The following is a 136,723-nucleotide window of genomic DNA, read 5'->3' on the forward strand; positions in this document are numbered from 1 at the left end:
CTAAGACACTAGTGTTTGGTGTTACATCAGTATCAGCTGAGGTCAGTCGGTGCTGAATTTTGTCTCTAATGTTTAAGATCTTGTCGTTAAAAAAGGTTATAAAGTCATTGCTGCTAAGGGTCACAGGGCACAGGCTCGATAGCACTATGGCTCTCTGTCAGCCTGGCTACAGTGCTGAACAGAAACCTGGGATTATGCTTGTTATCCTCAATTAATTTTGAGTAATAGGCTGCTCTGGCAGTCTGTAGGGCCTTCTTATATAATCTAAGACTGTCTTGCCAGATTGAGCGAGATTCAATAAGTTTGGAGAAATTCCATTTCCTCTCAAGTTTTTGCACATTTTGCTTTAATTTGCGAACCTCTGTATTATACCAGGGTGCAAGTTTCTTTTGCTTTATGAGTTTCTTTTTTAGCGGAGCAACAGAGTCTAAAGTCGTCCTTAGTAAATTTGCAGCACTGTCCACGAAATGGTCGATTTGAGAGGGATTATTGTATTGTTCACTCGTATGGGGACATGATACTGATGTTAATGACAATAGAACTGTTTCTTTAAATTTAGCCACAGCACTATCAGACAGGTACCTAGTGTAGGAGTTTTTTCTTGGTGGTATGAAGTCAAATAGTATAAACTCAAAAGTTATTAAACAATGGTCAGACAGAAGAGGATTTTGTTCAGAGACAGTTAAATGTTCTACATCTATACCATATGTCAGAACAAGGTCAAGAGTGTGATTGAAGCAATGAGTGGGTTCATGTACACACTGACAGAAGTCGATTGAATCTAAGAGAGAGATAAATGCTGCGCGAAGGCTATCATTACTATCGTCCACGTGGATGTTGAAATCACCCATAATAATAACTTTATTAGTTTTAAGGACCAGACTCGATAGGAACTCTGGAAATTCCAGTAAAAATTGAGAGTATGGGCCAGGAGCACGGTACACTACAACAATAAAAATTGGTTGTATTGTTTTCCAGGTAGGGTGTGAGAGACTAAGAATAAGGCTTTCGAATGAATGGTAGTTGAATTTGGGCTTTGGACTAAATGATAGGTTTGGGTCGAAAATGGCGGCAACTCCACCTCCTCGGCCGGTGTCTCGAGGAATGTGAGTATTAATATGACTTTGGGGAGTGGATTCATTTAAACTGGCATATTCTTCTGGCCGAAGCCAGGTTTCGGTTAAGCAAAATAAATCTATATTATTGTCCAATATTAACTCATTCACTAGTACAGCTTTAGATGAGAGAGATCTAATATTTAACAGTCCACATTTAATTCTCTTATTTGTTGTAGCTGTGGAGGTGTTGATGTTGATCTTTATTAGATTTTTATGTATAACTCCTCTTTTTGAATTTGGTTCAATTAATTTAAGTGGTCGGGGGACAGACACAGTCTCGTCTTGCTGGTCTCTGAAGGTGGCTGCATAGCTGCTTTTGTTTTGTTGTTTCTGTTTTGGCCTCATTTGAACTATTTTGATTTCTTTTGGGTGCTTTTGTTTTACTTTGGTCAGTTTTTGCCTGGTGTGTTTATTTGTTGGGATTCTGATTAGCTCATCTGGTTCAGTTCAGTTTGCTTAATTTAAGTATATTTGTTAATTCTTTGATTTGAGTTTGTATATTGATTTTGGGATAATGTTTATCAATTGGGTAGTTGGTCTTGTTGGTTCTGTTGGATTTTGTTAACCTTTTGTTCACTTGTTTTCCAGGCAGCTTTTTTGTTTCATTGGCTTTCTTTCAGAGTGGACTGGGTGCCATAAGGTAGGGTTAGGCACCATAGTGGGGAGTTCACATTTACATGCAATTACGCACTGGAGCACTTTTAGTGTATGTTGTGTTGTGTTTTGTTGTAGTTATAACTGCCATCAGTTACTTTAATTGTTAGGATTGTGGTCGGATATTTGGCTGTTCTTTTGTTTTGGTTTTTTGTTATTTTCCTTCAGGCACGCCTGGAACAGCTGTGTCGGCGGGACGGGGAATTGGAGCTGAGTGAGATCACCTGTGTCATTCAGCCCACCTGTTTCCTGTTCACCACTTCGTATTTAAGGACCTGGTCCGCTTCCACTCTGCACCAGTTCTTCAGCTTTTCCATGTGGTAGTACAACGGCAATCTTTGAAAACCCTTTTGAAAGTCTCTTTCTGTCTTCTGATCTTTTTCCTTTCAGATCGCCAGCTCCAGTTCCCCGTCCAGCTGTGACGGCGCCCTTGGTTGTGTTTTTTCCTATTCGCCTTTTGAAACCCTCTGTTAGAGGACACCTTTTGTTATTTGTTTTTTTGGCTTTGAATAAATCTCTAAACGAGAACCCACATTTGGATCTTTCCTCTATTCTGCTATAGCGGCTAACATTAATAGCATGGACAGTTTTTGAATACATAGTATTTTTGGTTTAGTTGTTCATTTTGGGCATATGTTTGTGTGCACTATGATATGTCTAGTTTCTATGAAGCACTGGGGCGCCACTTCCTGCGGGGTATAATTTTTTGTGAGCACACATGTAAGTAAATTGGTGCTAATGGTGTAAAGTAAGTAAAGGCATTATTGTAAGCTTCTGTATAGCATTTCTCTTTAAAATACTGTTCGGGAAATACGTTGTGCAGTAAAGTGGAAGCTGTAAAGGGAATTAGAAAGTGACATATTTTCATATATTTTGTCATTGGAGGGAACTCACTCCAACGAAATTCGTGCTCTGCATTTAACCCACCCAAGTGACGTGCACACACACACAGCAAACCCGGGGCAGTGGGCGACCGCGTGCAGCGCCCGGGGAGCAGTGGGGGTTAGGGTTGGGGTTAGGGTATCTGTAACCTCAGGCTCAAGCCTGTGTCCTGTAGATTCATTTTTTATTATACTTGTCTTCTAGGTTTTCATATCCAGGGGTACAATTCCTCAGATGGCATATCCACTCTTAAATTTATGTGAAAAATCAAAATCAAACACCACTCCTTGTCACATGTACTTGTTTTCTTAAACTCAAATAAGAAAACTCAGACTCTTGAAACAGCAGAAGATGAGGGAGGAAGCAAATGAAACAATTAGTGTTGTAGCTGAATATGAGGATAATGAAGGCTGACTGGGAAATGGGAACAAGTAAAGCCTTCCTTTCCTTAATGTTAAAGCATCTAAAAGCATAAAATAAAGATTGTTTAGAACATTTAGAGACCAATTAGTTCATCCTTGAGTCCAAGTGGATGTTTGTGCCAAATTTGCGCCTGTAAAAAGTGGGGTAACCAAGCTTTTTTTTTCACCAGTTGTTTGTTTTTGTTTCACCAGTCTTACAGCCCAGTTATTCAGTTCAATATTTAACTGCACATGTAAAGCACGAAAAGCTATCAAATTGTGAGACCATAAGGCAGCCATGTCTAAGTAATATATCCTTGCTTGGAGATCAGGTATCAGCTAGAAACCAAAACACTATTATTACTACTAGAGTGACTCTTCATGTACATGCCTCATGTTCTACCCTGCCACAGTGGTGTTAGTGTTGCATTTGATAATATGTTGTAGTTGCACTTGCCTCATCCATTTCAAATAATTTTCTGACTTTCCCAGGGCTCTTCTTCCTCTTTAAAAAAGCATTGGCTGTTGTCAGTTGACCTTTCCTCTGGGTCCATGGTCTGAGTGCTCCTTCTTGGTCTATGAAAGAAGTGTGCATATGAGGCTGAGCTTGAGGGTCTGGACCAGCTCCTTGATCCTCTGCCAGGGGATTCAAACAAACCAACTCCTCATGTCCAAGTTTGATTCCTTTGAATCTGACTCCAAGGCTGGATGGAGGTTGCACCAAGTCATGTGTTGCACAGGCAGAAGTGGTGGCAGCAAGTGTGGTTAGGTCCTGGGTTCTATTGTGAATTTGGCTGAGTGACTTCTTTGATGCTTGTCTGAACAGGATGCTCACACGTCTCCTCCTCTCTATGGCTTCAGAAGGCAGATCTTTCTCCTGCAGTGCTCTAAGAGGAGAGGAGGAACACCCCACCAAAGAGGAGAATGCTGCAGTTGCCTGCTGGAAGAGCTCAAGTTGTCTAAAATGATCTGAAGGAGACAAGAAGAAGAACAATGGCTTTATTGGCAGTATATATATTTTTACATGCGCACGCACTGAATCTCACACAGATCTGACTTCTGAAACCATGACTTTTCTCCAACATCAATTATCACTGAGAAAGTCTCAAACACCAAACTTTTGCAAAAAAACTATAAATAACTATCATTACCATTGTTGTTGACATTTATCTAATAGTTATTACACAGTCATTTAACAGCTTTAAAACAGCTTTTAAAACAATAATGTAATATGTATATGTGCAAAATAACAAATACAGTTCGGTTTAATTTAAAGCAATTTATTTATGTAGTACCAAATCACAACAAAAGACATATCATGATGTAACTATTACATTATGTTAAATATATCAAGTTATTCCCTATAGAATTGGTTTAGAACATACTCTTTAATATAGTCTTTGATATATAGAGACCCAACATTCCACCATGAGCATGCATTTGATGTCAGTGGTGAGGAAAACCTGCCATTCAGCAGGAAGAAATCTCAAAGCAGATCCAGAGAGAGACAGAGACGGAAAGAGGAAGGAGGAGAGATAGAAATACACAGCAATAACATTAATAACAGAGATAATAGAACTATGGCCAGCTATGACTCCAAAATTTACTGTAATGATAATGTGACAAATAACATCAGACGTAGTCAAGCAACCCTGATCTATGAGAATCTGCGAAAGGAGACACACAAACTCAAAAACACAAAAACTCAGGGGAAGAGGCTAAGCTAGGAACGTGGGTTAATGGGATATGAATGTGTGCAGAAGGAGAGGAAGAGAAGAACAGAGAAACTTAGAGCATCAGTCCCTGGGAAGTCCCCGGGCAGTCTGACCCTACAGCAGCAAATCTAATGGCTAGTCTAAGCCAACTCTAACTACAGGCGTTACCAAACAGCTAATGGTGAGAAGGTGTTAGGTTGGAGACCAAGTTAATGCTGTCCAGAGCTGATGTATTATTAAATCATGTGTTTCTAAAATGTTTAGGGCCCAGCAAATTACCTTTCTGTTTTATCTGAGCTTAGCAGCAGGAAACTGCAGGTCATCTTGCCAGGATCTGACAGTTCTCTTCCCTGTTCTCCTCTGTTTTCCCCTCCCTTGAGTTTGCATTTCTTCTTGTCTGCCCCCCTCTGCCCCCCGTCTGTCATTTTGGTTTGTCCAGAGGTGGGCATGGTGATCTGGTTGCCTCCTCCTGCCTCTCCACCTGTACTCCTGCAAACACTTACCTTCAATCAACTCCACCTTCTGGCTGCAGTTTAAAGACCACTCCATCTCAGCCACAGTTTTGTGACATGCTTCAGACCCTGTATCTTGGTTGATTTTTTGGTCTTGACTTTTGGATGTACCCTATAGTAATTTTTGCCTCTTCTTCCTCAGGTCCACTTGCCTTCCTCTGTCATTTCCTGCACTCATTGGGTGTATTACTGGGGGGGATGAGAGAGAGTACAGGACGGTAGTGGACAACTTTGTCACATGGAGCGGAAAAAAACACCTACAGCTCAATATGACAAAGACCAAGGAACTGGTGGTGGACCTGAGGAGGACTAAGGCTCCAGTGACCCCTATCAACATCAAAGGGGACACTGTGGAGGTGGTGGAGGAGTACAAATACCTGGGACTGGTGCAAGAACGTGGACATGGTCTACAGAAAGGGCCAGAGCCGCCTCTACTTTCTGAGGCGGCTGAGGTCCTTCAACATCTGCAGGACGATGCTGAGGATGTTCTATGAGTCGGTGGTGTCCAGTGCCATCACATATATTGTTGCCTGCTGGGGCAGCTGCCTGAGGGTGAGGGACACTAACAGACTCAATAGAATCATCAAGAAGGCCAGCCATGTTGTGGGAGAGGAACTGGACTCTCTGACAGTGGTGTCTGAGAGGAGGATGTTGTCCAAAATAAGAACTATACTGGACTTTCCCTCTCACCCTCTCCACAATGTGCTGATCGGCTACAGGAGCTCGTTCAGCAAAAGACTCCTACTGCCACGATGCACCACAGAGCGACACAGGAAATCATTCCTGCCTGTCGCCATCAAACTGTTAAACTCAGCACTGTGACGGACACACTCACTTATATATACAATGTATATATTGGTTTTCTACACATGTACACACCTGCATTTTAAATTTTCTTAAAAAATTTGAATACAGTTTTTTTGATGAGGCCCACCACTGTTGTGTCGTCAACAAATTTGATGATGTGATTTGTTGGAAATCTGGCACAGCAATCATGGGTCATCAGTGTGAACAGCAGAGGAGAAAGCACACATCCTTGTGGCACCCCGGTGCATATGATGGTGGTCGCTGAGGAGTTGTTTCCGACTCTGACTGTCTGCGGTCTGTTTGTGAGGAAGTCCAGCAGCCAGTTGCACAGTGGAGTGTTGATGCCTATTTCACTCCGCTTGTTCACCAGATGTTGGGGGGTGACAGTGTTGAACGCGGAGCTGAAGTCGATGAACAGCATCCGTGCGTGACTGTTTTTGTTTTCCAGGTGAGCCATGCAGAGGTGGAGTGCTGTTGCTATGGCGTCATCAGTGGAGCGCTTGGGGCGGTATGCAAATTGATATGGGTCCAGAGTAGTGGGGAGGGTGGATGTAATGTGGGCCTTTACTAGTCTTTCAAAGCACTTCATCATGATGGGAGTGAGTGCTATGGGTCTGTAGTCGTTTAATGATGATGCTGGTGACTTCTTTGGTAGTGGTACAATGGTGGTGGCTTTGAAGCTTGCTGGTATGGAGGCTTGGTTCAGAGAGGTGTTGTAGATGTCTGTGAGGACGTCAGTGAGTGAGTCTGCACAGTCTCTGAGCACACGCCCGGGAATGTTGTCTGGACCTGCAGCTTTTCTGGGGTTCACCTTGAGTAGGGTCCTCCTCACGTCCGCTGGGTCCAGTTGAAGTGTTATGTTGTCTGGGCTGACGGGGGCTTTTGTGGGTGTTGCTTTGTTGTTTTCTTCAAACCGGCTGAAGAAGGTGTTAAGTGAGTTGAGGAAGTCTGTGTTGTCCTCACACAGTAGGGGGGCTGGCCTGTAATCTGTGACTGACTGGATGCCTTGCCACAGGCGTCTTGGATCTTTTGTATCTGTGAAGTGGGAGTTGATTTTCTGTCCATAGGCACGCTTGGCTGCTCTCACACCCCGGTGCAGATTGGCCCTGGCCGATTTGAGGGCCTCCTTGTCCCCAGACTTGAAAGCAGTGTTTCATGCTCTCAGGAGCTCACGTACCTCCCTGGTAAACCAGGGTTTTTCATTTGCTCTTACTGTAATGTCCTTGGTGATGGTTACATCTTCCATGCATTTTGTTATGTATCCAGTAACAGAGTCTGTGTATTCGGTGAGGTTGACATGCTGGTTGGTGGTGGCTGCCTCCCTGAAAACAGACCAGTCTGTGCTTTCAAAACAGTCCTGTAATGCTGCTGTGGCTCCCTCTGGCCAGGCCCTGATCTGTTTCACAGCTGGCTTGCTCCTAGTCAACAGAGGTCTGTATGCTGGAATTAACATAACAGAGAGATGGTCTGATGATCCCAGGTGGGGGTGTGGGGTTGCTCTGAAGGCCTGTCTGATGTTCGTGTTCGATGTTCGTCTTTAAGTTGGCCTGATTAAAATCCCCAGCGGTTATGCAGACCGGGTGTGTGTTTTGTTGTGTACTCACAGACTGGTACAGGATGAGAGAGTTTCCTTCGTGTTTGCGCTGGGTGGAATGTAAACAGCTGTGATGCTGACGGTACTGAATTCCCTCGGCAGGAACGGGCGGCAGTTGAGGGTTAAAAACTCATTGTTCTCTGAGCAGTGGCTTGAGATAACTGCAGCGTTTGTGCACCAGTTGTTGTTGATGTAAATGCACACACCACCTCCCCAAGATTTGCCCGTGCTAGCGTGGTTTCTGTCCGCGCGGAATGTTGTTAGACCTTCCAGTTGAATGGTGCTGTCCGGAACGTTGTTGTGAAGCCACGTCTCAGTGAGGATGATCGCGTTGCAGTCTCTCACCTTTCTTTGTGTGGTAAAATCCAGTTTGAGGTAGCCCATTTTATTTTCCAATGAGCGGACGTTGGATAAAAGGATAGACGGGAGTGCTGTTCTGTGAGGGTTTCTCTTCAGTCTGTTGGTGATGCAAGCTCGACAGCCTCACTTTCTAGTCCTTGCTCTCCTGAAGGTCCCACCGTCTCGCCGAGCCACGATTCCCAGTTCGAGAAGAGTTTCTCAATCCGTGACGAGGTTAACTCCTGAAAGATCCTTTGTGGAGTTGTTGTATCTCAGTCCAAGTAATGTACTCCTGTTGTATGTGATTCTCGTAGGAGACAGCGACGGTACGGACGACATATTTAACGTAAAATGCACATCACTATCGGGAGCTAGCTTGGCCGCAGCCGCACAGGGCGTCGCCATCTTGCTTTTAGCTACCTTATCTCTGTTTAACTACGTCAGTTGCCATAACCATCTTGGAACAACAAGAAAGAATAAACAGAGTGCAATCTTAAGATGGCATGGCACACATAAACATTGGCATACATGTATTACTTGTTAGAAAAGCTTTTCTACATCTACCATGTATACCGCTGGTCATAGTGCATAAAGTTATACTCACTGTTGTATTCTGGATTCTCAAGATCCAGCCGGTTCTTCTGGGCCTCCAAAAACACCTGGAGATTTATTCCCTTCGCCTGAGACCGATGAATGATGAAACGAGCTGGGATGCGTCCGGAAAGGTCAGGTTCATCACTACCAAAGCCTAGGCCCAAGAGAACCTCCTCTGGGTCATCATTCCACAGGCTGAGTATATCCATCACGCTGCCAACAGGAGAAGGATCATTGGAGCGTTGAACAGAACACATTGCGTGTCATTACTGTAAGTAGTTCCATTATGTGTCTGGATGTGTGAGATAGCATGTAACGTGAGTGCCAGAAAGCCCTGAAGTCGCTGAGCTGAAGCTATTCCACTTGCTGAGAGCTGGGTTTGACCTGTCAGCGTGAAAAGGTACACAACAAAGGGATCACAGTTCCAGTCAGTTATGTTGCTCTTTTATTTTAATTTGTATTGATAAACCGGTTTAACTATTAATTCACATTCACATCATCTTCCCTTTTTCCCTTTTCAAAAGTATGTCATGATTAAAGGGCATGCTGTTTTATTTTTTGACTCAAAAAATGCCATGTGAATACCCAAATCAATTAATTAATGCTATTAAGAAGTATTAAGAAGCCTGTTGTAAAAAATAAATAAAAAAATTAAAAATACATCAGTGAGCCACACTGTTGCACTGGATGGCATCTTTCACTACCACAAACATTTTGACTCTGTCTAACATACACCCTCATGTTGCCCCAAATACCCACAAGATTATCAGTGTGAAATTAGTCCCAAAAAAACATGCAACATTTCCTCCTGTTTGAATACCATTTTCTAAAAATTACAATGCCCATCTGCTTTAGTAAATTACTGAGTCTTTGTGAAAATGAAACATATCCATCCTTCTAGGGGTGCTGCTAGACTTACATCTGTACTGTGGTACAGCAACCCACCCCACTTCCCTTTGCAGATAAATATTTTATAAATGCACAAAGATATTTATTTCAACAAATATGAACATTCTGAACATCTAATAAAACCTGATTCAGCCATTGAACTTTGCATTCATGTTTGTGCATTTGCATTCTACATTCCACAATAATAATTAATAATTAAAGAACATTTTCAGAACAAGGAACACTTCAAGTCTCCAGTCACTTTATGATTTCATCTTAATTAAAGTATAATCTCAAACTTAAAAAATATATTCCCCAGAGGTTTGGGAGTCTCAACTGAGTTTGTTCATCTTTTAGCGACTGTAAGACCTATTTTTGTGTTGTTTTCTCTGTTTTGTATTTTATGTGGTCAATTTATATGGTCTCTAGGTTTTGTGCACATATGAGATAAATTAAAGGGAGGAATACAAATGAGACTGCACAGCAGGTTGGGGGTCCTGACAAATCCTGAGTCACTCGGTGCTGAGTGAATTAACTGATCGGCTGCTGAGTCACAAATCCATCTCTTCATTCACCCAGATCTGTTGAGTCCTTGAGTACACTTGCTGCTAACCCATATAATTACAAAGTTATAAATTGCGCCATTCATAATCTCTTTATAATCTACCTCATTCGTTCCAAGTAGTTGTTAGCACAAAGTTAGCAAACTGTTGCAACAAATAGCATACGGTATACATGGACTAGTGGTGGCTGCTCAGGTTACTCAGGTATCCAACGGTGTTGAATTTCTGCACTGCCGGAAACATAGTGGGTCCAGCTCAGTTGGATCAGACTATAATAAACTGAGCCAAGTGAGTGTGGCTGGACTCACAGCACCAAACAGACATCCACAGGACCTGTGACTGAAACCAAAATTTTACTGACTCTCAGTTACACTGAAATAATTACTGATAAGGGACACCTACTTAGCAGTTCTCAGAACGCTGTCACTATTCAATGCACTGGCTGCAGACAATTACCGCAGACATTAGAAATAAATTCATGAATATCAACACTAGGTATAGACTGTGCCACATCTTCATCACAGGATGATAGCTATAACATACAAACTGCAGGCAGCCTACACTGTCTCTCTGAATTTATTTAGTAAACTCGCACATAGGGATGTCACATCCCATTTACTACTCAATTTTCTACTTCAAACAGTGGTAGATCATACACATTGGTGAGAATCTTGAAACTGAATTGAACACAGTAATAGTCAGGAAGCTAAATAGTGTTGTTGTTGACAACATGTGGTCAAATTCTACTGTTATAAGTTATTGACTGATTTCTGGTTCATAGCCGAGCCAAAGAGATCTGTGAGTTGAGAGAACTAAAAATATGTAATTGCCAAGCCATTTCTAAGGTTTGTCATATTTGCTGGAGCAGTAGCTCCTCAGTGGCAGAGCATCGGGTGTGGATGAGATTCATCCTGGGTACCTTAAGGCTCTGGATGTTGTGGGGCTGTCTTGGTTGACACGACTCTGCAGCATCGCATGGCAGTCGGGGACAGTGCCCTTGGGCTGGCAGATCGGGGTGGTGGTCCCTCTTTTTAAGAAGGGGGACCGGAGGGTGTGCTCCAATTACAGAGGGATCACACTCCTCAGCCTCCCCGGGAAAGTCTTTGCCAGGGTACTGGAGAGGAGAATCTGGCCAATAGTTGAACCTCGGATCCAAGAGGAACAATGCGGTTTTCGTCCTGGTTGTGGAACACTGGACCAGCTCTATACCCTCCGCAGGAGAGTTCCTGCCTCTAGTGGAGGAGTTTAAGTATCTCGGGGTCTTGTTCCAGCGACAGCAGTAATGCGGTCGTTGTATTGGTCCGCCGTGGTAAAGAGAGAGCTGAGCTGTAAGGTGAAGATTTCAATTTACCAGTCAATCTATGCTCCTACCCTCACCTATGGTCATGAAGAGAGGGAATTCTGGGCATCCCTGCTCAAGCTGCTGCCCCTGCAACCCGGTCCTGGATGAAGCAGAAGAAGATGAATGGATGGGATGGATACTGGAGCAGTGAAAAACCTTTCCATTACATCTAACCTTAAGGGGTGGTAATAATTGTTCTGGGTGTTAGTCACACCCTAAAATGTAAAAAAACAGAGTTATAGCTACCAAAAAATGTTACATTTTGAATGCAAAATTTACAAAAGTAAAATTTATATACATTTATATTCTTCTTTGTCAGGAATTAATGAGGTCCATTATATTGTTGAGGATTATTCCTTATTTATGTCACTGTAACTATGTTACATGGCAATCAAGTCAAGTCAAGTGGTTTTTATTGTCATTTCAGCTGTTTACAGTAGTGAACAGTGAAACAAGACAGTGTTCCTCCAGGGGACCAGGTGCTACACTAGAAATTAAATACAACACAAAACATAGTGCAAACTGATGCAAAACTATACATAATGCACAGGAACATAAACAAGGACTGTGCAGATTATACAAGGATTCAAGGATTCAAGGAGCTTTATTGTCATTTCACACATGTAGAAACATGAGGTGGTGTTGTGGTAAGCGTCCTACATCATTTCCTGTTGTTGTGTGTTACTGGTATTACGAGCAGCTCCGTCTGCGCTTTAATTAAAGATCGCTTAAGTTGTTCTAATATTCGCTGTAGGGAGTAATTTCACACCGTTACCTTGTTCTAGTCATAGACTTCATCACTCACTTTATTAATTTGACGCTAATCTTATAACCGGTTAGCATTTGCTAAATTCCGCGAAGCTAACTTAGCCTGTACATTAGCGATGGCTTCTCTGTCTCCCTCTTGCTCTCCTGCTCTCTCCTGCTTGGTGTGTCAAATGTTTAGTTATTCCTCTGCCTCCTTTAATGAAAGTGGTAAATGTAATAAATGTAGTTTACTTGTAGCGCTGGAGGCGAGGCTTAGTGAATTAGAAGCACGGCTCCGCACCATGGAAACAAAGTCCATCCATCCATCCATCTTCTTCCGCTTTATCCGGGACCGGGTCGCGGGGGCAGCAGCTTGAGCAGGGATACCCAGACTTCCCTCTCCCCAGACACTTCCTCCAGCTCTTCCGGGTGGACCCCAAGGCGTTCCCAGGCCAGCTGAGTGACATAGTCCCTCCAGCGTGTCCTGGGTCTTCCTCGCGGCCTCCTCCCGGTGGGGCATGCCCGGAACACCTCCCCGGGAAGGCGTCCAGGGGGCATTCGGAACAAATGCCCGAGCCACCTCAACTGGCTCCTTTCGATGTGGAGGAGCAGCGGCTCTACTCCGAGCTCCTCCCGGGTGACAGAGCTCCTCACCCTATCTCTAAGGGAGCGCCCCGCCACCCTGCGGAGAAAGCTCATTTCAGCCGCTTGTATCCGAGATCTCGTTCTTTCGGTCATGACCCAAAGCACGGTCGAATGCCTTCTCCAAGTCCACAAAAAACACATGTGGACCGGTTGGGCAAACTCCCATGAACCCTCAAGCACCCTGCGGAGGGTATAGAGCTGGTCCAGTGTTCCACGACCAGGACGAAAACCGCATTGTTCCTCTTGGATCCGAGGTTCGACTATCGGCCGGATTCTCCTCTCCAGTACCCTGGCATAGACTTTCCCGGGGAGGCTGAGGAGTGTGATCCCTCTGTAATTGGAGCACACCCTCCGGTCCCCCTTCTTAAAAAGAGGGACCACCACCCCAGTCTGCCAGTCCAAGGGCACTGTCCCTGACTGCCATGCGATGCTGCAGAGTCGTGTCAGCCAAGACAGCCCCACAACATCCAGAGCCTTAAGGTACCCAGGACGAATCTCATCCACACCCGGAGCTCTGCCACCGAGGAGCTTCCCAACTACCTCAGTGACTTCCCAGACCCGAGTTTTTGCTTCCGCAACCGCTCGGGCTGTTGCACGCTTGGCCCTCCGATACCCGTCAGCTGCCTCTGGAGTCCCACAAGCCAACCATGCTCGATAGGACTCCTTCTTCAGCCTGACGGCATCCCTTACTTCCGGTGTCCACCACCGGGTTCGGGGATTGCCGCCACGACAGGCACCAGAGACCTTACGGCCACAGCTCCGAGCAGCAGCTTCCACAATGGAGGTGGAAAACATGGTCCACTCGGACTCAATGTCCCCAGCCTCCCTCGGAATCTGGTCAAAGTTCTCGCGGAGGTGTGAGTTGAAAACCCCTCTGACGGAGGGTTCCGCCAGACGTTCCCAGCAGACCCTCACAACACGTTTGGGTCTGCCAAGTCTGTCCGGCTTCCTCCTCCACCAGCGGATCCAGCTCACCACCAGGTGGTGATCGGTGGACAGCTCAGCCCCTCTCTTCACCCGAGTGTCCAAGACATATGGCCGAAGGCCAGATGACACAACCACAAAGTCGATCATTGACCTCCGGCCCATGGTGTCCTGGTGCCATGTGCACCGATGGACATCCTTATGCTTGAACATAGTGTTCGTTATGGACAAACTGTGACTAGCACAGAAGTCCAACAACAGAACACCACTCGGATTCAGATCAGGGAGGCCGTTCCTCCCAATCACGCCCCTCCAGGTATCACTGTTGTCGCCCACGTGGGCATTGAAGTCCCCCAGTAGAACTATGGCGTCCCCGGTCGGAGCACATTCCAGTACCCTTCCCAGGGACTCCAAGAAAGCCGGGTACTCTGCACTGCTGTTTGGCCCATAGGCCGAAACAACAGTGAGAGACCTATCCCCAACCTGAAGGCGTAGGGAAACGACTCTCTCGTTCACCGGGGAGAACTCCAACACATGGTGGCTAAGCTGGGGGGCTATGAGCAAGCCCACACCAGCTCGCCGCCTCACACCATGGGCAACTCCAGAGTAGAAGAGAGTCCAGCCTCTTTCCAGGAGTTGGGTTCCAGAGCCCAGGCTGTGCGTGGAAGTGAGCCCGACTATCTCTAGCCGGTACCGCTCAATTTCCTGCACAAGCTCGGGCTCTTTCCCCTCCAGTGAGGTGACATTCCATGTCCCCATAGCTAGAGTTTTTGTCCGGGGTTTGGGTCGCCGGGATCCCCGTCCACAGCTGCCGCCCAAACCACATTGCACCGGCCCCTTCTGAACCCTCTCGCGGGTGGTGGGCCTACGAGAGAGCGGGCCCACGTCGCTTCTTCGGGCTGTACCCGACCGGGTCCCGTGGGCGGAGACCCGGCCACCAGACGCTCGCCTGCGAGCCCCAACCCCAGGCCTGGCTCCAGGGTGAGGCCCCGGTAACGCCAATCCGGGCGACGTACACATCCTTGCTGTTTTTTCTTTCATCTGGGGCTTCTGAACCGCTCTTTGTCTAACCTGTCACCTAGAACCTGTTTGCCTTGGGAGACCCTACCAGGGGCTTAAGCCCCCGACAACATAGCCCCTAGGATCACTCAGGTACTCAAACCCCTCCACCACGTTAAGGTGGCGGTTCAAGGAGGAGGAAACAAAGTCTTTAGCTACTGTTGTTAGTCAGCCCCCATTAGCCGGTGCGGACCGATCTAGTGTAGCTCGTAGCTCGCCCTCGGTAGGTCCCGAGCAGCAGGAAAATCAGGGAGGCTTGGTGACTGTGCGGAGGAAGCATAGTCCTAAGCACAAGCCCACGGTTCACCCCCAACCAGTTCATGTTTGCAACAAGTTCTCCCCACTCAGCGACACACCCGCTAAGAAACCAACTCTGGTAATTGGCAGCTCTGTAGTCAGAAACGTAAAGTTAGCGACACCAGCGACCATAGTCAAATGCATTCCTGGGGCCAGAGCGGGCGACATTGAATCCTATCTAAAACTGCTGACTAAGGATAAGCGTAAATACAGTAAAATAGTAATACGTCGGCGGTAATGACATTCGACTGTGCCAGTCGGAGGTCACTAAAATTAATGTGGAATCAGTTTGTACATTCACAAAAACTATGTCGGACTCCGTAGTTTTCTCTGGACCCCTACCCAATCCAATCCAGACCTTTTGGGGAAGACCTGGCATTCATCCCACTTTGGATGGAGCAGCTCTCATATCTAGAAATCTGACTGACCTTCTTATTCAACCAAAACCCTGACAACCCAGAGTTGAGAACAGGAGGCAGAGTTGCAGTCCTACACGCCTCTCTGCGCTTCCATTACAGTTACCCACCCAATATCCCATAGAGACTGTGTCTGTCCTCCGACCACTTAAATGAATTGAACCAAATTCAAAAAGAGGAGTTATACATAAAAATCTAATAAAGATCAACACCAACACCTCCACAGCTACAACAAATAGGAGAATTAAATGTGGACTGTTAAATACTTTAGAAGACTTTACAGCACACAACAAAAAGGTCTATTACAGCAGATGCCTCTCTGAAGATAGTGTAGACAGATTTAGGGATGCAATCCCATCACAGCTCCCCTCAGCTCCATGTACCAGTACAACAGACCGTACTGATTTAAACGTTACTCCTGCAGTAATTGATTCCTTTGTCAACAACACTGCAGCCACGTTGCACACAGTTTTAGATATGGTTGCCCCACTGAGAAAGAAGGTTAGAAATCATAGGAGGCTAGCTCCTTGGTATAATTCAAATTTAAGAACACTTAAACAAACATCAAGACGGATGGAGAGGAAGTGGTACTCCTCCAAATCAGCTGAATCCCAGAGGGCCTGGAAAGACAGTCTATTGACATACAAAAAGGCCCTTCGTGAAGCCAGAACTGCCTATTATTCAACATTAATAGAGAAAAACAAGAACAACCCACGTTTTCTCTTTAACACTGTAGCCAGGCTGACCAAGAGTCACAGCTCTGTTGAACCTTGTATTCCTGCAGCTCTTAGCAGTGAAGACTTCATGAGTTTCTTCACCAATAAAATCAATAACATTAGAGAAATAATCAATAAAGATCTTCCCAGAATAGCCAATATAGTGCCATCTCTAGTAATCTCTTTTAATCCTACTCCATCTCTGGACAGGTTCCTGCCCATAGACCTCCCCGAGCTGACCTCCAGCATTAACAAATCTAACCCAACTACATGTCTCTTAGACCCCATCCCAACTAAGCTCCTCAAGGACGTCTTTCCCTTGATTGGCGTTTCCCTCTTAGATCAGATAAACTTATCCTTAACAACAGGTTATGTACCACAGGCGTTTAAAACCGCTGTTATTAGACCTTTACTTAAAAAACCTTCACTTGACCCAGACATCTTAGCAAACTATAGGCCGATATCCAACCTCCCGTTCTTATCTAAAATACTCGAAAGAGTGGTTGCAAATCAGTTGATTGATCACCTACACAGGTACAGTCTCTTTGAGATGTTTCAGTCTGGTTTTAGAGCCCATCACAGCACAGAAACAGCACTGGTTAAAGTCACAAATGACCTCCTCATGGCATCAGACCGCGGGCTTCTCTCCATACTCGTTTTACTGGATTTCAGTGCTGCTTTCGACACAGTAGATCACAACATTTTATTACACAGATTAGAACATGAGACTAGGATTACAGGGACTGCGCTATGCTGGTTCAAATCATATTTAACAGATAGATTTCACTTTGCTCAAGTTAATAATGTTTCCTCTTCATATATAAGGGTTAGCCTCGGTGTTCCACAAGGTTCAGTGCTTGGTCCGATCCTGTTCACCTTATACATGCTCCCTCTAGGAAATATTATTCAGAAACATGGCATAAACTTTCATTGTTATGCTGATGACACTCAGCTGTACTTATCCTTAAAGCCTGAAGAAACAGAGCCGTTAGCCAGACTCCAGGCATGTCTTAAGGACATAAAGGACTGGATGACCTCCAATTTTTTATTATTAAACTCAGACAAAACTGAGATCATTGTTCTAGGCCCCAAACACCTTAGAAATAGTATAGCTGATAATATTCTCTCTCTGGACGGCATTACTTTGGCCTCCAGTACGACTGCAAGGAACCTCGGCGTTATCTTTGATCAAGATGTGTCATTTATTCATCACATTAAACAGACCTCTAAGACCGCCTTCTTTCACCTCCGTAATATCGCTAAGATTAGGAGTGTCCTCTCTCAGAGTGATGCTGAAAAACTTGTTCATGCTTTTGTTACTTCTAGGCTGGACTACTGCAACTCACTATTGTCAGGATGTCCAAATTATTCTATTAATAACCTGCAGCTGATCCAAAATGCAGCAGCTAGAGTTTTAACAGGAATCAGTAAAAGGGATCATATCTCCCCCATCTTAGCTTCTCTTCACTGGCTTCCGGTAAAATTCAGAATAGACTTTAAAATTCTCCTACTTACATATAAGGCCCTAAATGGACTCGCCCCATCATACCTGCAGGATCTAATAGTCCCATATATTCCCAATAGAACACTCAGATCACAGAGTGCAGGTTTACTTACAGTTCCCAGAATTTATAAAAGTAGAACGGGAGGACGAGCCTTTAGCTATCAGGCACCCCTGCTGTGGAACCAGTTGCCAATCTGGGTTCGACAGGCAGACACCACCTCCACTTTTAAGACTAAACTTAAAACCTTTCTGTTTAGTAAAGCATATAGTTAGCACCAAATAAAGTGTGTAGGGCTGGTAGGCATAGTTTCACCCACCTCATGATATATAGCCACAGGTAGAATAGGTCTGACTAACTGTTAATCTTTAAATCTCTATCATAGCTAAGCTGCTATAGGCCTATGCTGCCGGGGGACACAAACATGATCCACCAAGCAGTTTCCCCTCCTCCTTTTCCTCTTCTATCCTCTCCCCTCGTCAGATTAACATGCAGTTCATTATTTTATGTCACTAACTGTGTGTCCAGTGCTCCTCGTAGTCTTGTGTCTCTCCCTCCCTTTCTCTCTCTCTCTCTCTGTATCTTTCTGCAGGTATCTCTCCATCCAGATCTTCAAGTTGAACTGTAGCCGGCTCTATGACCAACCCAATGTGTATTGTTGACATCTGCCTGTCATTCCTCTATGTACCGACTATGGGCGGGGTGGTTCTCCCTACGGGCCGAAATCGAACTGATAGGATAGTGATTCTCAACATCACATAAAAAAAAAAGAATACATGAATGTTACAGCAGTTCATTATAATTTTCAATACTATAAATTTCCTATAACTTGTGAAATGTTAAAATCATATTGAGGTGGTAGCAAAAAGTGAAACTAAACAGTTGAGATTTTGTTTTGCTTATCTTTTTAGTAATGTCATTTCTCATGTTGCAAATTGCTTTCCTGCCTGTACAACATCCATTGCACGTCTGCCCGTCCTGGGTGAGGGATCCCTCCTCTGTTGCTCACCCTGAGGTTTCTTCCATTTTTTCCTGTTAAAGGTTTTTCTGGGAGTTTTTCCTTAGTCGATGTGAGGGTCGAAGGGCAGAGGATGTTGCTGATGTTATGTTAAGCCCTTTGAGACAAACTGCTTGTAAAAATGGGCTATACAAATAAAGTTGACTTGACTTGACTTGACTTAAATATTAGATCTCTTTCATCTAAAGCTGTACTGGTGAATGAGTTAATATTGGATAACAATATAGATTTATTTTGTTTAACCGAAACCTGGCTTCGACCAGAAGATATGTCAGCTTAGTTCTATTGTCATTAACATCAGTATCATGTCCGCATACTAGTTGACCTTACAGTAATCCCTCTCAAATCGACCATTTCGTGGACAGTGCTGCAATCTTACTAAGGACGACTTTAGACTCTGTTGCTCTGCTAAAAAAGAAACTCATAAAGCAAAAGAAACTTGCACCCTGGTATAATACAGAGGTTCGCAAATTAAAGCAAAACGTGCAAAAACTGGAGAGGAAATGGCATTCCTCCAAACTTATTGAATCTCGCTCAATCTGGCAAGACAGTCTTAGATTATATAAGAAGGCCCTACAGACTGCCAGAGCAGCCTATTACTCAAAATTAATTGAGGATAACAAGCATAATCCCAGGTTTCTGTTCAGCACTGTAGCCAGGCTGACAGAGAGCCATAGTGCTATCGAGCCTTGTATCCCTGTGACCCTTAGCAGCAATGACTTTATAACCTTTTTTAACGACAAGATCTTAAACATTAGAAACAAAATTCAGCACCTACTGACCTCAGCTGGTACTGTAGAAAAACAGTGAGAAAGATGGGAACGTCTGTAACAGGCTGCACACGTATCGACGCATGCGCACTGATCGGTGCAAAGTGAAAAGACGGTGAAGAAAGCTGATGCCAGCAGACTCAACAAGCTCATTAGGAAAGCTGATTCTGTCGTGGGAGTGGAACTGGAGTCTTTGCAGAAAGTGTAAGAGACGAGAATGCTGAGAAAACTTCTCAGTATTACGAACAATGCATCTCCTCTCCTGCACACCACACTGGAGTTCTATCGAAGCGCATTCAGCACCGAGCAGCTCCACCGAACATCACAGTAGGTCCATCAAACTCTATGATGCTTCAACATTTGAGAGAGAAGAGAGCTGTAACAGACTGAATCATGGACATATTTGGACTTCTACTGTATAATACGTAACATCTGTATCAAAAGCGAGGAAAACGGGCAGGTGCGCTTACCCAGCTGAAAGCTAGCAGGCCACCAATTCAAACTCTCTTCCTGGCCAATGTCCGCTCCCTGGACAACAAAGTGGACCTGTTACGTCTGAGGCTGAGTGTTTCCACAGAGATGAGGAACTGTGCTATCCTTTGCCTCACGGAAACCTGGCTAAATCACAACATGCCAGACTCAGCGTTCCAGATCGACGGCCTGCAGCTCTTCTGGGCGGATCACGACCAAAGGTCGGGGAAGTCATGAGGGGGAGGGCTCTGTGTGTACGTGAATGAAGGTTGGTGTACAGATTGTGGACTGATAAAAGCCTACTGCTCTGAGGTGATAGAACTTATGACAGTGAAATGTCAGCCGCACTATCTGCCTCAGGAGTTCACTGCGGTGTTCGTCACCATTGTTTACATCCCACCGCCACTTGCTAATGCTAATGAAGCGCTACAGGAGCCACATGAAACTATTAGCTCGGTGCAGACTAGGCACCGGGAGGCGTTTTACGTGGTTGCGGGGGACTTTACGTGAAACTGACGGACACTCTGCCCAGGTTTTATCAGCATTTCACCGTACTCACACAGGGAAACAACACTTTGGACTGTGTGTACACCAACATCCATGATGCTGGAGCTCTTCCTCGGCCCCACCTTGGTCTCTCCAACCACATCTCCATCCTGCTGACGCCAGCTTATCGCCCCCTGCTGAGACCGATCAGGCCAACAAAGAGGACTGTCACCGTGTGGCCTGGTGATGCAGCCTCTGTGCTCCAGGACTGCTTCCAGTGCACAGACTGGCAGGTCTTCAGAGAAGCAGCTACATATGAGGGAGAGGTGGACCTGGAGGAATACACCTCCTCCGTCCTTGGCTTTATCTCCAAGTGCGCTGATGATGCTGCCACCACCAGGACAGTAACCTGCTTTCCCAACCAGAAACCCTGGCTGAACACTGAGGTGAGAGCTCTCCTGAAAGCGAGGGATGCTGCGTTCAGGGCAGGTGAGGCATCAGCACTGAGAGTGGCGAGGAAAGAACTAACTGCAGGCATCAACAGGGCCAAGGCCAAATACGCTAGCACAATTCAGGGGCAAATCACCTCCAACGACCCCCGGAGCATGTGGAAGCCATCTTATTATTTTTACTGTTATTTTCTGTAATAACTACAATCAGTGTGTGGCCCAAGAAATGCACTGGTGTTGCAATTTAATTAACCTGTGAATAGTGTACTTTGCTCTTTTAAGCAACCTCTGGCACAAGAATTTCTTTTGGGATTAATAAATGTTTACCTTATCTTATCTTATTTTGCTGACTTATTACTAATTTTAACTGACATGACCTCAAATCCCGTGATTCTGCATTATTCTCCATGAACATGAACGAGAACACAAGGTATACTATTTTAATAGGTCAAATTTCAAACCCTTAGTGAATAACTGGAATAACTATAACTAACTTATAACTAACTTGTGTATTTATTCTTTTTGAATGCTCATCCTTCCCTTATTCTTGCATGCTTTGCACCCTCTATATCCTGTTTGCTGCTGTGACATTGTAGTTTCCCAGTAATGGGACCAATAAAGGATTACCTTATCTTGTCTTATCATCTTTGATCGTGGTTTGTCTAAGCAGCGGTCAGTTTTTTAAACTTGTTCTCTCAGCTCTTGACTGATTCATATTTTCTGTGCAGCTGTCAAGCACTGTAATAACTTTGCTCTGATCTTCTCACTGTCCATGCAAAACATGTTGTGTTGCTGTGTGGACGGGGATGTGAAGGTTATTTGACTGGTAAATGTGACTAGTAGGACACCGCGGTAACCACAGACCATTTATTGTATGTCAACAAAATATTACAGGAACAGCTTTTGAAATATGTTCAAATCACACATTTAGCATGAACTTATCAGGTCCTCTCCACATAATGGAGCCTCTGTAACCAGATTATGGTAAATGGTATTATGACATACCAACTATCGGCGGGGTGGTTCTCCCTACGGGCCGAAATCGAACTGATAGGATAGTGATTCTCAACATCACATAAAAAAAGAATACATGAATGTTACAGCAGTTCATTATAATTTTCATTACTATAATTTTCTTATAACTTGTGAAATGTTAAAATCATATTGAGGTGGTAGCAAAAAGTGAAACTAAACAGTTGAGATTTTGTTTTACTTATCTTTTTAGTAATGTCATTTCTCATGTTGTTAACTGCTTTCCTGCATGTACAACATCCATTGCACGCCTGCCCGTCCTCACCCTGAGGTTTCTTCCATTTTTTCCTGTTTAAGGTTTTTCTGGGAGTTTTTCCTTAGTCGATGTGAGAGTCGAAGGGCAGAGGATGTTGCTGATGTTATGTTAAGCCCTTTGAGACAAACTGCTTGTAAAAATGGGCTATACAAATAAAGTTGACTTGACTTGACTTGACTTGACAGTTCAGTCTGCTTAAGGTGAATATTATGTAATACATCTCTTTCTCCCCCTCTCTGTTGCTCTGACATCCTCTGTCACTCTCTCTTTCACTCACTCTCTCTCTCTCTCTCTCTCTCTCTCACACACACACACACCTGTTTCTGCTTGAGAACCATGGCCTCGGATTTGGAGGTGGTGAATCTCATCAGAGCCACTTCCCACTCTGCTACAAACCTCCCCAGCATACGCTGAAGGTCCTGGATCGAAGAAGACAACAGGACAACATCGTTCGCAAAAAGCAGAGATGAAATCCTGTGGTTCCCAAACCGGACACCCTCCGGCCTCTGGCTGTGCCTAGAAATCCTGTCCACGAAAATGATGGGACCAGTGACAAAGGAGCGCAACGTGCACTGGGAACAGGTCTGACTTGTACTGACTTACTGCTGGCAATGCAAACCAAACTCCTGCTCCGGTAGTACAGAGACCATACGGCCCTTAGCAAAGAGCCCCGGACCCCATACTCCCAAAGCACCTCGTGCAGAATGCTGCAGGGAACACGGTCGAATGCCTTCTCCAAGTCATGTCTTTTGTAATGTTTGCGCCTATCACCCACACTGCTCTGGCATTTACAAGCCCCTGAAATTTTGATGCGCTGTTCACCCAGATATACAGAGGTGTTGCAGATTAGTGTAGATTGAGTCCTTTGAAAACTTTTTGGATATGCTGACGTAAAAACCCAGGGTCCCTTCCTCATTGTACCTTGTCAGTCTGATGCCACCTTTCCTGATTCTTTGTACACATTAGTAATGTGCGGATCGATCTTTATGCTCTAAAATCGATTCTCAAATCAAAATACCCATACTTTTGTTACTTCAGTCATTTGAGGTAATGTACAGTATATCATTAACAGGAACACAGTGGAAAATAACAAAACTATTGAGATCTTGTCTAAATGATGTGTGGTTGGTAGGAACTACTTTTTCTACCGCCTGGGTAAGTGCATAATGCGTAAACACAGCAGCACGCTGCTTAGTCAGTCAGTCGCTCAGTCTCAGTCTGTAGACACAATTGCAGAGTGTAAACAGAGTCATGTGTGGAGGTATTTCAACTCCACAAATAGTCCAGACAGGGTTTGTGATGTTTGTGGAAAAACGGTAAGGAGTTGTGGGAACACAACAAATCTTGTGAAACTCCTCAGGTTAAACCACAACACAGAATATGAGGCATTTATGATGAGGTGGACAGAAGAGGAGAGCACAGTGTCGGGTGCTGCTGCGAGGGTAAAACAGACATCTCTGGCAGAGTCCATTGGTGCTGCAGGCAGGCACTGTCCAGGTACAAAGGGAGAAATGGAGCTAAGCACTGTCGCTGTTGGAGTTGTTCAAATTAATAAATATGGTTATGAAATAAGTAACAAAATAAATACATGCTTCAACAAGTAGCTGCATGGGTTCAGCTTGGAGTAATAATATGTGTATCACTCACATCTCACATAAAAAACAACAACAACAAAAAAAAAGCCTAGATTTATTCAGGTAAGGTTTCCTAAAGAATTGATCATTTAAAGTGGATTACATAGACTAGGTGTTATTAAATTATACAGACCAATTGCAATAAAACAACCATGGTGAACTTAAAAAAATATATACTAGAAAAGATCAAACTCAGGTCCAGCATGGACATTGGCTCTGGTCCAGCCATTTTCACAGGGGTCTGAGGTGACATCACTCAGGTAATAAAAGGCTACTGTGACCCTCAGATGCGACTTTTTCCCGTGCGTGCTGTGACAGTGAGAGCTCCAAAAGGCTCTCCTAGGTGTCCAGGTGGCCGAAAGGGAGCAACATTTCAAACGTTTGACTACTCTCATCTTTAAAATCCTGCCGAGAAATAGTCTGCTGTCTTTTCTTTCCTTTTTCAGGTTAGATTTATAAATGTTGGAGGTCAGCTCAGGGAGATCTATGGGCAGGAAGCTGTCCAGAGACAGAGTAGGACTAAAAAAGGTTTCTAAAGATGGCAGTATATTGGCTATTCTGGGGAGATCTTTATAGATTTTTTCTCTAATGTTAGTGATTTTATTGGTGAAGAAACTCATGAAGTCTTCACTACTAAGAGCTGCAGGAATACAAGGCTCAACAGAGCTGTGACTCCTTGTCAGCCTGGCTAAAGTGTTAAAGAGGAAACGTGAGTTGTTCTTGTTTTGCTCTATTAATGATGAATAATAAGCTGTTCTGGCTTTACAAAGGGCCTTTTTATATGTCAATAGACTATCTTTCCAGGCCCTCTGGGATTCAACTGATTTGGAGGAGTACCACTTCCTCTCCATCTGTCTTGATATCTGCTTCAGTGTTTGTATATTTGAATTATACCACGGAGCTAGCCTCCTATGATTTGTAACTTTCTTTCTCAGTGGGGCAACCATATCTAAAACTGTGTGTAACGTGGCTGCAGTGTTGTTGACAAAGCAATCAATTTCTGCAGGAGTAATATTTAAATCCGTACGCTCTGTTTTACTGGTACATGGTGCTGGAGGGAGCTGTGATGGAATCGCATCCCTAAATCTGTCTACAGTATTCTCAGAGAGGCATCTGGTATGGTAATTTTTTTTGTTCCTTGTTGTAAGGTCTATTAGAGGTAGCTCAAAAGTTATAAGTGAATGGTCTGAAAGGAGAGGGTTTTGAGGGACATCTAACAGGTTTTTAGTTTCAAGGCCATAGGTGAGAACCAGATCGAGGATGTGATTATGAGAGTGTGTTGGTTCATTTACTGTCTGAAGGAAACCTATTGAATCTAAGAGTGAGTTAAAGGCTGTCTTAAGACTGTCAAAGTCAGCATCCATATGAATGTTAAAGTCACCCACTATAATGACTGTATCTGTACTGAGCACTAAACTAGATAAGAAGTCTGAAAACTCAGACAGGAACTTTGAGTAAGCAGCAGCAAGTGGGTGATACACAATAAGAATTTCCCTTCAGGGACAAATAAAGGAATTCTGATTCTGAACTAATAAAACTGGCTTTTCTGACTTCCAGTTTTGGTGAGACAGGCTGAAAGTGAAAATGAACTATAGATAGATTTAGACTGCAGAAGATCATGAATCACGTGCCAATGACAAGAGAAGCACTGAAGGTTGAAGAGTGGCTTCTGGCAGTCAGTCCACAAATTCACATTTCAAGTGACAGGCAGCTCATTAGAATAGCAAATAAAACCCATGATCAAAACACAGCTGAAAGAGTTTGTTAGATGACAGGAAACCAACACGTCACTCATAGCCTAGCAAAAAACACTACTACAGCAAATACTAGAAAGCCTATGGTCACAGCATAAATCACAATCAGCACAACCAGTGCAGCCAGTGCGTAAAATTACCATACAAGAGACAGTACCCTCTTACACCACTGGCAATTTAAGCAATAAAGCCCACCATAAAAAGTTCATTGAAGGTCAGAGTTCTGGTACAAAACCAAAAGTCCATGTAAGTCTCCAATTTTTCCTATCAAAAAGCTTTGCTCAAATGACTCTCCTTGATAAGATTTCCTTTATTGTTCCACAATATCCACCAGCAGAGTGGATAGTGAAAAAACAGAGGTGGGCACTGATTAAAAACAATTTACAATTTACATAAGGGAAGAATAGTAATATAATATAAAACACTATGTACAAGAGAAGACAACAAAAACAGAAGAATAAATTAAATGACTCAATTAGCAAATGCTAAAATTGAGATAAAACGCTCAATTTGAGCGAGGGCTGCTGCAACTACAGCTGCTCAGGGGCCGCGCATTTGCAAAAATGAAATAAATAAATAAATACATTTTAAAAAATCTGGCACCCCTAAGTGCTGTGAAACCACTGCTACAGAACTATGGAACCAGGCCAGAGGCCATTGGAGGAGATCAGAGATCAAAGATCAACTACAGCAGGCTGATGATTAACAGGGGGATGGCCCACTGGAAGGTACCTTACGGGGGTAAGGACATCTTTGCAGACAGAGACTACACCAGCAACTCCTTGACCAAGCAAATCAAATGGGAGAGAGAGACTTTGCACTTTGCCTGCCTCTTATGTGTAGTGAGGGTCACTAGGGTCTGCTTGTCTCCCTGCTCCAGCCAGCAGACGAGAGAATTAGAATGTGGTAAAATGGTGATGGTGTGATAGAGCCACCAGGTCCATGGCACCCGTTTAGGAGAACGGTGCACGGCATGACAGGTCATGCATATAGTTTTGTTTTGCACAAAACCCATACAAGGGTAAAGAGAAGATCCATTCTGCTAACTGGCAATCATGACAATGACACACCACTTTTGACACTAGTGGCAAAAAACTAAATCACTGGGGTTCAAACTTAACTAACAACTAAGTGTGCATTGGCCATAGGAGTACAAGCTGCCTCACAATATAAACTATCCCCACGTCAGGTTGTGAAGATGATGTATAACGATCTAAGAACACATAGAACACATATTTGTAGAGTGTCAAAGATACCGAGACAGAAGCCATTCTGAAAACTGTCAGTGCACAATAGCTGTGCAAAGGGTATGCAGGGATTAAAGTAAAATCTTTAAAGGATGATTGTGTAGATGTACACAGAGAAAGGCTCATGACAGTCAATCGAACAAAATGATGAATCGATCTAAGGAATGTGGAAGAGTGGAAACCAAATTATGACTCCTCATTGATCCCCGGTCCCTTCTGGTGACATCATGCAAATAAGAAAAGTATTCTTGCTGTGCATCTCTTATGCTTTTTCCCAGTGCACCACTGTGACAGTGTGAGCCACTTGGTGTCCCGGTCACTGAAAGGGAGCACCCCATCAAAATTGGTTATTTCACTCTCTTTTATTTTAAGATTTAGGCCACCTCTTTCTTTTGTTGACCTGGATCCAAAGAGACAGATACATCATCTTCCCAATTGAATCGGCTCTGCTGTTTCCCCCTACCCATTGAGGAAATAAGCGTGCTGTTGCTGCCCACTTGTGCAAGTGTTTTCCTTGTTTCCATTTTCTTCTGTTTCAAAATCCTGTAGGTAAGTCTGTTTCCTTCTTGCTCTCAGTGGGTTCCGCCTCATAGTACTCTCAGTGTCATCTCCAGGCTGAGGCACTTCAGTCTGTCTTTGGGCAATTTCAGAAACACCACTTTCATTACCATGACTTGATGCATTTTTCATTTTCCATCAACTCTCTAACAGTAACAGTAACATGCATCATCAGTTGTATATAGGCACAGTTCTTCCTGTAGCTCTTCAAAATAAAATTAAATAAAATCCATTAACTATATTTTGCATTGTTTCTACTCGCCTTGTGTACACACTTCACATATCTGAGCTGGCCTGACCACACTCTCCTTTACAACCATGCCTTTTACAACACCTTACAATTTTTGTACATCTTCATAATTACGGTGACCCATAATCTCATGCCAGGTTTGCATGTCATGGTATGCTTTACACTTATCAACATTCTACTCAACAGTTGATAAATAATGCAAATGACCACTTTCATGAATATCAAACCTACTACCGTCCTTTGTGATCATGCGGCTGTTCTCTTTCTTGAAGGTGATTGCCGCTCCTCCATTTGTCACTCTCGCTACTGAGAAGATGTTTTGGGGGTACGATTGCATGTATGAAATTACACTAAAATGTGCCATCAAAGCTCTTGAACTACTTTATGTTGTTCATGAGCTGTATCTCAACCATGGGAAGAATGTAAATTTGGGACATATCATCAGTAGCGTACCTTTGAGACGGGGTGATTTGGCATTTCAACACTAGACATGCTCATCAAAGGTGGTCTGCTACAGGGTGATCAAGCCTGACCTTGTGTTCCATACCCAATCATAAGTTTTGCTTGGTTGTTTAAATGGCACAGCCCATGGGACTATGCAAGGCAGGGTCTTTTATAGCCAGTTCTTTATAGCACAGTTTCTTGTACTCATAGATCTCTTCATTTGAATTCTCCCATGGAACTATGAGCTCTATGATGTTGACAGACTTCAGTGAAGGGGGCCAGCATACCGGGTCTGTCCTATAGGTGGTGGCTCCAATCTTAGATGGAAAGATTAGTTGCTTAGCATCTTCCAGTCCTGGGCTATGGCTAGCTGTCCAGCTTCCGGGTTGGTAAAGGGATGGTTGGGCTTTCTCTCTCCCTCTCGGATGAATGTTGGTGCTGTGATGGGATTGGCTGCTCTCAGGGGCAAGGAGTTGGTGATATTCGTCTTGCTCTGAAGAGCTGCTGCCAGACTCTTGAGGACCTGGTTGTGCCTCCAGGTGAAGCGGCCTTGTGTGAGGCTGGTCTTACAACTGGTCAAGATGTGTTTGACAGTCGCTGGAGTTGGGCAGAGTGCACAGACTGGGTCCTCGCCATACCACTCGTGGAGGTTTTATGGAGATGGAAGGATATCATAGGTGGCTCTGATGATGAAGCTGAAGTTGCTTGCCTCCATTTCCCAGAGCTGCCTCCAGCTGAGTTTTCTCTTTCCAGGCCTTGCCACCTTATCCGTTGTCCCTGTTTGGCAAGAGAGACAGCCTTTGAGCTTCTTTCAGCCTCTTCCTGACGGTGCACCTCCTCCCCCACTATTTTCCTCCTGTCTGAAGTTGAGCCCTTATGCCAAGTTGGTTTACTTGCCACAAGGCCAGTCCTACTTCTAGGCGCTGCCATGATATTGTGAAGTCGACTGTTGTGAAGAACAGTTGCAGGTATTTGAAGTAGGTTTTCACTAAAATGGTGATGGATGATGGAAGGTGGAAGAAGTTGAAGGATTGCCAGAGGAGGTTGGGGGAACTGATCCAAAGGCATTGGCCAGGTCAAGGAAGGTGACATGGAGGTGTCTTTTGTCCTTCTTTGCCGCTTGGATCTGGTCCCAGATCATACTGGTATGCTCCAAGGAACCAGAGAACCCAGGAATGCCAGCCTTCTGTACAGATGTATCGATGTACTTATTCTTTTCCAGGTAGATGGACAGCCTCCATACGATCACGCTGCAAAAGATTTTCCCCTCAACGTTGAGAAGGCAGATTGGTCGTAACTGACTGATGTCTGCTGCATCCTTCTCCTTGGGAATTAGCACATCTCCATGCTAGGATCCTGTTTGTGGACTTCAGCTCTGCCTTCAACACAATCATCCCAGCTATCCTACACTACAAACTCTCCCAGCAGAGCGTACCTGACTCCATCTGCAGGTGGATCACTGACTTTCTGTCTGACAGGAAGAGCACGTAAGGATGGGGAAGCACGTCTCTGACTCCCGGACCATCAGTACTGGATCACCACAGGGCTGTGTTCTTTCTCCTCTGCTTTTCTCCCTGTATACAAACACCTGCACATCCAGCCATCAGAATGTCAAGCTGTCAAGATCTGTACACCTCCAGGATCCTGAGGAGAGCAGAAAAGATTGCAGCCGACCCTTCTCACCCAAACTGAGGTGCGCCCCTCTGGCAGGAGGCTGCGGTCCTCTCGGACCAAAACCTCTTGCCACACAAACAGCTTCTTTCCCTCTCCTGTCAGGCTCATGAACAAATGAGAAGTCAACCACTGACACCCCCCAACACACACACACACACTTTCTTTCTCTCACACTCACACACACACACACTTTCTTTCTTTCTCTCTCTCTTTCCTTCTCTCTCGCACTCACTCACACACACACACAGACACACACACTTTCCCTTTGCACATCCAGTTCCCTTGCACGTCATCACTTTGCACTTTATAAAAATGCACGGCCATCTGCAAATGTTTACCTTCACCGTTGTATATACAGATGTATGTATATGTATACTATACATACAGACTTTCTGCATCTCACTATTTATTGTTTTGTATTCTCTTTTCTTTTGTATGTCTGCTGCAACAGATGCCAAAACAACTTCCTCGTAGGTGGAACCTACCTGGCAATAAAAGTTTTCGGATTTGGTGACCTTTTTGTAATAACATTTTATTTATTAGAGGAGTGATTCCTAACCGCTGTGCCACGGCACATAGGCACACACTTCCTGTTTGTGCTCTTTGTTGGTGTCTTTACTTCCTGTGATTGTCTATTGTTTCCATCTACGTTGATTGTCATTGTGTTCACCTGTGTCTCATTAGCCCTCCCCTCATGTGCATATATAGACCTGCTTTTCCCAGTGTGTGTTGTCAGATTGTCTGCATCCTAGTGAGTAGCTTTCCAGTAATTTTTCCTTGTGTAGTTGTCTTTCTAGTCTAGTATCCTTTCCTCACGGTTTTCTGACTTTTGCCTGTTTTTGACTAACCCTTTGTCTAGCGTTTTTGTATCTTTGCCTGTGCTCACTGCCTTTTTGGGTACCGACCCTGGACTGTAATAAATCTCCACTCCACACCTATTTGCCTCTGGTCTGCTCTGTGGGTCCTAGTCTGTCTGTCTGAACCTGACATACTTAGCAGCCATAGTTAGCCTAACACATAATTGGATTGTAGGTTTTGTAAGTCACAGGTTGAAGCCCATCTGTACAACTTGCTCAGCGTAACAGTTTTGTGGGTTTTTGTTTTTGTCTGTTCAGTGGAAAGGCGAATTGAGCAGTAGGGATTCCCACACCCCAGGAGCTAGAGGCTCCCAAGAGGCAGATGACCCAGATCTGAAGGCCACGATCACTGGCCTTATGGAATTGGCAGCTGATGACATGAGCGACCTGAATAGCTACAATGCTAGCACCTGTGACAGGAAAATACAGGAAGTGGCCAGCCGTGGCCTAGAGGTTGGAGAAGCGGCTTGTGATAGGAGGGTCACCGGTTCGATTCCCCCACCGGACGGGCAGGAAAAATTTGGGTGTGGTAGAGTGATTAATGTGAAAAATGCCCCCCCTTGAGCAAGGCACTTAACCCCCCAATATGCTCCCCTGGCACTTCATGCTGCCCACTGCTCCTGTGTGTGTTTCACTGCATGTAATTTGCCGGGCGTTGTATGTGTGTGTTCAACTAAGGATGGGTCAAATGCAGAAGACGAATTCAGTGTGTGTACGTAAAAATATATATACTGTCAATAAAGCTGATTCTTCTTCTTCTTCTTGTCACTTGTCCTTTGTCTCTCAGATGCTCAGTCAGGTAACATTGCTTTACCACCATAAAGCCCAGTTACAAGCTGCAGAGCATATGGAGCAGCTCACAGCGTTGCAGACCAGCTATCATGCTGAGCAACACAAAAACTTGATCCTACAACAAGAGGTTAAGTACATTAAGGATCAGTTCACTCAAGTGAAGGACGAGAATGAGACCATCCAGCAGGATTGTCATTATTTCATCATGCAGAGCACGGGAAGCCACCTTATGTCAGGAGCTGCTTGGCAGACAGTTCGAACTATACCCAGCAATCTGAGGACAATTAGTAAAGAGGCGGCAGCCCCTACTGAGATGTTTGATTTGATTGCTTTGACCATTGCAGTCCTCCACTGGTCCAACATAGGCACGGGGATGCCTCATATATAAGATGTGCAACTTCATCAGTTCCCCAGCGCTCCATATCTGACTTTGCCAAAAGAAGAACCTCCACATGGTAAAGTGGACATTGGCCATACTCCTTGATCGAGGACAGGGACTTTGAGCCCCCACTGGCCGACAAGCCATACCTAAGGCGCCACTCGTGCCCTCATTTTGATCTAACCCCTTCCCCGCAACAAAGGAGGGTTAATGGTCTTCCCTACCAGGACTTGGGGAATTCACAATCCTCAGAGGATTCTGACAACGGCAACACCTACCACCAACAGGGTCTGCACACCCATCAGCTTGAGTCTCTTGCAAGGGACATAGAGCACTTTGACCCCAGGAACCAAGAGTCAACCATCGATGACTACTTGAGGGAGGTAGATTGCTGCCTCCTGGATCTACCCCATGCATCTGCCCAGGAGAAACTCCACTTGTTCTGGAAGACCACCTCCAGGAGCATCCATGTCTTCATGGAGACTCTCCCATCAAGAACCAGAGGCCGCTGCTCAGCTCTCTGCCAGGCCCTGCGGGAGGAGTACTCCCACTATACTGATCAAGAATCCACCACTCTTTGCATATTTTCTATTACGCAAAAGAAACTTGAGTAGCCCTGGGACTCAATATTTTCAAGGGAGTAATGCACCTGGGTCTACTAGCAAGCAAACAAGGTATGAGGTGTGGTGGCAAAGCCTCATCTCCTTTTAAAGGGGAAGACTTCCAAGAAGAAAGTTTAAGAGAATTTATACGGAAGTGTGTGGCTGAGACGTTCAAGAGGTCGACCACTCAAGCCGCGTACTAACCCAAACAGAGTCCCCAAAGAAGTAAGCCAAGCAACTCAACGATATAACTAGGCAAGACTTCCTCTTCAACTGATGCCAAGGTTTACCTTGTGGGTTGGGGAGAAAGACCAATGGGAGCCGGGGTACTCCCTGAGCTTCCCACACATATTCCTAATTCCTTTGACTGTTCCTTTTTTTGACTTTCTTGTAGCATCACCAGGTATATGTAGGGTAGATTGTTCCGACCAACCAAAGGAAGAGTGACCACATCGCCAGAGGAGTGAGGCAACGGACTGTCAGCACCCGTTGAGGACTGCGCTATGGACATTTAAGCAGATTATTACCTTTTAAACGCCGAAGGATCGGAGCGACTCAAAGTAAGAGGCTTATGTCTTGGCAGAGACATCATTAGAATAGGGTTGTTTACTCATGATTGTTTTACTTGTAAGTGCTGCAATCATTTATCTCTGTCACCGATCGTCCACCCTCATCAGTTCAGTGAGCTCGCGCATCACCATTTAAAGGACCAATACCTGATCAGATAAACTTAGGTTTACTCACTCCGCTATTGCGTGGTGATAGTGTGGGACTCAAAAGAACTGAGGTGGTGATCTTTATTGGGCTCTGTATTTCTTCTTCTTTCCCTATCTCTTTCCCTCACATTTTCACACCAGGCATTGAGGCAGAGGACCGAGCACATTATCACGAACCTCCTCAAGGCACATGTGACGCTCGAGGGTCTTTGCCTTTTGTCCCCCTTTGTTTGCCACATACACCATATCACATGGGCAATCACCATCTTAGCTCTGAACACTGCGTGTCACTTTGCTGCCATCTTGTTTCTTGCTGACTTACCACTCACATGTTCACCCGCCATCTTGGCTTCCGGGGGCGCGCCCATGCGTCACTCCGCTGCCGTCTTGGCTCTCACTGACACGTCACTCACGTGACTCCACCGCAATTTTCTCTCTTTTTTTCACACACATACACACACACACATACTCCCTCTCTGACTAGTACCTCTACATATACATATATACACACACATATGTACAGACATTTATAAATATATCCTCACTGCTGTACCCGTGTACACACTGTAGTTGGTAGTGAATGTGTATAGATAAACTTAGACTGTGATAGCGTTTATTACAAAGTGATACTTATCTATGGATGGTTGTTGCTGGTTAATAAATCCTGTTATAATTTAACTTTTCGTTGTCTGTGGTTATTGTGAGCATACCAGGGATAACAGCTGGTTTCATAACAATCAGTGCTCTGATTGACCCTTCATCATTTCTTAAGTTAAATGCAGAGCACAAATTTTGTTGGAGTGAGTTCCCTCCAATGACAAAATATGTCACTTTCACTTTCTTTCATCAAGAGACTGTCATTTCCACTGGTTAATTTGGCTATTGGTTCCTGGTGACAGGGTGGTGCCCCGATTTTATGTGAATGAAGGATACACTGATTTTGTTTCAGTGATTATTCCCCATAATCATTGACCCTCTTGCCAATAACCAAATTGCCCCTATTAGTGCATAACACCACATTTGCTGATTATAATTTAAGAAATTTATGCTTGCACTCTGTACAATCACTGTGACCTGGCTTTCTTTAAATAATAAAACATACAAATGTCTCAGTCCCCTCTTTGGCTTTTAGACAAATCCAGCACAGTGGACAAAAGTAGTCTTCGCCTGACTGACAAACAGTCAAGCAAAGGCTTGAGGAGCAATTTGCTGTTCCCATGGTTTTCTCAATCATCATTTGCATGCTGTTTGAATGGGCTGACCTCAGGGCAGGTAGGGAAGATGTGATTAATGCACACCATTTAACGTGTGGTCGTAAGAATGTGATCTTTGATTTCACACTGCCAGATTAATTTGCTTTCTGAATTCACAAAAAGATTTTAAATTGTTATGGAAAGGAAACGTGAAAGTGTAAAACACACAACTCAACCAATAATAATTGTAGCAACTGATATGAAGAAATAATATAATAAAATTAAGAATATAGAATATATTTCAGGATGTTCTACAAAAGAAGATTCAAAACAGAAGAAATTCCAACGGTCGAGATGCAGGAACCATTTTGTTAAACAAAATTTTTTGTAATAATGTATTTCACTGCATAGCAGCTACAATTCTTACTGTATGTCAGCTACTCTAAGTATCTTATTTACTAATGACCGTTGTGACATAATACTAACAGCCTAAGCATTAATTTTCTCCTAGGTTTTAGCAGACTGAGCTTTCTGTGAAGGCTAACTTGACAAACACTCAATAAACAGCTCACCATACACTACTACAGAAGTGCTCCTAACCAAGCTGAGTACTCACCATCATGTATCACTGAATCATGTGAAGAAGAAGACAATATAAAACTGAAGCAAAATAAAGGTGACACACACTTCACTAGAGTTAAAACAGACAGAGGATTTCTATTGGTTGTTCCTGTAGGTTCATGCAGTGGCTTGTACTTTGCATCTCCCTGTAAACACAGGTCATATTTCATTAGAAGGAGGGACAAGTATAAGAACAGAAACACACACACACAGATATACATTGTTGCACACTAGTAGGGTCAATTTGGTTATTGGCAAGAAAGGTCAATGATTATGGGGAATAATCATTGAAACAAAATCAGTGTATCCTTTATACACACAAAAATCAGGGCACCACCCTGTCACCAGGGACCAATAGCCAAATTAATAAGTCTCTTAAAACTGATGAAGGATAAATCCGAGCACTGACTGTCGTGAATCCAGCTGTTATCACAAGGGCATTCACAATAACCACAGACAAAGACAAGTTAAATTACAACAGGATTTATTAATTAGCAACAACCATCCAGAGATAAGTATCACTTTGCAATAAACACTACAATAACACACATCCAAGTTTTATAACACACATTAACTACTAACTAGGGATAACACAGGTACAGCAGCAAGGGTATATCTATATGGGTGTGTATATATATATATATACAGGTGTGTATGTATGTATGTATGTATGTATGTGTGTGTGTGTGAGAGAGAGAGAGAGAGATGGCGATGGAGTCACGTGAGTGATGTATCAGGAAGAACCAAGATGGCGGAGGGGTGATGTGTGGGGCATGTCCCTTGAAGCCAATATGGTGGGTAGTCACGTGAGTGACGTCAGCAAGAATCAAGATGGCAGCAGAGTGGCACGCAGGACGTGCAGCTCAGAGCCAAGATGGCGATTGCCCACGTGATGTGGCTTACATGGCAAACAAAGACTACAAAGGCGAAGACCCTCCAGCGATTTTTCGAGTGAGAGATTTGTTATTGCGTGCTCGGGCCTCTACCTAGATGCTAATGTAGAAATGTGAGGGAAAGAGATAGGGATAGAAAAAGAACTAAAGAGCCCAATAAAGATCACCACCTCAGTTCTTTTGAGTCTCACACACAATAACGGAGTCAGTAAACCGAAGTTTAACTGATCAGGTATTGATCCTTTAACTGGTGATGCGCGAACTGATGAGTTTGGATGATCAGTAACAAAAATGAAATGAGTGCAGCACTTACAAGTGAAAAGTCACACATTGGCAATGCCATCTTAAGGGTCTGCCTCTGCCCAGACATAAGCCTCTTACTTTGAGGTGCTCCGATCCTTCGGAGTTGAAAAGCTAATAGTCCGCTTAAATGTTCGCAGCGCTGTCCTCAACAGGGTGCTGACGGTCTGTTATCTCGCTCCTCAGGTGATGCAGGGTATTAACGTGGGGAAAATCACCAGTGAAAAAAAAAAACAAACTTTGTTTCATCCTTAACAAATTTGGTGCGTGGTCCTCGTTAATTCACATTGACGCTGATTGCGCAGCAATCCACGTCAGAAAAAGGAAAAAAATGAAAAATTACAGAAAAACACAGCAATCTGTTTCTTGGCCCATGAGTTGAGGACTATGACCCAGGATTTTAAAGTTGATAATAATCAAACGTTTGAATGTTGCTGCCTTTCGGCGACCTGGGGTCCGTTTCAGAAGCAGGTTCAACAGACTCTGAGTATGTATGTTAACTCTGAGTTGACAAACCCTGAGATGAAAAACTCAGAGTTTCCTGTTTCAACAAAGCGGATTCGCATTAGTTTTGTCGACTCTGAGTATGTTAAGCTCGTGCACCGCGACTCTAAAAAAGCCCTCATCAATGGAGCCCCAATTCACTGATTCACCACGGAGGCCGGAGGGGAAAGAAAGCGCTCAGCATATTTTTCACCGCTGGAGCTGGAAATTTTGATGGAGGCGTACGGTGAATATCGGTATATAATCCGGAAAAAAGTAACACCTGCGGCAAAAGGAAAGCGAAAACGCGTGGGGAAAAAAAATCACTGCTCGAGTCAATGTGTAAGTTTTGTGTTTAATCACTCATAAAATATTGCATGTAAAATATGGTATTGACCCTCTGTTCATGTAGGTGCAACCCAGGGGATGAAAAACGGGTGAAATAAAAAAATATAATTCCGTCAGGTGAGGCTGAAACATAACATGCCTGGTTGTATCTCACTTTGCTAACATTTGACATGTCAAACTATTTAAATGTATTTAAATGATTTAATACTGGACAACTCTTTCATCCCCGCATGATGTTTTCACACATTCTGTTCTCTGTAATGTTCCATTAATTAATGTGGTGAAGTTAACATTTGACTCCTGCCTAGCCAACAGAAAGAGGGTAGACTCCAGACTCCAACCTGTTGTATGTAACTCAACACACCAAAACTCATAACCAATAGTGGTGTAAAGTTCACAGAATAAAATGCTTGTCTTCAAAGGATAATGAAGATGAAGACACTGTGTCTGCTGTCACAGAGAGGCCTACAGAGGTATCATATTAGATCAGCTTTACATGTACATGTGACATTCTTGTATGGATTTATATTGACATGGAAGCTGACATTGTTATCCTTTGTTAACAGAGCGTAACTGTACAGCATGAAGAGCGTCCATCAAACTCTGCAGCACCAATGAACACAGTGAGAGTTTCAGTAAACAACACAGTTTAATTCTGTACAATTGCACATGTAGAATAATATATAACAGATAAGGAAATGGTGCACTTGGACCGCCAGATCCAAAAGGCAGATCTGGAAATCAAGATACTTAAATACAACTTAGAGGTGGGTGTGCAGTCACAGGTAAATTTAATTTATTATTGGAACAATATGAAAAACTAACAGAAAAATGTTCTCTTTGTCTCTCTCTGTCTGTAGGATATAAGGAACACTAAATAAAATCAATGTGTGACAGTGTGGTCGTGCTTTTATTGATTTAACCTGGAAAATGATTATTGCATATGAGATCTCTGATTGCTCTTCCATCCTGGTTTTCTGGGAGGTGGATGGGGTCCTCCTCATGGTCTTCTGTTTGTAGGGCAGAATGTTGCTCTCCTCTAATAGTCACAATATTATGGAGAATAACACATGCCACACTTATGTCACAGGCTCTCTCAGGGGTTACTCTGAGATGACGTAAGCCCTGGAAACAGGCTTTCAGCAGGCCTACAGTCATCTCTAGCCTGGCTCTTGTCCTGCAGTGAGCCACACTGAAGTGCTGCTGGGGGCCTGGTTGAGGGTCTGGGTAAGGGGTTATGAGTGTGGGTTGGCAGGGGTAACTCCTGTCACCCAGAAGGAAGCCTTCAATCTCTCCTGCAAGTAAAGTCACATTTATTTAGTACAGATATTTTTCAAAGATCTTTTCATTGGACAAAGATCTTTACAGTGACAAACAGCCACCAGTGCAGTGTTTCAGGCCACTTGCCACAATATATTCTGTTGCTCAGAGTAGACTCTTGATATATACAGGAGTCGTGCACAGACCCAGGCCACTTGGCTTCCACATTTGTGATGATGTGAGCTGCATCACAAATGATTTTAACAGTACAGAAAATGAGACAGGTTAGTTGAAATCTGTGGGAGGACTTCCTGTTCACATAATATTAATTTTGTGAAGGAGCAGTGATAGGAATGTGAGTGCCATCAATGCAGTCAATCACATTGGGAAATCCTGAAAGAAATTCAAATCTTTGCTCCCAGAGGTCTCAGCAACATGTTAACAGAAAAATTATTATTCATTTGAAATTATTTACCCGCAATCCCATTTGATGACTCTCACAGGCTTGTGGCCATGAAAAAACAAGACAAACTGAGAGAAACCGTTTCAGAGCGAGGCTCACCTTTCTGACAGCTCTGCAAACAGGTGCTTTACTTATGTGCTCTGCATCTCCAGTGTTGTATAAAACACTCCCGTTTGCAGAAACGTAGAGCAATGCAAAGTATCTGCTCAGTGGTGAGTTCACAGCCACGGTGGGTGATGTGAGTGATGAGAGGATGGATGAGGTTGTGAATGTATTGCAGTGACTGTAACGAAAAACGATAACGCTCACATAAAAAGTCGGGACAGTATGAAAGATTATCCAGACGTGCTCGAAAAATCCTCGCCCGACGCAATCACATTTCTCTGTGAATCAGTAGTGCTTCTTCGTCTACAGGCTCCTCCAGAAACACACACTCGATTTTCGTAAACTTTGCAGGTTCGACAGAGACTCGGTGAATAAGGAAACGGTTCAGGCTTATGTTCCGTAAAGGGGAGGAGTCAGAGACAAACTCGGGGTTTCTGGGATAAAACCTGCTCCCGACCAGGTTATGTTCACAGACTAAGTTACCGCGGTAACAGACTCCGAGTATGAGTTACCTCGCTTTATGAAACGGGCTTAACTTACTCCTGAACTTACCCCGATCTCAGGGTTAACTTACCTCGCTTCTTGAAACGCTTAACTCAGGGTCTCGCTGATTTCAGGCTTAACATACTCAGAGTTTCCACATAACCTGCTTCATGAAACGGGCCCCTGGACACCTAGGAGAGCATGGAGTAGCTCTCACTGTCACTGGGCCACTCAAGGACGTTCACAGAGTTGTCCTGAAGCCACTCCTTTGTGATGTTGGCTGTATGCTTAGGGTCGTTGTCCTGTTGGACAAACTCCAGACGGGCTTTCATATGCATTTTACTGAGGAATGGCTTCCATTTTGCCACGCTACCATCCAGGCATGATTGGTGGAGTGCTGTAGAAATGGTTGTCCTTCTTGAAGGTTCTCCCCTCTCCACAGAGCAATGCTGTAACTCTGTCAGAGTGACCATTGGGTTCTTGGTCACTCAGTTTAGTTGGGTGGCCAGCTCTAGGAGGATTCCTGGTAGTTCCAAACTTCTTCCACTTGCAGATTATGGAGGCCACTGTGCTCTTTGGGACATTTAATGCAGCAGAAATCTTTTCGTACCCTTCTCCAGATCTGTGCCTCGATACAATCCTGTCTTGGAGGTCTACAGACAATTCCTTTGACTTCATGGCTTGGTTTGTGCTCTGACATGCACTGTCAACTGCTTATATAGGTGTGTGCCTTTCCAAATCATGCCAAATCGGCATGTGAGGACCCCCGCCCCGCCCCCAGCAAAAAAAAAAAAAAAAAAAAAAGGATTAATAATTAACATATAAATTATTAATTAATAATTGGCGCCCCCTGGCGTTGCAATTACGCCTCTCCGGGAGCGCTGCTGCAAGAGGGGGGTGGGGTGTTGGTTCACTCACCGAGGTCACACCACTGGAATAAGGAGGAGGGGGAATGGGGATCCTACAGTAATGGAACCAAAAAGCATTCAAAGTAAATTTGATTCATAACACTAGTTGCCTACTGCAGGCCTATTTCAAATTCCATACACTCTTGTTTTCATCTGTCTGTGTACACCACCAATGTATTGGTGGTGACTGCTGTCCGTCACGTCAGAGGGCATTGGCATTAGCGTAACCTGTTGATTCCTGAGACAACTCCGATTCAGGTAATAAACACAATGAATATAAAAAGGCCAAAGCTGCTTATTTCAGAAAGAAAAGCAAAGAAGAACAGGAGAAATGGTCCAAAGACAAAGGTATGTCGCTAATATTCCCTCTGTAGTGTACAACTGTAATTACGTTATCAAAAGTCGCTAACGTTAATTATTTAGCGGTCATTAGTTTGTTTGCTATTTTGTGTGCCAGTTATAGTTAACCTGAACATTATCTGAATTAACATTCATACATACCAACAAATGTGTCTACAATTAAGCTATCAGCACCTTTGCTGTCATTGCTTTGTGACCATTTGGTTATCGCTGCGTACTGCATTTGGCCGTCAGAATTTTTTGTGCAGTAAGCTAGCCTTAAAAAGATGGACGTTGTCCACATTTCGTCCATTATTTTCTGTCTCAGTATAACGTTAATAGAATTTGGGCAATGTAGCATTTCTCCCCGTTGGTTAATCTGTAGGTTAATAGCATGTAATAGGCGTAATGACATTAAGTGATAGCTAATTTAAGTGTGCCGTTCATGCATGTTTACATTGATGCACTTTTCCAGGGGCACTGCTAAAATATTTAGGAGCGCCTCCTGCCCAGGATAAGTCTCCAGCAACAGAGGCCTCATCTATAGCAGAGGATGAGGAGATCCTATCTACCTCTACGACTGCTATGGCTTCTATGGCATCTCCTGCTATGTCTCAGGAAGGCCACAAGGAGTTTGCTGCTGCTTCTCCCCAGCAAGAGCCTATAGGTGGGTGGTATTTTTGCTCTAATTTGTGTGTGTGTGTGTGAAGATAGAAATAGCAGTGTGTTTTTATCTGTGAATTTTAACTGCCTGTACACATTTTTTCCTGTTAGTTGTAATTAATCCAGTTTTGCTAATTCTTAAAACCATGTTTTGTTTGACTGCTGTGTGCTTTGAATAATGTGCCAGATCAAATGTGCTGTTCTACAGAAATGCCTGAACCCCCACAAAGTTCAACTGCCCCTGGGGAAGAGCCTATTTCAACAGACCCCGCAGACTGGCCATCACCTCTGACAGACAGCATAAGGACCGAGTTGGTACGCAGAGGGCCAAGTTAGGTGGCATCAGATTTCGCCCAGGGTGCCACCACTGGGTACCTCATCTGTATTTATCAACAACTTCCCTGTGAAAAAAAAAAACAATAAAAAATATAAAAGAAATTTTAAAGAATTAAATAATGAAATATTATGTAAAACTGATAAATGTTATATCTAGAGTTTCCCAATATACATACAGAAATAGACTAGGGGTCGGCAACCCGTGGCTCCGGAATCGCATGCAGCTCTTTCAACCCTCTTCTGTGGCTCCCATGACTAAAAGAGGGCGAGCACATTTTGTGTCGAGGTGCTCTTGTAACATTAACGTAAAACTTGTTTTAATATTTTGTTGATCGAAATAGCTGTCACGTCCATGTAAGTCACTTATTTTGGCCACCAGTAAGCTAGCAATGGACAAATTGAAGAGAAAGGTTTCAGACGAAAATAGATTGTTTAGTGCTTCATGGACAAATTTGTTTGCTTTTACTGCTGATAAAACTGGTCTACCGGTATGCTGGTATGCGTTATTATCACATATGTGTTAACGCGATAATTAATTAATGCCGACAATTATTTTATTGCGCTGTTGTTTTTATTATAACAATTATTTTTAAAGTCTGTTGCTCACTAGTTATCTAACTGTTGCTCAATAGTAATCTAACCATTGCTCACTTTATCACAAAAAAAAACTGCGAATGCATGATAAAATTACCCAGCTAACCCAGTCCTGATGCGTTAATGTGTTAACATGAAAAAGATGAAAAGATGAAAGAAAGTGACATATTTTGTCATTGGAGGGAACTCACTCCAACAAAATTCATGCTCTGCATTTAACCCACCCAAGTGACGTGCACACACACAGCAAACCCGGGGCAGTGGGCAACCGCGTGCAGCGCCCGGGGAGCAGTGGGGGTTAGGTACCTTGCTCAAGGGTACCTCAGCCATGGACACCGGGACAGGGAATCGAACCAGCGATCCACCGGTTACGGGTCCGACACCCTAACCGCTGATCCACGACTGCCCTAACATTGCCACAGCCCTAATATATTTATATATATGGTGACAGTGTGGGACTCAGAAACTGAAGTGGTGATCTTTATTGGGCTCTTTGTTCTTCTTCTGTTTCTATCTCTTTCCCTTCACACCTTTACACCTGGCAATGAAGCTGCCACAGGGCCCGAGTGCGTGATCACAAATCAATCTCCTTACAGAACATGTGAACACGTGTCTTCCCCCTTTGTCTCTTCGTTTGACACTTAAGCCCGTCCGGTGGGGGAAATCAAACCAGCGACCCCCAGATCACAAGTCGCTTCTCCAACCTCTAGGCCACGGCTGCCACTCGTCGTTGTCTGTGGTTATTGTGAACATACTTGTGATAACAGCTGGTTTCACTATAGTCAGTGCTCAAATTGGATTGGGAACTACCTCACTGGCTGGCCACAGTACGTGAGGCTGCAGAAAACCACCTCGGACACCATACTGAGCAGCACAGGGGCACCTCAGGAGACAGTCCTAGTCATCCTATCTGTTCACACTATACTCCTCTGATTTCAGGTACAGTTCACAATCCTGCCATCTGCAGAAGTTTTTGGACGACTCTGCCATTGGGCTGTGGGCTGCTCGATAAGCTCATCAGGAGAGCTGGCTCTGTCCTGGGAGTGGAACTGCAGTCTCTGGCAGAGGTGTCTGAGCAGAGGATGCAGAGGAAACTGCTCAACATCCTCAACAACAAGTCACACCCCCTGCATGCCACACTGGAATCCTATTGCAGCACCTTCAATCGTAGACTGAGACCACCGAGGTGCTCCACTGAACGCCACAGGAAGTCCTTCCTCCCTGTGGCTATCAAACTCTTCAACTCATCCCTTTTCCCCACATAGGACAATAATAATTCCACATAGGACAATAATAATTTATCCTGCACTACTATCTACACTTTAAGATTGAATCTGCACCTTATCCATTGCATTCTGCACCTTATCTGCCATCTTATCTATGTTATGTATATACTCTGTTATTTTTTTTTATAGTACTCAGTTATTTTTATATTACTCTGTTATTTTATTTTTTGTGTGATTGACCCAGAAACATTCTTGCTGTTCCTGACAAACATAACAGGACGGTGAAAAAGACTGGTCTACTACTTGGATAACATATTTTGAGTTTTAGAGGAAAGATGCTGGGACCAAAGTTAAGAGCTCAAAAAGTTGTATGTCCCTCTCAACCCCCTCGGAGTGGTGGTATATGTGGTGGTATATGTGTCTTCCTCAAGCTAAGGTCCTCTAGCAGAGACCTGCGCAGTGTCTTAGCTGTTTCTAGGAATGTGCTCTTCTGGACATAGACCACAGCTGTTGTACGTGGAATTTGCTGGGCCCACTCTTCCAGTCTGGATCGCAGCACCTGATGCTTCGATTACCACTCTTCTTTCAGCCCTTGGAATTTTTCAAGCTTCTCGTGTTCCTTTTTCTTGATGTTGCTGTCGCTTGGGATTGCTACATCTATCACCACTGCCCTCTTCTGTTGTTTATCGACCACCACAATGTCCAATTGGTGCAGCATCACCATTTTAACTTGGACGTTTTCAGTCACCTTAGGTGGTGTCTTCCATTCTAACCTTGGGACTTCCAGCCCATACTCAGCACAGATGTTGTATACTATGCCAGCCACCTGGACCACCTGTGCTGAAAATTTTTGCTGCATCCTCACACAGCCTGCACCTGAGGTCCTGTCTGGTGCAGTAGACCCCAGCCTCTACTGATCTTGTACTGAGTGCCGTTCTTGGGATGCCATGATTAGTGCTTCTGTGCTGTTCTTCAATCGAGCCTTTTCCAGCCACTGGTAGAATTTCTTGATCTCAGCCAACTGTCCGTGCACTGTGCGGAGCTTCCTTGCTTTGCCTCTATCTCCCGATTTCGCCATGTTATTATGCCAGCTGGGTATCTGATGACTGTATGTGTGGATAGCTAAGATTTTGTTCTTCCCTTTCAGCTGACTTTTTAGGACCTGCCTCACACTGTGCAGGTATTTGACTGTGACTGACTTCCCTGTGGCCTCCTATGGTTTCCATTTGTCTGTGGGATCCCAAGGTATTTTTTAACTGTGCTGAAGAACTGTAATGCTGCCTTCTGGTAGTTCAGCGTCTCATTTCTGATCATCTTTCCTCTCTTTGATAACATCTGACCACACTTATCTAGTCTAAATGACATTCTGAAGTTGTTGCTGGAGATCCTGGTCATGTGGATCAGCAAGTTCAACTAAGGATGGGTCAAATGCAGAAGGCGAATTCAGTGTGTGTATGTAAAAATATATATACTGTCAATAAAGCTGATTCTTCTTCTTCTTCTTCTAGGTGTGATGGGGCTAGTCCATTTAGGGCCTTATATGTAAGTAGGAGAATTTTAAAATCTATTCTGAATTTTACTGGAAGTCAGTGAAGAGAAGCTAAGATGGGGGAGATATGATCCCTTTTACTGATTCCTGTCAAAACTCTAGCTGCTGCATTCTGGATCAGCTGCAGGCTATTAATAGAGTAATTTGGACATCCTGATAATAGTGAGTTGCAGTAGTCCAGCCTAGAAGTAACAAAAGCATGGACAAGTTTTTCAGCATCACTCTGAGAGAGGACACTCCTAATCTTAGCAATATTACAGAGATGGAAGAAGTCTTAGAGATCTGTTTGATGGGTAAATGACACGTCCTGATCAAAGATAACGCCGAGGTTCCTCGCAGTCGTACTGGGGGCCAAAGTCCTTAAGACATGCCTGGAGCCTGGTTAACGACTCTGTTTCGACAGGCTTTAAGGATAAATACAGCTGAGTGTCATCAGCATAACAATGAAAGTTTATGCCATGTTTCTAAATAATATTTCCTAGAGTGAGCATGTATAAGGTGTACAGTATCGGCCCAAGCACTGAACCCTGTGGAACACCGAGGTTAACCCTTAAATGTGAAGAGGAAACATCATTAAGATTGAACATAAACATGAACATTAACCTGTGAACAAAGTGAAATCTATCTGATAAATATGATTTAAACCAGCTTAGTGCTGTCCCTGTGATCCTAGTCTCAAAATGCTGTGATCTACAGTGTCAGAAGCACTGAGATCCAGTAGAACGAGTGTGGAGACAAGCCCGCGGTCTGATGCCATGAGGGGGTCATTTGTAACTTTAACCAGTGCTGTTTCTGTGCTGTGATGGGCTCTGAAACCAGACTGAAACACTTCAAACAGACTGTTAATGTGTAGGTGATCAGTTAACTGATTAGCAACCACTCTTTCAAGTATTTTGGACAAAAATGGGAGGTTGGATATCGGCCTGTAGTTTGCTAAGATGTCTGGTTGAAGTGAAGGTTTTTTAAGCAAAGCCCTGATAACAGCAGTCTTAAATGCCTGTGGTACATAAGCTGTTGTCAAAGACAAGCTGATCTGATCTAAGAAGGAAATGCCAATCAAGGGAAAGACGTCCTTGAGGAGCTTAGTTGGAATGGGGTCTAAGAAACATGTAGTTGGGTTAGATTTATTAATGCTGGAGGTCAGCTCAAGGAGGTCTATGGGCAGGAAGCTGTCCAGAGATGGAGTAGGACTAAAAGAAGTTTCTGGCAGTATGTTGGCTATTCTGGGGAGATCTTTATTGTTTTTTTTCTCTAATGTTAGTGATTTTATTGGTGAAGAAACTCATGAAGTCTTCACTACTATGAGCTGCAGGAATACAAGGCTCAACAGAGCTCTTTGTCAGCCTGGCTACAATGTTAAAGACAAAACATGGGTTGTTCTTGTTTTGCTCTATTAATGATGAATAATAAGCTGTTCTGGCTTTACCAAGGGCCTTATATGTCAATAGACTATCTTTCCAGGCCCTCTGGGATTCAACTGATTTGGAGGAGTACCACTTCCTCTCCATTTTAATCTTCTCTCTTAGTGTGGCAACAATATCTAAAATTGTGTGTAATGTGGCTGCAGTGTTGTTGACAAGGAAATCAGTTTCTGCAAGAGTAATATTTAAATCAGTATGCTTTGTTGTACAGGTACATGGTGCTGAAGGGAGCTGTGATGGGACTGTATCCCTAAATCTGTCTACAGTATTCTCAGAGAGGCATCTGGTATAGTAGACCTTTTTGTTGTGTGCTGTAAAGTCTGTCAGAGTTAGCTCAAAAATTAAAAGTGAATGGTGCAAAAGGTGAGGGTTTTGAGGGACATCTAACAGGTTCTTAGTTTCTAGGTCATAGGTGAGAACCAGATCAAGGGTGTGGTTATGACAGTGTGTTGGTTCATTTACTGTCTGAAGGAAACCTGTTGCATCTAAGAGTGAGTTAAAGGCTGACTTTCAGAGTCAACATCCATATGAATATGAAAGTCACCCACTATAATGACTTTATCTGTACTGTAAGCAGCAGTAGATGGGCGATACACAACAACTAATAAAACTGTATTTTCTGACTTCCAGTTTTGGTGAGACAGGCTGAGAGTGAGACTTTCAAATGAACTATAGATAGATTTAGGTTTGGGGTTAATCTGAAGACTGGAGTGGTAGATTGCTGCCACTCCTCCTCCTCGGCCTGTGCGTCGAGGAACATGACAGTTAATATAACCAGACGGATTCGTTTAAACTAACATACTCTTCATCCCGTAACCAAGTCTCAGTGAGACAGAATATATCACACTGATGATCGATTATTAGATCATTGACTAGGAGGGATTTAGAGTGGAGGGATCGTATATTTAATAATCTGCATCTGAAGGAGAGGGGAATGGAGAGTTTGTGAGTGTCGGGCACGCAAACATACAGGAGATTCATTCACGGGCGACCAGAGAGTTTGATGTTATAATAGCGTTATATTGTTGGAACAATGTGCTAATAAAGTTATTATTTCATAATGTTATAATCGCATTGTATTGTTGGAGCAACGTGCTAATACAGTTCCATATGAGTACATAGTGGATTCACATTTATTATTATTATTTCATACCCCCCCCGGTCCGTGGTAAAATTGTCAAGCGTTTACCGGTCTTGCCTTCTGCAAGGTGTGTGAAATGTTTAGGGAGAGGCAGAGGGAGGAGAAATGTTACAGGAGAGGGAGAGGCAGAGGGAGAGCGAGTGGAAGAAACCATGCTAGCACTAAGCTAATCTGAACTGAGCGACAGACATAACGGGGATCGGGGAAGGAAAGAATCCAGAAGATCATGCAGTTAATAAACTTTTCCTAAAGTGCTTGTGTACTTATTTATCAGAACTAACCACAGTGAAAGCTAACACAAACTATGTCGATTGAAGTAAATCCACAACACCGAGCACCAAATGCAGGCAAATGTATGAGTAGGACAGAGCAGAGCAGAAACAGGAAGTGCCGTAATACACAATACCTTACCCAATCGTAGACACAGGAAGAACTATGATGAACTACACTCACAGCCTGATATTTGCGTATTATAATACAGCAGAAGGTAAATGTCTCTAGGCAGAATAACAAAATTCCCCGAGGCACATCTTCTCTTACCGGAGACGCACGGCTATGAAATTTATTAATCAATGTGCATGCAGTGCGCAATGTGTCGATACGTGTGCAGCCAGTTACAGATGCGCCCGACTTTCTTCATCGTTTTCTACTGTTTTTTATTAAAATAAATAAAGAAAGAAAGAATTTCCCCTTGTCGATAAATAAAGGAATTCTGATTCTGATTCTGAATCTCTGAAGAGCAGATACCAAAAGGGCTAAGAAAGAGGTAAGAAGAAGAAGTAAAACAATCAGTGCAAATTCTGACATTTAAAATGACCGGAATGAATGAATATATATGGCACATATTGCAGCATATTAAAGTCCAAAAGTGCAGTGCAGTGTGAGTGGCTGTCTACAGGGGTTTAATGCTCAGTCTATGTGTGTGTGTGTGTGTGTGTGTGTGGGGGGGGGGGGGAGTGATAAATTTCACAGCTCTGGGAAAGAAGCTGTGTCTCAGTCTGTTTGTGTGGGGTTTGATATTCCTGTACCAAGAGGAACAGGTCTGCAGCTCTACGACCTATAGACCTTTGAACACGGCTGTCGCATATTGAGTCCAGGAAAATAGGAGTTGCCTCCAATAGGATGCTAAAAAGGCTAAAGATAGGGGGAAACTACAAGGAACAAAAAAAATCACTCTGATCAAGAGGATAAACTATCAGCTAATACAATTAATAAGGTAACAAAAAATCATTCCATCAGAGGAAGAGACAAAAGACTAATCCTATGGCAAAAACCTTAACTAAGAAACTTAAAACGAAAAATCACTCTGTTACAGAGGCAAAAACAGAAAGGATAATCGAGGCAAAAGTCAAGACTGTGGCTGCGAAAAGGCAAGACTGGGGTGAACGCACACAGACGAGACACACTGGCACAAGACAAGGGAAAAGCAGACTATTTGAACACTCTCTCTTCCTTCCTTCCAGCTTCAAGCTACCATCCTTCTTGTAAACCTCTGGAGCTGAGTATGGGGACTTTGATTTTACTATCCAATTCTTTGCCAATTAGTCCTGGATATACTCCTTAAATTCTTTGTAGGCTTGGGGACTCATTTGAAGACTTGGATTACACCCAAGGTCATTATCATTGCGAGCAAATACATTTGACTCTGAAAAAATAAGACCTGAAATTGAAAAAAAAGATCTGAAAGGAAAAAAAAAAATCTAAAACCAAATCTGAAACCAAATACAATTTGAAACTGTAAAAAAGTAAGATGTGAACCCAAAAACAGAAAATCACAACTGAAAAAAATAAAACCTCAAATATTAAAATATATATAAAGGGGAAATTGAAAATGAGTCATCTATTCAAGAGAATTCCAAAACCGAATATTTTATTTTTAGTATGAGGACAATGTTTGAAAGTTTGAAAGAAAAATTTCAACTTTCAATCCCAAGGGCATGCAGATAACCAGGATGGAAGAACAGTCAGAGATATTATATGTAACAACCACCTCTTGGATTAAACCACCACCACCAAGAGCAATCCAATAAACGTGAAATATTCACATTCTTCTTATTCTTCTTTATTTTCTAAATAAATAAATAATAAAATAAAAACTAAAGAAATATTCAATTTATTAAGTCAGTATGACTCCTTTACCAGTAACTGGAAATACATAAGGATGACTTAAATCATATAATTCTACATAAATTGTACAGAACTGTAGAGGTAAATGAACATTTAATGAACATCTCGCTGGGTTCATTTGAGCTGCAGAATTTGACGCATCATCCTCCTATTTTGCAGTCATGTTCTGCTAAAAAAAATAAGAATATCTGCTTATACTTCAATAGAAGCTCATAGTCATTACTTCAAACAAGCTATTGCCTCCTTGTTGCTTTTTCTTTGAAAGATGTGCTCATTTGTGGCTTTTCCTTGCATGAAGACTTCTAGTTCTATGGGGGAAAAATAGGGGGACCTCTTTTTCTCATTGGCAGTTGCCATGGTGAATAACTCAGAGTAAGTCTACTCAGCGTTGATTGGTTTTCCATCTCAGAGTAAATGAACTGTAAACTCACAGTATAACTCAGTTTGTTGAACCCCTTCTAGAAACTTCCTGGTCCGCTAGGGGGCAATGTCATCTGATATAACGTAAAAGAAGGAGAAGAAGAAATAGAGCGAGACTCCCAGAATGCCACTCTCCAACTGAAGCAAACCAGAAACATGGCGTCTTTCAGTAAATATCTGTCAGCGAAAAACTCCTCCATTGTGGGCGGCATTTTGTTGGTAGTATACCTACTGAAACATAGAAGAAGGAACCCCAAACAGGACGGGTGAGTGGGCGGCAATATAAAATGTTGAGATTTGTCTTGAAGTGCAGAAAACGCCGTTTTCCGATGACTTTGTGACGGTAGTCGGCATTCTAATTAGCCACTGCTAGTCCCCATTGGGACAGGTGACAGCGACCTGCTGATGGCACACAGATTTTTTTGATCAGTCTCCGATGACCGCTGTCTATCTCTGTGCAGTTTGGCCGCTTTTCCAATTGATTCTATAACTTAAATGACCATACCCTGATGAAGTACAAACAACAAATGTCTTTGTGCTTACCCGTGAATAGCCGATTGGTATAATTTTTATTAACTTAGAACTCAGTTGTCATGTGCCAAGTTCTGTCTGTGATACCGATAGTTGTAAATAGTTATTTAAATCTTTGACACCTTTGATTGTCTCGCTTGGAGCGCTACAATTTAAAATTGCAAGTTCGTGTTCATCTTTCCTTTGTATTGGTTCCTTTAAAAATAACAGCTTCTCCTATGTTTTCTTAGTATGAGCAGTGAAAGGATTCAAGGAGTTTTATTGTCATTTCACACATGTAGAAACATGAGGTGGAACGAAATTAGTTTCCCTGGTCCCGGTATAAGAGCATATAGCCTAAATACTAATGCTATAAATATAAAAACAACCAGAATAAAGGATATAACCAGTGAACAGGGACCAGATGGCAACAATATTTACAGCAGTATTGCAGAATTGTGCAAATGAGGAATAGTGCAAATGAGACAAGTGTGCATAGTTGTGTGTGCAAAATGGCTGCATTGTGCAACGTTCATGGGTGGTTGTCAGGGGAGGGAGAGGGAGGGTGACGTGTGGATGTGTGTGTGTGGGTGGGGGGGGTTAGCAGCAGCAGGGGCTACAGAGGTCCTCCAGAGTTCAACAGTCTCACAGCTTCTGGGAAGAAGCTGTTCCTCAGTCTGGTGGTCCTGCTCTTAATGCTCCGCAGCCTCCTGTCTGAGGGGAGAGGGGCAAACAGTTTGTGTGAGGGGTGGGTGGGGTCCTTCATGATGCAGGAGGCCCTTTTCCTGCACCTAATGTGGATAGGCTGTTGTGGATAGGCTGCGTCCCACAGTCTTCTGTGCAGCTTTCACCACCCTCTGCAGGGCCTTATTCTCTGCCGTAGAGCAGCTGCCGTGCCACACGGTGATGCAGGAGCACAGGACGCTCTCTACCACACATCTGTAGAATGATGTCAGGACTGAGCTCCCCAGTCCGGCACGCCTCAGCCTTCTGAGGAAGTAGAGGCGCTGGTGTGCCTTCCTGATGATGCAGGAAGTGTTGTTGCTCCAGGTGAGGTCGTCTGTTATGTGGATGCCCAGGTACCTGAAGCTGGAGACCACTTCCACCGCTGTCCCTCCGATGTACAGGGGAGAACGGGGGAGACGATGTCTTCCCCTTCTGAAGTCCACAATCAACTCCTTGGTTTGTTTCTCTGCACCAACCCTCCAGGCGTTCCACCTCCTGCCTGTAGTCGGACCCGTCGCTGTTGGCGATGCGTCCAACCACAGCTGTATCATCCGCAAACTTCACAATCAGGTAGCTTGGATGTTGTGCTGAGCAGTCGTGTTAGCAGGGTGAACAGAAGGGGGCTCAGCACACAGGCCTGAACAGAAGAGGGCTCAGCACACAGCCCTAAAGTACCAAAGCCATAACAAGGAAAATTATGGAATTCATGGTCCTGGATGATCATCCCTTCTCCATAGTTGAAAGTAGTGCTTCAGACATCTGATAAATTACCTCAGTTCTGGTGAATTTATAAGTATACTGTAAAATTATGTAAGTAACTGACATTTGTTTTATTCTGTAAAAAGATATCAGATTAAGTTGGGTCTGTGGCTCATTTTCAGTTAATTGTGACTTTTAGTCCTTTCCAGTTGCAGAATATTTTATTTTGAGAGGAAAATGTAAAGTTTGATAATTTATTTTATTATGAAAGTAAAATTTTGCATTGCAGAAAAGTTGACTCTTGTTTGTATATGCTGTGAATGATAGTTCTTAGAGAGAAAATCGGAATTGGCAAAAATCGGTATCAGCAGTGCTGCTGGGTTCTGCTCTGAGGTTTCTGGCTTCTAAAAGGACATTTTTCCTCGCCAAGTGCTTGCTCATGGGGGGTTTGTTGGGTCTCTCTTAAAATTAAATGGTGTTGCTTGCAAAGTCACGGAAACAAAAACCTGGATGTGGGAGGAGTTCAGTGAGACCATGGAGAGAGACTTTCGGTCGGCCTCAAAGAAATTCAGGGGCATATGGGGTGGTTGGTGATGTTACCTGCCTCTAACTTAGTCACTCACAGAGTTCAGTTATAACAGCCAAGTTTCAACCTGTAAAGGGTAGTCTCTAACAAAACAGAGAATTCAGATACTTTCAACTAAAATGTCAAGCTTACCTTTTTCCAGTCATGTCACTGTCATTTTTAGATCTTGGTCATTTTAACTAGTGCTGTATCTTTTAAATGGATGAAGGATATCAGATGTTTGGATCTTAAGTTATCAGAGAAACATTGCTGAAGCAGAGCTTTTCCAGCTGAGCTGTGTGTGCCAGTCTGTCTTACCACTAAGTGTTGAACAGTGCTGATGAGAAAAATATGACATGCTGGACACTGTAAAGTAATAGGATCTAACTCAAGTTAGATCAATTTGTCTGTGTGAGTAAGACTGGCCTGCACTTGGTCTGATGACATAAAAAGCAAATGGACAGACAAAGAAAAAAAGTGCTGTCATGTTGTAATTACAGTTTTTCAAGTGGAAGGAGACTTGCCAAATAACTTAAGTATTTTGATCCACTTGATCATTTGGTGTACCACAACCTGGCCTTTGAGGCTTTTCAGGCTTATTCAGCTTGTAAATGGTTCCTGCTATCTGGTGCTTAGTGAGGCTGCTGGACCTTGATGGGATTTGCTTCATGTAAGACATCAAGTTGAATGCACCCCATAGAACAAAGCCAAAAGTGACATTTTGGACCCTAAAATTGTGGCTTGTCTAATGTTCGTATGCTTACCCATGGTCTGTGGCAAGGTTACGAGCCTCATCCTGTTAGTTAATTAGAGCAGGTTTGGACCATACTCCTTCATTAAATTTTGTAATACACTGAGAGAAGGAGCACACAAACAGAGATGCGTAGCAACCGCAATAATACCACAAGGATTGGAACTATGGATTATGATAATGATGAAGTATACAGAAGGTACTATGATGATTATGCTGACAATAGTAATAACAATAATCATAGTAGCTGTACAGAGTAGTAAGAGAATTGAAATAAATTATGACTAAACAGTAGTAATCGCAGTAGGTATCAAGCAGCATCAACCATGATCCATGGGAACCTGTGAGATGAGAAAGCACAAGGACTCTGGGGAAGAAGTTGAGTTAGTAACATGCTTTAATGGGACATAAATGTGTGCAGAAGGAGAGGAAGAGAGAGCTCATTGTGTCGTGGGAAATCCCCCGGCAGTCTAAGCTTATGGCAGCATAACTAAGGGCTAGCCTAGGCCAGCCCTAACTATAAGCTTTATCAAAGAGGAAAGTTTTAAGTCTACTCTTAAATGTAGAGAGGGTGTCCACCTCCCGGGCTGAAACTGGAAAATGGTTCCAGAATAGAGGAGCTTGATAAATAAAGACTCTGGTTCCTGATATACTTTTGAAGACTCTAGAAACCACAAGTGGGCAGTCGTGGGCAGTCGTGGATCAGCGGTTAGGGTGTCGGACCCGTAACCGGTGGATCGCTGGTTCGATTCCCCGTCCAGGTGTCCATGGCTGAGGTACCCTTGAGCAAGGTACCTAACCCCCACTGCTCCCCGGGCGCTGCACGCGGTCGCCCACTGCCCCGGGTTTGCTGTGTGTGTGTGCACGTCACTTGGGTGGGTTAAATGCAGAGCACGAATTTCATGGGAGTGAGTTCCCTCCAATGACAAAATGTGTCACTTTCTTTCACTTTCCCTTTCAAGTAACCCTGTCTTGGGAACGTAAAGCTCTGGTGGGATAATATAAGATACCGTCAGCTCTTGAAGATATGTTGGTTCCTGGCTGTTCGGGACTTTATGTGAGGAGAAGCATTTTAAACTATCTACAATTCAGTTTCAATTCAATTCAGTTTATTTATATAGCGCCAATTCACAACAAAAGTTATCTCATGACACTTTACAATTTGAGCAGGTCTAGACCAAACTCTTTAATTAAATTGTAAATAGAGAGAGCCCAACATTCCCCCTTGAGCAAGCACTTGGCGACAGTGGTGAGGAAAAACTGCCTTTTAGACGACAGAAACCTCGGAGCAGACCCCGGCTCAAGATGGGCGGCCATCTGCCTTGACCGGTTGGGTTGAGAGAGAGAGCAGGAGAGCAAGAGAGAGAGAGAGAGAGAGCAAGGGAGAGAGGCAGAGGGGGTGGGGTGTGAGAGAAGGAGCACACAAGCAGAGATGCATAGCAGCAGTAATTATACCAGAAGTATCGGAAATGCAGATAATGATAATGACAATGAAGTATACAGAAGGTATTATGGTGATTTTGATAACAATAGTAGTAACAATAATGGTAGTAGCTGTACTGAGTCGTAACAGATTTAAATCAGATTATGACTAAACAGTAGTAATTGCAGTAGGTTTTGAGCAGGACGACAGCAGGACCGCAGCAGGAGGTCCAGTCATGATCGATAGGAATCTGCGGAACAAGAAAGCACAAGGACTCCAGGGAAGAAGTTGTGTTAGTAATATGCATTAATGGGACATGAATGTGTGCAGAAGGAGAGGGAGAGGAAGAAAGAGCTCAGTGCGTCATGGGAGGGCCCCCGGTAGTCTAAGTCTATAGCAGCATAACTAGGGGCCGGCCTAGGCCAGCCCTAACTATAAGCTTTATCAAAGAGAAAAGTTTTTAGTCTACTCTTAAATATAGAGAGGGTGTCCGCCTCCCGGACCGAAACCGGAAGATGGTTCCATAGTAGAGGAGCTTGATAATTTAAGGCTCTGGTTCCCAATCTACTTTTGAGGAATCTAGGAACCACAAGTAGCCCTGCATTTTGGGAACGCAAAGTTCTGGTGGGATAATAGGGTACTATTAACTCTTTAAGATAGGATGGTGCCTGACCGTTCAGGGCTTTATAAGTGAGGAGGAGAATTTTAAAATCTATCCTGAATTTTACAGGTAGCCAATGTAGAGAAGCCAGAACAGGAGAAATATGATCTCTCATGCTGGTTCTTGTCAGTAGTCGTGCTGCAGCGTTCTGGATTAGCTGGAGAGTCTTTATAGATTTATTGGGGCAGCCTGATAGAATGGAGTTACAGTAATCCAGTCTAGAGGTAATGAATGCATGGACTAATTTTTCTGCATCTTTCTGACTCAGGATGTGCCTAATCTTTGCGATATTGCGGAGGTGAAAGAATGCAGTCTTTGAAATATTTGCTATGTGCGAGTTAAAGGAGATGTCCTGGTCAAAGATAACTCCTAAATTTCTTACAGTGGAGCTTGAGGCCACGGGTAAGCCATCTGGCAATGCAATATCACTGCATAATTTGTTTCTAAGGTGTTCGGGGCCCAGAACAATAACTTCAGTTTTGTCAGAATTTAGAGGTAGAAATTTGCAGGTCATGCAGGATTTTATGTCTTTAAGACATGTCTGAAGTTTGGCTAGCTGATTTGTTTCATGTGAGATAGCTCCAGAATTAGAAAAGAGCATTGTTAGTTGCATGGAAGAGACCTTGAGTCTGTGAACATAACTAACGCCAAGCAGTGTGGCCAGCACACCTCCCCATAATCTAACTACACATGGATCAATACAGATCAATACAACATTTATTAAATCTGAGACATTGATTAAAGTAGTCCTGTGTTTGGCTGTGCTAGTCTTTGAGCCTGTGCTAGGCTCCTTTCAACATTACCTTGGAAGCTTTCTGCCTGGCAATTCCATCAATAAGGGATGAGCCAAGTTGTTAAAGTTATAATTCTAGTGTTGAATGTAATGCTTGCTGCATTCCTGACAATACAGTTTGGGAAAAAAACAGTTTCTCTAATCTTTTTAGAGTTTGCTGTCCCATTACTTACGAATTTAGCTATCAGGGTTGTAGCGTCTGGCCAAAGAAAGTTGGACTACATCCAGACAAATAAACAATTTTAAAAGTCACTGTCTAGACAATGATTTTGGCACATTTTCAGATCTGATTTCCATATCCATACTAGCGTACCTGGAAATGCATATAACATGACCACACACATAAACTAAGCGTACATCCAGCTGTTTGCAGAAAATATAAGCAATTTTTATTTTTGCTTTTCTTTATTCACTTTTTTACTTTCTAACATGTTACAGGTACCAGAACTTGTACTGAGGCAATAAACTACTTTTCCTGAAAACAGGACAAAAAAGATGGGGCATGGAAATGTGACTGCTCTTCACAAAATCCTCCCGGATAATAATTTAACAATAACGTTTTGGTTTTGATTTTTTTTTCCATCATATTTCCAGTGTCCTTTTGTGTCTTTCTAAATAGACAAGACAGTTATTCACTCAGTGTCAAACTCAAATACTCCTCAGTATTATCACACATACATTGAGTTCATGTTTAAATATGAGGCTTATAGTCAACATGCACTCTTTTAGATGTTGTTCTTTAAAATGCATTTGAATTGTATTTGCTTCACAGCAGAATTACCCTTTTTGTTTTCTGCTGCTGTACAATATCTTTGTTCTGTAGCTGCACCCCTAAATGTAAACAGGAAGACTGTAATTTATCTTATGAGGCTAATGCTAAACAATGTGCATTCTAACTGAACACACTAACAGCAGGTTAACTGAACTCTGTATATGATCACTCTTTTAAACATAAAACGGATTCCGTTAGTTCATAGTACAAATACATTAGTGTTTTTTTTTGTTTGTTTCTCCCCTTGTCATTCAGGTAAAACAACATGCACGCTACCTCCATGAGCATCCTTGCTTTTTATTGTTGTCCATTCCACAAGAGGTCTTCATCAAGGCCGATCTGGACATTCAAAATTTTTCTTGCCATTCCTCAGCAATCATAACTTAATTGATAAAATTAACCCATTTGACACTGGTTCTTCTTGGCCAACCCAAAACCCTTGCTCCATTTAGGGTTGATAACTGCAAGACATGGAAATCATTTGAATTATTGTCCTCACATACAAAGCTCTAAATGGTCAAGCCATCTTATCTCAAAGAGCTCATAGTACCTTATTATCCAACTAGAATTCTACGCTCCCAGGATGCAGGGTTACTTGTGGTTCCTAGAGTCGGCAAAAGTAGAACAGGAGCCAGAGCTTTTAGTTATCAGGCTCCCTTCCTATAGAATCATCTTCTGGTTTTGGTCTGGGAGGCAGACATCCTCTTTACATTCAAGAGTAGACTTAAAATGTTTCTTTTTGATAAAGCTTATAGTTAGGGCTGGCCTAGGCTGGACCCTAGTTATGCTTCTGCTATAGGCTCGGACTGCCTTCCACACATATTCATGTCAATGCCATCAATGCGTGTGACTAACTTGACTTCTTCCCCGGAGTCTTTATGCTTTCTTGTTTCTCAGGTTCCCATGGATCGTGTCTGGGCCTCCTGTTGTTTTCCTGCTTGACACTGACAACTGTTACCACCTGTTATACTTCTGCATTGTTCTTATGTACCCCCCACTCTCTCACACACACACAATATGACCAGTCAAGGCAGGAAGCTGCCCACACTGAGCTGGGGTCTGCTACAGAAAAGGAGGTTTTTCCTCGGCACTGTCGCCAAGTGCTAGCTCGTGGGGGTTTTGTCGGGTCTCTCCAAAAATCAAATTAAAGAGTTTGGTCTAGATCTGCTCTAATGGGAATGTGAGACAACTTTTGTCGTGAGTTGGTGCTATAAATTGAATTGAATAAGTGCTTGACTCACTCGTGTGCTGGTGTGACAGCATTAGGGAAAGGACACGTAGTAGTAATAAGACCCAATTTAAGAAGCCAATGTTAGTGTCTGCTGATAGCTGGATGCTGGGCCAATGAGCAGTATGTTCATACTTGGGTGTGTATACTTGGAGAATTGTGGAAAGCTAGGTTTATTGGCTCCCTTTGTTCATGTCCACTGGTAAACCTTTGATGCCTTGGTTGATTAAATCATAGAAAATATCCATTCTTGAGATCAGTAAGAATAGATATTTTCTTCACTTTGGCATTAAAGAAAGGATGATCTGATGTATGTCCTCACAGCCTGATGTCTTTCATTCAACAATAATTTGTCTGATTCAATTATTGTTCTTGTTTTGCAGTAGAAAAGGCAGCTCAGATCTAGTGCTGAACACTGAGGTATGTCAGTCTTTCATCTTTGAGTGTCTGGAGCCAATATAGTTTTCATAGTTAGCTTTAGTTGTATAAAAGCCCTCTTTTGTTATATCTCTTCATACAGAAAGATGGCAGGAAGGACCGAGCAGCAGTGGATAAGGTTTTCTTCCTCCGAGTGCTCCGAATTATGCAGATTATGGTACCTCGATTTTTCTGCATGGAGGTATGACATCAAATTGCTATTATGTTGGTATTGTCTCTACCAAGTTGGTTATATTTTCAGCATTGTCAAAAACATCTGAAGGAGTTCCTCAAGTTAGACAGCAAGTTAGACAGCCAGGACATTTCTCAGGTAAAACTTTTTGTTATTTCAGCATACTCCATCTATAGCGTACTTGCATATCCCGTTTGCTGAGTGAAATATATAGTCGAAGTTTCTGTAGTGTAAGGGTGGTTTCACCTCTAACTTGTATGGTTATGTTAAAATGAATTTGGGCTGGTGTGATAGCTGTCTACAGACCCTTTGATAGATGGGTCTTGATGTCCTGTCAAGCAGATTTTATTTACTGTTTGTGTGAAGGCAGCTTGACTTCCAAGAGAATTTTATGATAGCAGATATGTGATTTTAGCATGATTTCAAAAGCCAAACTAATATTTGGTGCACCTCTTCCAAGATGGTGCTGGTGAGGTCCGCTGTCATACCTGCTCCCGAGATTTGTTTGTATATAGTCGTTTTTACGCTAATTTTTAACTTGTTAAGTCATCCCGTTGTAGGTCATAACACATATGACAGACAGACCCTAATTAACCTTGGAGCAGAGTACTCAAATTGTGCTCCTATCAACTTAATCCCGGACCCGACCTGGCCCGTCAACATCCTACGGGCAGGCTACAACAACAACAACAACAACAACAATGGACGCACAGGCCGCAGGTCACAGAGGGCCCCGAGGGAAACGAGCCGGGGTTAGGAACAGACTGAGACGCAGAGCACACCATTCAACTCTGCCCAGCATCGCACTCGCCAATGTCCAGTCACTGGAAAACAAGCTTGATGACCTCAGGGCCAGAATAAAGATATACGAGACCTGTAATGTCATCTGCCTCACTGAGACATGGCTGACCCCCCTGACTCCGGACCACGCTGTTCAACCAGCGGAGTTCTTCTCTGTTCACCGAAAGGACAGGACTGGCGAGTCTGGTAAATCAAGCGGAGGTGTGTGTCTGATGGTGAACAACAACTGGTGTGACAACAGGAACGTTGTGTCTCTCAAACACTCATACACCCCTGACCTGGAGCTCCTAACCATCCAGTGCCGTCCTTTCTACCTGCCCCGCGAGTTTACTTCGGTCATCATCAGCGCTGTTTACATCCCACCTCAGGCGAACACGGACACTGCTCTCACCAAGCTACATGAGGCTATATCCACCTATCAAGCTAACCAGCCCGATGCAGCCCTCATCGTGGCCGGGGACTTTAACCGTGCTAACCTGAGGAAGGTGATACCGGAGTTTAAACAACACATCGACTGCCCCACCAGAGGAGAGCGGACTCTGGACCACTGTTACTCTCCTTTCAGGGATGATTACAAAGCCAAGTCTCTGCCTCCGTTTGGCCTTTGGGACCACAGTGCAGTCCTTCTCGTGCCGAAATATAAACAACGGCTGAAGCAGGAATCTCCTGCAGTCAGAGAAGTATCACGGTGGACTGACCAATCAGAGGCCGCTCTGCGGGCCACACTGGATTCAGCGGACTGGGACATGTTTCGGTGCGGACATCGACAAGTTCACTGAAGCGGTTGTGGGATTTATTGGGAAAATGGTGGAAGACATAACACCGACAGCCACCATCAGAACTTTTCCCAACCAGAAGCCGTGGGTGGACGAAACTGTCCGCGACGCGCTGAAGGCCCGCACTGCTGCCTACAACTCGGGACTCCCCACCGGTGACACGACGCTGTACAGGACAGCCACCTACGCTGTCCGTAGGATGGTGAAGGAGGCTAAACGCCGCTACGCTGCAAGACTGGAGCTGCAGATGGAGGAGAGCAACTCCAGGGCGCTGTGGCAGGGACTACGCACCATCACAGACTACAAAGCCACACATCCACCCGCGATGAGAGTCGATGCTTCTCTAGCTGATGAGCTCAACAACTTCTTTGCACGCTTTGAGTTGGACAGCAGGCAAGAAGCTGTGCTCCCAGCCGGCGGAGAGGTGACACTCAAAGCCTGCGCTGAACAGCTCGCACCGGTGTTTACAACGATATTCAACCTCTCCCTCTCACAGTGTGTGATTTCCACCTGCTTTAAAAAGTCTGTTGTCCCTGTCCCAAAGACAGCCAAGCCCAATAACCCCAGTGACTATCGCCCCATAGCACTCACATCTGTGGTGATGAAATGTTTTGAGAAGCTGGTCAAAACGTTCATCACCTCCTCTCTGCCCCCCACCCTGGATCCCCTTCGGTTTGCATACCGCCCAGACAGATCCACAGATGACGCCTTAACCTTCCTGCTGCACAAGACACTTTCCCACGTAGACACTAGGATGGGGAACTATGTGAGAGTGCTGTTTCTGGACTACAGCTCAGCATTCAATACCATAGTCCCCTCCAGGCTGGTCAGCTGTGTGATCTTGGACTGAACTCCTCCCTGAGCAGGTGGATCCACAGCTTCCTTACCGGCAGACAACAGGTGGTACGCGTGGGCCCCTATAGCTCATCCCCCCTCACCCTCAACACTGGATCCCCACAAGGCTGCGTTCTGAGTCCCCTGCTGTACTCCCTGTACACACATGACTGTGTGTCCACAACAGACAGCAACATCATTATAAAGTTTGCTGACGACACAGCCATTGTGGGTTAATCTCCCACAACCAGGAGGAGGCATACAGGAAGGAGGTCACCCACCTAGAGCGCTGGTGCCAGGAGAATAACCTCCTGCTGGACGACAGCAAAACTAAGGAGCTGATTGTGGACTACAGGAAGAAGGAGCAGAAGAACATCTGTCCACTCTGCATCGGCGGGTCTGAGGTGGAGAGGGTGGACAGTGTTAAATACCGTATTTTCCGCACTATAAGGCGCACCTTCAATGAATGGCCTATTTTAAAACTGTTTTCATATATAGGGCGCACCACATTATAAGGCGCATAGAATAGAAGTTACAGCAGTGGCTGGGGTTGCGTTATGCATCCACTAGCTGGAGCTGCGCTAAAGGGAATGCCAACAAAACAGTCAGATAAGTCAGTCAAACTTTATTAATAGAATACAAACCAGTGTTCTGACAACTGCATTCACTACCAAAATGAATAAACAGTTTTATCTTGCTTTGTTCCCTCGGAAAATCTGTTTAGTCTTCTTTACCTGGCGCAGGTCATCTTGCTGCTTCCTCCACTTCCGCACCATTGATTCGTTAATGTTGAAGTGACTGATAGCCTTCAGCTAAGCCTAAGTGTGTCTCTTGAAAGGAGCCATTTTGGGGTCCTTAAACACACACAAATGGTGCTCAGGAACTTTTACACCTGCACCACTGAAAGCGTCTTGAGTGGGAACATCACCACATGGATGGGCAACTGCACAAAGCAGGACCTCTCAGTCCTTAGTAGGGTTGTCCGCTCAGCTGAGCGGACAATCAGAACAACTTTAACCGACCTGCAGGACATTTACATCAAACAATGCAAGTCGAGAGCTGAGAAGATCCTCAGGCAGCCCCATCCCTGTTGCCATCAGGCCGTCAGTTCCGCGATGGAACCAACAAGGAGAGGATGAGGAAAAGCTTCTTCCCCCAGGCCATCCGTCTGCTCAACAGTGAGCGTTAATCTGGACAATCCTACTCCCACCTGCCCTCGATGTAAATACTGTACATGTAAATACTGCACATTTTCACATTTTTAATTTTATTATTTTTATAAGCTTTCTATTTTACAATATTTATTTTACAATGTTTATTTACTTACCTATTTTTTGGTAGCAGGGACATAAAGAATTTCACTGCACATTGTACCATGTATGATTGTGTGTGTGACAAATAAACCTGTCTTGTGTCCTGATGACTGCAAGCTCAGTCCATGAAGTGATCTTAAATGAATGGAAATCACCACTTTTGACCAGACGGTTTATGGAATTTTCCTTTAAATTTTCCCCTTCCTTTAAATTTCCGACATCAAACGGAAAGATACAAGGTCAAGACGAATGGCCATTGTGCAATCCAAAGTGGGGTGAATGCCATCTCTCCTAATCAGCTTAGGTTTTCCACAGAAGTCTGTCAGTTACATACAAATTCCAGGCCGACTAGGAGCTACAATAAACTACACTAACCTACACTAGGTCGGACTGCATTGGCTGCTGGAGGTTGCAAACTACAGAAGCTTATTATTTGGTTTCCATGGTGCAGAGCCACATTTCCAATTCACTAAGCATCGCCTCCAGCGCAGTAAATAAACTACATTTATTACATATCTCTCAAGGAGACAGAGGAATGGCCAAACATTTGGCACACCGAGTAAGAAAGAGCAGGATAGAAGTCTTTGCTAGACAATAAGCTATACTAGGTAGTAGAAATTAACTAATGCTAAATGACAGTAAGATTAGCAAGACAGATAGATCGATATACTTTCCCAGGCTGGGAAATTGCAGTGCAGCAGCAGCAATACACACAACAAGCTAAACAAAATGTTGAAAATAGCTCAATAAAAAGTGGCATATATAAAATATATATGCAAGGCAATATTTTAAAAAAAGTATATATACAACAGTAAAACAGTGTAATGTAGTGCAAAATAAAGTAGAGGTAGGGTGTAAGGTGCCAGTAGAATGTAAGGTGAGTGAGTAAAACATATAAAGTGCGTAGTGACTGTCTATTATGACCAGAATTTTAGCTGTTATTATACAGTGTGATGGCATGTGGCAGGAAGGATTTCCTGTATCTGTCCCTTTGACGGCGGAGCTGTAGCAGCCTGTGAGAGAAGGTGCTCCGCTGTCTGTCTACTTTGTGGTGGAGAGGGTGCTGTTCATTGTCCATGATGGATAACAGTTTGTTCAGCGTCCTCCTCTCCACCACGGTCTCAAAAGACTCCAGCCTGTGACCGAGTACAGAGCCAGCCTTCTTGATGATCTTATCAAGTCTGTTGGTGTTGCTGGTTCTGATGCTGCTGCCCCAACACACCACAGCAAAGAAAATAGCGCTGGCAACAACAGACTGGTAGAAGGTCTCCAGACTTAGAGAATTAGATTTTCTTTATTTGTCATTTGGATTTTCATCGCAAACGAAATTTCGGTACAGTGGCTCAAGCATAGCAGGAATTACCGACATATTCTTTTTAAAAGAAAAAAGTAAAAAATATAATACATACACACAATAAATATGCAGTAAAAAGTACTTGAATGAGGTATTTTGTATAAAAAGTTAGTCAGCATATATACATATGTAATTATTATTGCACAGTGAGTATTTGTAATAAATAGTACTTTTGTAGATGTACAGAATATAAATATATTGCACCGTAAATAAATGGGCTGTAGTCCTGAGTGGTGTATGTGTGGGTGAGGAGGGGAAGTGATCATGTAGAGTTAAGTAGTCTTATGGCATATGGAAAGAAGCTGTTTGCGAGTCTGGTTGTTCTGCACCGCATGCTGCGGAATCTTCTGCCAGACTTCAGCAGTGAGAACAGACCGTGGTGAGGGTGGGAGGGGTCACTGGTGATGTTGTGGGCCCAATGTCCTGGAGAGGAGGGAGTGGAGTCCCAATGATTTTCTCCGCTCTCCTCACCACCCTCTGTAGTGATTTCCAGTCAGAGGCACTACAGGCCACTGACCAGACTGAGATGCAGCTGGTCAGGATGCTCTCTATAGTTTCTCTGTAGAAGGTGGTGGGGATGGGAGCAGGTAGTTGTACTCTCCTCATCCGGCGAAAAAAGTGCATGCGCTGCTGGGCCCTCTTTACCAGAGTGCCAGTGTGATTGGACCAGGTTAAAGAGTCAGTTATCTGCACCCCCAGGAACCTGGTGCTGCTGACAATCTCCACTGCTACATTGTTGATGGTGAGAGGGGTGTGGCTGGACCGGTTCCTCCTGAAGTCCACAGTGATCTCTTTTGTTTTAAAGACATTCAGGATCAGGTTGTTGGTGTCACACCAGACTGCCAGGTGTTTCACCTCCTCTCTGTAGGCCTGCTCATCATTTTTCGTGATGAGGCCCACTACTGTTGGGTCGTCTGCGAACTTCACAATGTGGTTGGTAGTTGACCTGGCGTAGCAGTCGGGTGTCATAAGTGTGAATAGCAGCGGACTCAGGACACATCCCTGAGGGGAGCCGGTGCTCAGAGAGATGACACTGGAGACATTGTTTCCCACCCGCACACGCTGAGGTCTGTTGGTGAGGAAATCAAGCAGCCAGTTGCAGAGGTGGGTGTTATATCCAAGGGGGGCCAGTTTACTTATCAGGTGTTGTGGAATGATGGTATTGAATGATTGTTGTAAGTGCAACTGGGCTAGTCATTGAGGGAGGAGGTTGTGTTGTTTTTGGGTACTGGTACGATGATGGCAGTTTTGAAGCAGGATGGTACCACAGCCTGGTGAAGTGATGTATTGAAAATGTCTGTGAGAACCCCAGCCAGCTGGTCAGCACATTCCTTGAGCACTCTTCCTGGTATGTTGTCAGGGCCAGCTGCTTTCCGGGCTTTCACCCTCCTCAGGGTTCTCTGGACATCAGCTGAATCCAGGCGGAGTATCTGCTCACCTGGGCAAGGAATGGATTTTATTGATGAGGTGGTGTTCAGTGCCTCGAACCTCCCAAAGTGTTTGTTCAGTTGGTTGAGGAAGCTAGTGTTGTTCTCACAGGAAGGGGTAGGAGCCTTGTAGTCAGTAATAGATTGGATGCTCTGCCACATCCGTCTGGTGTTAGTGAGGTCATTGAAGAAGTCCTGTATTTTTTGTCCATGAGCGCGCTTGGCCAGTCTTATAGCCCGGTTCAGGTTGGCTCTAGCTGTTTTCAGAGCCACCATGTCACCGGACTTGAAAGCCTCGTTTCTTTCTTTCAGCCTTGCACGTACCTCACTGGTCATCCAGGGTTTCTCATTTGCCTGGGTGGTGATAGTTTTTACCACGCTAACATCCTCCAAACATTTCTGGATGTATCCTGACACAGATTCAGCCTACTCCTCAATGTCCATGGCAGCTGATTTAAACATGTCCCAGTCAGTAGACTCGAAACAGTCTTGTAGGGCATCCATGGCTCCTGCAGGCCAAATCCTCACCTGTTTCACAGTGGGTTTATTCCTGATCAATAGGGGCTTATATGCAGGAAGAGAGGTGGTCTGAGGAGCCGAGGTGGGGGCGGGGTGTTGCCTTGAAAGCCCCTTTGATGTTGCTGTAAATCAGATCCAGCGTATTCTCACCTCTCGTGGCAAAATCCACATACTGGTGGAAGTGAGGAAATACAGTTTTCATATTGGCCTGATTAAAGTCCCCTGCCACCATAAACACCCCCTCTGAATGTGCAGCTTGCAGGTCACTGATGGAGCGGTAGAGGACATTCATGGCATCTCTGGTATTTGCAGTGGGTGGAATGTACACTGCTGTGATGATGATGGCAGTGAATTCCTGAGGTAGATAAAAAGGTCTGCATTTCACCGTCAGTAGTTCCACATCAGGAGAACAGTGACATGTGATCTTCTCTGCATTGCTACACCAGTTGTTGTTTATGTATATGCAGACCCCACCGCCCCGCGATTTGCCAGTGAGAGAGCTCTCTCTGTCCAACCTGAATGTTGGAATGTTGTTAGCCCCTCCATGATAACGGCGTCATCCGGTACAGATGGAGTCAGCCAGGTCTCTGTGAGAATGATGGCGCAGCAGTCTCTCGTTTCCCGCCTGGTCGTCATCTCTAGATTTAGGTGATCCAGTTTGTTCTCTAGGGAACGGACATTGGAGAGCAGGACGGAGGGTAGCGGCGACCTGAACGGGTTAGCCTTTTACTTGGCTTGTAGCGCCGCTCAACACCCCCGCTTCCTCTTCCTGTCGCACCGCCTCCACCTCCCCCATTGTCGGACACTGCTGGTACGAGGCTCCGCTGCACCACAGGCCGCTGGATGTAGCTGGCGCAGCAGTCTGAGGCTGTTTAGGAGCTGTCTAGGAGCTGATGTGGACGCGTCTACGTGCCCATAACCACTGTTTTCTGCCAGATCTAATACTTTCTCTCTGTTTAGATAAGTTCGCTGCCAGTTCCTATTTAAACTGCGTGAATTTGATGAGTTGTTCACCAATATATCTGTCGGTAAATCTATTTGCGCTGTCGGAGCCACTGCAGCCGCAGCCAGCACGGGCGCCGCCATCTTGGGCCTTCCAACATCTTGCTGCACATGTTGAAGGATCTCAGCTTCCTCAGGAAATAGAGTCTGCTCATCCCCTTCTTGTACACAGCTTCGGTGTTAGAAGTCCAGTCCAGTCTATTACTGATCACCACTCCTAGGTATCTGTAGTCCTCCACCACCTCCCCCCTGATCCGTAGTGGCTGTGAAGGCATCCTCTTCCTCCTGAAATTGATCACCATCTCTTTGGTCTTGTTGACATTCAGTCCCAGTCCCAATGCAAATGGGCTTGTTGCAGCAGGTAGATGACAGCATCGTCGACTCCTAAATGGGGCTGGTAGGCAAATTGCAAGGGTTCAAGAAACGTCCTCACCTGTGGCCTCAGCTGGGCTAAGACCAGTCTCTCCAGGACCTTCGTCACATGAGATATGAGGGCGACTGGTCTGTAATCTGCCGGGTCAGATGGCCTCAACCTCTTGGGGACTGGAACCAGACAGGATGTCTTCCACAGTGTCAGTGTGTGTGACTTTCTCTTGACTCAGGTTCGTGGCTCAGGTTGTACAGATGTCCCAGTACAGGAGACAGCTGGCACAGGTCTTCAGCATCCTAGGTGTGATGCCATCAGGACCTGCAGGCTTCCGCTGATGTAGTTTTTCCAGCTGCCTCCTAACCTGGCCTGTAGTCACTGTTGTGCTGATGATGTCTTCCGTGGAGGAGGAGGAGGGGCAGATGGTGGGGTGCTGTACAGGAGAATGCTGGGGGTAGGGTTGAGCCATTTGGGACAGTGTGGGTGTTTGGTTAGGGAAACAATAGTCTCATTTTTTTCAGATTGTGACTTGTAATGCACTGGCACAGGGATTCAGGTAAGACCGTTCGTCTGGGGGTGTCAATGGGGTGGCAAGAGGTGAGCTAAACCTGTTAAAAACTGGTTAAACTGGTTTGCTCTGTCCAGGCTCCCTGATGTCTGCCTGTCTTTCCCCTTCATCCCCGTGATGTGCTTCATTCCCGTCCACACATCCCTCACTCTGTTCTGTTGGAGTTTGGCCTCCAATTTCCTCCTGTAGTTGTCCTTACATGTCCTCAGCATGTCTCTGAGTTCATGCTGCACTCTCCTCTGCTCCTCTCTGTCTCCAGACCTGAAAGCCTACTTCTTCTTGTTCGGAAGGGCTTGTTGTTGGAGTAGCAGTGCATGGTCCGGGCTGGCATGGTGGTGTCCTCACAGAATTTTATGTACTGAGCGATGCAGTTAGTCATCATATCAATGTCCTCCCCATACGGCTCACAGAGTACATCCCAGTCTGTTGACTCGAAGCAGTCCTGCAGTGCCTCAGCAGCCTCATGTGTCCACCTCCTCACCGTCCTGGTGTGCACAGGCTGCCTCTTCACAAGAGGGACATACTTGGGAGTCATCATGGCCAAGTTGTGGTCTGACCTGCCGAGGGGGGGGGGGGCTGTGGCATCATATGCATCCATGGCATTAGCATAAAGGAGATCCAGTGTCTTATTGTCTCTGGTGGGGCAGTCGACATACTGGTGAAAGTTATTTAAAATTTTGTCCAATGAAGCATGATTAAAATCTCCTGTAATAACCATGAATGCATCCGGGTGTTCAGTCTGTAGTTTGGCCGCGGTGGAGCAGACCACTTCACAGGCCACCGCTGTATCGGCTGACGGGGGGATGTAAACAGCGATAACAATGGTGGACGTGAACTCTCTCGGTAAATAATACGGGCGCATTCCCACCGCCAGCAGTTCAATGTCCGGGGTGCAGATCCGCTCCTTCACACACACATGTCCGGGATTGCACCACCTCTCACTCACATAAAGTGCAAGCCCGCCACCCTTCTTCTTCCGACTCTTGGAACAGTCTCTGTCACCTCGTATCAAGCTGTAACCTGGGAGCCCAACGCTGTTGTCCGGGATGTGTGAGTGCAGCCATGTTTCGCTGAAGCAAAATATGCTACACTCACGGTATTCCCTCTGGGTCTTCACTAGTGCTGCCAGTTCGTCTGTCTTATTCCCCAAAGACCTCACGTTTCCCATTATGATCACTGGGACCGCTGGTTTATGTCTTCTCCTCCTCTCCCTCCGTTTGACTCCGGACCTGCAACCCCGGCGTCTCCTTCGTAACTCCTGTGGGACCACAGGTCTGTCTCCGTGCAGCAGCACGGGCTTACACAGTGCAATCAGCTGTTCGTGGATGTAAACAATGCCCCCACCGCTATTGACAACGTTCTCTGTAAGAGAAAAGAGTAGTAAAAGTAACAACTTTGTTGACCAAACCTGACGTGGTTCTGGTCAACTTGCTGCGCATAGCAATGCAAAGTATACAAAATGCCACTTCCTGTTGCCATTCTGTGGCATCATGACTCTCAGCAAATATCGTCATATACATGTACTCAGGGCAGATTGGCCTCTGCATAACTAACAATAACTCTGCGAGTTATGCAACATTTCCTGTTTTTTGGTGAAAAAAACGGCTGACATCATGCTTTGAGACCCCATAATAGACACTGAATGTTTTGATAATTTCAGATGATATAAAGCTTTTGATAACGTAAGGTTTTATGAACACTCCTGGCCAAGTTTGACAAAGATCTAATCAGCCCCCTAGGAGGAGTTCAAAAAAAGTGTAGGACATCTGATGTAAGCCATTTGGCAGAAAATCCAAAATGGCAGACTTCTTGTACATCATAGAGAGGTGTCCCAGAGACTTCATTATAGGTGGGGATGAGTTCTGCCTACCAAAGTTCATACATGTCAGTCAAGTGATTTGGTCATCCAAAGTCTATTCATCTGAAAAATTCCAATGGGGCTACTGAGCCAGTTTTGGAGGCCTATGTGGAAACCATGTTAGCTTACATTTTTCACCAATCCTAACAGGTTTTGTCAATTTTCGTGAGTTTTTGTCCATGAGAAAGGTCTCATTTTTGGCTCCAAGTACTTCAAGAAATAATTACAGTTAAAGCTGCAAGCAGTATTGACGGGGCCCTTGCACACCTGTGCACATTGGGGCTTAAGTCATTGCAACTTGTTGCCAGCAGGTCACGCTATGAGTTTAAGTTAATATTGGCATGCAGCTGGTTTTCACTCTAATCCAACATCTGAGGTTTGGTACAGATTGCACAATGTATACCTGAGTTACAACAACTTCCTGTTTCATGGTGAAGCTTGGAAATTTGCCATGCATCCATGGCAATTCTGTTTCAAGAACTCATCATTAAGCTCTTAAAGTGTTTCTGGTCAACATGAGGGAAACAATACACAATTACTGTACTGTCAGGAGTGCGGTCAGAATATGGCCGGTAATAGTGGGTCTTCAAATAAAGACAAGCATTTCTCTACACTTTATTCTTGTTTAAAAGTCATTGACAGTATATGAAAGCTATGGGGATCAATAAAAAGGTGACCTTATGGCGGTAAAGGCGACACAAAAATTTGGGTGCACCTAAAATTTGTATTGGTGCACCTAAAAAAGAAAAAAAAAAAAAAAGTTATGCGCACCAGTGCAACCGTTGGTCTGGAGCCCTGCGGTTATAACAATTTCCTGTTTTTGGTGTTGAAAATCAACAACATCAAAACTTGCTGCATCACCACAGGACGCATGTTTGACGAAACATGACGACCCTCACTCTAATGCATCATCAACATCTTAAGACTTTAATGACCAAATTTCAGTGAGCCTGTTAGATGCAGTAATGCAAAGTATACAGCATGTTACTTTCTGTTGCCATTAGGTGACACTATGACTTGGCAAATATTTGATGTGATCGCTTGTCTAAAATTTGGGCCAGATTGAACTATGCATGATGAGTTATGCAAAACATCCTGTTTTTTGGCAAAAAAATGGCAAACTTTGATGGCCTGTAATGACCATGCCCTGTGACAAAATGCAATGCTTTAGATAACTTTTGATCCAAGTCTTAAGACTCTTACTCCCACGATGCACCACAGAGCGACACAGGAAATCATTCCTGCCTGTCGCCATCAAACTGTTAAACTCAGCACTGTGACCGACACACTCATTCACTTTATATATACAATGTATATATTGGTTTTTTACACATGTACATACCTGTATTTTTAAATTTTCTTAAAAAATTTGAACACATTTGTAAATACCTGTACTTTGAGATTTTAGTTTTTGTTTATCCTGTTTTTATGTTTATCCTATTTTTATACTCCTCACTTTTCACCTTTCTTGGTCGGGAATACTGCATGTGCAATATCTGTAAAACAAGAATTTCCCTTCAGGGATAAATAAAGGAATATTGATTCTGATTCTGATTCTTGTGATCACACTGACCAGGTTTGACATTGATCAGATCAAAGGTTGAAAAAGTGGAAGATGTATGATTTTAGGCAATTTTTCGCATAAAATCCAAAATCGCTGACTTCCTGTGTATTGTAGAGTCGACCCAAGAGACGTTATTGTACGTGGTGATGAAATACATATGCCTATTTCATGCATGTCAGTTGAGTGCTTTAGCCCTGCAAACTCTTTTCATCTGGAAAATTTCAAAGGGGCGCTATTTTAATTAATTTCAAGTCCTCACACTTTAGCACTAAATAATAATAACAAAGAAAAATTTTGTGAATAATAATAGGATGCTTACACTTTTAGTGCTTGGGCCCTAATGATAAAGAAAAACCTGTCAATAACAATAGGGTCCTTGCGCTTTTAGTGCTCGGGCCCTAAATATATCCTATAAAATTTGAACTTAATTCTAGTACTGCAACTGTTTTGATTCAGATATATCTGTGATAAGTGAATATTGTTCAGTAATATCAACTGAGTCAATGTTTGGTTTGGTAAAGATACACTGATGGTTTGATTTTGATATGACAGAATAGCAACACATAGCAGAGCCCTTTAACACAGATACCACTCCATAAGGCAAAGTCACAGCCATATGGGTCCTCTGTTTCCATTCAGCCTTATCCTATCAGTTCATCAGATATGAGCTGAGCAAAGGGCAGGTCAGTAAAGGATTTTATCTGTAATGTTTTACAGGCCCCACTAACTATTATTTGTGGTTTCTCTTTTCACCATAGACTGGGTACCTTATCTTTATCGCCACCATGTTGGTGGCCAGGACCTACTGTGATGTATGGATGATCCAGAACGGCACATTGATTGAAAGGTCAGAGTCTAGGTTCACACTTGCATTATCATTCAAAGTTTAAAGTACAGATTTTCCAATTCATAACTTGAAAGGTCTGGTGTGTAGGATTTAGGGGCAGAAATGGAATACAATATTTATAATTATGTTTGTATTAGTGATTTCACCAAAAACTAAGAATTGCTGTTTTCACTACATTTAGAATATGCTTTTTGTAACTAAAAATGGGAACCGTCCTCTTCCACAGAGTATGCCATGTTGCATTTCCATTTTCAACAGTAGCCCAGAACGGACAAACTGAACACAAGCTCTAGACAGGTTGAGAGGTGTATAGTTGGTTGCAGTCTGTAACCACACTGCCTGATGCCACTAAAGACTACACACTGGACCTTTTACAACATATTGTGGTCTTCATGTTTTCATCATGCCGCAGCCCTGACAAACCCTATCAGTCTGAAATTGAATGACAAGAGAATTCAATTATATCCAGTGCAGTCTATGAGTATTAGAACTGTGAATTAATGTTTTGCCTTGGTACTCCCAACACATCAGATTTTGTCAGTGTGAATTGTCCTGCTTCATTCATTGGAGTTTGTAACAGTTGCATTAGTGTAAAAAGGATGGTGACGTGACAGGGGTGTAAATAAATAAAACGATCTGCAATCAAAGTAATTAAAGCCTTATACCAGTTATTTACCAGTTTTACAAGTGTTGCAGAGCCCCTGTAGTAATATCTTTTATATCCTTGCCTTGTGAATGACACTGCCTTTTGAGGCTTACACACCCACGATACAATCACCAACAAACCTTTACCTGTGGAATGTTACAAATGTGGTGTTTTTGAGCATTCCACAAATTTCACATAACTTGTTGGTCCTGTCCTGGTTTTGTATAGAAAAGCTTAAAGTTTGCACAGAATACTTCCTCCCACAGTCCAAACACATGCAGGTTAATTGGTGACACTAAAAGTTGTGAACAAGAGCGTGAATAGTTTCTTCATATCAGTATGTCAGCCCTTTGAACTGATGACTTGTCCAGGGTGTAGAGCTGAGATAAATGCATGTAACATTCAATAGAATGTTACATGCATTTATGTCAGGACTCTTAACTGTTTCCACAGGAAAAGGAAATTACAATTTATGAACCTCAGCATTGGTACCTCTGACTGGCGGTGTTTGCTCATCTTTCTGTTTGTTTTGCAGTGCAATTATTGGCCGCTCGACAAAAGATTTCAAGACCTTCTTGTTCAGCTTTATCAAGTTCATGCCCCTTGTAAGTGTGCTTATCTATTGACCTTTATTTTTGGCCCACTAATATGTGATCTTTATTAGAGGTTGACTGATTTTATTTATTTTGCTTAATGACTGTTGCCAATTTTACAAACTATTGTTAACTTGGCTGAGGTGGCAGATGACTGAGTAGCCTTCGCCAGTCATAGTTTTGTAATCTCCATACAGCCTCTGTCCACAGACCACAAGTGAAGTAATCTTGTCATCTACCTGAGATAACTTATTTATAAATCAAATTTAACTAATTTAACTTGGATCAGGCTGTAACTGACTGAGCCAATGATTAGCCCTTCTGTGCTGTCCTTCAAAACAACCTTCATTATTCTTCATTATTAACCGGTAGTTGGATGGAATTGCTTCCTTCTGAGAATCCGTCATGGTCAGGGCTGTCTGTTCTTGGGTTATCCACTCTGGGTGAGCCCCATCCATCAGCAGCTGGTTAATTTTTACTGCTACGTGTTTGTGGAGTGCAGTTGCCTTATTTAGCCAGTAGGTGTGGTTCGTATCAGAGCCAGGTGCTGCCCAGCTTTCATGCCTGACACTCTTTGTTGGATGTCTGCCATTGTGATGGTTACTGCGTCTTGTTTTAGGAGGTTGCTGTGGCATGCTGTTAGATCCACTAGCCACTGGGTATTAATGTTTTGTGATCCCTCCCTCTCCCATATGTTCTTCGAGTACTTTTCAGTCTCAACCCTGGGTGTTTTCACGTTATTACCCTGCCACTAGGAGTACACTTGAGATGGTGCGGTGATGAACATCATGTTTATTCTCCCAGCTTCTGCTTCTTGCGTGTATCTCTTCAAGGCAGGCAGCCAGAGCTGTGAGTCTTTGTTTGGCAGTCTCCAGTGCCTCAGGTATAAACATAGATAGCCCTTTTTTCATCAGGGTTATCTATGTCTGTTTCATGTATGTTTTCTGTAGCTCTGAGAGCTGAGTGACTTCTCTCCTTGATCTCCTTTGCCTGGATCTTGGCCTCCAGTCTCATCTTCCATTGGGGATAATGCTCTTTGTGGTGTACCTCAGCTCATTGATCTCAGTTATTGACTGCATTCACATCTTCTAGCAGACTTTTCTAAGGTACAGTGCTGAGTTTAATAGTTTGATGGCGACAGGCAGAAATGATTTCCTGTGTCGCTCTGTGGTGCACTGCGGGAGTAAGAGTCTCTGACTGAATGAGCTGTAGCTGATCAGCACATTGTGGAGAGGGCAAGTCCAGTATAGTCCTTATTTTGGACAACATCCTCCTCTCAGATACCACAGTCAGAGAATCTGTTCCTCTCCCACAACATGGCTGGACTTTCTAATGATTCTGTTGAGTCTGAATCTGCCCCAGCAGGCAACAGCAAATGGCACTGAACACAACCGACTCATAGAACATCCTCAGCATCATCCTGCAGATGTTGAAGGACCTCAGTCGCCTTCGAAAATAGAGGCGGATCTGGCTCTTTCTGTACACAGTGTCCATGTTCTTGCACCAGTGCAGTTCGTGGTCCAAGTACACCCCTAAGTACTTCTACTCTTCCATCACCTTCACAGTGGCCCCGTTGATGTCGGTGTGGGGTCACTGGAGCCTTAGTCCTCCTCAGGTTTGCTGCCAGTTCCTTGGTCTTTGTCACATTGAGCTGTAGGTGGTTTCTCTCGCTCCAAGTGACAAAGTTATCCACTACAGCTCTGTACTCTCTCTCGTCACCTCCAGTAATACACCGAACCACTGCAGAGTCATCAGAAAATTTCTGAAGATGGCAGGTCTCTGTGCAGTGCGTGAAGTCTGTGGTGTAAATAGTGAAGAGGAAGGGAGAGAGGACGGTCCCCTGTGGAACCAGGGTGTTGCTGATGACTTTGTCTGACATGCAGCACTTTCGGCGTATGTACTGTGGTCTGCCAGTCAGATAGTCTGCAATCCAGGACCACAGTGGGGCATCTACCTGCATCGCTGTCAGCTTCTCAGCCAACAGAGCTAGCCTGGTGGTGTCAAACACAGAAGTTAAAGAGCATGATTCTCACAGTGCTTGCCAGCTTGTCCAGATGGATGTAGACTCTGTTCAGCAGGTAGATGATGGCATCGTCCACTCCAAGGTGCCCGCTTCAGTAGAGGATCTGAAGGGGATCCCAAAGTGGTAGCACCATGTGCAGGAGCTGTTCCAGGACGAGTCTTTCCAGGGTCTTCATGATGTGTGACATCAGAACCAGAGGCCTGTAGTCCTTGGGGTCGCTGAGATCTTCGGGAATCCTCATTCCGGAATGAGGAATGATGTCTTCCACACTCTCTGCAGACTCAGACGCTTAGCTGAGGGGCACAGGCTTTCAGGACCCTCGGGCTCACAGCATCTGGACCTACAGCCTTGCCTGCATGGAGCCTCTTCAGCTGTCTTCTCACCTGCTCAGATGTGGAGATGAAAGATGAAAGTGACATATTTCGTCATTGGAGGGAACTCACTCCAATGAAATTCGTGCTCTGCATTTAACCCACCCAAGTGACGTGCACACACACACAGCAAACCCGGGGCAGTGGGCGACCGCGTGCAGCGCCCGGGGAGCAGTGGGGGTTAGGTACCTTGCTCAAGGGTACCTCGCTCAAGGGTACCTCAGCCATGGACACCGGTACGGGGAATCGAACCAGCGACTGGTTGTCGTTGAAGTGACTAGTGGGGGAGGGGTGCACGTGGTGCACAGGTGAGAGCGGTCCACCGAGGCTGGAGACGAGGCGTGATCGAGGCCATTCAGATGGAATCGGAGGAGGGTGTGGATTGGCTAGTTGCTGCTGTACTGCTGAGGAGTCATTTGAAGCGTGAGCTGGGGTCACTCTGTCGAATCTGTAAAAGAATTGATTGGCAGCTCATTCACCTGTTCCACATTGCCATCAACTCCTTCTCCACTGTTTGGCCTGTAACCCATGATGGTCTTCATGCCACTCCACACCTCTCTCATGTTGTTTCACTGAAGTTTCCACTCCAGCTTCCTCTTCTCCTTGGCATCCCTGATTCTTAGTCTCAGGATTCTCTGTATAGCTCTCACCTCAGCTCACGCTCGCTCTGAAAGCTTGCTTCTTGTCGCTGAGGATTTCTTAAATGTCCCTGGTTACCCACAGCTTGTTGTTGGGGTAACAGTTTATGGTTGTAGTAGGGACAATGGTGTCCACGCAGAAATTTATGTAGACGGTGATGGACTCAGTGAGCCCATCAATGTCCTGGCTGTGGGGTTCACAGAGTGCCTGCCAGTCTGCCACCTCGAAACAGCCCCAGAATGTCTCATTGGGCTCGTCTGTCCACCTCCTCACGGTCCTTGAAGTTGTGGGCAGATGCTTTACGAGAGGCAACATAGCAGGGGGAGAGATAGATCAGGTCATGATCTGACCTATCCAGTGGGGGGAGGAGGGAAGAGCTGTAAGAATCCTTTAAATTAGCATACAGTAGGTCTATTGTTCTCCCCTCTTTGGTGGGACAGTTCACAAACTGAGTGAAAGTGGGGAGTGTTTTGTCCAGGTTAGTATGGTTAAAATCACCTGAGATAGCAATGAATGCACTTGAGTGCTGAGTCTGTATATCTTGCCTAAGGGTCCACACTGAATATCTAGCCCCACGTTGACTGGGGCTTGAACCCTGGCCTCCTGTACCGACATTAGTGGTGTTTTATTTTTGTATACATTATATATAATGTGTGTGTGTGTGTGTTGTATGCATATGTATCCTAATGTTCCATACTTATAATTTGTTACATAAATTTAAAATTCTTTGTTTTTTAAAAATCAGTCAACCTCTAATGCTAATTGGTTAGTTCAGTGTAAGATCACACTCTTACACGATAGTTCGATAGTTTTGTGAAGTATCTCTTTCGTATCATATCTGTGTAGTTACTAAGTCATTTTATTCACTTATGAAAGCTACCATGTAGCTTGATCATTTTTTGCACTTACAAGCTGCAGGCACTCACCTTAATGTAGCATTCCATTTCAAATGATGCAGCTGACAATTCAGTTTTTTCTCGATAATTTCTGTAAATTGCTGCTCTAGTATTTCTGGCATTTGAACTGTGTATGTGAGATTAAGTCAAAATAAAGTACAGTGTGCAATATATGTGTGTTTACGCTAATGAAGAACATGTCACCCGGTACATTAGTGTGGCTTACTGATGTGTTGTTGTTTTTATATACATATATATAGATATATATATATATATATCTATATATATGTGTGTGTGTGTGTGTAGTTTTGGGACACATAGCCTTATCATAGAGTAATAAGTTGTATCACGTTTTGGATACAGGTTTCATCTTAATTTTTTAAATTGTTAAGAGTGCATTAGTCATCTAAATTACATTTATTGTAACTTTTTTTTGCATGTTTTCTTCTTTCCTGTCCTATTCTTGTAATTGAAAACAAAACAAACAGAAAACAATAAACATGAAGGATTCTACACATGTGGTACAGTCGCACTGAAGTAAAGAGCATATAGGAAAAGAAGCATTCAAGTATGTTGTGTGTGACTGGGTCATTCCAGATAGCCTTGGTGAACAACTTCCTGAAGTTGGGTTTAAACGAGCTGAAGCTGAGATTCCGTGAGAGGCTCACAAAGAACTTGTACGACCAGTACCTGCGGTAAGTACAAAGGCAGTACTAAAACTGATCTCTCAACATACTTGATCTTCTGAATATCATTTAATCTTTTGCGTCATTTATCAAACAAATCTAGTGCTATATGGCTGCAGCTTCTCACATGTAATGGTTTATTGCTTTTTTAAGTTTTATGTTTGGAACTTGAATATCTTTGGTTGGACCACATGAACATTTTGAAAACATGACCTTGGGCTCTGGGAATTGTGATAGGCATTTCTAATTTATTTATTTATTTACTTATTAGTTGTAAATAAGATAAATTGATACAAAATAATCATGAGTTGCAGCTAGACATAAAGAACAGGTTTGCGTCCAAGAGTAGCTGACAGTGCATAATATAAACCATTATGATGCAATTCTACGCAAACAGGACATAAAATAAGTCAAAGCTTAGAAACATTTAAAATAAATCAGCTCATATTCAACACTGTGTGCAACTTACTGAAATCTTACTTGTGAATATGAAACAGAAGCCTCTCTCTAACCATTGCCATAATGCTCAATTAGTTAGTTAATTAGTTAGAAATTTCTTTGATTGCTGGGGGCTTTTTTTTTTCTATGCTGAGAACTGCTATTCATTAAAGAACCATGGATAGTGTCTGTTGTCAGGTATGCTGTCTGCTTTATAGATTATTTAAAGTTGGCCATAAGCAAAATAATAGGACCTCTTTTATATAAAAACATGTGAACCATATTAAGCGGCAGTTGCTGGCTGTGCCATGGGGAACCATCCTGCTTCACACGATCAGGGCTCTGGGCAGGTGGTGGGCGGAGCGACCAACTGATTCAAACATTTTTGCCCGATGGCACAAAAAAGGCTGGGAAACACTACCATAGTACAATGCAATTAAGTAGTAAATTGCAATATAGTGACCCATTCATTGGGTGGGAACAACAAGGAACTCCAAGTCTTTCTCAGAAAACTTGACTTTATGTTTCTGATCTATTCAGAATCTTTAATACACACCTGGAGATTATATGGTTCTCTCTCTTCTGTGATAAGTAAAATCATGTGTTCTCTGTGTTTTTTTTACTTCTTTTGACGTCTTCACACTGTGTTCTGGCTCTTCAGAGGTTTCACCTATTACAAAATGGGAAACCTGGACAACCGGATAGCCAATGCTGACCAACTGCTCACACAGGATGTGGAGAAATTCTGCAACAGTGTGGTGGACCTTTACTCCAATCTCAGCAAGGTACCAAACTTTATTGGATCTTAGCTAAGTAATGTTCTGAAATCTTCTAGCATGGACAGTGAATAAGAAATCTAGGGTAAGAGTTCTGTGCAGGTCTCATCACTACTTTGTGTCGGTGTAGGTTCTCAGCCATCCAGGTCATGGTAGTTAAAGTGCTATAAACAAAGGCAACCAGATATATTTAGGTTGTTGAAGACGTTTCACTTCTTGTCCGAGAGGCTTCTTCGGTTCTGAGATTGAAGGAGAAAATTTTTTAACCTCTAGTTGGGTGATCACCATGGAGGTGGTCTTGAGGGTCATTGACACTTCATGCCATCATGTGAGTCGTTATGGTTACATAAGCCAAGGTGTGACTCGAGTCCAGATGAGCTGACTCTCCTGTGCTGTGCCATGCATCTGTGGAGTGGTTGTTTGGTTTCTCCTATGTGAAGGTCTGAGCACTCCTCACTGCACTTTACCGCATATACCACATTGTTTAGTTTGTCTGTAGGTGTTTTGTCTTTTGGGTAGACCAGTCTTTATCTGAGGGTATTGCTGGCTTTCAAGTTTGGTGTTGTTTTCCATGTTTCCTAGTTGATTTGACAAAGTCCCAATTTGGATAGTAAAGTCAAATCAAGTGTGTTTTATTGTCATCTCAGCCATATACATGTACACAGTGAGATGAAATTACGTTTCCCCAGGAACAATTTGGTGTTACATCTAACAAATAAGAAAGACACTGAGACAGGACAAGACAGAATCTATGCAATCTAAATATACACATTTAGGACACGAAGACAGGACAAGACTAATAACAAAACTGGGTTTTTTTCTTTTTTTTAGACATAATACAGAGTAATTGTAGTGTATAAAGTAGTACCGTATATACTAGTATATATAAATGTATAAATAGCAGCAGGGAGAAATACATGCAGAGTATATACCATATGCAGAGCAGCAGCAGTATATGCTGTATATAAAAGTAGTAATAGTAGTATGTAGAGTATTATATGAGTGTAAATATATAGTTAAATAAAAATAGGTAACAGCAGAGAGAAAGTGCAGTTGTGCTTTTAAGGTACAGTGTGCAACTCAAGTCAGGAAGTTATTTATCAGTCTGATTGCCTGGGGAAAGAAGATTTTTCTCATTATGGATGTGCGGGCAGTGATGCTGCAGTACCTTCTGCCTGATGGCAGTAAGGGGAAGAGTGCACAGAAGGGATGTTTAGTGTCATTGATAATACTTGTGGCTTTGCGCAGACACTGGGTGTGGAAAAGGTCCATGAGGGAGGGAAGAGAGGCCCCAATTATCTTTTCTGCCATTCTTACAATTCTCTGCAGGGCTTTTTGGTCTGCAGCAGTGCAATTTCCAAACCACACTGTGATAGCGCGGCAGAGGATACAAAAAGGGAGTCAAAAAGTGGGTAGTAGGTCCAGCAAGGTGCACCCCGAATCAGATCTGCACTTTGCTGGGCCTCTGCCTTACTACCACCTATTTCAAGTACAATGGAGGTTTCTATAGACAAAAGCACGGATGTGCCATAGGTTTACCGGTGTCCTCCCTTGTGGCCAGCCTTTACATGGAGGAGTTTGAAAGCAAAGCACTGAGCACCTTCAGTGGAACAAAACCTAGCCACTGGTTTCGGTATGTGGATGACACCTCAAACTCAAAACCTCAAAAAGCAGAGGCCTTCACTGACCACATCAGCTCCATGGACCATCACATTAAATTCACCAGGGAGGATCCTAAGGGAAATACATTTCCATTCCTGGACTGTATGGTCATTGACAATGAAAGAAACTTGAACATTGAAGTTTAAGGGAAACCCACACACACAGACCAAGGTGACCACCCCACTGGAGATTAAATACCTGGAACTCCCAATCAATCTCAGAACTAAAGAAGAGAGGTGAAATATTTTCAACAACCTAAAGATATCTTGTAGCACTACAATCACTACTTTGTGTACCAGGAAGACACCCTCATCCTGTTTCATGTATGAAAGACCCTTCCATCAGCAGTATAGACTGTAGAGGGCAAGCAGAGGTTTGAAAATTTAAAGATAACAGAAATTATTATATATCTTAGGTATTAAAATGTTTTTTTGTAGATATTGTAAAATTTGTCCATCAATTACAAGGTTCACTCACATGGCGTGGTCAAGGTGTGTCATCATTGGACAAAGGAAATGTACACATCCTCATTTAAGCCAGCAATTGCATGGGGCCATTGCCCACACTTTCCTGCTGCTGGGGCATAATAGCAGGCCTGCCTAGCAGCTGCAGTTCTGAAATAAAATTTCCTCAGGTGAATTTTGAGTCCCAGAATCAGTAGCAAATATATACATCAGATTGTTACATTGATCAGCCACAACACTAGCACTACTGACAGGTGAAGTGAATAATATTAATCATCTAAGAAGAAGAAGAATCACTTTATTGGCAGTATATATATATTTACATACGTACACTGAATTTGTCTTCTGCATTTAGTCCATCCTTATTTGAACACACATGCAACATCCAGCAAATTACATGCAGTGAAACACACAGGAGCAGTGGGCTGCCACTATGGGGGGGAATTGGGGGTTAAGTGCCTTGCTCAAGGGCACATCAGCCGGCTAATGGAGGGGGAGATTTTTCTCATTAATCACTTCACCACACCCAAATTTTTCCCGCCCATCTGGTGGGGAAATCGAACCGACAACCTTCCGATCACAAGTCGCTTCTCCTACCTCTAGGCCACGGCTGCCCCCATCTGTTTACTATGCAGTGTTCCTCGGAGAGGCCTTGGGCTCTGGCAGTCAGGTGAATATTGTTTGACATACACCTAAACACTGCAGACCAAATACCTCCAGAAGTACTGTGTCCCTTCCCCTGACAGATCAGAGCTATTTTGGTAGTATAAGGGAGACCTACAAAATATCAAGCACGTGGTTTTAATGTTGTGGCTGATCGGTGTGTGCCCTTGTCTCATGCTACCGTTTAAAAATAATGCAACTATAATGATATGGAATTATATTCATGCCACAATTCAGAGTGCGCACAGGGAAATTTTGAGTGCGTAAAATTAAAATCGAGAGCACAAAAATCGATTCTGTGCTCAAAAATTTTTTTCCTCCGCACTCAGGCAGATTTCTGCATGCTCACAATGCGACTTTCCCTCAGTCTGCCTCAGCCACGCTCGCTCAAGTTTGCACCTACACAATCTTTAGGACGGAAAAATAACGAGTCTTGTTAAGCTAACAGCAAAAAAGACACGGCTATGTATACAGCACTGTTTAGAATCCTCGTTACCTTGCAGTCTTAGTAAAACTCTATGGGGTGGTCACCATTTTTGCGGGTGAAAGTTTTTTGTTTACATCACTTTGTGTTAGATACGGTGCTGCGAGTGAGAGAGGATGGAAAAATGGACCATACTGAGACAAGCTGGACCCTGTTCCAAAGGCTTGGTTCCTCGAAAAAGTTAGTAAAATTGGTGGAATGGATCCATATGAGCACATTGACTGGACAATGGATATAAATGCCGTGATTGTCCGGAGCTGAGCTTGTCCTCTCGTCAATGGTGTTAGTTATTACACCGGCGAAGAATTTAGGAATTACCTCATTTGAAGTGTTATTTATGTGTTTGCACGCAGTCTTCTGCTGTTGGCACCTTTTCTGCACTGTCACAGGAACTTTAACAGCGTCACTGCACTGCACAAGAATGTTTGTAATAAACTGAAAAGACTTTAAAACAAGAAGTGTTCAGACATTATTGCTTGAGAGCTTCTCCAGACTCTCCAGGTGTCCAAACCGCCCAAAGGGAGCAACAATCAAACGTTTTGATTATCATCACCTTAGATCCCGGGTCACAGTTCTGCAACTCGCAGGCCGAGAAACAGACTGCTGTATTTTTTCTGTAACTTTTCCTTTTTCCTTTTACCGACGTGGATCGCTGGGCAATCAGCTGATCGCACGTTAAGAGCCTTTGTTAAGGACGAAACAAAGTTTGTTAACTTCTTCAACGGTGACATGTTGAGAATAAATAGAAATAAAGCAAAGGAAGATTAACAGCCATTCATTTTATTTTCAGAAAATACATGAATAAAATACAGTGCACAGTCTGATTTTTCTCAATGCACTCACTCTGTTTCTCAGTCACTATCTGGTATCACATGGCCTTGTTGTTTAATGACAATGCTGGGAGACATATTACTTAAAGCACAACACAGTCACAATGAAGGAAAATTCCTCACCGTCAAGTGGAACGAGTAGGCTCACTGGTATGGTGCGCTGAAGTATGTTATATTTGTTGTGTACCAAACCTATAACTCTTTCTACACGGACCCTTAGGTGAGCTGCTGCGTCTCCTCCACAGATTTCGAGTCCATTTGAGCACGTCGTCTTGTGAAGCCTGGGCTTTTCACCTTGGCACACGTTAGTCTAACTTTAACATCCCCGATGTTAAATCCACTATCTGCCAAAACCAAATCTCCTGATAACCGTTTATTGAGGATGCCACACTGCTCGGTCAGGTGCTTGTCACTTACACACCCTCCCCACCCTTTAGAAATGAACGATCTCACCCCATCGTTTCTTTACAGAAGCGATCATATGAACGATCGCGACAGTTAACGACACAGCATGTTTGCACCATGTTTTAACTTGTGTAAACACACTTTGCCGTTGCCCATAAAGCCCATAATGCATTGCAGTTTTCCTACTCCGCTACATCACACTTTCGAGCTCCATGGTAAAACTTCCCACGTGGATGCTGCAATGTGATTGGAGCAGATGCAGCCAATCACAAGTTTTTGCCATCCCAGTGCTCTGGTTGGTTGACCTTTGTGGCACATTTATAAGGTGCAAACTTGAGCGAGCGCGGCTGAGCGTGCAGAAGTCTGCCTGAGCGCGAAGGAAGATATTTTTTGAGCACAGAATCGATTTTTGTGTGCTCAACCATAAGTTTTGTGCGCTGGATTTTAATTTTTCGTGCTCAAAATTTCCTGTGCGCGTTCAGAATTGTGGCATGAATATAATTCCATATAATGAGTGAAAACACGGCTGGGTTAGCCCAGCAGTTTTTGCTGTTCCAGGATCAGTGCTACTTGATATTCCTTGCCCCCACTTTGACCTGATTTTCGAAGTGTTTCACTGATTGGAGCAAGTGTCCTCCTTATTGGTTACACAATTGATATTACAAGTAATGTATGCCCAACTGAGTTTGAACTTTTCTTAAGGTGTTGGAATATTATTTGTTAAACTTTCTGTTCTCTCTCTGTCCTGCAGCCTCTGTTGGATATTGGTCTGTACATCTTCAAGTTGACAAGTGCCATTGGTGCACAGGTAAGCAGGTTATCTTCTGCAGATTTTCTTCAGTTTGTGAAAATATAGTAAGCACATATACCACACGTAGGAGCATAACTACATGTTTATATATATTTTTCTTCATATACTATATCATAATTAAATGAAAAACATTTAAGATATATATTTTTTTCATCATATTAATGACAAAGTTGTGTTTCAGTCTTGCTCAGCCAAACCAATTCATCATCTGCCCTAGTCTGCAATGATTCCTGCAGATGTTGTGTACAATGCTCAAAAAATTTAAGGACTATATTGAATAACACACCCCATCTACCATAAAAGTTGCTCTCAATTCCAAAAAAGTTGTGACCTTGTGTAAAAGGTGAATTAAACAGAATGCAGTGAATTACAGATCCCTTTTGTCCTAAATACAATTGAATACCAAGATGAAATATTTAATGTTCATATTTGTTGGTTTTGTAAATATGCACTCATTCTGAATTTGATGCCTGTAACATATTTAAAAAATGTTGGGAAAGGGACAAGAAAGACTGGGAAAGTTATGGAATGCTCAAACACGTGTTTGGGACATTCCACAAACGGGCCAAATGGTAAAAGATGATAGTATTATGATTGGGGATGAAAGGGGCATCCTTAATTTTCAATTTAATTTCAGTTTATTTATATAGCACCTTTGTAAAATTGTATCTAGATGCTTTACAGAGACCCAGAGCCTGAACCCCCGAAAAAGCAGACAGTGGCAAGGAAAAACTCCCTTTTAACAGGAAGAAACCTTGAGCAGGACCTGGCTTGCAAGGGAGAACTATCCTGCTGATAGTCGGCTGGGTGAAGGGGCGGGAGAGGTAGACAGGACAGAGAGGATGAGAGAGAGAGAAACGTACATGCAGTAAACATCATAAATTACAAGGAGAGACATGACAGGTTGTTATAATTGGAATTCTGAAGACTATGTATTGTATGTATTTGTTTTTTAGCTGATATGTTGTTTAAGTTAGTTATAGTGGCACTACATAGAAGAACCACATGGGCAGCAGCCTAAGTTCATGAACAAAAAACACTTTGCCAATTACACAACAAATGCACAATTACCACTTTGTGAAAAACTGCACTGAAAAATAGTCCAGCATTTTAAAAATGTTAGGTAGCTTCTTATTAAACGTTAAACATCTGGGAAAAACTGTTTCTCCACTGTATTTCAGCACCAAGCACCACTGATGTAAACACAGTCTGGCCCCCCTTGTTCAACCCAATGAGTGCAACACTTGTGTGAAATGTGCAGGGAGGTGGACACAGAATGATTCGTATTTTATCCATTTCATTTTCCTACAACGAGACATCATCCTGGAGCAAGCGGGGCTAGCATGGTTGCCACCTTTTTTCTCTCCTCTCGGTGCAGTCCAGCTTGTCTGTTTAAACAGCTGAAAGGTGCAGTGGGAAATGAATATCTCAAATTATGTTAATCCACAGATCTGAACCTTGTGCCTCCTTCTTCATTATTCATAGGTAAAACATGTTTCAGCAATGAAACCCAAAAAAATAAAATTAGCTACTGGTCACTGTTTCTTTTGGTTTCTTTATGCTTTACACTGCTTTCCAGCTTTTTCAGAATCAAGGTTATAAATTTTGTAAACTGTGTAATAAGGGGATTTGTTTATACAGATACAGAGGAGTCATGTTTGAAAGCATGAATAATCCGGTGACAGGACCTGTTATTACTGAAACACTGTACAGCACCACTGAACTTTGCGTGTGATCATCAGAACTCCAAACTTAGTCGCCAATTTTCAGAGATGAGTGCAGGTTTTAGCTAAGGAAAGGTGTGTCAGTGTTTGGGGACACTAGGAAAAACAGTATGCTGTTGGGTACAGTAAATAATAATCACAGAGAAGAAGACGAAGAAGAACAAGTGCACCATGCTGTTCATGCATTCATGATGTAAAACTAGTGCACCTGAGCAGAGCCAGCTATGTTGTTCCTGTTTTAGGTGTTTTTTTATTTACTTTTAAAGAAGAAAAAGTATGAGTTTTAACACAACAAATCTTATCAGAGCTATGGAATGTTAAATTGTCAGCGCATTCTCACCATCCCGTTCCCCATCCCGAAAGCGTAGGGGAGTGGACCAGACTGTATGGTGACTAACTGATAAAATCATTATCGGCTTTGTAGAAATACAAGATAATTTCAAATAACATTGAAGATTTGCAGAATTGAGCTAATTGTATTATAGTTGTATTGTATACCACATGTGAATGTGGGAGGAATGATATGAGGCTGATTGCTGTGCACCCATTTCCAGTTGGACTGTAATGTGTGAAAAAAAAAAAAACTGTAATGTATTAGATCAGAGTAATCGCCCCTCTGTCTAGTTGATATTTGTTAGGTGAAGGATTTACCACTTGGATTTGTGTATTAGGACTGGGGAAGACAGAAATTACATGCTTTCTGATTCGATACATTCTGAAAAACTGAATTGTGTTGTCTAATTGCGTTGCAGTGCTGATTTCTGTGATGCATGTTTAAGTGTTTTCTATTTGCTTCACTGATTTTGTATGGTTTCACTGATTTATTTCCTTTCTATTTTGCAGTTATTGGTAGTCAGATGTGACTCTTACTGGATTTTCTCATTTAAAAATGTCAAACTCACTACAGCAATTAACCATGTTACATAGGGATGTAATATTTTCCTGGAGGTGAAAGGCACATTCCCTATGTTACAGTGCAAACAACTTTCCCAGTTGTTATTAAAACTTCACAAAGTTTTCATTTGAACTCTTTTACATGTATGGAAGAGTATGCCGATCCTTTTATTATTTTTATATTTTCAGCAAGATTTTTCCTTTGTCATTGTATGTCACCATGATCTTCAACACACACATCCTACAGTTGGAGTGTTACACAGTGACTTCATTGTGTTCACCTTCCCTATATAGGGCCCAGCCATAATGATGGCATACCTGCTGATCTCAGGTCTGTTCCTTACCAGACTGAGGAGGCCAATAGGAAAAATGACAGTCACTGAGCAGCGCTACGAAGGAGAGTATCGCTACATCAACTCTCGCCTTATCACCAATAGGTAAGGCCCTATGATCACATAGCCATAGAGGAGACTGATGTATTTTGACCAACACTATATGGAATATTGGGACGTTTGACTGTTACACCAACAGAGACTTTATTGACATTACATTCTAAATACATAGACGTTAATATGAAGTTGGTTTCCCTTTTGCAGCTTGCACTCTTCTGAGATGGCTTTCAACAAGATTTTGGAGCGTTTCTGTGGGAATATTTACCCATTCATGCAGTGTTGCAATAGTGAAGTCAGATACTGATGTTAAACGAAAAGTCCTGGCTTGCAATTTCCATTTTGTCCCAAAGGTGTCTGGTGAGGTTGAGGTCTGGGCAATGTGCGGATCAGTGCAGTTCTTTCACACCAACCATTGCCACAAAGAGTTGGTATGCTAGAGTTGGTATGCTGAAGCATTAAGATTTCCTTTCATACCTGGATGAGGTTGCCCCACATCCCCCCAATGCAGTGAGGCAGGTAACGTTTCCTGGCATCAATCAAACCCAGACTTGGTCCATCAGACCACCAAACAAAGAAGTGTGATTTGTCATTCCACAGAGCATGTTTCCACCACTGCTGTCATGTGGTGGTGTGCTTTGCACCAGTCCATCCAGAACTTAAAAACATTGAATTTGGTGATGAATAGGCTCCCTCCGCACAGTTTTTGTGCTGATATTAATGCCAGTGGATGTTTGGAACTCTTCAGCTATGGAATCAGCAGAGCATTGGCAACTTTTAGACACCATGCACAGACCCAGCTCTGTGACTTTACGTGGACTTCCAATTCATGGCTGAGTCGCTGCTATTCCTAAACACTTCCAACAGTACCACTCACAGTTGACCATTGTTTTCACAATTGTTTGTAAATGCAGACTGTGTGTCTAGATGCTTGATTTTATACACCTGTGGCAATGGGTCTGATTGAAACATCTGAATTCAGTAATTAAGAGGTATGTCCCAATACTCTTCTCCACATAGTGTATCTTAAATTTTAAAGATAGGTAAATAGATACTTTATTTACCCTCAGGGAAATTCAGTATCCAGTAGCATTGGAACAAAGACAAAAAACACAGAGCAGTATGCAATAAAGTATTAAAGAGAAGGAACAGCAGCCAACAAGTACTCAACACCTCTGGCAACTCCTTCAGGATTCTTGGAAAACCATTCCACTACCTCATGGGGCATGAGAATGCAAAGAGTGTGCAAAGCTGTCATCAAAGCAAAGGGTGGCTACTTTGAAGAATCAAAAATATAAAACATATTCTGGATTATTTAACATGTTTTTGACTGCATAATTCCATATTTGTTCTGTCATAATTTCAAACTTTTCAGGTATTAATATACAATGTTGAAAACATTGTATATAAATGGCATTTCCACCATTGGACTAACCTATTTTTTCACTTCTGGAGCCTTTGTTTTCTTCCACTGTCTATAAAATAACTCGATAGACTGATATTATAGCCACAGTGATAACGAAAGATGCAAACTTTTAGACCAGTTCCTAAGTAACTTTGGACTTTTGGACACAGTGAATATACAAGGCTGCACTAATGAGTAAAAACTCAGTAGCTGAGCTGTCTTGACAACATGAGAGGGGTTGCTTTGGATAAATTCAAAGATAAATAATGTGGAAAAAAATGTCATTCCATCTTATCAAATGCTTCCTCCTCCCCATCAAGGGAGATAATATAGTGTAACAACAGTCTAACTTTGTCAATTCAGGATCTATTTTTCACAGTCTTTTCTGGGGTGGAGTGAATGAAGTTTTGTTATACATTCTGCAGCCACACAGTTGACATTTTGGTCAGGACTGACATTAAAACTTGTAGCTTGTAAAATTGAAGCATTTCCCTTCAGAAACATCCAATAAAATTTACAACACTGGGGTAATCTATAAACTCTTTATAGTACTCTACTGGGAATCCCTCATGGCCAGGTGATTTCCCTTTTTTCACTGAGGAAGCTTCTTTCCTTATTTCAGCTGCTGTTACAGACAATTCCAATCCTTCTGTTTTCTCAGGCTGCAGCCTGGGTATATATGTGTTTGGAGAAAACTGTTCCACATCTTATTGTGTACTATTCATAAATATTGACAATGTATATAAATTTTCATCCTTTATTTTTTTAAATATTTTGTGATTGAATTATTGAAATTTTATTGTCATCGCATCTTTAGCCCCACTTAATGACATGTGGTTTAAATCTTAAAATGCAAAATTCAAGCAGAAAATGTGGAATTTGGGAATTGAAGAAAAGGAAAAAAATTAAAATGTATTTCATAATTCCCTAAATAGGTAAATACACCAGCTGGTTAAAACCCTGTCACTGCTACAGATATTTACTATTACACTATATTGATATATTTTTTCTCTATAGTGAGGAGATTGCCTTCTACAATGGAAACATGAGAGAAAAACAGACCGTTCATTCCACATTCAAGAAACTGGTAGGTAACAGATTAGCAGTTTCCCACAAGTTGTGAATGTACATGTGTCCACACAGATACTGCTTTACTCATTTTTAGCAGATTGACTAGTTACTCTGTCACCTCTGACCACAGCCAGCATCTTAGATTGGTGTGGTTGCAGTGGCGGTCCTAGCCTGAATGGCTCCCTGGGCAAACAGCCCCTGTGGTGCCCCCCGCCCACACCACCCACTGGCCCACGCCCCTCACCAACCCAAAGACAAAATCAGGTGAAAAGCATATGTGTAAAATTTATTAAGATAGAGATAAAATAAAACAAACTAAACTTTAAACAACCAATTTAAAGTGCACAACTATAAATATATAAATATGTGCAAGAAAATACACAGTTCACATCACAAGCATAGAAAAGCACAACAAAGAAATGAGAACAATTGAATAAAAATAACAATAAAAACACAAGTCTAAATACACAAATCCTTAACACATACAGAACTAAAGCCTGACCCTTCTGGTGACAAAATCTCCAATCAATTACTAGGAAAAAAGAAATCTGATGCCACCTTACTTAGCCCTCTGCGTACCAACTCGGTCCTTATGCTGTCTGTCAGAGGTGATAGCCAGTCTGCAGGGTCTGTTGAAAGAGGCTCTTCACCAGTGGCAGTTGAACTTTGTGGGGGTTCAGGCATTTCTGTAGAACAGCACATTTGATTTGGTATTATTCAAAGCACACACCAGTAGAACAAAACAGGGTTTTAAGAAATAGCAAAACTGGATTAGTCACAACTAACAGGAAAAAATGTGTACAGGCAGTTAAAATTCACAGATAAAAACACACTGCTATTTCTATCTTCACACACACACACACACACAAATAAGAGCAAAATACCACCCATCAATAGGCTCCTGTTGGGGAGAAGCAGCAGCAAACTCCTCGTGGCCTTCTTGAGACATGGCAAGAGATGCCATAGAACCCAGCAGCTGTAGAGGTGGATGGGATCTCCTCATTGGGTCATCCTCTACTACAGATGAGGCATCTGTTGCTGGAGACTCATCCTGGGCAGGAGGCGCTCCAAAAAATTTTAGCAGTGCCCCTGGAAAAGTGCATCAATGTAAACATGCATGAACGGCACACTTAAATACATTAGCTATCACTTAATATCATTACACCTATTATCTGCTATTAACCTACAGATTAACCAACGGGGAGAAATGCTACATTGCCCAGATTCTATTAACGTTATACTGAGACAGAAAATAATGGACGAAATGTGGGCATCGTCTGTCTTTTTAAGGCTAGCTTACTGAACGGAAAATTCCGATGGCCAAATACAGTACCCAGCGATAACCAAATGGTCGCAAGGCAATGACAGCAAAGGTGCTGATAGCTTAATTGTAGACACATTTATTGGTATGTATGTTAATTCAGATAATGTTCAGGTAAACTATAACTGGCACACAAAATAGCAAACAAACTAATGGCCGCTAAACAATTAACGTTAGCCCCTTTTCATAACGTAATTATAGTTGTACGCTACAGAGGGAACATTAGCTACATACCTTTGTCTTTGGACCGTTTCTTCTCTTCTTCTTTGCTTTTCTTTCTGAAATAAGCACCCAATAGCTTTGGTCTTTTTCTATCCAATATGTTTATTACCTGAGTCGGGAGTCGCCTCGGGAATTCACAGGTTACGCTAAACATCACCCTGACGAGACGGACAGCAGGGGTCAAGACTAAACCAATTCATTGCTGGTGTACAGATTGGTGGTCTCATTTTTGTATAGTAAGGATATGTTATTAGCCTTTGCACAACTAAGACAGACGAAAAACAAGAGTGTGTGGAAATTGAAATAGGCCTATAGTAGGCAACTATCTAGTGTTATGAATGAAATTTACTTTAAGCGCAATTAGGAGGATCCCGTTCCCCCTCCTCCTTATTCCACCTTGGTGAGTAACCCTATCTCCACCCCCCACCCCCCTCTTACAGAGTTGCAGTAACTGCAGCGGCGCTTTCGGAGGGGCGCCAGGGGGCGCCAATTATTAATTGATCATTTATCTATTTTTTATATTTTTTTTTTGCGGGGGGTGGGGCGGGGATCCTCGTATGCCGTTTTAATAGGTGTAGGTATAATTGGAATGGTTGCCAGATTCATTCTCCACAAGTAGAATTTGTGCAAGTCCACATTAATGTTTGTCTTCCCAAATTCAGAATGTGAACATATATTTATTTTGTCTTCCAGGTAGACCACCTGCATAACTTCATCTTCTTTCGCTTCTCCATGGGATTTGTGGACAGCATAATTGCCAAATGTAAGTAAATATATCACTTATTTTAACTGACAGCATTTGTGTTAAATTCCTCTTGATAATTATGATAATTATTTGCCCTGATGTACCCAGGGTAAGTGGTAAGAAAAAAATTCATAGTATCAAGACAAAAATGATGAGCAATAATAATATATGTACAGTATATATAGCAATAATATTATATTATTATTTAAAAAATATATATATATATATATATATATATTTTATTTATTTTTTTTTTTTTCCCTTCCTTAAATTGTGTCGAACAAGTCAGTCAACACTGGCACTGACTCCTGGTACAAAACTTGTGTTTTAATCAAGGGCAGTAAAATCTATAGCAGATAAAAGGTAAGAGACAACATCATTGTCTCTAGCCATGTGAAAAAGCTAAATTCTCTAGAATTTGTGCAAATACAAGCAGTAAAATGTTTGTGTGCAATATATTAATGAAATGAAGCCCACTCAAAAGCAAAAGTTGATATGTGGGTTTATTCTATGTTCTCGTGTGTCCATATGTTGTGTCTCCGTAGATCTGGCTACTGTGGTGGGCTACCTGGTGGTCAGTAGGCCATTCCTAGACTTGTCCCACCCACGACATCTGCACAGTTCACATTCTGAGCTCCTGGAGGTCAGAGAAAGTATCCACATACTCACACACAACTTCTAGTCTCCTTGATTCGGTGGCAAATTAAAACTGTTATATTTTGGATTATGATAGTTTTGACTTAAGTATCTGCATGTTGATATTCATGAAAATGAATGAAATCATGGCCTTGTCAATTCAGACTTTTCAAATCAGTGCATACAGCTGCATAAGCACAAAACAATGAATTTGTTTTGTCAAAAATGAACATATCTGATTACAGAACCACCACCTTTCAGTGAAGAAATACTAATCGCTACCTGATAGAAAATGTATAAAACAGTACAGCTTACTTTGTAAATTCTGTGCAGCAATGTTTTTGGACTGTGAGGTTTAACTGATGTGATTGGACCTGTGTGATCTGTAGGACTACTATCAGAGTGGGAGGATGCTCCTGAGAATGTCCCAGGCCCTAGGCAGGATTGTACTGGCTGGCAGAGAGATGACCCGCCTCTCAGGGTGAGAGTTAAAAAATATTCCAAAAAAAAAACATCATAAAAAGTATTTTTTCCCTTCAAACCCCCTGCTCTCCATGCAGAAACTGTGATAGTGTGGAAACTTAAAACTAGTGACACTGAAAAATACTATTTTAAGCATAATGTGGCCCAGATAGGATCCTTTTGTTGATATGATATGTGTTTGTCAGTGACCTAAGTGGTCAAAAATGAATTGTTAAATAAACAACAACTTTATGTGTTGGTCTCATGATAAAGTTGTTCTTTATTTTGCAAACACTGCTGTTGTATTTCAAGGCTATGTCCCTTATCAGTGCCACCTGAAATGAGGTGAAGTTGTACCAGAAATCTATACTCTGTTGACCATCGGCTATTTGTGCATATGCACAAATATTCCACTATTACGACAATATTCAACATTATACAAATCATGTAAACAGCTTATTTGATTTTGATATTTCGAATTAGGCCCAATTCTGAATATAGAATTTTCCAAAAAAGACATTCGTACTTGCTTATATTGTTTAGGAGCACTTTTTGGACATGTATAAAGCGCCTTCAGGAAATGTGTCTGAACTTGAGTTTTTATTGTACTTTGCTGTACACAGCCTTTTGGTTGTTTATGGTGAGCACTAAATGTCGCCTGGTCATCAGTTTGCAAGGCTGAGATAGAGATGCAGACAAAAGGGGGAAGCCTACTCATAGCTCACACAAAAATACAGAAAGGAGTGGGAATCAAATCCTGAATTCAAAGTGTGGTTGAAGCCATTTATTGGAGATGATACACGTACATACTTGCCTGTACTGTAAGGCTGATTTCTACACCTAACTTTGTGATATGAACACGAGTTGAGGGTGAGACTGCCTTACAACATCGAAGCATTGCAGTACATGTCAGTTTTCAAAGTAGAGGAAACTCTAAAGCGCAATAAGAGCCTGGGAAATAGGAAAAAATAGCTAAGCTCCTTGGCCACTCTCCTGCAGAGATAGACAAGATTGTCCAGCAATGGTGTGCCATCCCTCTTGGTAAGTGGAATGAAACAAAAAGCACAGTAATTTCATGAAGCTATTTTGAGAATTGATGGACTATTTCAGTGGCAAATTTAAAAAAAAACAAACCAAGAATCAACAGAAGAAAGTTCATTTGTAGTTCTGAACATATTTAGGATATTTTTAGTCACTTTTTGTCTGTTCCATGATATTAATGGGCATCCAACAGGTCATTCACCCCATATTTGGTCATAAGCTTTTTCAAACTCCACAAAACAGATGTAGACTGCTTGGACAAACTCCCATGATCCCTCCAGCACCCTTGCAAGGCTATAGAGCTGGTCCAGTGTTCCACAGACATGGTGAAAACCACATTGTTCCTTTTGAATCTTCTACTAACAGATGGATTCTCCTTTCCAATACCCTGGTGAAGATTTCCCAGGAAGGCTGAAGAGTGTGGTCCCCTCTATAACGGGAACAATGAATAAGGGGCAGTCAAGTATTAGAATCGAGGTTTTTGACACATGTGTATGTCCCCCACAGGTTCACAGCACGTATCACTGAACTGATGAAAGTCCTGAAGGAGCTGAATGCTGGCAGATATGAACGTACAATGGTGTCTCAGCAGGAGAAGGGTATACAGGACTAAATGCCAAAAAATGCCCCAGAATTGAATTCCCATCTCAGTTAACTGGAACTGCGCAGTCAAAATAACATATCTGATTTTTGGTTTATTTCATTCATTGTAGAATCAGACACTGCAGAGAAACTCACACTGGTGCCAGGAAGTGGTCAAATTACCAACAGAGATAACATCATCAAGTAGGTCTCTTATTCTTTATTTAAATGTACATCATCATTTTCTTGTTGATTGCCTAGTTGTCATGAGCTCTGCTTTAAAGCAACATTTCATTTGTTCTGCAGATTTGACCATACCCCACTGGCGACGCCTAATGGAGACATCTTGATCAGAGACCTCACATTTGAGGTACAACTCTCATTTTTTGTTACCATATCACAAATAGGATAACTATAATTGACTGAATTAGTGATTGGAATTAATTTCTTTGAAAAACTGATTATCACGTGAATATGTGCATAATTTTGCATGTGTGAGTTAAACGGAATGGGAACACAAGTGTTTTTGCCATATTCCAACATGTAATTGTTTGTCTCTTATTTAAAGGTGAGATCTGGCACTAATGTTCTTGTGTGCGGACCAAATGGCTGTGGAAAGAGTTCTCTGTTCAGAGTGCTTGGAGAGGTGAGAAACCTTCCACTTAACAGTAGCCAAATGGAAAGCACAGTAAATCAGTTTGGTCTGTAGTAATGTACATGTGTTGTACTGATGTTTTTCTATGGTATATAAAGGAATTACACTTTTTTTAAGCTGTGGCCTCTGTTTGGTGGACACTTGACAAAACCTGAGCGAGGAAAGCTATTCTACGTTCCACAGGTAAAAATCCTCAAAACGCCATGTTTTCTGTTACACCTATAACAACAAAAAAACTTTAACTGTGTTCTAGGTTCAGCTTTTGTTAGCAGTTTAGTTTACACTTGTGCAAATTTAGCTAGACAAAGCAAATTTGTTGCTGGCAGAGCAGTCACGGAATTATAAAACTGAGACACACTGAGTAAAAGTTGTGACAATTATATGAGCTGCCCCAGAACATTTACTCGTTGATGAACAAGATTATGGTGACAATAGATTTTAAACAGTAAACCTTCCTTGAAGTTATGTATTGTTGTTGTTTTGTTGAACTGTAATTTCTATATTTACTATACTATATCTATCTATCGTGATTCTGTCTTTGACGGCTGTCAAACTAAATTAAAAATCAATTTCCTTGTTTAAATTGGAGTAGTTTATACAAACCTGTTCTTTTCCCAGCGACCCTACATGACTCTGGGCTCTCTGAGGGACCAAGTGATTTACCCTGACACCTATGATGAACAGAAGAGGAAAGGCATCTCTGATCAGGTGGGAAACAGCACACTCCAACACACTTCACTTTCGTTGTGTGTATTTCTAATTATAAACCTTGTCTCGCTGTGTTTTGTGTCCAGGTTTTGAAGGAATACCTGAACAATGTTCAACTGGGTCACATTCTGGACAGGGAAGGCAGCTGGGACTCAGTTCAGGACTGGATGGATGTCCTCAGTGGAGGAGAGAAACAGAGGATGGCTGTAAGAATACTCACTCTGTCAACACACTGTAAAAAAATACATGGCAACAATTTATTTGCATTATTAAAAACACAGTCTATCCATTCCGAAATAATTATCCCTGCTCAGGGTGGTAGAGGTCTATCCCAGCTCATGGTCTTACCTACAGCTAAAGTCCTGTCACACATCATGCAGATAACATGCAATTCCACACAGAAAGTTTAAATTAGAATCCAGCTGGGAGGAAATTCTCACTGTGAGGTGATAATTTGACCTAGTGGGTCACTGTTCCTTCCTCAGCAATAGTAACCAGTTACAGGTAACACTAAATATTTTATATTAATATAATGTTTTGTATACTGGAAACAAATAATAAATTCTGAACCAAGAACATCTTAGAGCTAAATAGACTGTACTTATATAGCAATTTTCTAGTCGTACTGACTACTCATAGCGCTTTTTACATTGCTGTCACATTCACCCATTCACACACACTGATGGGAGAGGCTGCTATCCATCAGAAAGTTATGATCTAAACATTCATGCACACATTGATGACAGCATCCAGAGCACTTTGGGGTTCAGTGTCTTGCTCAACTACACTTCAGCAGACCGGAGGAGCCAGGGTTCTTCTGATAAGTGGACGACCTGTTCTACGTCGTTCTACCTCTTAAACTTCAAAGAACATTCAGTCATTATGCTAAAATACTTATCCTTCCTATATCACCCCCAGTTTATGAAGTTTAAGATTAAAATCTTCTTGTTTGTGAGTTTAAAGATTAACTAAACCCCTTTTTCTCTTAAAAATGAATTTAAATTGATATTTAGTAGTGTTACTAAGTAGTATCTGAATTTTATGTTTTATGTTTATAAAGATGCACAAATTGAAACTTGGCTATTGCAACTGAATATTGTGAATAGCTTGGCTGAACGCAGGAGGCAGCATATGTCACAAAGCATCCCATACACCCCCAACCCCCTGTCTGCTGACCGTTGAGAGTGGTTTGAGCAGATTACATGAATTTAATGTTGTGACTGACACAGTAAAATGAAACAACATTGTACTGTGAGCATAGATATTTTAGTGTTAATTTTATAGTTCTGTGTTTATAGTATTTTTTAGGTTTGTTAGAGATTTTAGACAGTTGTTAGGTTGTAGGCTAGCTTCATCTTGCCTGTAAATTTCAGTCCAGTATTACCCAGATATAGCTATTATTAATACTAAGTTATTACCTGTTATTATTTTAGTAATTATACGGTGTTACCTAATTACTGCCTTTTTATTGTCAAACGCTTACCGCTTTTTGTAGTATTAATAGAACCGTGTGCCAAGACCGGTACAAGTCTACAGCTGTCTGTATATAGGCAATGTGGACTGGTGGTGGTTGTAGTGTTATCAGTGATGAATGAATTATGATGAGTGTGTCCATTTTTGTTTATGTATGCAGATGGCCAGATTGTTCTATCACAAGCCCCAGTTTGCCATTCTGGATGAATGCACTAGTGCTGTGAGTGTAGATGTGGAGGATTACATCTACAGCCACTGCAGGACGGTACAAACTGACCACACATCATATACACAAATGCAGTAAATCTGTGTCACACTTGCTTTGCATCTGGTCTTAGCTGGGAAAAGGACTTAAACACACTATGTTTTTCTAATCTTTATTTAATCAGGCAGTCTTATTGAGTTTCAAGAAGATCTGAGAACTAGAAACATTCACAAGAACATAATGAGCAAATAGAAACAACACAATAAGGAGTTGATAAACACAACTTTTGGCTTTAAAATCTCCAAGGGAAAGTAGAACTCTAGTTTTAGGGGTAGTTTACAGCCAGTTCTATTTAAAATCCACGTTTACAAATATTAGTGCGCAAATATAGAATATCTACTATATCTATCTCTAAATTAAGTAATTACTGGATTGTGAACTGCAGTTTGGAAGCTTGAACAGTCAACAGACAAACCAAAGAAAACTACTCTTTGCAGCTACAGCTCATACTGTTGGGATCTCAGGCCGTGTGCTGAGATTAACAATAGAGAGACCTGTATCTCGTCCCAGAAGCCTGAATCCAGGATGTTAAGATCCCTTTGTTTGAATGAGCGCCAAAATCTCACTCTTCACACCTCGGTGTCCCGAAAGGGAGCACCCCACCAAGCTTGGCTGTGTCGCTCTCTTTTATTTTAAGATTTAGGCCACAAGTCTTTAACTCTCCGGTTGATCGACAAGGCCGTGGGCTGATCTCGGACGTTAACAGAAGGACGAACAGACTCGGGAGATAACGGATTACGCCGTCTTCCCAATTGAATCGACTCTTGAAACAGAACCTGACAAGCAACTGCAAGAAGAAAGTCATAGATTGTCTACAACATTTACAAAAGGACAGAAGTTTAATTCTAGAGACTTCACTGACAAAGTCCAGGAACTCAGACTGGCCTCAGACAAAACTATGGTATCCTTTGCTGTCACTTCACTTTTTACCTCCATTCCCACAACCAAGGCATTGGAAACAGTCAAAAATGACTACAGTAGAATGATTCCCTACACACCAGAACTGATTTCACCCCAGACCAGATCTGTACCTTGCTAGACCTCTGCCTTACTACCACTTATTTCAAGCACGGTGGAGGTTTCTACAGACAAAAGCACAGATGTGACATGGGTGTCACCCATTGTGGCCAACCTCTACATGGAGGAGCAAAGCACTGAGCTCCTTCAGAGGAACAAAACCTAGCTACTGGTTTAGGTATGTGGATGACACCTGGGTCAAAATCAAAACCCGAGAAGCAGAGAAAGTCTTTTGTCTGAGAAACTCGGAAGGATTTTCACGCACACTTCAAACCCAGCAATACCCTCAGACAAAGACTGGTCCATCCTAAAGACAAAACACCTACAGACAAGCTAAACAACGTTGTGTATGCAGTAAAATGCAGTGAGGAGTGCTCAGACCTTTAAACAGAGAAACCAAACAACCACCCCACAGATGCATAGGACAGCACAGGAGAGTCAGCTCATCCCGACAAGACTCTGCTGTATACCTGCATCTCTAGGATAAGGGGCACACCTTTGAGGACTCTGGTGTTCACATTTTGGACAAAGAAGATCGATTGTTTGAGAGAGGTGTGAAAGGCCATCTATGTCCAGATAAAACATCCATCATTGAACAGAGGTGGCTTACGACACCAACTTTCAGCCACCTACAATGCGGCTTTGAGATCCCTCCTCAGTCTGTGCAAACTCCATTTGCACCATCCCTCATGTGACTATAACAACCCACATAATGGCAGTTAAATAGGTGGATTTTCCCCTTCAATCTCAGAACTCAAGCCTTTCAGATGAGAGGTGAAATGTCTTCAACGACCTAAAGATATCTGGTTGCCTTTGCCTCTAGCACTGCAGTTACCATGACACGGATGACTGAGAATTTACATTGACAATCAACTCCGCTGTTTCTCATCTGTACATTAAGGAAATAGATAGTTAGGATCCTCCTTGTTTTATCTACTTTCTTCTTGTTTTCACCTCTTACTGGCCTTTTTACGCACACTTGACCATAGGGATCACATGGTAGCATAACTCAGGTTTTCTCCATCTCTTTGTTGGACGTGTTAGATCACGTTGTGTGCTTCTTGTTCCCCACTGTCTTGGTTCAAGCCTTCATGTTTGAGTCGCAATATTGATCCCAGTGAGACAGTCACTCAAGTGACCTCATCCGCCATCTTTGCTCCCTCTCGCTTTTCACGTACACACACACACACACACACACGTGCATGCTTTTGCTTTGCTGGGTCAGTCGGGACTTCCATAGGTGAAGTTTACGCTGGAAAGCTGTTTTTTTTTTAAAAGTCTGTATCTGGTCGGAGGACATCTGCGCACACACCTTTAACATGCACCGCTTGACAAATGCACCCTCTGAAAAGCATCTCGAAGCTCGGGCAATTTCCTCAGCCACAGTAAAGTTCGCTCAGCATTGCATCATTTTGGACAGCAGTTTTTGTGAACATACCCTGTTGCAATTGTAGTCTGCCTTTAACTCTTGGATAAGTCATTGTTTTTCCTTGGAGGCTACATTTTGCGTACTTAGTTCCGTGTTTGGTGTATATTGTACTCCTTCATCACTGACGCTGCTTCATAACACGAAACACATACCAATTTGTCTCCTTGAAGTACAAACATATATTCATTTTCCCATTTTTCTTGAAATTGTCTTCCTTCTGCATCAATTTTTCTCTGCTTTGACATTTTGGGGTTATTTATTGACAAGTGTCACCCACACTTATCGGAAAATCACATAGGTGGAAACACTCCATTCTAGTGGCGGGATGTGGTATTTCATGGGTAACAACACCAAGGTGCATTATGGGGGATGTAGTTTATGGTCACTGCATGCTGTAAAGCGGTATAAAATTATATTTTTATGCCTTTTAAGCCCTCACAGGCCAAATACAATGTCATGGCAGGCCATATGCAGCCTGCGGGCCTTGAGTTTGACATGTGATCTATGGTGTTGTAAAGCAGGGAATGCAGAAAATTAGCAAAAACATCTTGGTATAAGTCACTCTTTTTATTTTGCATAGCACAACTTAATGGCACACAATCTGTGTCATGTTAAAGGTCGGTTGAGGCTGCTATAGTGAGAGTCTTTGTTTATAATGATTCAAATGTCTCAGAATTAATATAATAATAGTTGTTTAATTTTGCAGTGGCTCTCATTCTGTAGATTTTTTAAAATTCTTTTTAATTTTTATTTTTTGAGTTTTTACCTTGTTTAACTGGTATGCAATCTAGCACTGTTTGTGTTTGCTTTGCTCCACAGGTAGGGATCACCTTATTCACAGTGTCCCACAGAAAGTCTCTGTGGAAGCACCACGAGGTAAGGACTGAATGTTGTCTGTGTTTCTTCAAGTTCAAATGAAATTCTCACATTCACTGTTCTTTCACTGTAGTCTCTTGTGTTTGTCACAAAAGTTTCTACAGAGCAAATTTTGCTTTTAGTTATGTGTAGTTTCACTTGTTGTGCATAAAACAGCACAATATAATTGCATGAAAAGACACAAGATTTTACAAACCTATTGTTGTCACAATGGCAGGTATATCAGACTAAATCTCTCTGTATACTTAAAACAAAATAGTTTATCTTGTATCTTGTGTCTAATAGTGGAGAAAAACCTATTCAACTATAAAACTTCGCAGCTCCACACACCTGATGGTTGCAGGACAGTCATATTCAAAACGTTATAGAAATTATTTTTTAGAATTATTATTAGTAGATTAACTTTTTAATATACTTGCACTAGATACATTGTGTAGAGATTGTTGACTACGTTTTTGTTACCTTTGTAAGTCAGACAGATTTGCGAACATTGCCAAATTTCCCAGTTTCAGCTAGGTTGTTTTTGTCTCACTCACTTAGCATTTTTATGTTTTTATCTATGTCATGAAGTATTATCTCCACATGGATGGAAGAGGGAACTACGAGTTCAAGCCCATCACCGAAGAAACTGTAGAGTTTGGCTCTTAACTGACATTTGCCCAAAATGCACTGCTCTGATGAAGCCAGCCTATTAGTTCTTTGCACAGCTAAAACTAGAAAATAATGTTTTTAATCATTTCTAACACTCAGACTTGTTTTCTTTGTTTTTTGCTATTTAAAGCATCACTTGTCTAATCAATAATTTGTTTATTGTGATTATAATCATCACTCCTGACTGCCTTGTAGGTTCTTATTAAAGCTAAACTCTCCATAGCTGACAGAAGTTGACACCAGCCAAGGCTGGCAGTTATTGTTATCTTAAAATAACAACAGTAATGTCGGAGCTCATCGATACTACAGGGTTTAGATATTTAGCCCCAGGACCTTTTTAATACCAGGTTTCCCTACCCATCCCTGTGCACAGACAGTGTTCAAATATATAAAAAGTAACTTCTCTTACTTATAACTCAGGACCCACTAAAAGTGTGTGTTTATCTAGATCTCTTTTCCTGCCTGTGTTTCCTTGTTATTACCCCCAGTCAGTAAGTGCAAAGTAGCCGAGAGAGGGACAAGATTGAGTGTGTGCTTTGTCTGCATTTCACTGCTCCCTCTTTTCATGATAAGGGGCCTAAAATGCTATTGAACCATAACTGCTCTGCCTCTGCAGCTGCAGACAATTAGTGCTACCTGCTTATCACTATCCTCAGCAACTATCAGGAAACTGGAAAATACTACTGTATCACTCACTCGGGCATTCAGAAGAGTTTTGAAAATATGAAATTACAAGGTTATGGTGTCTCCCAAGAGACCAAAACAAAACAAAAAAAAATCTGGCTAGAACTTAAGGCAAAATTGTACCTCTTACTGAGTGCCCTAATTACAGAGTCCATTGAATTTAAGTGATTTTGTTAAAAAATGTCACTATTTCAGTGCTGGTTTGACAGGGCCTCCATAGAACACAGGTAGGTAGACCTGGATGCAGGAAAGTTGAGTTAAGCTAAGTTAAGTTTAACTTCAACTTAATATAAATTGGCAGCATTGACAAAATTGGAAGTGCTGACCTCGGTAACCAATTTGCACAGCAAAATAATAATTAAAAAATGAATAAGAAATACAGATAGAGGGCATACTCTCTCCAGATACAGATACCGCCACACACTTCTAGTAGGACATGATTGAAGAGGGATTATTTTGTATAGATCTAAATGTTGTATTTTAGGAATATTCTGCATGGTATAATTTGTTTTTGTCAGAGCTTGGGAATGAATTTCACAGTGCCACAAACTTACTGACTAATGATTAATTATTTTACGTTAAAAAGCTTTAATAAAGAGTGATCCCTTCAAAGTTTATTTTTAATTCCAACAATTAATGAGTTAGTTCTCCATAATGTATTGCCTTTTCTCCCTTTAGTTTTTTTGGGAGTTGCGAGATTGTAATTGTTTGATTCCATTATGTTTTGCTCTTGGGTATGAGAGGTGGGAAGTATGAGCTGTCCATGAGGGAGCAGAGAATAATATACCTTGGTGGCTCAGTTGCAGTAACCTACTTTTCCAGTGGCCTGTCGATCAAGTTATCTGAGATTTGAAGACATGGGTTCCATATTGAACAGCAAGGAATTATTAGACTTTTTTTCTTATTATTACTAGCCATTTTCATCTATGAAATACTTTAATCTATATATTTTTGGGTTATGGGATTACACGATTACCTTGATAACAGCTTTTATATGCTCCAAGAAGCAGGAGACAGAATCTAAAATGCGAAAGAGGCATCTGTCAGTTCACCGGAACATGAGTATACACATCCCTTCACAGACCCTCTGCCATTTCAACTCCTCGGTGTTCTGTTATTCTACTATAATGTAACTTAATTTTAATGTGTTATTATTGTGTTATGATCTTACTTTGAATTTGAATTAAAAAATGAACTGTAGGAGTAATTAATTTTCATAAAGAGCTCTCCCTCTCTCTCACACGCGCTTCTCTCACTGTGTATGTGTGCATGCATGCATGTGCGTATATTTATGCATGTATGTGGGAATGCGTGTGTATGTATGTACGTGTTTAGAAAGAGCTGGGTCATTGATCTACTTTGGTTTTATGATGTCAAAATAAGGTTATTTGGTTTGGAATTAGTGAAAGGTGACTGAATAAGAAAAATGACATTGTTTGACTTCTGTTTTTTATGTATTCAGCTGTGGCCTAGAGGTTGGAGAAGCGGCTTGTGATCGGAGGGTCACTAGTTCGATTCCCCCACCGGACGGGCAGGAAAAATTTGGGTGTGGTGGAGTGATTAATACGATAAAAATGCTCCCCCCCCTTTATTAGCCGGCTGATGTGCCCTTGAACAAGGCACTTAACCCCCCAATATGCTCCCTGGGCGCTTGATGCTGCACACTGCTCCTGTGTGTGTTTCACTGCATGTAATTTGCCGGGTGTTGCATGTGTGTGTTCAACTAAAATAAAAAAAGTTGATTCTTGGCACAATACATCTCCTTTGTGGACTATTCTCAGTGAGAAAACATGAATTTCAGCATTTTCAGTGTACTTCTATTAAAGAAACTGGCAAATTTAAGTTTTTGTTTAAGAACTGGTTGATAATAGCTGAATGAGACAGATCGCATGTATTGATTTGTTTCTTCCAAATTCAAACTGAAAAGAGGTAATTGTTGGCCTGTTTTCAGTAAGAATTTTACAAAAGTTCTGTAAGAGGAGTTTTGCTTATACTTAGCCAAAGGTGTCTGAATAAGACCAGTAATAGTGTTTGACTGTGAAACCACGAGTTTTAGCATTTTCAACTTGGTTTAATGATAGAAGTGTGCAAAAAGAAACATTTAACTAAGAATTCTTCAAAGGTGACTGAATAAGAAAGATAGTATTATTTGACATCTGTTTTGTTTTGTTTGTTTGTTTGTTTTGGGGTTTTTTTGTACTGAAACAACACAGTGTACATGTACATGTATTTTCCGTCCTTTTCTCAGTGAGAAACATGACTTTCAGCATTTTTTAATTTTGTCCCTTTCAAAAGTATATTAGTACATAAAGTATAAATTTGGCTTGTAATTTTTCTGTGGTTACTGAAGAAGAAGAAGAAGAAAAAGTATCTTTATTGGCAAATTACATGCAATGAGCACACACAGGAGCAGTGGGCTGCCATGTCAGGTGCCCGGGGAGCAGTTATTGGTTTAGGTGCCTTGCTCAAGGGCATGTCAGCTGTTAATAATGGAGGGTTAATAACCACCCCCACCCCACCCCCCAAAAAAGAAATACTCCTACTGATACAGGGAATTGAATCAGCAGCCCACAAGTCACAAGCTACTTCTCCAACTTCAGGTGATGGGTTGTCTTCTGTTTCCTCCATATTCAAACTGAAAACAGTACATCTCTTATTCAATTACTTTTGACTAATTTAGAGCCAAAAAAATTGATAATAAACACTGGAAGAAAACTACAATGAAAATTCTAACACTCATGTTATTTCACTTAAAACATGTCAAAAATGCAATGTATACAGTTGAAATATGGAAAAAACAAAAGTCAAATTGTCTAATTAAAAATGTCTAATGCAGTCATTTTTGGCTAATTCTAAGCCAAGAAATTTCATTAAGTACACTTTTGTATGATTGGTACCCAAAAAGTGCTGAAACTCATGTTTTCTCAGTGAAAACAAAAGTCTACCCATGTGATTGGTATTATTCAGAGACCTTTCACAAACCAAAAGGTACCTGTGTTGTGTCATTTGGAATAAGGGGTAAAAAATCAATTAAGAATCAGGTCAAACCATGCTTTCTATCTTATTCAGTGAGCATTGCCTAACTCTAAGCCAAAAACTTGATTGTGCACACTTCTGTAACATGACTATGCTCAACAGCCCGAAACTCCAGTTTTCTTGTAAATGAAAATGCTGAATTCTAAGCCAACAATTTGATTTGTGCTCACTTCTGTAAGAGGACAATGATGAAAATGGTGAATCTCATGTATTCTCCCTGAAAACTAACAACATGTAGTGAGTACAATTTCAACATGGATAAAACAGAAGTCAATCCTTGTGTTTTTTTCTTGTCTAGTTTGGCTAATTCTAAGACAAAAACGTAACTGTGCACACTTCTGGATGAAAATAACACTGAAAATGCTAAAACTCATGTTTTCTTACTGGAAACAGGATAAAGAGTTCCTGAACTAACAGGAGTCAAACTATGTTTTCTTTCTAATTCAATCAATTTTGATTAAAAATGTTTTCTCACTCAAACCAGACCACAAAGTACCTGCAGTGTATTCGATTGGATTATGCTTTGAAACACAAGTCATACCATATTTTTTGGTTAATTCAGTCACTTTTGAACTAATTCCAAACCAAATAACGTGATTGTACCGATTTTTGTAAGAAAACTGTACTGAAAATGCATAAACTAATGGCCATAAAGTATGTGCTGTGATCAGGAAACAGCAGACAAAATGTATGAAAATGCTGAAACTCATGTTTTCTCGCTGAACATGAGTTTTCAGCACTTTAAGTATACTTTTCTCACAGAACTGTGCACAATCAAGTTTTTGGCTTATAATTATTCAGAAGTGACTGAACTTGACAGAAGACATTGTTTGACTCCTGTTTTTTTTTTTTTCAAATTCCAGCTGATTACAGAACAAGTACTTAATGATCTGTTGTAAATGAGAAAACATAAGTTTCAGCATTTAGACTGTTGTTTTCACCCAGAAATGTACAAAATCAACCTTTTGTCTTTGAATTAGTCAAATGTGACTGAAATAGACTCAAAACATGGTTTGACTTCTTTTTCCATCAAAGTCTAACTGAACAGAACAAATACTGTGTATAGTTAGAACATGAGTGGAACGAAATTGGTTTCCCCGGTCCCGGTATAAGCCCAATTGCCTAACAAAATAAATATAAATATAAACAACGCTATATAATATAAAAAAAACAGTCTCCAAGCCTAATCTTCACAAGTCCAGACGCCTCGCTTTTCCAGATGAGATGTTACCTTCTGCTTGCACGAGCGTGTGTTCACAGAGGTGAGCTCCTTCATTCTGGTGGCCAGGGCTAGCAGGCAGTCGCTGGGTTTTTTAATCCAGGCAACAGCTTACAATAGTCTAGTCCAGTCTGAGAAGAAATAGAGAAACTTGCTGTATGGGTTGAAATTGAAGCATCTAGATTCACAGCATTACAAACCACCGTGTGACCTTTGACGTCTGGGTCATCTTGTTTCAGTGAATCACAATCCACAGTTCCCACTGGCCATGTATGCTTGAGCTCCCAGGCATTCTGGGTCATGTTGTATAATTGATAGTGATGATGTGAAGATGTTGAAGGAGATCTCCGCTGACACCGTATAAAATGACACTTGTATAAAAAGTTTATTACAAGAAGCATAGCATCCAATATATGCATGTGGGCGGATCCAGGCCAAATAAAGATCACGCTAGCGGGAGGTGTATACATCTAGAAATTAACCAATGACCTTTCCAAGACACCAAGAGAGGGGGGAGAAAGACCATTTTCCTATGTGCCATATGCCTTTAGGGCTGGGCTCATAATCACTGAGGGACCCCATGAAACCATCGTTCTTACCAATCACCAGACCTCAGACATCAATGGTACTAATCACCAGATCCCAGGATGGCATCAATCATACTAATCTCCGGATGCTACAGCCACAAATCCACCTTTCATTCTCGAGAAACCTTGACACACTCAGCCCTTCTGAGGCATCATCTGCTGGGTTGTGCTTACTGTGACTTTACCTCCACTGTGGGACGCTTGTGTTTTCTCTTACGACAGAGATCCTATTTGCAACAAAGGTGTGAAACCTTCAACGAAAGTGGCCGTTTTTTGTCAAAAGGGTCAGTTGCTCGGGTGAACTCCATACAAACTGGCTGTTTTGCTCTGCTCACTGAATAAGACTTGTGGCTTGGGTGAATCCCATTTACACCGACTGACTGCTGAATTTAGATTTTAATTAATTATTAGTCAATTAATTAATTAATTAATTGGTATAATAATTTTTAAGAATGGAGGGTGAGTTGACCTGAGGGTCGGTGGAAACCTCTGTCAGCGATATAATACTGGCAGGGACAGGGGTGACTGAAGAGAAAGAAAAGTGTAAGAAAATGGAGGGAGTAAAAAAGAAGATAGAAGGATGGGAAAAGGAGACAGGGAAAGAGTTAAAGGACAGTGTGTCCTTGGGAAAGATGTTATGGGGCAAGGTAATAGAATACAAGGCTAAGAAAGCAGGCAGGTCAGGAGGCAGAAAGAAGCAGCAAATTGATTAAAGAAAGGAAAATGGAGGAAGGAAGGGAAAGCATATGAGGAGGAGGGGAGAGAATGGTCCGAGTTGGCGGTCTGGTGGCAGGGTGCCAATCATCTACACCAAGAGAAGAAAGAAGAGCGGAAAAGCGAGAAGAAGGAGGCCAACACACCGGTCCGACCCCACCCTACGCTCCTCCACTGCACCATGGGAGTCCCCTCAGGGAAGGTACCCAACAGTGACAATAGAGTAAGGTCAACTTTTCGTAAGTATACCATACACAACACCCACCACCTCTGCAGCCAAATGAGTGTTAAATAACGCCTCAGTCTCAACGCAGTCACTAGAACAGACAGATAACGAATTAGAAGTGTCAGAATATTGCGCACTGCCAAGACAAGGCCATCGATAGAATAGTACACACCGTACACACACACTCCTACCAGGCGAGGATGAAGAGCCCCATGAGCAGCATAAACACCCTATGACCTTGAGATAACACACACACTCAACGGTGAACATTTTCCCTTTAATTGCCACCAGCCAGGGAGTCAAATACAAATCATTTGGACTAGGTGATGTGCAAGCAATAGTTGATAAAATGCCCCCAGTGGCAGAAGGCGGGGGATTGTGGCTAAACAAACTAGATAGTCCCACTGCAGGACAGACTCTGGCGCTTGGAGACTTTAGAGTGGTGGCAGCTGGATGCATGACGGGAGCAGACCTGAGGTAGATTTAGGAGGAGGCTAATACGAGTCACTCTACTAATAACACACCATTCACTAGGGTAAGCACTGACATAGGCAAAGCAATGAGAGGGAAGTGTCCATTGCCCAACGCTGCAATGGTTCCAAAATTACAGTGGGCGCCTGAACAGCACCCATGCGAGTTTCTAGATAAATGTAAGGTTAGAGAAAAAAAAGAGACCCAGACCTAGTGCTGTCTATAAAGTCAATCTATTGGGGAGAGATCTCCTCATCAAGCTGGGGGCATCCATACTGTGTAGCCCGGACGGACTCATAGTGACATTGCCAGATGGCACCAGACTCCCCTGTACAGGTCTGAGAACCACAGGGCAATACCTCCTCCAGTCTGTGGAAGAGCAGTATGCGGACATGCGGCAAATACACTCCACCAACATATATGTGGCTCCAGAGGGAGTTGCAGCAGCGGTCATGCTCACAAAAGATCAACTTGGTATATGGTGTCAGAAGAGGCGGTTCCTCACGTCTCACTAGCATTACATCCTAAACATCAGGCAAAAGAACTGGGAGGCGTGGTTAAACGCGCTCTGGCTCAGACTGATTGGACACTCACAAAAAATCCCTCATGTTCACTACTAAGCTAAAACATATCGCATTGATTGACATGCGACATGGCTAACCCTCACAGTCCGCATGGAACACCCCTATCCTGCCCGCAGAAAAGAAAGGGACAAGTAAATACAGAATGGCACATGACCTCAAAGCCATTAATAACATCCTTTCTACTACTACAGTGCCTGTGCCTAATCCATATGCGGCTCTGACTAATCTGGATTCGTCTCAATCATGGTTTACATGCATTGATCTGGCTAATGCATTCTTTTGTCTCCCATTAACAGAAGAGTGCTGTGACATTTTCATTTACCTACAAGGGTTGACAGCTGGGGTACACCAGGCTGCCACAAGGGTTCACACTGTCACCAGGGCTGTTCAATCAGGTCCTCAAATAGGCTTTAAGTGACTACATTCTGCCAGACAACACCACACTAATTCATTACGTAGATGGTCCCCTCCTGGCGGCGACCACAGCTACAGTCTCTCTTACAGCGACCAGCTCTGTCCTGCAACACTTAGCCAGAAAAGGGTTAGTAAAGGTAAAGGTAAGTAAAGCCAAATTAAAGGTAGCTTCTAGGCAGAGCGATCTTCCAGAAAGGAGCAGGGATGTCTCCAAAAATTGGCTACTGCCACTGAATTGGCCTTACCAGACTACACGTTGCCATTCTACCTTGATGTTTCTGGAACAGAAGCAGTTTTTAATGGCATTCTGTTTCAGAAAAAAAGGGGGAGAAAAAACAGTGCTAATGTACATAACTGCAATAAACAAACCCATCAAACACAAGGTAGAAATAAGGGAACAATGCAGCAGATCACGCAGCAAAGATGGCAGCTGGGTATCAGGTAAAACTGGAGCTAATGTGTTCAGAAGAAGAGATGGAACTGAACCAGAACTAACTCACATTATAAGATTGCAAAAGGGGGTCTCACCACAGGAGAAAACGCTCTGGAAAGCCCGAGGAGCTACGGAGGTGGGAGGACTGTGGAGTCCAGACAGACGTCTCATTCTACCCCTAGGCATGAGAAAAACAGCGCTAGAGGAGGTGCACGGAGTAGGGCACTTGGGAGCGGCACAGATGCTGAGAAACCTGGGGAACTAGTGGGATCCTCACTTGAAAGATATGGTAAAACACTGGGTAAGAACATGTGAACTTTGCACCAAGTACAATGCCAGACCGACCATCAAACTCGAACCGGTAAGTATCCTCTCGAAGTATGACCAGGGAAAGAAATTATCATAGATTACACAGATATGATAACCACAGTAAGAGGGTACAGGTATGTTGATGTGTGTGGATGTGTATACAGAGTGGCCAGAGGCGTGGCCAACAAAAAGGGAGCATAACAAGTCGGTGATTAAGTTTCTGATTAATCACTACATTCCTCGACATGGGTTCCCAGAGAAAATCAATCAGACAATGAGACTCACTTCAAAAATCAAGACCTCCAGCAGGTGGAGGCAATGCTAGGGCCGAAACATTCATTTGGCGCTGTTTACCACCCGCAATCACAGGGCAAGGTTGAAAGAATTAAACAGTTAAGCACAAATTGGCAAAAGTATGTGCACAGACTAACCTGACCTGGCTAGATGCCCTACCCCTGGTGCTCATGTCCATTCGAAGCTCCATTAACCAGAGCACAGGGTTCTCTCCTCATGAGCTACAAACAGGGAGAGCTTATCCAGGTCCCATGACAGTGTTAATTGGGATTGGTAATGACAACAATGATGAAAACAAAACCTGACTACAAGAGCATATTTTAAAGAACTGCAGGCTTTCGGTTCAGCTTTTGCCAAACAGGTCACGGACCAACACGAGGGGGCACACGAGGCTTCCTCACCAGAGGTGAATTGGGTCCTGGTAATCAAACGCAAGTGGTCGGAGCCGAGATGGACTGGACTGGACAGGACACTCTGAGGGAGATAGAGGCATCATGCATAGTAGGAGAAGGACAACATATCTCAAGTCACTCTGACCAACAGGCGAAGATACACCACCCCTCCCCTCTGGCTTGAGTGAAAAGGTGCTGAGACTAACAACCGGTGTTATCTTAAAGTATATATAATGATGTACTTCCTTGAGTGCTTTAGATCCCACTTGGCGTTTGGCTGAAACAGACTTGAACTCTGTGGTGGAATCTCCAAAGATCTTTGTTTCTAAATAAATAACTCTGTTTTAAGGCTATTCAACGACTCTGTTTTAACTCTCTCACATCAACCTATTCGGGGAAGCAAGTGTGCTTCAACAAGACTATAAAGTTCTTGCTCTGTGATCACCTGGAATATGAGAGAAACAGAGGTCAAACCATGTTCTCTGTCTAATTCAATCAGATTTGACAAAATCTAAGCCAAAACCTTGATTGTGCACAGTTCTGTGAGGAAACTGCACTCAAAATACTGAGACTCAAGTTTACTCACTGAAAACAGGTTTCAGTGACTACGTCTAAGCCAACACCTTGATTGTGCACAGATCATTGAGACAACTGTACTTAAAATGCTGAAACTCATGTTAACTCTCTAAAAACAGGTCATGTAGCAAGTGGTCGGAGCCGAGATGGACTGGACTGGACAGGACACTCTGAGGGAGATAGAGGCATCATGCATAGTAGGAGAAGGACAACATATCTCAAGTCACTCTGACCAACAGGCGAAGATACACCACCCCTCCCCTCTGGCTTGAGTGAAAAGGTGCTGAGACTAACAACCGGTGTTATCTTAAAGTATATATAATGATGTACTTCCTTGAGTGCTTTAGATCCCACTTGGCGTTTGGCTGAAACAGACTTGAACTCTGTGGTGGAATCTCCAAAGATCTTTGTTTCTAAATAAATAACTCTGTTTTAAGGCTATTCAACGACTCTGTTTTAACTCTCTCACATCAACCTATTCGGGGAAGCAAGTGTGCTTCAACAAGACTATAAAGTTCTTGCTCTGTGATCACCTGGAATATGAGAGAAACAGAGGTCAAACCATGTTCTCTGTCTAATTCAATCAGATTTGACAAAATCTAAGCCAAAACCTTGATTGTGCACAGTTCTGTGAGGAAATTGCACTCAAAATACTGAGACTCAAGTTTACTCGCTGAAAACAGGTTTCAGTGACTACGTCTAAGCCAACACCTTGATTGTGCACAGATCATTGAGACAACTGTACTTAAAATGCTGAAACTCATGTTAACTCTCTAAAAACAGGTCATAAAGTACTTGCTTTGTCATCAGCTGAAACTTGAGAGAAAAAGAGGTCAAACCATGTTCTCTGTCTGTTTCAGTGACATTTGACAACATCTAAGCCAAAAAGTTGGTTGGGCACAATTCTGTGAAGAAATTGCATTAAAAATGCTGAAACTCATGTTAACTCACCAAAAAACAGGTAATAAAGTACTTGCTTTGTGATCGGCTGGAAATTGAAAGAAACAAAGGTTGAACCATGTCTTCTAAGCCAAAAACGTGATTGTGCATAGGTCTGTGAGGAAACTGCCCTCAAAATGCTGAAACCCAAATGCTGAAACTCACTGAAAACAGGCCATGAAGTACATGTAGTAGAGTTTGAACCATGTCTTCTGGCTATTTCAGTCACATTTGACTACGTCTAAACCAGGGGTGCCAACTGCGGCCCGCGGTCCATTTTTAATTGGCCCGCAAGAATTCTTTTAAATAGAATAGAATATGGCCCACACTTCAACTTTTGCCTGAGTGTATTGCACTTCTCCGTTTTAACACCAGGGAGAGCTACTGTTGATCAAGGGCCTTCAAGGCAGTTGCTCCAGCAAAAAGGACAATAATCAAAGAAGAAGAAATTTACCACAAATTACTCAACATGGCAGAACGAAAGAAGCGAAAGGTAGAGAGTGAGTGCAGAAAATTTCAGAAACGGTGGGAGAGTGAGTATTTCTTCAAAGAATTTGATTCTCTGAAGAATCGACATCAGCAGCCCTCCCCGAGTTCTACCGGAGCTTGGAAAAGGAAAAGTTTCCTCTGATGAGACACCACGCGAAAGGAATGATCAGTCTGTTTGGCTCAACATACATATGTGAGCAAACATTTTCGCTGTCATCACTGAACAAAAGCAGAATGAGAACAAAAGTGACCGACAGCCATGTCCATGATGTCCTTCGCATCTCAACCACTAAGTTTACTCCAGACCTGCCAGCCATCCTTCGATCCAAAGCGCAGCATCACTGCTCCCACTGAGTGCAATGCCGTTCCCAACAAATATGTGCAACAAATATCAATAATGCGCATCAATTCTGTCGCTACCCTGCTTTTGCGCACCACTTTATTATATGCGTTTTTCTTAACACACACACCGCTGTGCACAGCGCACACACTGCACACGCAAAGTCAGCTGATCTCATCTGATGAAGATTTGCTCCTTGATCAAGTGAATTTGCCCGGATTTTTGGGACGAGTGGCGTCGGATCAGCACCACAGCTGGATGGCCCGATTTACATACCCAGCGCAGCTGATACTCACCAGAATAATTTACCAAAATTATATGCACTCCTGTTATTAAGTCCAGTTCAGTCTGTTAATGTTGTTTCCGTTTCAGACGAACGTTAATAGGTGTGTTGCTAACCCTAATAACTTAAATAACAAGCTTGAAATTTAGCCGTTCCATTCCATTGTTTTTTCTCTGTACTGTAAATCTTCTGTCTAAATCTGAGGCTGCTGTTCTGAGAATGAGCTACCAAAGCTTTTTCTGAATAAATCAGTTAAGATCCATGTATGGAAAGCTGTGATGAAGGCAGTTTTGTTTTTAATTATATTCAACAATATAACATATTTGTCCACTTTTAATTGATTTTTCTAACTTTAATACACTAAAGTTAAGGCTATATACCTAATTTCTAGTACGTGGCCCAGCCCCTTCTATATTTTTATGCATGTGGCCCTCAGTGAAAAAAGTTTGGACACCCCTGGTCTAAACCAACACCTGCTGCTTTTGTGTATTAAAGAATTGATTTACCAGGACACAAAAAGTGATGCCTCAGGATCTCAAAAAGCAACCACAGGTTTCCTGTTTAGACTTTCACAGGCTTTCATTGTTTTCTTGCTGTTTCATCTCATTAGGTGGAATTGAAATTGTGTGTGTTTTCTAGTGCCATGAGAGTACAGTTCTTGAGATATTACAGGCTCTACCATGGCCAGTATTCCACAGTTCCACCTTTACTTTGTCTATATAACAACTGCATGTGCACATTTAGTACTTTTAATTCGCTGAAGGTACTTTTGTTGAGAACACACTCTGGGAAAATGGTGGTAGATGGAGACGGTCATGATTTGACTATTGATAAGGTTTTTCCCTGCCCTGTGTGTGATTTTTAAGCAGCCGTTTGTTGAGAGGGATATGTACATCTAAGAGGGCATTTAAGGAAGAAAGAAATGGTGCCATTCATTTAGGGCTTGCAAGTTTAAAACAAATGTTTACAATACATGTAATGCAGGCAAATGAAAACATCAGACTGGGTTGCAGCAGTTGTAGTAAGATGGGGCAGTCGTGGATCAGCGGTTAGGGTGTCGGACCCGTAACCGGTGGATCGCTGGTTCGATTCCCCGTCCCGGTGTCCATGGCTGAGTTACCCTTGAGCAAGGTACCTAACCCCCACTGCTCCCCGGGCGCTGCACGCGGTTGCCCACTGCCCCGGGTTTGCTGTGTGTGTGCACGTCACTTGGGTGGGTTAAATGCAGAGAACAAATTTCGTTGGAGTGAGTTCCCTCCAATGACAAAATATGTCACTTTAATCTTTAACTTTAAGATAAGATAAGATAAGATAATCCTTTAATAAAGTAAATATAAAGTCAAAATAAAGTACCTGCAGCTGTACACAGTACAGAAAGACTATTTACACTGGAGTTCCTCCAATCTATTTGAAAATGCAAACTATTCTCCATGCATCACAGAAGGCACCACAGGATATCATTGACCTTACAGATCAGTCGTTTTCACTGTCACAACTCAAGAATTGCACAAAGCATGTGTGAATGACTCAGCCCTTGTACAGTTCAGATGATGCATGACACTTTGGATATGGAAAACTTTGAAGTTTTTGCACCTCTCGTGAGTGGCCTAAAAGCTCATGGAAACTCTGTTCTCATTGGCTACATTTTTTTTAGTAAAAATAAAGAAATATAAAAATAATAATAATGATAATTTACATTGACATCTCACATACAAGTTACACTACTAGGAACACCAACCAATTCATGTCATCAGAGCACATTCCGGGTTCTGTTTGCCAGAACACGTGCCTTTGAACCCTGGAAGAACTCAGACACGCATGTTGGATCAACATTCACTTGTTACTTGAAGTTATCAGATTTGAAATTTCTGAAATATTATCATGGCTGGCCACTAAGAACGAATTGCTAATCAAAACTTGAAGAGAAAAGTCAGAGAAGGTGGAGATGAACCTTCAAAGACAAAGAGGACAAGACTTATCTACAACCAGGCTGAGAGGGAATCAGCATCCTCATCTGCGGACACTGACAATGGCAAGCTAATCATGTGAAGGTAGTGTTCAACATCATTAGTTAAATGTCAAACCTGAACAAACAAAACAAAACCTACATTCACAGAGAAAGACCATGAGATAATGATAAATATATCATTTTCAAAATATTTTCAGTGGAGTATATGCCAGAAAGGATGAGCAAGTTTTGTTTCCTTTGTTCCACACAGCGGCCCATCATTTTCAGAATCAGAGTAGAAAGGATTAATTTTAGACCTTTTTTAATGTGTAATTGATGCTCCTGGCAATTGCGGTTACACAAAACACGTGTTTGTCTGTTTAGCTGAATTTGAGGCCAAATACCAGCAGGAGAATCATGTCAGTGAAGGAGGCTGTGGATGTGTGTTTGATGGCTACCGCAAAGAAGATCATTTACCTGTGAGTATGATACACACATTGTGAAACATACACTTACGCACATTCACTCATACACACACTCACTCATATACACACACACAGTCTGGTTAGGAAGTGCTAACCAAAGTTCTATTTGTGTCTTGTAGGTTAAAATCAAACACATAGCAAAAGACAAAGTGTTGTGCAAAGAGGTAAGTGAGCAACACCAAACAGGATACTGCACTCAGCCCAGTGAATGTGTATTTGATGAATCATGCTTTTCTGTAAACCTATGGAGCTTCTCCTTCTCTTACACCATTTTGCTTCAATGTCTCAGCAGCGAAATGGGAAAGAACTCTCAGCTGAGGTGGCTGTGATGTTAAAACTCCAAGCCAGAAGAACTGGAATAATGGGGGAATCAGCACCTGTGTCCCTCCTGGGCTGGTATGATCTAGACCAGGAGCTGAAGCCGGAAAACATCCTGATTGAGACCAGCTCAGATGTGCCACGTGTTCGTGTCATTGACTATGGACTAAGCTGTTTCTTCAAGAAAAAAATCAGTTTACCGTGTCTGCTATGGTAAGCTATCTGACTTTTCCTTCTGCCTCTCAATAATTTGCCTGCCTGTGACTTTAATGTTTAAAGAAAGCCACTTTTCATCCTCAATTATTATCACTTCTGTGTATTGTAGGTACCCCCAAACACGTCCCTCCAGAGTGGTACATTCATTATGCCTACAGGCCCGGCCCCACCACAGTGTGGCAGATGGGAGTGGTCTTATATGAGCTGCTCCACAGAACAGTTCCATTCGATACCACAAGTTTCCTCAGACACGAGCTGCCAATCAGCGATGAGATAAGAAAAACGCACTCATATGCAAACACAGAGCTGTTCATTTCCATTCACCTTCTGAGGAATAACTGTAGCTGTCAGCTCCAACTTCCTCGTTTTTCTTTCCCTCCGAGATTGCCAGGATTTCTTGCAGAAGTGTTTAAACACATCCCACATACTGCGACATTCCCTGACGGAGCTCCAGCTTCACCCATGGCTCAGCTAAACCAACACTACACTCACACACATGCTGAGTTCAAACCAATACAATACACGCAATACAAGAAGTATTTCTGTTCTGGTTTTTTACAGCGGGAAAGCTCGGACCAATTCACCTGGACCATCCGCCATGCTTCTACGGGTTCTCCGTGAAGAGGAGGATCTCTCTTTGAATCGCCTTTCCCAAGGTTTCTTCCTATTTTTCGTCTGGCCTCAAGATCTGGGGGAGTTTTTCCTCGTCTTCTTAGAGAGCTTGGGCCGGGTCAGGAGGTTCTTGTGATTTGTGCTTATGATGAAAGCCATATCACATCATAAGACACACTGTTAGAGTTTCTGAGACTGATTGCAGAAGAATAACCCTAGCAGATAAAACAGGCTTGTCTAAATGAATGGACAAGACCTAAAATGATGAAGTGTGCTCTCTGCTTATGACTTTACATTGCTCTATGCTTCACTCATGTTGGCATAATGGATGAAATTTTTTTATCACAGACCCTGCATACCAATGGTATGTTTTGCACTAGTAGGAGAGTCAATGATGATGGGGAATGATCATTAAAGCAAAATCAGTGTATCCTTGATGCACATAAAAATCAGGGCACCACCCTGTCACCAGGGACCAATAGCCAAATTAATAAGTGGGAAATAACAGTCTCTTAAAAATATGAAGGGTAAATCCGAGCACTGTCATGAGGTGTTATTACAATTACATTGACAATAACCACAGACAACAACAAATTAAACTATAACAGGATTTATTAACCAGCAACAACTATCCAGAGATAAATATCACTTTGCAATAAACACTATTACAAACATGATCCACCAAGCAGTTTCCCCTCCTCCTTTTCCTCTTCTATCCTCTCCCCTCGTCAGATTAACATACAGTTCATTATTTTGTCACTAACTGTGTGTCCAGTTCTCCTCGTAGTCTTGTGTCTCTCCCTCCCTTTCTCTCTCTCTCTATATATATATCTTTGTTGGGATCTCTCTCCATGCGCTCTGGAGAACAATAGAGCGGCCTACATGTAACTCATAAAGCCTGAGTTAGAGTGACTAACTGTTAGAGACCCCACTCATGACGTGCACCTAGTCATAAATTCCTGAGTTTAAACGTTTGATTATCATCATCTTAGATCCCGGGTTACAGTTCTGCAACTCGCAGGCCGAGAAACAGACTGCTGTATTTTTTCTGTAACTTTTCCTTTTTTTCTTCATCCGACGTGGATCGCTGGGCAATCAGCTGATCGCACGCTAACGAGCCGCGCGCCGACTTTGTTAAGGACGAAACAAAGTTTGTTAACTTCTTCAACGGTGACTTTCTCCGTTTCAGCGAGACCGCGCGTCACCGGTTAAAGGACCAATAGCTGAGCAGATAAGCTCCGGTTTACTGACTCCGCTATTGTGTGGTGATACGCGAGGCTCCAAAGAATTGGAGTGGATTCTTTATTTGGGTTGTGTTTCTCGTATTTTCATTTCTATCTTTCCTCACATTCTTCTTTCTGAACGGTGAGGCGAAAGCCATTTTGTTTGTTTTTAGCCGCTAGCTTGTTAGCTGCTACCTGGCTAGCTTGTTAGCCTCCACCTTGTTTGTTGTCATCTGTCTCTCTCTCACACACACACACACACACCCACACACACACTCCTGTATATATACACACCTATGTATAGATATACTCTTGCTGCTGTACCTGTGTTATCTTTAGTTAATAGTTAATGTGTGTTGATAAAACTTAGACTGTAATAGTGTTTATTACAAAGTGATACTTATCTATGGATGGTTGTTGCTGGTTAATAAATCCTGTTATAGTTTAACCTGTTGTCTGTGGTTATTGTGTATGTACTTGTAATAACAGCTGAATTCATGACAGCCAGTGCTCGGATTCATCCTTCACAATTTTAAGAGACTGTTTTTCCTATTAATTAATTTGGCTATTGGTCCCTGGTGACAGGATGGTGCCCCGATATTTATGTGTATAAAGTATACACTGATTTTTGCTTTAATGATTATTCCCGATAATCATTGACTCTTTTGCCAATAACCAAATTGCTCCTACAAGTGCACAACATCTTTCTGCAGGTATCTCTCCATCCAGATCTTCAAGTTGAACTGTAGCCGGCTCTATGACCAACCCAATGTCTACTGTTGACATCTGCCTGTCATTCTTCTGTGCACCAACTATCGGCGGGGTGGTTCTCCCTACGGGCCGAAATTGAACTGATAAGATAGTGATTTTCAACAGCACATAAAAAATACATGAATGTTACAGCAGTTTAAACGTTCGCCTCTGGTGATGCGACATATCACTGTGTCCCTCGGCGGCAGCGGGGAAAATCACCGGTGAAGAAATTAACAAACTTTGTTTCAAAGTTGGCACGCGGCTCGTTAACGTGATCAGCTGATTGCCCAGCGATCCACGTCGGAAAAAGAAAAAAAGGAGAAGTTACAGAAAAAATACAGCAGTCTGTTTTTCGGCCAGCGAGTTGAAGACTGTGACCCAGAATTTTACAGTTGATAATAATCAAACGTTTGAGTGTTGCTCCCTTTCGGCGACTTGGAAAGCTACGAGAGCCTGGAGCAACTCTCTGTCACAGCACTTTACAACGAGGTGTACGTCATGGGGGGGACTCTAACGGTTCGTCATTCTAGTTCAGGTCTCTTGGGTTACATATAGGCCTCTCTATTGTTCTCATGAGCACATGGCTAGAGATCCCAACAGGTATATAAGACAACCGACATTGTGTTCTTTAAAGACCACCCTGCAGCAGTTGAAAGTGAGCAGTGAGTCTGATGTAGTACGGTATATTTCTGACTTCTATAAAATGTCCATATATAGTGGGGAAATCCATCCATCTAATATATGCAGACACTGCTGACTTGGAGCTGACTTTATCATTGCAAAAAATGTCTATTTCAGTTTATAAACCACCATGGTGATCAAGTAAGCTAAAGAAAGCATGTAAACATTTGTTTTATGATCTACCAAAGTATAACGATTGGTTGTTGATTACATAAAATAAGTATTAAAATTTGTTAATTGTGATTAATAAATCATGTAAGCAGGCCTATATTTGCAAGTAGAAATGACCATTTTTGTGTGCTGCGCAGCACGGTGGTGCAGTGGTTAGCACTGTCACCTCTTAGCAAGAGGGTTCCAGGTTTGAATCCTGGTCTGGGCCCTCCTGTGTGGAGTTTGCAAGTTCTCCTGGTGCCTGCGTGGGTTTTCTCTGGGTTCTCCTGCTTCCTCCCACAATTCCAAAAACATGCACATTGCCCCTAGGTGTGAGCGTGATTGTCTGTTTTTGTGTGTCACCCCTGATGGATAAGCAGTATAGAAAATGGATCCCCTGTTTGCACCCAGTCACATGACCCGTGCTGCTTCAGCGGCTCTGGGAGAGAAAGTGGGAATTTTCAACACAGACTGTTAACACAGGACTGCTATCAAAAGACTAGAATTTGCACATGCGGCATAAAATGAAGATTAGTTTCATGTTTGTAAGATCCTGCATCAGGAAGTGACGCAATGAAGCAAGAGAAATGAGCAGGGATGTTAATGAAAGCAAAAACAGTATGTACATACATATATGAATATATATGTTATTATTTAATTATGTTTTTGTTTTCAATTGGAAAACAAGAAAAATAAGATTTGACAACATGCAAAAAAAAACAGACAAGGAAACACAGTGAACCACATATGAGAAATTAACTAAGCTGCAAAACTGAAAACTGAAAAAAACAAACAAACAAAAAAAAAACCCTGAAGTAAACCATGAGGTTCCATGAGGCTGAGTTTAAGGGAAGCAGAAGTCAAAACCATAGTTTCTGTCTAATTCAGTCACATTTGACGAATATCAAGACAACTGGTTTGTGCACAGATCTTTGAGACAACTGTACTTAAAATGCCAAAACTCATGTTAACTCACTAAAAACAGATCATAAAGTACTTGCTCTGTCATCAGCTGGAACTTGAGAGAAATAGAGGTCAAACCTTGTTTCTTGTCTAATTCAGTCACATTTGACGAATAATAAGCCAAAACCTTGATTGTGCACAGGTCTGTGAGAAAACTGCACTCAAAATGCTGAAACTCATTTTTACTCACTGAAAACAGGTTTTAAAATACGTCTTGTGAGATAAACTGGAATTTGAGAGAAACGAAGGTCAAACCATGTTTTCTGTCTAATTCAGTGATATTTGACAACATCTAAGCCAAAAACTTTGATTGTGCACAGTTCTGTGAAGAAACTGCATTCATTCTGGCTAAACACAGGCACAAGCAGCGCATTGAGGAGCACTTCAATGACAACGATCCACGTAACATGTGGAAAGGCATTAGGACCATCACGGACTACAAGCGGAATGACCAGCAGGTCAGCCATGACCCGACCCTACCTGACACCTTAAACAGCTTCTTTGCACGCTTCGACTCTCCGAGCAGCAGAAGAACTGCACACCTTCCTCAGCCAGAGGTGCAGCAGCAGCCTCTCGTCCTGCAGCTGCACCAAGTGACCTCCGCTCTGAGGAGGATCAACACCAACAAGGCTGCAGGTCCAGATAAGGTGTCAGGGCGCACACTGAAGTCATGCGCTGACCAACTGGCAGGAGTCTTCCTGGACATCTTCAACCTGTCCATACAGCTGTCCACGGTTCCGGTGTGTCTGACGTCCTCCATCATTGTGCCTGTGCCAAAGAAATCAACCATCACCTGCCTCAACGATTACCGACCTGTCGCTCTGACGCCGGTTATCATGAAGTGCTTCGAGAGGATCCTCCTGAGATACATCAAGGACGCCATCCCCGTTGGCCTGGACAGTCTGCAGTTCGCCTACAGGGAGAACCGTTCTACGGAGGATGCCGTCTCGGGAGCACTTCACACGGCCCTGACTCACCTGGAGCATCCTAACACCTATGTCAGGATGCTATTTGTGGACTTCAGCTCGGCTTTTAACACTGTCCCCCCGGACATGTTGGCCCTGAAACTCCACAACCTGGGTTTGTCAGACTCACTCTGCTCCTGGATCAGGGACTTCCTCACCAACAGGCCCCAGGTGGTGAGGATAGGGGAGTCTACATCAGCCCCACTGATCCTCAACACTGGCACGCCGCAGGGTTGTGTACTCAGCCCTGCCTTATTCACACTGTACACACACGACTGCTCTGCTATCCACCCCACAAACATGGTCGTCAAGTTCGCGGACGACACCACTGTGGTGGGTCTCATATCTAACAATGATGAGACCCACTACAGAGATGAGGTCCAGAACTTGACACAGTGGTGTTCCAGGAACAACCTCATCCTGAACATCAGCAAAACCAAGGAGGTCATAGTAGACTACAGGAGATCCAGGAAGACTGATCACGCTCAAGTCTGTATACTTGGGGAGGCGGTTGAGCGGGTGGACAGCATCAAGTTCCTGGGCATCCACATCTCCTCTGACCTCTCCTGGTCAGTGAACACCTCACACCTGGTGAAAAAGGCCCAACAGCGGCTTTTCTTTCTCAGGAAGTTGAAACGGACTGGACTGTCTACTCAGCTGCTCGTGAACTTTTACAGAGCCACAATCGAAAGCATCCTGTGTCTCAGTGTGACTGTGTGGTATGGCAGTTGCACAGCACAGGACAGGAAAGATTTAGCCCGGGTGGTGAGGACAGCACAGGGGATTGTGGGCTGCAGTCTACCAGATCTGGATTCAGTTTACACTGCCCGAGTCCAAAAGAAGGCAAGACGCATTGCCACAGACCCCACCCACCCGGGCAACAAACTGTTTGTACCGCTTCCATCAGGAAAGCGGTACAGGAACATTAAAACCAGCACCAACAGACTCAGGGACAGCTTCTTCCCAAGAGCTGTTAAAGCAATAACCCCCCTACAGTGAAACACTCATACACATAGTCTGGCACTATTGCACTTTGTTTTTATCTACCTCACTCTGTATTCTGCATTCTGCATTTTGTACTTTGTATTTTATATTTTTATATTTTTTTTCTAAGGTGTGCAATTTTTTATTTTTCCTATTTATAAGTGTGTTTTGAAGCTGAGAATCTGCACAAAATTTCATTATGCTTGCATAATGACAATAAAGACTCTTGAATCTTGAATCTTGAATCTTGAATCTTGAATCAAAATGCTGAAACTCAAGTTAACTCACTGAACTAACAAAATGAAGAACGTGCTCTGTGATCAGCTGAAAATACAGAGAAACAGAGGTCCAACCGTGTCTTCTGTCTAATCTAATTCAGTCACATTTGACTAATGCTCAGTCAAAAACTTGATTGTCCACAGGTCTGTGAGAAAACTGCACTCAAAATGCTGAAACTCATCTTTACTCACTTAAAACGGGTTTTAAAATGCTTCTTGTGAGATCAGTTGGAATTTGAGTGAAACAGAGGTCAAACCATGTTTTCTGTTTAGAAAACATGGTTTGACCTCTTTTTCTGTCAAAGCATGTTTTCTAGACAGAGGATGAGTTTCAACATTTTGAGTACACTTTTTCACACAGAACTGTGCACAGTCAGGTTTTAGGCTTAGTCCAATGTGACTGAAACAGACACAACACATGGTTTGACTTCTTTTTTCTCTTAAGCTAAGTTTGAACAACATATGATTGCTATATTGTTGAATTACAATTGTTATTAAGCAGGTTATTATAATGTTGAAGCTAGTAAAGGTGTAATTACTTACAATATAGCCCACTTGCGGTTAGCACGTGAATTTCATACCAGGAATCATCTTATCTTCAGTTATGAAAATATTACGTCCTCATTCATTTATCCATCCATCCATCTTCACCTCTTGTCGGTTGTGGTGGCAGAAAGCTAAGCAGGGAATTCAAAGATCCTTTTATCTCGTAGCGTTTTCCTCCTCCTCTGAGTTGAAGGTGCTAGACATAATAAAAGACATTGGCAGAGGTTATTTCATAAATATTGCAGGCTGTCAGTGACATCAAAGAGTGTCGCAAGCTTTTATTCAATGGCGCGTTGCTTTGAAATAGCAGCTGCAACGGCATCCAAAAAGGATAAAGTTCGACGGAGTGCAATGGGCATGATCAGAGGGCAGCCCCACAGTGTGGGAACATCAGTGCAGAATAGCCCAAAACCAAGTTGTGGATATCTTTTATTCTTTTTGTAGAAGGAGCTGAGAAATTCCAGAGAAATTGGAAGAAGGAACAAGATGAAGAGAAAGCAAACCAGAGGTATGTACAGCCTAATTATGTCATAAATACTGTCAAGACAAACTTTCTATTTATGCATAGATAGCATTTAGCTAACGGTGCCGTCTTTCTCCCTGGCCATTCCATATCACCTTCTTCCAAGTCATCCCGTTTCCCCAGTGATGCCATGATTGTTATGCATCAAGTTTAATAGTCAAATATATTGGGTCGATTAAATTCCATAGCGAGAAATGCTTCAGTCGCGTTCACAGTATGAAGAGTTATGCTTTCCTGCATATTTTACCATGAGCTGGAGCTCAGAAGCCGCTGCTGATGAATCTGCGATCTTGAGAATTTGTTATCAGTTTACCTCTCTCTTTTGTGCTGAATTAAAATGAGTAATGAATGTAATATAACTTTTAATATAGAACAAACCTGGTTTAGTTAAAAAATAACTATGTGACATTGTTTCATGTGATTCAAATGAATATCCAGTCAGACACTTCAAAAGACTGTGTATGACCGCTTGTATACGCGATCACATTCTCTCGGTCACTGTACAAGATAGGAAGATGAAATGCAAGTACAAGTACCTGAAAATTCTAAGTACAGCATTTCTGTAAATGCTGACACAAAACAAGGTTTGACTTCTTTTTCTCTCAAGCTGGGTGTGAACAATATTGATATATTGTTGAAATACAGTTACTGTTAAGCAGATTATTATAATGTTGAAGCTAGGAAAGGTGTAGTTACTTACTTGCGCTTAGCACGTGATTTTCATACCAGGAATCATCTTATTCTCAGTTCTCAAAATATTACGTCCTCATTTTTGCATTTATCCATCCATCTATCCTCACCTCTTGTCGGGTGTTGTGGCAGAAAGCTCAGCAGGGAATTCAAAGATCCTTTTATCTCGTACGTTATAACGTTTTCCTCCTCCTCTGAGTTAAACGTGTAGACAAAAGAAAAAGAAGTTGGCGGAGGTTTGTTTATAAATATTGCAGGTGAGGCAGCGAAATCAAAGTGTCGCAAGTTTTTATTCAATAGCGCGTTGCTTTGAAATAGCAGCTGCAACTGCATGCAAAAGGGGTATATTTCGACTGAGTGCGATGGGCATGATCAGAGGGCTGTCCCACAGTATGGGAATAGAGGTGCAGAATAGCCTTTTATATCTTTTCTTCTGTTTTTACAAGGAGCTGAGAAACTGCAAAGAAAGCGGAAGAAGGAACGGGATGAAGAGAAAGCTAACCAGAGGTATGTATAGTCTGATTATGGCATGAATATTGCCAAGATAAACTTTCTATCTATGCATAGCTATCTAGCTAACGGTGCTTTCTTTCTCCCTGGCCCTCCAAGTCATCCCGTTTCCCCACTGATGTCATGATTGTCATGCATCTAGTTTAATAGTCGAATATATGGGCTCGATTAAACTTTCCATAGAGAAAGTTGCTTCAGTCGCGATCACAGTATGAAGAGTTAGGCTCTCCCACATATTTTACTGTGAGATGGAGGAAGCCACTGCTGATGAATCTGCAACCTCTTGTCAACTTGTTATCAGTTTACCTCTCTCTTTCGTGATGAATTGAAATGAGTAATGAATATTGAATATAATTTTTGGTATAAGACAAACCATGTTTAGTGAAAAAAAATAACTATGTGACATAGTTTAATGTGATTTGAATAAATCCCTAGTCAGACACTTCAACTGTGTATAGCCGCTTGTAAACGCGATCATATTCTTTAGGTCACGACAGAAGAGGAAATCAGAATCAGAATCAGCTTTATTTGCCAGGTACATGTGACCATACAAGGAATTTGACTCCAGATTTTTCTCTCTCCTGTGCACCATACAAAACACAAAATAAAAAATAATAATAATAAAAATAAAAAAATAAATACTTATTTTTTAAATCCTTTATTTATAAAAAATAAAGTATTTACAAAACGAAAAAATAAGATATAAATATATGTACATGTAGTGCAAACAGTGTGATGGTTCTGCAAATACAAGTACCTGAAAATTCGGAGTATAGCATTTCTGTAAATGTACAGTTCCTCTGCACTACAGCTGCAATGAAATTAAACAGAAAAACTGATTAACGCTGTCCCTACCATGAAAATACTACTGCTGATAATGAATGAATATCAGTGAAGTCAGCTTAGTATATTGTGCATGAATATTTCTTTTAAAAAAATGGTTTAAATATATTTACCACTGTCTGACTAAAGGTGGCTTTGTTTCTAACTGTAGAGGGCAAAATGCCGCAAGCTTGTCAGCGGGCTGCTTTGAACTGCAGCTGCAGCTGCATCCAAAGGGAAAATAGATGGAGGAGGGCAATGGGCATGAGCAGAGCATGTTCCCAAAGTAGGGAAAAATAGGTGCAGAAAAGCCTAAAAAGTCAAGTTTGGAAAGAAATAAAGATATCTTTTCTTCTTTTTTTATTAATTATAAGGAGCTGTGGAGAAGCTGCTGTGAAAGCAAACTTGAGGTATGCATAATAATGGCATTATTATTGTCAAGACAAGCTAGCTATTTATACATAGCTTACATCTAGCTCACTGGCCTATCTTTCTTCTTGGCCATTTCATGTTGCCTTCATTTAAGTCATCCCATTTTCCCACAGATGTCTGCCTCAAACCAAGTCATGATCGTTATGCATTAAGTTTAATCATCTAATACTGTATATGGGGTTGATTAAACTTTCCATCATGAGTGTTGCTTCAGTTGCATTCACAGTATGAACAGGTAGGCTCAATTAAGTAAGTTAGCATGAGTTGAAGAAGGCAGCTGTTAATGAATCAGCAACGTAGTAATAGCATGTTATTGTATCATTGTCATTAATTCCTTTCCTTTTCTTCTTAAAGAACAAAAACTATGGAATGTTATAAAAAGTGTTTTAAATGCCCAGCCAGGCGCTTCAAAAGTGTAGAACTGATGGACATTCATGTTTTTGATAATGTCGGTGAGACTGACTATTAACTGAGTAATTAAATGTAGAATAAAAGAAATCCAGCAAACAACAGATAAGATAACACAGCAGCACAAGCATAGCAAAATAAAGGTGCAGATAGGTCAAGTAAAAAGATGTGCAAAGTAACAAAATACAGGGATATTTACACCCCTTTTTGAATGAAACTATTAAAAACACACAATATATCCAGATATATTCACAGAATTTCACAATTTGTAAATAGTTAGCAGAAAAAAAAATTGCTGTACTGCACTAGCAGATGGGGGATCAGTGATTTCACAGCCTGGCACTTCACAACCAAGTGGCTCAAAGAGTCAAAATCACAGCCTTTTCACCAAAATTTGATTTTTAAAATTTCAACTTTTATAAATCAGTGGATTTATATAAACATTAAATACTTTATAATTTCATGGGTTTTTAATGGCTTTTTAAGGCTGCTGACTATTTGGTCACTTTGGCATTATCTCAGTCAGATATTTTACCAGTGTCAGGGTATTTCACTTCAGAGCATGTTTAACAATGTGTTTCATGTTTAGAAATGCTCTGATTTATGAACATATAAAGTACGAGAAGGTTTCACATGTGTTTACCTTAATATTAAGACTGGAAACAGTACTTTTCCGCTTTGACCTTACAAAATAATTTTCTTCTTTAGACATATGCAGAATTGAGAAAATATGAAGTACTTAATGCTTTGACATGTTTATTCTGAAATTTAGCAGCTACACACACTACTTGTTCATTTTGACCTTTTCTCAGCGAGAGTTTTTCTAAATCTGACTGTAATTCAAATGGACACATGTTTGCAAAGTACTTTCTTCATCAGTCATATGCAGAATTGAGAAAATATCAAGTTCTTAATGGTTTGATGTGTTTATTCTGAAGTTTAGCAGCTACACACACTACTTGTTCATTTTGGCTTTATCTCAGTGAAAGAAAGCTGTTTTTACAATGTGACTGCAGTTCACTTCTAAACAAGTTTACAGACTGCTTTCTTCATCAGACATATGCAGAATTGAGAAAATAGCAAGTTCTTAATGGTTTGATGTGTTTATTGTGAAGTTTAGCAGCTACACACACTACTTGTTCATTTTGGCCTTATCTCAGCGAGAGAACGCTGTTTTTATAAATCTGACTGTAATTCAAATAGAAACATGTTTGCAAAGTACTTTCTTCATCAGACATATGCAGAATTGAGGAAATAGCAAGTTCTTAATGGTTTGATGTGTTTATTGTGAAGTTTAGCAGCTACACACACTACTTGTTCATTTTGGCCTTATCTCAGCGAGAGAACGCTGTTTTTGTAAATCTGACTGCAGTTCACTTCTAAACATGGTTACAGACTGCTTTCTTCATCTGACATATGCAGGATTGAGAAAATATCAAGTTCTTAATGGTTTGATGTGTCTATTGTGAAGTTTAGCAGCTACACACACTACTTGTTCATTTTGGCCTTATCTCAGCGAGAGAATGCTGTTTTTGTAAATCTGACTATAATTCATTTGGAAACATGGTTACAGACTGCTTTCTTCATCAGACATATGCAGAATTAAGAAAATATGACGCAGTTAATGCTTTGATGTGTTTATTGTGAAGTTTAGCAGCTACACACACTACTTGTTCATTTTGGCCTTATCTCAGCGAGAGAACGCTGTTTTTGTAAATCTGGCTGCAGTTCACTTCTAAACATGGTTACAGACTGCTTTCTTCATCCGACATATGCAGAATTGAGAAAATATGACGTAGTTAATGCTTTGATGTGTTTATTGTGAAGTTTAGCAGCTACACACACTACTTGTTCATTTTGGCCTTATCTCAGCGAGAGAACGCTGTTTTTGTAAATCTGGCTGCAGTTCACTTCTAAACATGGTTACAGACTGCTTTCTTCATCAGACATATGCAGAATTGAGAAAATATGACGTAGTTAATGCTTTGATGTGTTTATTGTGAAGTTTAGCAGCTACACACACTACTTGTTCATTTTGGCCTTATCTCAGCGAGAGAACGCTGTTTTTGTAAATCTGGCTGCAGTTCACTTCTAAACATGGTTACAGACTGCTTTCTTCATCAGACATATGCAGAATTGAGAAAATATGACGTAGTTAATGCTTTGATGTGTTTATTGTGAAGTTTAGCAGCTACACACACTACTTGTTCATTTTGGCCTTATCTCAGCGAGAGAACGCTGTTTTTGTAAATCTGGCTGCAGTTCACTTCTAAACATGGTTACAGACTGCTTTCTTCATCAGACATATGTAGAATTGAGAAAATATGACGTAGTTAATGCTTTGATGTGTTTATTGTGAAGTTTAGCAGCTACACACACTACTTGTTCATTTTGGCCTTATCTCAGCGAGAGAACGCTGTTTTTGTAAATCTGGCTGCAGTTCACTTCTAAACATGGTTACAGACTGCTTTCTTCATCAGACATATGCAGAATTGAGAAAATATGACGTAGTTAATGCTTTGATGTGTTTATTGTGAAGTTTAGCAGCTACACACACTACTTGTTCATTTTGGCCTTATCTCAGCGAGAGAACGCTGTTTTTGTAAATCTGGCTGCAGTTCACTTCCAAACATGGTTACAGACTGCTTTCTTCATCAGACATATGCAGAATTGAGAAAATAGCAAGTTCTTAATGGTTTGATGTGTTTATTGTGAAGTTTAGCAGCTACACACACTACTTGTTCATTTTGGCCTTATCTCAGCGAGAGAACGCTGTTTTTGTAAATCTGGCTGCAGTTCACTTCTAAACATGGTTACAGACTGCTTTCTTCATCAGACATATGCAGAATTGAGAAAATAGCAAGTTCTTAATGGTTTGATGTGTTTATTGTGAAGTTTAGCAGCTACACACACTACTTTGGCCTTATCTCAGCGAGAGAACGCTGTTTTTGTAAATCTGACTGTAGTTCAAATCAAGTTTACAGACTGCTTTCTTCATCAGACATATGCAGAATTGAGAAAATAGCAAGTTCTTAATGGTTTGATGTGTTTATTGTGAAGTTTAGCAGCTACACACACTATTTTGGCCTTATCTCAGTGAGAGAACGCTGTTTTTGTAAATCTGACTGTAGTTCAAATCAAGTTTACAGACTGCTTTCTTCATCAGACATATGCAGAATTGAGAAAATAGCAAGTTCTTAATGGTTTGATGTGTTTATTGTGAAGTTTAGCAGCTACACACACTATTTTGGCCTTATCTCAGCGAGAGAACGCTGTTTTTGTAAATCTGACTGCAGTTCAAATCAAGTTTACAGACTGCTTTCTTCATCAGACATATGCAGAATTGAGAAAATAGCAAGTTCTTAATGGTTTGATGTGTTTATTGTGAAGTTTAGCAGCTACACACACTACTTTGGCCTTATCTCAGTGAGAGAACGCTGTTTTTGTAAATCTGACTGTAGTTCAAATCAAGTTTACGTAGACTGCTTTCTTCATCAGACATATGCAGAATTGAGAAGATAGCAAGTTCTTCATGGTTTGATGTGTTTATTGTGAAGTTTAGCAGCTACACACACTATTTTGGCCTTATCTCAGCGAGAGAACGCTGTTTTTGTAAATCTGACTGTAGTTCAAATCAAGTTTACGTAGACTGTATTCTTCATCCGACATATGCAGAATTGAGAAGATAGCAAGTTCTTAATGGTTTGATGTGTTTATTGTGAAGTTTAGCAGCTACACACACTACTTGTTCATTTTGGCCTTATCTCAGCGAGAGAACGCTGTTTTTATAAATCTGACTGTAATTCAAATAGAAACATGTTTGCAAAGTACTTTCTTCATCAGACATATGCAGAATTGAGGAAATAGCAAGTTCTTAATGGTTTGATGTGTTTATTGTGAAGTTTAGCAGCTACACACACTACTTGTTCATTTTGGCCTTATCTCAGCGAGAGAACGCTGTTTTTGTAAATCTGACTGCAGTTCACTTCTAAACATGGTTACAGACTGCTTTCTTCATCTGACATATGCAGGATTGAGAAAATATCAAGTTCTTAATGGTTTGATGTGTCTATTGTGAAGTTTAGCAGCTACACACACTACTTGTTCATTTTGGCCTTATCTCAGCGAGAGAATGCTGTTTTTGTAAATCTGACTATAATTCATTTGGAAACATGGTTACAGACTGCTTTCTTCATCAGACATATGCAGAATTGAGAAAATATGACGCAGTTAATGCTTTGATGTGTTTATTGTGAAGTTTAGCAGCTACACACACTACTTGTTCATTTTGGCCTTATCTCAGCGAGAGAACGCTGTTTTTGTAAATCTGACTGCAGTTCACTTCTAAACAAGTTTACAGACTGCTTTCTTCATCAGACATATGCAGGATTGAGGAAAATAGCAAGTTCTTAATGGTTTGATGTGTTTATTGTGAAGTTTAGCAGCTACACACACTACTTGTTCATTTTGGCCTTATCTCAGCGAGAGAACGCTGTTTTTGTAAATCTGACTGCAGTTCACTTCTAAACAAGTTTACAGACTGCTTTCTTCATCAGACATATGCAGGATTGAGAAAATAGCAAGTTCTTAATGGTTTGATGTGTTTATTGTGAAGTTTAGCAGCTACACACACTACTTTGGCCTTATCTCAGCGAGAGAACGCTGTTTTTGTAAATCTGACTCGAGTTCACTTCTAAACAAGTTTACAGACTGCTTTCTTCATCAGACATATGCAGGATTGAGAAAATAGCAAGTTCTTAATGGTTTGATGTGTTTATTGTGAAGTTTAGCAGCTACACACACTACTTTGGCCTTATCTCAGCGAGAGAACGCTGTTTTTGTAAATCTGACTGTAGTTCAAATCAAGTTTACAGACTGCTTTCTTCATCAGACATATGCAGAATTGAGAAAATAGCAAGTTCTTAATGGTTTGATGTGTTTATTGTGAAGTTTAGCAGCTACACACACACTACTTGTTCATTTTGGCCTTATCTCAGCGAGAGAACGCTGTTTTTGTAAATCTGACTGTAGTTCAAATCAAGTTTACGTAGACTGCTTTCTTCATCCGACATATGCAGAATTGAGAAGATAGCAAGTTCTTAATGGTTTGATGTGTTTATTGTGAAGTTTAGCAGCTACACACACTACTTTGGCCTTATCTCAGCGAGAGAACGCTGTTTTTGTAAATCTGACTGTAGTTCAAATCAAGTTTACAGACTGCTTTCTTCATCAGACATATGCAGAATTGAGAAAATAGCAAGTTCTTAATGGTTTGATGTGTTTATTGTGAAGTTTAGCAGCTACACACACTATTTTGGCCTTATCTCAGCGAGAGAATGCTGTTTTTGTAAATCTGACTATAATTCATTTGGAAACATGGTTACCGACTGCTTTCTTCATCAGACATATGCAGAATTGAGAAAATATGACGCAGTTAATGCTTTGATGTGTTTATTGTGAAGTTTAGCAGCTACACACACTACTTGTTCATTTTGGCCTTATCTCAGCGAGAGAACGCTGTTTTTGTAAATCTGACTGCAGTTCACTTCTAAACAAGTTTACAGACTGCTTTCTTCATCAGACATATGCAGGATTGAGGAAAATAGCAAGTTCTTAATGGTTTGATGTGTTTATTGTGAAGTTTAGCAGCTACACACACTACTTGTTCATTTTGGCCTTATCTCAGCGAGAGAACGCTGTTTTTGTAAATCTGACTGCAGTTCACTTCTAAACAAGTTTACAGACTGCTTTCTTCATCAGACATATGCAGGATTGAGAAAATAGCAAGTTCTTAATGGTTTGATGTGTTTATTGTGAAGTTTAGCAGCTACACACACTACTTTGGCCTTATCTCAGCGAGAGAACGCTGTTTTTGTAAATCTGACTCCAGTTCACTTCTAAACAAGTTTACAGACTGCTTTCTTCATCAGACATATGCAGGATTGAGAAAATAGCAAGTTCTTAATGGTTTGATGTGTTTATTGTGAAGTTTAGCAGCTACACACACTACTTTGGCCTTATCTCAGCGAGAGAACGCTGTTTTTGTAAATCTGACTGTAGTTCAAATCAAGTTTACAGACTGCTTTCTTCATCAGACATATGCAGAATTGAGAAAATAGCAAGTTCTTAATGGTTTGATGTGTTTATTGTGAAGTTTAGCAGCTACACACACACTACTTGTTCATTTTGGCCTTATCTCAGCGAGAGAACGCTGTTTTTGTAAATCTGACTGTAGTTCAAATCAAGTTTACGTAGACTGCTTTCTTCATCAGACATATGCAGAATTGAGAAGATAGCAAGTTCTTAATGGTTTGATGTGTTTATTGTGAAGTTTAGCAGCTACACACACTACTTTGGCCTTATCTCAGCGAGAGAACGCTGTTTTTGTAAATCTGACTATAATTCAGTTGGAAACATGGTTACAGACTGCTTTCTTCATCAGACATATGCAGAATTGAGAAAATATGACGTAGTTAATGCTTTGATGTGTTTATTGTGAAGTTTAGCAGCTACACACACGACTTGTTCATTTTGGCCTTATCTCAGCGAGAGAACGCTGTTTTTGTAAATCTGGCTGCAGTTTACTTGTAAACATGGTTACAGACTGCTTTCTTCATCAGACATATGCAGGATTGAGAAAATATGACGTAGTTAATGCTTTGATGTGTTTATTGTGAAGTTTAGCAGCTACACACACTACTTGTTCATTTTGGCCTTATCTCAGTGAGAGAACGCTGTTTTTGTAAATCTGGCTGCAGTTCACTTCTAAACATGGTTACAGACTGCTTTCTTCATCAGACATATGCAGGATTGAGAAAATAGCAAGTTCTTAATGGTTTGATGTGTTTATTGTGAAGTTTAGCAGCTACACACACTACTTGTTCATTTTGGCCTTATCTCAGCGAGAGAACGCTGTTTTTGTAAATCTGGCTGCAGTTCACTTCTAAACATGGTTACAGACTGCTTTCTTCATCCGACATATGCAGAATTGAGAAAATATGACGTAGTTAATGCTTTGATGTGTTTATTGTGAAGTTTAGCAGCTACACACACTACTTGTTCATTTTGGCCTTATCTCAGCGAGAGAACGCTGTTTTTGTAAATCTGGCTGCAGTTCACTTCTAAACATGGTTACAGACTGCTTTCTTCATCAGACATATGCAGAATTGAGAAAATATGACGTAGTTAATGCTTTGATGTGTTTATTGTGAAGTTTAGCAGCTACACACACTACTTGTTCATTTTGGCCTTATCTCAGCGAGAGAACGCTGTTTTTGTAAATCTGGCTGCAGTTCACTTCTAAACATGGTTACAGACTGCTTTCTTCATCAGACATATGCAGAATTTAGAAAATATGACGTAGTTAATGCTTTGATGTGTTTATTGTGAAGTTTAGCAGCTACACACACTACTTGTTCATTTTGGCCTTATCTCAGCGAGAGAACGCTGTTTTTGTAAATCTGGCTGCAGTTCACTTTCAAACATGGTTACAGACTGCTTTCTTCATCAGACATATGCAGGATTGAGAAAATAGCAAGTTCTTAATGGTTTGATGTGTTTATTGTGAAGTTTAGCAGCTACACACACTACTTGTTCATTTTGGCCTTATCTCAGCGAGAGAACGCTGTTTTTGTAAATCTGACTGTAGTTCAAATCAAGTTTACAGACTGCTTTCTTCATCAGACATATGCAGAATTGAGAAAATAGTAAGTTCTTAATGGTTTGATGTGTTTATTGTGAAGTTTAGCAGCTACACACACACTACTTTGGCCTTATCTCAGCGAGAGAACGCTGTTTTTGTAAATCTCACTGTAGTTCAAATCAAGTTTACAGACTACTTTCTTCATCAGACATATGCAGAATTGAGAAAATAGCAAGTTCTTAATGGTTTGATGTGTTTATTGTGAAGTTTAGCAGCTACACACACTACTTTGGCCTTATCTCAGCGAGAGAACGCTGTTTTTGTAAATCTGACTGTAGTTCAAATCAAGTTTACAGACTGCTTTCTTCATCAGACATATGCAGAATTGAGAAAATAGCAAGTTCTTAATGGTTTGATGTGTTTATTGTGAAGTTTAGCAGCTACACACACTACTTTTGGCCTTATCTCAGCGAGAGAACGCTGTTTTTGTAAATCTGACTGTAGTTCAAATCAAGTTTACAGACTGCTTTCTTCATCAGACATATGCAGAATTGAGAAAATAGCAAGTTCTTAATGGTTTGATGTGTTTATTGTGAAGTTTAGCAGCTACACACACTATTTTGGCCTTATCTCAGCGAGAGAACGCTGTTTTTGTAAATCTGACTGTAGTTCAAATCAAGTTTACAGACTGCTTTCTTCATCAGACATATGCAGAATTGAGAAAATAGCAAGTTCTTAATGGTTTGATGTGTTTATTGTGAAGTTTAGCAGCTACACACACTACTTTGGCCTTATCTCAGCGAGAGAACGCTGTTTTTGTAAATCTGACTGTAGTTCAAATCAAGTTTACGTAGACTGCTTTCTTCATCAGACATATGCAGAATTGAGAAGATAGCAAGTTCTTCATGGTTTGATGTGTTTATTGTGAAGTTTAGCAGCTACACACACTATTTTGGCCTTATCTCAGCGAGAGAACGCTGTTTTTGTAAATCTGACTGTAGTTCAAATCAAGTTTACGTAGACTGCTTTCTTCATCCGACATATGCAGAATTGAGACGATGGCAAGTTCTTAATGGTTTGATGTGTTTATTGTGAAGTTTAGCAGCTACACACACTACTTTGGCCTTATCTCAGCGAGAGAACGCTGTTTTTGTAAATCTGACTGTAGTTCAAATCAAGTTTACAGACTGCTTTCTTCATCAGACATATGCAGAATTGAGAAAATAGCAAGTTCTTAATGGTTTGATGTGTTTATTGTGAAGTTTAGCAGCTACACACACTATTTTGGCCTTATCTCAGCGAGAGAACGCTGTTTTTGTAAATCTGACTGTAGTTCAAATCAAGTTTACGTAGACTGCTTTCTTCATCAGACATATGCAGAATTGAGAAGATAGCAAGTTCTTCATGGTTTGATGTGTTTATTGTGAAGTTTAGCAGCTACACCACTACTTTGGCCTTATCTCAGCGAGAGAACGCTGTTTTTGTAAATCTGACTGTAGTTCAAACATGGTTACAGACTGCTTTCTTCATCAGACATATGCAGATTGAGAAATAGCAAGTTCTTAATGTTTGATGTGTTTATTGTGAAGTTTAGCAGCTACACACACTACTTGTTGGTGCCTTATCTCAGGCGAGAGAACGCTGTTTTTGTAAATCTGACTGTAGTTTCAAATCAAGGTTACGTAG

General features: G+C 42.1%; 1 protein-coding gene and 1 pseudogene across 3 annotated transcripts; both read left to right on the forward strand.

The window, feature by feature from the left end:
- The first annotated feature begins 50,076 nt into the window (after positions 1-50,076).
- On the forward strand, positions 50,077-103,822 carry LOC124049315 (ATP-binding cassette sub-family D member 3). Of its 3 annotated transcripts, none has more exons than XM_046370806.1 (23): positions 50,077-50,243; positions 58,492-58,525; positions 58,626-58,724; positions 71,857-71,945; positions 73,127-73,196; positions 77,711-77,808; positions 78,899-79,022; positions 84,273-84,329; positions 87,245-87,387; positions 89,762-89,831; positions 92,052-92,121; positions 92,649-92,746; positions 93,129-93,220; positions 94,750-94,841; positions 94,956-95,028; positions 95,131-95,194; positions 95,393-95,470; positions 95,597-95,662; positions 96,098-96,187; positions 96,274-96,393; positions 97,821-97,925; positions 101,191-101,247; positions 101,818-103,822. In XM_046370806.1, the coding sequence occupies exons 1-23, from the start codon at positions 50,134-50,136 to the stop codon at positions 101,893-101,895; spliced, it is 1,977 nt and encodes a 658-aa protein (XP_046226762.1). In that variant the 5' UTR covers positions 50,077-50,133; the 3' UTR covers positions 101,896-103,822. The 3 variants fall into 3 exon arrangements, with proteins under 3 accessions (XP_046226762.1, XP_046226761.1, XP_046226763.1); XM_046370805.1 differs by having other exon boundaries at positions 50,078-50,243; positions 58,489-58,525; XM_046370807.1 differs by lacking the exons at positions 58,492-58,525; positions 58,626-58,724 and having other exon boundaries at positions 50,134-50,243.
- A 9,423-nt stretch (positions 103,823-113,245) lies between these two features.
- Positions 113,246-118,203, forward strand: LOC124050007 (annotated as a pseudogene).
- The last annotated feature ends 18,520 nt before the right edge of the window (positions 118,204-136,723 follow it).

The sequence above is a fragment of the Scatophagus argus genome, chromosome 18 (assembly GCF_020382885.2).
Source record: "Scatophagus argus isolate fScaArg1 chromosome 18, fScaArg1.pri, whole genome shotgun sequence".
Classification (NCBI taxonomy): Eukaryota; Metazoa; Chordata; class Actinopteri; family Scatophagidae; genus Scatophagus; species Scatophagus argus.

Coding starts and splice junctions, on each gene's coding strand:
- LOC124049315 (XM_046370805.1), top strand. CDS start 50,134: ATGGCGTCTTTCAGTAAATATCTGTCAGCGAAAAACTCCTCCATTGTG. Junction 73,197..77,710: donor TTATCAAGTTCATGCCCCTT/GTAAGTGTGCTT, acceptor GGGTCATTCCAG/ATAGCCTTGGTGAACAACTT. Junction 93,221..94,749: donor GAGATGACCCGCCTCTCAGG/GTGAGAGTTAAA, acceptor TGTCCCCCACAG/GTTCACAGCACGTATCACTG.